At 46.7% G+C, this 142,700-nt stretch overlaps 4 protein-coding genes and 1 long non-coding RNA gene across 8 annotated transcripts; 1 reads left to right on the forward strand and 4 right to left on the reverse strand.

Moving 5' to 3' along the window:
• Window positions 1-20,773: 20,773 nt before the first annotated feature.
• On the reverse strand, window positions 20,774-37,687 carry LOC125404969 (guanine nucleotide-binding protein G(s) subunit alpha). 4 transcript variants are annotated; one of them, XM_087910925.1, is made up of 12 exons: window positions 37,372-37,687; window positions 33,655-33,727; window positions 30,994-31,038; window positions 24,786-24,840; window positions 24,578-24,697; window positions 24,056-24,153; window positions 22,371-22,425; window positions 22,197-22,270; window positions 21,937-22,116; window positions 21,723-21,853; window positions 21,432-21,499; window positions 20,774-21,271 (listed from the first exon to the last, which is right to left on the reverse strand). In XM_087910925.1, exons 1-12 carry the CDS (start codon window positions 37,508-37,510, stop codon window positions 21,125-21,127), a joined length of 1,185 nt encoding a protein of 394 aa, XP_087767051.1. In that variant the 5' UTR covers window positions 37,511-37,687; the 3' UTR covers window positions 20,774-21,124. The 4 variants fall into 4 exon arrangements, with proteins under 4 accessions (XP_087767051.1, XP_087767050.1, XP_087767053.1 ...); XM_087910924.1 differs by having other exon boundaries at window positions 24,786-24,843; XM_087910927.1 differs by lacking the exon at window positions 30,994-31,038.
• On the reverse strand, window positions 33,655-83,957 carry LOC125404970 (neuroendocrine secretory protein 55-like). The gene is made up of 2 exons (XM_085696933.2): window positions 83,060-83,957; window positions 33,655-33,727 (listed from the first exon to the last, which is right to left on the reverse strand). The coding sequence occupies exon 1, from the start codon at window positions 83,939-83,941 to the stop codon at window positions 83,102-83,104; it is 840 nt and encodes a 279-aa protein (XP_085553059.2). The 5' UTR covers window positions 83,942-83,957; the 3' UTR covers window positions 33,655-33,727; window positions 83,060-83,101.
• On the reverse strand, window positions 37,853-40,005 carry LOC146892713 (uncharacterized). The gene is made up of 3 exons (XM_085696932.2): window positions 39,986-40,005; window positions 39,628-39,651; window positions 37,853-39,430 (listed from the first exon to the last, which is right to left on the reverse strand). The coding sequence occupies exon 3, from the start codon at window positions 39,241-39,243 to the stop codon at window positions 38,395-38,397; it is 849 nt and encodes a 282-aa protein (XP_085553058.1). The 5' UTR covers window positions 39,244-39,430; window positions 39,628-39,651; window positions 39,986-40,005; the 3' UTR covers window positions 37,853-38,394.
• Window positions 68,391-71,884, reverse strand: LOC148120560 (guanine nucleotide-binding protein G(s) subunit alpha isoforms XLas-like). The gene is given in 5 exon segments (XM_048441256.3): window positions 68,391-68,669; window positions 68,672-68,716; window positions 68,719-68,821; window positions 68,823-68,860; window positions 69,072-71,884. Coding segments are annotated over 5 exon segments (2,655 nt in total). The 5' UTR covers window positions 71,461-71,884; the 3' UTR covers window positions 68,391-68,589.
• LOC125404972 (uncharacterized) lies at window positions 82,108-102,676 on the forward strand. Its single transcript, XR_015739004.1, has 6 exons — window positions 82,108-82,183; window positions 83,950-84,155; window positions 85,212-85,353; window positions 87,168-87,237; window positions 101,157-101,348; window positions 102,375-102,676. It is a non-coding gene; the product is annotated as an uncharacterized LOC125404972 (long non-coding RNA).
• Window positions 102,677-142,700: the final 40,024 nt, after the last annotated feature.

Consider the following 142,700-nt stretch of genomic DNA (forward strand, 5'->3'; position numbering starts at 1 on the left):
CTTTCCAAAGCATGAACACAGGCTGTTCCATCTATATCCTTAAGTTTCTTTCCTCCATGTTCCATAGTTGTGGATTCATAGCTCTTTGACTTGAGGATCTGCTTTTGTTGATACAGTAGGATTCTTTCCTCTTTTTGCTGATGAAATTGAAATATTCTCTTACATTTATTTGTTTGTTTGTGCCCCTGGGTCAGAGGATGTGAGGAAGCTATGACCCATGCACAAAGGTCAGAGGACAACTTGAAAATTCATGCATTCTGGGCCTTTTTTTTCCTTTCAGAGCCATCTCCCCCTGCAAGCTCTGTAAGCACACAGTGGCTGTGAACACCTGTGTAAGCACACAGTGGCTCTGCACACCTGTGCATCTCAGTGCCACCCGTGCCTCCACTCCTGTCCTTCTCCAGATAGTAATTTATTTTTTATCTATCAATCGTCCAGGAACAGCTGTCTGAATCCCACATTTGTGATCTTTCTCAAATGCCTTCTTTATTAACTTCGGCCTTCATACCATTACAGTTGGAAAACATCTTTGATATGGTTTCCGATCTTCCTAAACTTCAGATTGTTTTGTGGCCTAATGTGATCTATCTGGAGAAAGGTCTGGGTGTGTTTGAGCCCAAGGTTTCCTGATGCTGTTGGGAGGAACCTTCTTTGCATGTCTATAAGGTCACAGTCTTGCAACATTAGTGGAAATTAGTGGAGCTTGCAATGGATCAAGACTAATATTCATGTGATGCTAAATGGGACAGAACTAACAATGGTAATTAGAATTTTAATGGAAACCAATAGTTCACAGTTGAAGGATGAAAGATGATTAATATGTTGTGATTACTCTAATTTTTAAAGTATATGCAGTGTGTGTGTGTGTGTGTGTGTGTGTATACACATAAATCCTGGAGTCTGAACTTAGATCATCAGACTTCTTGGCAAGCATCTTTGCTATCCAAAATATATTATTTTGAAAGGGAGCAGATGTGCGAAGGGGTCACGTGCAGGGAGAACCCAGCATTCCCAGTGCCTCCCCTGCTTTACTTAATAAGAAGAGAGCAGATGCCAGGGGGCTTCTTACAGAAACAGCCAGCAGCCAATGTCAAAGGAATGAGACAATGTTCCACCTCGAGACTCATAGACTTACGAAAACTCCAGCACCCAGCATGAGAAACACCCTTTTGAGTTGTTTGTTGTTCAGGACGGTCTAACAGACTACCAAAACAATTCAGGCTACTGTTGTTTGTTGCCTTTGGTTACCTTCCAGAGGCTGAAGGTAAGACCCCATTGCTGAAGACGCTATGTACTTCTGACACAGCACTCAGAAGATCCAAGCTGGATCCTGACTTCAAAGCCTCCACCCTGAATAACAGCTCTCATGGTACCAGTAGATGCCGTACAAGCTTCCATGGGGTTGGGTAGCTAACAGTCCTACCCAGTTATTTTGCTTATGAACCAAATCAATGTACCTAAGATGATGTACCTAAGACAAGATGTACCTAAGAGTGCAATAGTGACCCTCAGACCACAGCAGTAACCAACATCCGACCAACGGAACTGAAGGTCAAGCCCACAAGAAGACGATCATGCCTTGTGCTAGAAACCTAGTCCGTTTCCCAGGGCTAATGAAGTCCTGATCTTTGAGGGGAACCTGCTACCACCACCTTATTAAACCAACATTTTAGCCTTAATACTCACAGGTAATTGAAGCCCTCACCCTCACCCATGAAACTCCCCTTTGCAACAGATGGAGACCATTACAGAAAGCCACAACTGGTAAAAATGCAGAGAACGCCTGCCTGTAAAGTACCCAGATCCTGCTGCTATATTTACAACTCCTTCACTTAAGGTTCAGGGAGTATTCTGAGAGCCAGAGGACCGGGAGCCCTACTGTGAAATCGTGTCTCCTAGAAAGATGGGGAAGTTTCACCCATGACACTTCAACAACATGGTTGCCTAAACAAGACTTGAACAACACCAATAGACACACTAACGTGGAAGGGGGACTCTCAAGGTACCACAACCCCAGACAAAGAACTGTAGGGCAATTAGGAATGGTGAGACAGAGAAATAGTCTTCAACAGGGATGAGGCACCTAAGTTATCCATTACCAAGTGGTCAGCCCTGGAATCATATTCACCCGCACAACATAAACGGACCTAGCAAGCTGTTATTACACATATATTTATGCACATGCACACATATATGCCATAATAACAAAGAAAAAGAGGCTATGAATCCAAGAGGGAGTAAGGGGGGGGGATATAAGAGGGATTAGAGGAAGAAAGAGAAGGGATGAAATCGTGTAATTATATTTTAATTTTAAAGTATTAAAAGTAAAGAAAAAAAGAAAGAGAATGAGAAAAGTGGATGAGACGCTTTCCCACATTTGATGAATCAATGGATGCTGCCCTGAACTTTAACCGTCGCCTTCCAATGTGGAGGCAACAGAACTCATCTTCCTGGAAGGCACACACAGTTCCCCTGACACGGTTATCTACTCACTTTTCATGAAGTCTCCAGGCCCAACTCTGAACTCCCAAGACATGTAGAAGATAGAAAAATAGGTTAAAGCTACATGGAAGCTATTCAGTCAGAAAAATCCACGCAGATAGCAATGAAGAGGAAGGACGGTGTTTGCAAATTCAGAGACTTGGAAGTCAGGCCGGAAATGTTATTTTAGAATTTTATTATAAAGGCCCTGAAACCACTGGCTTTAGCCACTGCTCTATTGCTATGAAGAGACACCATGGCAGCAACTTTTATGAAGGAAAGCTTAGGATTGGGGCTGGCTTAGAGGTCAGAGTTTTAGTCCTTTGTCATCATGGCGGGGAGCACGGCAGAGTGAAGGCAGACTTGGTGCTGGAGAAGGAGCTGAGAGTTCTATATCTGGATCCACACACAGCAGGGAGAGACGGGAGCTGCTGGGCCTGGTGTGGACTTTTGAAACCTCAAAGGCTGTCCCAGTGACACACTTCCCTCAAGGCCACACCCCCTAATAGTGTCAGTCCTATGGGCGGGGGGGGGGGGCACACTTTCATTCAAGCCACCACAGTGCTAGTGAAGCAATTCAGAGTTGAAGAATTGCCCCCATGACTGGTCACTGCCTTGTAAAACGAATCTGTTTTATAAAACAATCCACATTTTATTATTTTACTTTTGTTAGGTGGTTTGTCTGCATGTGTGTCTATGAACCATCTGTTTTCAGGGCCAGCAGGGGTCAAAAGAGGATGTAAACCCCCTGGTACCAGAGTTACAGATGGTTGTGAGCCACCATGTGGGTATGGGGAGAGGAACTCGGGTTCTCTGGAAGAGCAGCCATGTTAAGTGCTGAGTCATCTTTCCAGCACTAAGGAAGGATTTTACCAATACAGGTGTGGCCAGGGGATGTGTCAACTAGAAAGGTACATGCTTCTATCCTAGAGATAAAGTCTCCAGGAGACAGTCTAGTGTCCACTGTCTGGGTAGGAGGAGATGCTGAGGTCCTCAAATCCCATTGGGACTGTCACAGGAGGAGAAATCCGCAGAGGACCAGCAAGTCATTAGCTCTCCACTAATCCAAAATATGTCTATCAACCTCTCCTCCCTCCCTCCCTCCCTCCCTCCCTCCCTCCCTCCCTCCCTCCCTCCCTCTCTCTATCTCTCTCTCTCTCTCTCTTGTGTGTGTGTTTGTGTGTGCGTGCATACATGCACACATGATGGGGAATACACCCCCGTATTAATGGGGAAATAGAGGCCAGAGGGGGATGTCAGGTGTTCTGTTCTATCTCTCCACCATATTCCCTTGAGACAGGGTATCTCACAGAACCTGGAGCTCAGCTGACTCCCAACAAGCCCCACGGTCCTCCTGTCTCTGCCTCCTACAGCAGTGAGGTTACAGGCTCATGCAGTCGTGTGTGGCATTTTACGCAGGTGTGGGCATCTGAATCAGGTCTTCACCTGAACTCTTAATCACTTAACCCTCTCCCCCGCCCGCTAATAAGTCTTCAGGTCCTACTTACGTGGTCAAATGAGCCAATTCTCAGAGTACCAACTGTCACACTTTAACGTCACTTTTGTGATGCTACCTGGCCACCTCTGCACCTCGACTGGGACCACACCTTACGGTTCTTCTACCTCAACATCTCACGGTTGTTTCCAAATTCTTTCTGTTTTTTATTGTTTTGTTTTTAGAGACAGGGTTTCTCTGTGTAGCCTTGGCTGTCCAGGAACTCACTCCGTAGACCAGGTTGGCCTTGAACTCAGAGATCTACCTGTCTCTGCCTCCCAAGTGCCCACTCCACCCCACCCCTGCTTTTTTCCCAACATCTACCGGAGTCAAAAGTTGTCTTAGTTTGTCCAGTCACTTTAGCGGTAGGTCTCAGGCTGGGTGGGTTATGAGTAAAAGAAACCAGTCCTTCACAGTTCCGCAGGCTGGAAGACCATGCCCAGGTGCTGGTATCTGGTCAGGGTGACATGTCAGTCACATGACCTGTCACAGACGGTGCTTTTCTCATGTGTCCTCACATGAAGGAATGGGAGGCAGCTCTCTAGGACCACGCCATTAAGGACATGAATGCTCCGATGAAGACGCTGCCCTCGTGATCCAATCCCTTCCCAGGCCACCATAACCTTGAGGGTGAGGGTGCGGAAGGGGCATAAATGCTAAAACCTTGGCAGGGTTTGCTTGCTTGAAATCTCAGGAATGCATTCAAAGTTCATTAGTCATACAGCCGCACGTAACTGGGGGTCCAGGAACCCATTGTGCGCACACCTGGAACTGGCTGCTAACATCCTCAAACTTCTACCAAAGCAGCCAGTCTCCCTTGTTCTGGCCTCCCTCCCTCAGAGACCTACCTCATGCCAGAGAAGACTGTGCCAGAATCTCATCATGTCTGTTTAATCAAGACTGCGTCCCAGCACGGAGGCCACTAGGGAGTGTTTTGCTATATTAAGAATTATTGTACTCTGTTTAACCAACACGCTATTAATGAATATTTTTACACATTCAGATATTTGAACACTTTCTGTAATTGTATGATGAAAATCCTTCTGAATTTGCCTGACAGCCCAGTTCATTCTTACCGTTGTTAGTTCTGTCCCATTTAGCATCGCACGAATATTAGTCTTGATCCATTGAAGCTCACTTTCCACAATATTGAAAGACTGTAACCTTTCAGACATGCAAAGAAGGTTCCTCCCAACAGCATCAGGAAATCCTGGGCTCAAACACACCCAGACCTTTCTCCAGATAGATCACATTAGGCCACAAAACAATCTGAAGTTTAAGAAGATCGGAAGCCATATCAAAGATGTTTTCCAACTATAATTATATGAAAGTCGAAGTCAATAAAGAAGGCATTTGAGAAAGATCACAAATGTGGGATTCAGACAGCTGTTCCTGGACGATTGATAGACAAAAAATAAATTACTATCTGGAGAAGGACAGGAGTGGAGGCACGGGTGGCACTGAGATGCACAGGTGTGCACAGCCACTGTGTGCTTACACAGGTGTGCAAGCTACTCTGTGCTTACAGAGCTTGCAGGGGAAGATGGCTCTGATAGGAAAGAAGAGAGGCCTGGGATCTGTGAGCCACTGCAGCACCTGGAAGGAATGAAGGAAACCTAAAGCAAGCAGGAGGAAGAAGAAACAATCAGGGCAGAAAGAAGCGAAACAGAGGCTTCAGAATGTTATAAATGTAAAACTCCAGTGGGTGTGGTGGAACACAGCTACAACCAGGGAAGTAGAGACAAGAGTCAGGGGTAGTGAGTTCAAGACTAGCCTGGGCTCCGTGAGATCTGTCTTTAAAAGGCAATCAACCAATGGACCAAACAAATGCACCAGAAAAAGTAGGAGTTAGACTTTTGTAAAGACAAATAATGAAAAGCACAAAAACCAAAACAAAACTGTGGGCCATGAAGTTAAAGGCAACACCCTAAGTATCAAAAACGCAAGGCATTCTGGGTCCTTGACACCCTTGAGCACAGCTACAGGACTGGCTGTGACTTCCTCTGTGAACAGGCATGAACTTCTCTCCCATTGCCCCAGGTCAAACATTCTGCTGTCTCTGGAACACACCAGATGAAGAATGTAGGCCATACATAGTTTAGTGTGTCACAAGAGGCCAAGCCAACAAGCCCGCATCATCACCACCCGATATCCATCAGTTCTGCGTTTCTTCTCACATCCCAACAGACCTGAAGTCAGTTCTTCAGTCACGTAGGGTCAGGATTTCAGGCTGCTGCTTCCATTTTTCTTTCTTTTCTTTTAAACTGAAGTTATGTCTTAACTTATTGTGTGGATTTGTTCGTGGAGGAGGGGCCACGGGCTGTGTGCAGAGGTCAGAGGAGAACTTGGAGACGTCGGCCCTCCTGTTCTGCTGCATGGGCTCCAGGGACTGAACTCACATTATTAGGCTTGGAAACAAGCACCCCTTACCCACTGAGGCACCGAGCTCACCTGCCAAGCTTTTCCTCATCAGCTTCACAAGAGTCCCCCCTCTGCTTTCCCAGCCTCCCCCACTCCACCTGTCCCCAGAGTCACTGACATTGTCATCGTCTAACAGCTCAGTCTTTCTTTTATTATATCAATTTTAATTCTAATTAATTATAGTGAAGCATAAAATAATACATATTTTTGGTGCCGATGACAATTCCAAACTCGACTTCCTTCCCTCCGTGTTTAAATTAGGCTACGTGTCTCTGTCCCCAAACATTGATCATGCCTGACTGACGAGAACCTTCAAGATCTAATTGCTATTGTGACAATGCCCTTCTTGCTGTCAACTGTGATGAGGCACCCAGTGGCTACTCTCTCCCCAGCCCCCCCTCCTTCTTACCTCAGCTCTCAGAAGACTCAGGCCCTGCTTCTCGTGGCCGAGAGACTGGGGGAGTGAGACCATAAAGGGCCCTTAGGCCCAGAGGGGCCCAGATATTTGCAGAGTCTGATGGTTGTCATTAGTGGCAAGTACCCAGGCTCTGGAGTGGCCAAGGAGACAAGCCTGCAGGCGCCCCTCCAAGGGACTCCTGACTAGCCCTTGGGTGTGTATGCAGGAAGGATCTGGATTGCTAGGTTAAACAGGGTGAGAAGACCTGCTCTAATGGGGGTTACAGCATCTGGAGCCCAGGCCTCAGGCTGCAGAAAGAGAAGAAAGCAGAGCCTCTCTTGGCTTGACTGGCTGCCATGGGCCAGAGGCCTCACACTCTTTCTGCCATGCCCTCCCTGCCGCGACGGACTGGACTCTGTGAGCTGAAGTAGAGCCTTCCCCTCAAGTTACTTCTGTCAAACTAATTTTCCCACCACCAGGAAAAGTGACGAGTACATAGAACCAAGTACTCCTTCAGCATTCTACTGCTTGTGTACTTCAGTGTGTGTGTGTGCACGTGAGCACATATGTGTGTACATGTGTGTATGTGTGTCCTGTATGTGTGTCGTATGTGTGCATGTGGTATGTGTGCAAGTTGTGTAAGTGTGTATGGTATAAGTGTAGGCTGTGTGTGGTGTGTGTGTATGTGCAAGTGTGTGGTCTCTGTGTTGTGGTATTAGCATGTATGTGGACATAATATAAACATTCTCTCTGTGTGTGTGTAGTGTTAGTGTGCATGTATATGTGGTGTAACTGGGTGTGCATGTAGAGACCAGAGGTTGACAGCAAGTGTCTTCTTCTATTACTATCTACTATATTTTTGAGACAGACTCTTTCTGAATTTGGGGCTTGGAAAATCAGGGGTTTAGAGGACTCTGGAGTTCCTTGTGCCTCCATTCCCTCTCCAATAGCAGGGGTTGCAGGTGGCCTGAACCATTTTTTTTATTTTTTTATTTTTTTTTACTGTGGGGCTCTGAACTCAGGCCCTCATACCTAGAGTATCACCTTTTACCCGTTGAGCCACCATCCTGGTCCTTTATCATGTTCTTCAATCACTGTTTTTGTCTGGTAACTTTGGAACAAAACAGCAGGAAAAACAATCGCTGGTATTTTTCATCTCTGGCTTGAAGAACAGTGAGAATATTGGAAAAGGAAGGGTGAAGTGTGTGTGTGTGTGTGTGTGTGTGTGTGTGTGTGTGTGTGTGTGTGCGTGTGCATGTGTGTGTGGTACAAATGCATACACACCACATCATGTGTGCGGAGGTCACATGGCAACATTGGGTGCCTGGCTTTTCCCACATTTTGTGAGTTGGGGTCCCCTGTTTTTACCTGTGTACCCAGGCCACTTGGCCCACGACCTTCTGGGGACTCTCCTGCCTCCACCACGTGTCTCACCTTAGGCACACTGGAGATACAGACGTGAGACACCACATTCAGCATTATATGGGCTTGGGATCCCACCTCTATCCTCCCATTTGCCCAAGTGTTTTATTCAGAGTCCTCACCCCAGTCTCTGACCCAAGATCTTATCAAGCTGCCAAACCCAAATCCGTCTTCTCTATCAACTGGTAACCCTGACAGCCATGTTGGCAGGTTTAATACTCTCCCTTTGAGCCTGTGGTGACCCTTTCTGCAGAGGTCAAGACCGGGTCACCAGCATTGCACGTCTTCCTCTCTAAAGTGAGGGCACAGTGACAGAATGAAGCCTTCCTTTCTGCACACGGAGACGAGAGGCTATTAAACCTGAGTCCTTTCATATAGACTATCTCTGTGCAGACTGGTTCTGCTGAGATTTAAACGTTGTCCTGGGCACACCACGGGAGCTCTCTCAGACAGCTTCTCTTCTGCTCTACCTGTTTAATAAAAGCACAAGTCTTATAGCAACCGCTGACCACTATTACAGCTTCAATTTACTGCTGAAAGTATTATAGAAATATTTGACCTTCCATAGGAGGATAATGGCGATGTTTACGGTCATGGCTGGAAGCAATTACAGACTCCCATATGGGGAAATTTCGCAGTGGGTTCTTCAATAAGATACACTTTTATGGATGAAGGCTTTATGCTTTGTTGTCCTGTACCGTCCCTTTGAATTTAACCTGCAGTGCCTGCTGGATTTTAGATTTATGGAGACTGTTGAAGGAAGGCCTCTTTGGGGGGATTTCAACCATCTCTGCTTTTGTTCTTGTCCTCAGAGACAGAGCCATCCTGACTACTCTCTTGGAGATGACAAAGGCACTCCAGTCTGTTCTTACAGCAGCACATTGCCAGCCAGGTCTGCCCTGCAGCCTTGGAGGTCTCTATTTCCTGAATTTCTGGCTTTGGCATTAGCATGTTGGTGACCAGTCCATTGTTGTATTGTTGATAAAAGCATTTTCATTTTGAAATTGGAAATATGTGGATGGGAAATTAGCATAAAATTAGCCAAACTCTCTATGGAATGCCCTCCAGACTTTGGGAGCCCAAGCCATTTCAAGGAGCTGAATATCCAAAGTGTGTCCCAACTTTAGAAGTGTTCCTCTTACAATTGAGGGTGCCCTTGTAGTCAGGGCATAGATGTTCAGTATTGAGATTTCCTCTTGATGGATTTTTCCTATGACTAATATGAAATGTCCTTTTTTATCTCTTTTGATAGATTTTAGTTTGAAGTCTATTTTGTTAGATATTAGGATAGCTACACCAGCTTGTTTCTTAGGTTCATTTGATTAGCATTTTTTCCCCAACCCTTTACTCTGAAGTGATGTCTGTCTTTGAAGTTGAGGTGTGTTTCTTATATGCAGCAGAAGCAATCTGTTATCCTGTGTCTCTTTATAGGAGAGTTGATTCCATTTATATTAAGGGATATTAACGACCAGGGGTTGCTAGTTCCTGTTATTTAAGTTTTTGTTGTTGGTGATGTTATTTTGTGTTATTTATATTTTCCCCTTCTTTGGGGTTTGCTGCTGTGCGATCATCTATTGTCTGTGTTTTTGTGGGTGAAGCCAACTTCCTTGGGTTGGAGCTTTCTTTCTAGTACTTTGTTAGTGCTAGGTTTGTGGTTAGGTATTGGTTAAATCTGGTCCTGTCATGGAATATCTTGTTTTGTACTGAGAAAGCATATTTAACAAATGGTGCTGGCATAACTGAATATCAAAATATAGAAGAATGAAAATAGATCCATATCTATCACCATGCACAAAACTCGAGTCCAAATGGATCAAAGACCTCAACATAAAGCCAACCAAACTAAACCTGACAGAAGAGAAAGTGGGAAGTGCACTTGAATGCATTGGCACAGGAGACCACTTCCTAAATATAATCCCAGTAGCACAGACACTGAGAGCAACAATTAATAAATGGGACCTCCTGAAATTGAGAAACTTCTTTAAAGCAAAGGACACAGTCAACAAGACAAAACGACAGCCTAAAGAATGGAAAAAGATCCTCACCAACCCCACATCGGGCAGAGGGCTAATCTCCAAAATATACAAAGAACTCAAGAAATTGGTCATCAAAACAGCAAATAATCCAATTAAAAAAATGGAGTACAGACCTAAACAGAGAACTCTCAACAGAGGAATCTAAAATGGCTGAAAGACACTTAAGGAAATGTTCAACATCCTTAGTCATCAGAGAAATGCAAATCAAAACAACTCTGAGCTTCCATCTTACACCTGTAAGAATGGCCAAGATCAAAAACACTGATGACAACTTATGCTGGAGAGGTTGTGGGGAAAAGGGAATTCTCCTACATTGCTGGTGGAAGTGCAAAAGTACAGCTCCTTTGGATATCAGTGTGGCAATTTCTCAGAAAATTAAGAAATAATCTTCCTCAAGACTCAGCAATACCACTTTTGGGTATATACCCAAAGAATGCTCAATCGTACATGAGCAAGGACATGTGCTCAACTATGTTCATAGCAGTATTGTTTGTCACAGCCAAAACCTGGAAACAACTTAAATGCACCTCAAGTGAACAATGGATGAGGAAAATGTGTTACATTTACACAGTGGAGAACTGCACAGCAGAAAAAAGTAGTGACAGCTTGAAATCTGCAGGGAAATGGATGGAGCTAGAAAAAAAAAACATATTGAGTGAGGTAACCCAGACCCAGAAAGGCAAATATCATATGTACTCATTCATAAGTGCTTTTTAGACATAAAACTAAGAAAACTACAATTCACAATCCCAGAGAACCTAGACAGCAATGAGGACCCTAAGAGACACATACATGGATCTAATCTACATGGGAAATAGAAAAAGACCAAGGTATCCTGAGTAAATCAGGAGTATGGGGACAATGGGAGAGGGTAGAAGGGGAGGGAAGCGAAAGGGAGTGGGGCTAGAAAAATATATAGCTCAATAAAATTAATAAACAAATGAACAAACAAAAAACAAAGTGCCTCCTAGCAAGGGTCCCTCTCACGTGCTACTCTGAGGCTGATCAAAGTCAGTTTAGGCTATAGAGTGAGTTCAAGGCCAGCCCAGCAACTTAGACACATCCTGTTCCCAAATAAAAATAAAGTATAAAATAGCGCGTGAGGAAGTACCGTGGTGGTGGAGCACTTGTTTAGCGTGTGTGAGGCCTTGAGATGGATTTCCAGAAATGGGCAAAAAGAAACTAGCAGAAAAATGGTATTCTGCAGTCAAAAGACAAAACCAGGAGAGAAATGTCTAAAGGGTTCCAGGTTTACCAAGTGCGATGTTGTGTGGGGTTTTTATGTGGTTTTGTTTTTAGGTAGAAAAAAGTTTATTTTGACTTCAGTTTGGAATTTGTTTTTTGGGGTTTTTTGTTTGTTTGTTTGTTTGTTTTTGCTGCCGCTGTTTTTATTTTTGTTGTTGTTTGTTTGTTCTCCCAACAGGTTATCATATAGCCTAGGATGGACTCAGACTCACTTCTTAAAAGAGGGTTGGTCCTCATGCCCCTATCTATTGAGCCTTGGGATCCCAGGAGTGCACAGCCACACCCGGCTGCACAGTATTGGGTCTGGTATCCCAGCTCCCGTGCTAGGGAAATGCTCTAACCACTGGCTGCATCCCCAGCTGCGTGTGACTCTTGAAGACATCTCCGTGTTTTCTGAGCACCGGTACATAGATCATTCTAAAGAATGGCTTCCGAAGGCCACATCACCCCATCTCCCGGCACTGTATTTGCAAGGATGTCGTTTGCTAAGGGTCTGCAAGCCTTTAAAGCAAGCAGGGAGGAGCAGAGCGAAGGTGAGAACACACTAACGTGTTCTGATCCTTCGCTGTGTGAGGGTCGCATCCTGTGTGACTATTCCACCACCATCTTCATCCTTGAAATGTACTCTTGGGAAGTGGGTGGTGATGTGTTGTCCCTCACTTTCTCTCCCCCTGGCTCAGAGGTCCTCACTTCCCGGGCGGGGGGATGGGGTGGGGCTGCCACCTTTATTCTCAAATTTGAGCTTGACTGTGAAACAGCATGGGGATTGCCGGAGAAACTCTGTAAGCAGAGCTGATTGGAGGGTTTCTAGACTCACCGGCGAGAGTCACGTGAGTGAGTTAGCATCTGGTCCAAGAAAAATCGACTGGCAGCTCTTCTGCTTCCCAGGGGGCTCAGCTCATTCCACAACACTGACCCTCTGCCTCTGTGTGTGTGTGTGTGTGTGTGTGTGTGTGTGTGTGTGTGTGTGTGTGTATGCGCGCGTGTGCGAGAGAGAGGGAGGAAGGGAGGGAGGGAGGGAGGGAGGGAGGGAGAGAGAGTGAGAGAGAGAGCGCAGATTATGTGTGCCCAAGGAGGCCAGAGAGGGCCCCTTATCTCTTAGGACTGGAGTTGCAGGCAGGGGTGAGCCACGTGATGTGTATCTTGCCAACTGAACACCAGTCCTCTTCAAAAGCAGCAATTCCACTTAACCAATGAGCTATCTCTCCAGTACTCACTCTCTCATTTCCATAGTTGTTTTCTATGGAATATTTGGGACGGGGGAGTTACGATTTAATTAATCTGAAAAAGAAAAGACAGTCTGAATTCTTTTTTCTGGATTCTCAAGTCTCTCCTTGCTTTGTTTTGCTTAATCTGTCCAAAACAAATTATATGTTCACTATAATAATATTAATAGCATGGGGCTCTTAAGAAGAGGAACATCTTCCTTGTTCCCTGTTCCTAACACTAGTGGAAATACCTTTTGAGATTCTTCATTAACTAATACACAGACTTTAGGATATTTCATACCCGTATGCCATATTGTATATTTATATTATATCTAGGGACATTGCATATACAATATGTATGACAGTCATTATATGTTAGGAAAATATTAATTTTTATTGGATTTATAAATTAGAAATTAGCAGTAAAATTTGGCCAGTATTGCTGCATTTATTAATATTGGACCAAACTTGAATACCTATAACACTTGGATACAGTGTGTCTTATTTTTTAATACCATTTTGGATTGTTTGATGATGTTTTTATATATTTACATTGATATCCATAAATTAGATTAATCTGTAATTTTATTTAAGGGACACAGTGCTTCAGAGACAATATATTTACTATATAAAACTAAACTTGAAGTTTTCTTTTACCAGACTCTAATATTATTTAAATAGCATTGGAATTACATAATCTTTCTAGGCTTAGCATAATTCTCCTGTAAAACCATATGGACCTGGTGCCTTTTTAAAAAATCTTTTCTTTCTCTTTCTTTTTCTTTTTTCTCTTTCCTTTTCTTTCTTCCTTCTTTCCTTCCTTCCTTCCTTTCTTTCTTTCTTTCTTTCTTCCTGCCTTTCTAATCAGATCTCATGAGTTAGGCTAATATGGAACTCTCTATACATTCTGATATTCCAGGATGGCCTGGAATTCACAGTGCTCCTCCTCAGTTTCCTGAGTGCTGGGATTACAAGTGTGTGGTGCCACATCCTGCTTGAATAATTAAAAAAAAAAAAACTTTGAAATATCACACAGGTAAGTGCATAGCCCGGTAAGCTTCCTTGGTGGACTATCTTTGCTATTAGCATTTGTAGGAGTAACCTGAGGCTGCACCCGGACACTCCTTTGTGCTCCACCCCCAGCACTAACCAGGAGCCGGTCTGTGATGGAGTGCTCTGGTCACAACTTTCCCACCACCGAGCTAACCTCCTGGAGTCTGCTTAGATTTTTGTCTCTGTGGAGGTCAGTTTGGAGACCAAATCGAGTAGTCAATTCCTTTTTTTCCCTTTATAATTATTTCTTCTTAGCTTTTAAGGTATCTGTATTAAATTATGCAAATTAGCCTCTGAGGCTTCTCTCACCTGCAGGCACTAGACTTTCCCTCAAGGGCCTGCTGCAGGGTGTTACAGATGTGGGATACAGGCCGCTGTGGCCTCGGCCCTGCTCATGCTGGCTGCTGGGGTGACCCCGAGACACAGACTGGCTGTCCTTACCACTCTGAGGCAGAGTCTCTCATTCACAGTTGAACACATTCCTAATCAATATGGCCAAAAGCCAAACCCTGAAAACACTAACTTCACGGAATCTGAACATCTCAATCGAGGAGAGTTGTTTGGAGACACAAAGGTCTGTTCTAAAACAGGGACCTGAGGACAGCGACTTCATGAAAGAACATCTAGTAGTGACTCTCCGGCACTGCCCTCAAGACAAATATTAATCATATATATTATTCACTGCAGATACAATTTAGCTCTTGAGTTTTAAGCTCATGTTTTTATGATGCAATGGGGCCTGCCATCAGTCACAGCTTCAGATCTTCCCAGGTATTGAAAAGATGAATGAGATGCTCTTACAAGACTGTAGGCTGCACCTGGTCCATGGCAAGCACTTGAAGAATGTCAGCTGCATTCAGTAATAGTTAATTATAGCAATAGTATTAGTGATGACCCAGCACCAGAGCCAGGGTGGCTAGATCCTTCTTGTCCTTCACACTCCTGCTTTAAAAAACCTCCTCTGTGGGGTAGCTTAATGCTCAGGGGTTTGAGACATTGGCTGCTCTTGCAGAGGACCCGCGTTCAGTTCCCAGCATCCATAATGTGGTTCACAACTGTCTGCAGCTCCAGTTCTAGAGGTTGCAGTGTACGTACACACGCAAGCGCATACTCTTACACATAGAATAAATAGTAAAAACGAATTGGCCTCGTTCAGAGGCCTTCCTCCATCTTCCCTTCTGATGGAGAAGACTTCCAACTTCCTCCCTTTGTCCATCATCCCTATTGTTCATCACCTCGGGGGCTTTGTCTCAAACTGTAAACATTTTGATTGTTTATTTGGCAAACAAGAGCCCCCCCTTTCTCTCTCTCCCCTGCATGAACAGAGGCCCCACAAAAGCAAAGCGGCTTGCTTGCACAGATCCTATGCCTTGTGCATATACTGAATGAAAAATGGCGAAACCATCCTGATGACCTTCTAAGAGACTGAGTGATGTTAGAACAATTCTATGAGTGTGGTCTTTTCTTTGCAGGTCATTGTGACCAAATTTAAACAAGAGTGGAACCGAAGAACTTGCTGGGTTCTAGGTCCTCTATCGAAGTAAGGGGCCTCTCTTTCTGCCTTTACATTTTGGTCTCCACAGGGTCATCGAAAGATCACGAGGGATTCATGGCCTAGACACCTGAATAAAGTGTGGCACAATTTTTCACCTTCAGAAATATGTTGTTTTACAGTCAAATAAAGGTTTAAAATTGAGTCTAAACCCTTGAAGAAAATGGCGTCTTAGAGAATCTCCTGAATGCTCTTTTAATTCTTAAAATTCTAGAATTTTGAATAGTCCTGTCCAAGTTATGACTAGGTAAATGACATACAAAAGTACATGTATAATGTAGTCACTGTATGTAGAAAAATGACTATTAACTTTATAGTAGATGGCTAAAATGCAAATTAGTAAATCTAGAACCAGGGCAAAGGAGGAAATGGAATTTAAAATGTCTTAAGTGGACTCCTGAGGTAGGGGAACTAAGGCTTAAATACAGCTGAGTGAGCTGAGGGGTCCCTGCAGAGAGGAAGGAGTCTCAAGGCCAGTGAGACTCCAAGGGAAGAGGATCCACCCTCCTACCAGATCATGGAATCCCATGGCACCCTGCAGGATTTCCCCTTAGAGTCACATGTTCTGGATTCCTGACAATTGGCATTGTGGCAGAACACTAGGAGACCTTTTCCTGTCTTTCAGAACCTTCTCAGACAGCACTGTAGGGTAGTGGTCAAGCAACAGGACTTTTCTCCCTCAGTAGAAAGCTATTTTCCCTGGGCCCTCTTTAGGCCTCCATTACTCTTTGATAAAACTGGAGCCATAGTCAAATAATCACTGACTGAACAGTGCCAACACATAGGAGTCACCATTGGGCTGATGACCTTCTAGAAAATACCACGATGTCTCTGCCAAGTTTGACCAACAAAGTGGGATTCTGGGGAATCATTTAACACAACCGTGCCATGGCCTGGGAATGTGCCTTTTTGTTTTGAAGCATAGTTGGTTCATGCTAAGCTGTCTTACGTGTATTATCCAGGGAAAGCTCTAGAATTTCTGTGGAGGAGGGGGCTATAGGAAGTCACTTTGGGACAAAGTCTGAGGGCTCAGCCTTAGCTCTCACAACAGACTCTATGGTCTCAGATTTTCAAGTGGATACAAGATAATGAATTTTGTTTGTGAACTTGTTTGAGGGCTGTGAGGGATTGCGGGAATCTGTGGACTGCTCTAGCTGTATGCACGGCAAACCTCTGCACTGAAGGTTTATTATGTTAACTGAGAGTCTTTGGAGAATTATGGGAGTTTGGGGAGTACTTCTACCAATTATTTGTACAATAAGCCTCCATCTTAGATTGTATATTTATTGGACAGTTTTGAGGGATTGTGGGAACTTGAGGACTCGTCTTCTGTTTGCATGGCAAATTGTTGGACTGAATATTTATGTTAATGGACAGTGTCAGTGGGGGTTCATGGGTATATCCAGTTATCCACATAGCAAGCCATTGGGTTGAATATTTTGTTGATTAAGGGGGTCTGTGGAAAGTCTTTGTAATTTGAGAGGTCTTCTGGGAACTTGTAGAGGAAACATCCATCTTTGATTATATATTTATTGTCTAGCTTTGTAGGTTTATGGAAATCTGTAGGCTGATCTGGCTATTTGCATAGCAAACCTCCATCTTGGAGTGTATGTTTATTGGCTAGTTTTGAAGAATTGTGGGACTTTGTGGGTGTGTCTTCAAGCTATTTGCATACTGAGCCTCAATCTCAGATTGTACATTTATTGGGTAATTTTGAATGATTGTGGGAATTTGATGAGGTTATCCTTTGGCTATTTGCAGATCAAACAGCCATCTTAGGTTATATGTTTATCAGGGAAGCTTGAGAGATGTGGGAATTTGTTGGTCTATCATCCAGCTATTTGCATAGAAAGTCACAGGATTGAATATCATGCTAACAGAAGGTGTTAATAAAAAATCTTGAGAATTTGTGGGGCTGTCTTCTGGCTATTTGCATAGCAAGCCCCCATTTTGGAATATGCATTTATTGGAGAGGATTATTGGAAGGATTATGGGAAATTATAGGTGTGTCTTCTATTTTCATTCCAAGCCTCCATCTTGGATAGCATGTTTATTGGAGCTTTGAGAGATTATGGAAATTTATTGGTGTGTCTTCTAGCTATTTGCATATCAAGCCTCTGCCTTGGATTATATATATAATATATATAAATTTTGAGGAATTGTAGAAAGTTGTAGGCCTGCTTCTTTGACTATTTGGATAAGAAGTCACTGGACAACTTATTGTGTTTATTTCATCTCTGGTAGATTATGGCAACTTGAGGTCTTGCTATTTGCATATTGAGATTCCATCTTAGATTGTATATTTCTTGAATATTTTTGAGGGATTATGGGAGTTTGTAGACAGCTCAAACTATTTGCATAGCAGCCCCCCTTGGCTGGAATGTTTATTTGGGCTATTGGAGGGCTTGGAAGATTATAGGAATTCTTGACGTCTTCTGACTACTTACACAGCCGCCATCTTAGATTTTGAATTTATTGGATAGTTTGAGGGATTGTGAGAATTTGTGGATATGTCTTCTAGGTGTTTGCAAATCAAACCCCCATCTTAAATTGTGCAATTATTGAATAGCTTTGAGGAGTTGTGGGAATTTGGGAAGGCTGTCATCTGGCTATTTGCACCACAAGCCTCCATCTTGGAATATGCATTTATTGGATAGTTTGGAGGGATTATGGGAAATTACAGTTGTGTTATCTATCTATTTACATTCCAAACATCCATATTTGATTGCAAGCTTATCCCAAGTTTATTGGAAAGCTTTGAGAGATTATGGAAATTTGTGGGTGTGTCATCTAGCTATTTACATATTACCTCCATATTAGATTGTACATTAACTGGGTTTGTGGGATTGTGGGAATTTGTGGGTCTGTCCTTTGGCTATATGCATAGCAAACTCATATCTATATTTCTATTGTGTATTTATTTGGGGGGATCAATTGGAGATAATGGAAACGGATGGGAGTATCTTCTACTTGCCTAGGAAGCTTACATCTTGGATTGTACATTTATTGATGAGTTTTGAGGGATTGTGAAGATTGGTGGGTGTGTCTTCTAGCTATATGCATATTAATAACCTTAAATTATGCATTTATTGGGTAGCTTTGTGGGACTGTGGGAATTTTTGAGCCTGTCTTTTGGCTATTTGTATAGCAAACCCCATATATATTTCTATTGTATGTGTACTGGAAGAAGGTTAATGGAAGATTAAAGGATTTACAAGAGTGTCTTCTATTTGATTAATGAGCCCCCAATTGGAATTGTGCTTGTGTGCTTATTGGATAATTTTGAAGAACAGTAGAAAATAAGGAGGATATCTAATGGCTATTTGAAATCAGCCACCATCTTGGAATATATAAATATAATTTGGAGAGATAGTAAGAATTAGTGGGCCTGCCTTTTTGACTATGGGGATATCATGACATTGAAATTGTGTTTATTTCATCTTTGAAAGATTATGGGAATTTGAGGTCTAATTATTTGCACATGAAGACTATATCATAGAATGCATATTTATTGCATGGTTTGGAGGGATTGTGGGAAATTATTATAGCTTCATCTCTCTATTTGAATGGAAAGCAAAACACTAACCCTAAGCCAACCTAACACTAAACCGAACTTAAATATAATCCTAAAAAAAACACCTAACCCTAACACAATCCAAACCCTAACAATAACCCAACAAAAATAGTAACAATAACACTAACCATTACCAAATCCTAACTCTAAGCAAAAATGAACCATAACCCAAACACAACTCTAGCTCTAACCCTAACACCAACCCAACACTAACCCTAACACTAACCCAAACCTAACCCTAATCCTAATCCAAAACATAACCCTAACTCAACTCAAATTCTAACCCTAACCCCAATCCAACCCAAACACTAACCCAACCCTAATCATAACCCAACCCTAATTCAACCCTAATCCAAACCCTAACCCTAGCCTAACCCTAACCCTAACTCTAATCCAATCCTAACCCTAACCCTAACTCTAACCCTAACTCAACCCTAACCCTAACCCTAACTCTAACCCTAACCCAACTCTAACCCTAACCCAACCCTAACCCTAGTCCTAATGTGCATTGGAAAGCTTTGAGGGATTGTGGAATTTGTGGGTGTGTTTTCTAGCTATTTGCATATTAAGTAGCTTAAATAGTACATTTATTGGGTAGCTTTGAGGGATTGTGGGAATTTGTGGGCCTGCCTTTTGGCTATTTGTATAGCAAACCCCATTTTTATTTCTATTGTACATTTATTGGGATTATGCACATTTTGGGGATTATATAAATTTATTTGGATTATGAGAATTTGTGGACTTGTCTGGATATTTGCATAGCAAGCCTCTATCTTTACTTGGATTATAGGGTTATTTGGACAGTTCTGGGTTTATTTTGCACCCAAATAAGCATAATCTAATTACCAGGTTGCTACAGTGCAAACTGGCTTGGGAAGACTACAGAGATAGGAATGGAAAGAGCGCTTCTGTGGCCCTCCTTGGAGCTCACACTTGAAGTAATCTAGGCTAAAACTTGATCTGGCTGGGCTTAATTACTTGGGGGTCTTGGTTACAAAATTAACTTGACCCCTGTCTCATTTGGTTCATTTTGGAGGTACGATGTGCTAATACGGGGGTCAACACTGGGCTCTTCCCTGTGTGGAAAGCACAAACTTGGGGAATGAGCCCAAAGGGCAAAGATAAAGGGGGTACAGTGGATCTCAGTCTCAAGTCACAGTCCAATTATGCTTGATATTGCCCCCAAGTCTCCCCATCTCACCCCCAATCATAATGAAAGCTTCTTTTGAGTGATAACACCTTATGCTGTATTTGTAATTATATCTTCTTTAGCAATTAATTGTACTTTTCCCATAGTTTTGCATATTGACTCTTCAGAACTCTTTACTTATTAGTCAATCCAGTTTATTTCACCCAATCTGACACCTAGGATATTTTTATGTCATTTTTCATTTTCTTATAGTCATCCCCTCCAACCTCCTTTATGGCAAGAACTAAATTTTTAATTTAGATGTGTAATTAATCTTCACCCAGTTCATCTTGGTGTGGGATGAATGCTTTCAACTGTTACTCAACTCCCATCTCCCCCACCCACAGGAAACACTGCCCATTGATCCCTTACCCCACCCCAACCCCACCTCCCCTACCCACAGACCCGCCCCTTCCACTCCCCTATTCCCAAGAGTAGGCTCTTAGCCTTAGCAGGGGAAGTAATGGTCAGAGGGTAGCTAGCAATCTGTCTGGGGGAAAGATGAGGGATGGAAGCTTTGGTACTCCAAAGATTAGGTCCCCCCCCCCCCGCCCACCCTCCAATATACAGTGGCCACCCATCACTCCGCTTAGAGCTCTAGGACCCATCTTTCACCATGGAGACCCAGTTGGTGCATAGACCAAGCCCCACCCGTGGACATCAGGGCCCACTCGGCGCAAATCAGTCAAATGACATCACGTTTTATTTTATTTTTAATTTTTATTTTGATTTTTTAATGCTGCACAACACAATATTTCATTTATTTCTTTATTTCTGTTTGTTGCTGCTTTTATTTTACTTACTGAAAGTGAGAGGGAACTTTTGTGGCCTATTTATTTTTCTTTTTCTCCTGTAGGCCGCCTTAAGCTTACTAAATTTGGAACATCTAAGCAAGCTGAAGGGAAAGAGGGGTTTTCAGAATCACTGGGGAGAAAAAGGAAAGGTTGCGTTGTTAATCATGCCCTATGGTGGGTGATCAACTGCTTTTCAATTACGTTTCACTCTTAATTAATTGGTGCTTAAGGCTGAATTAAATTTGGGTGTTCCCTTCTTAGAGCAGCTCGTATTGGCGGAGATGCATGCGCTGGATGATGTCACGGCAGTCGTTGAAGACACGGCGGATGTTCTCAGTGTCCACGGCGCAGGTAAAGTGAGGGTAGCAATAGTGGCGCCCATCTCCACTAGCAGTGCTGATTCTCTGTGGGTGAAAGAGAGTCTCAGTCAGCAACCCTCTCGAGGAAGCCCCTCACACCCCACCACGGAGGACCAGTCATTGCTGGTAAAATACAATGGGTGGTTCGACCTCAAAACCCAGCACTGACTGGAGAGGTGAGGGACTACAGACAAGCCCCGCTTACCAGAAACTCATCGCGAATGAAGTACTTGGCCCGGGTCACGCGTGGGTCCTCTCCGGGCTCGGGAGTCGCTGCAAACACACAACAAAAGCAAATATTATTAATTATTCTAATCAGTTGAGAAGAATTAGCCTGACACCATTGTAGCCTGTTTCCTACACTCTTGATCTCGGCATAAGAAAATGAAATAAGCAAATGTCCCGGTCGCCACCCACCCCCCAGTGGGAGGGAGTAGGGACTCATAGCTACACCTTCCCCCAAGATCCACCTGACCAAACAGTAGGGAGCACGTACCATCCTCAGGAGTGGTGTAGCGAGCGAACTCTGGAAAGTAGTCCTCAATCTTCGATTTTCCAGCGAGGACTTTCTCAGCAAGCAGGTCTTGCTTGTTGAGGAAAAGAATCACAGAGATGGTGCGCAGCCATCTGAGGAGAGAGGGCTGGAGTCAGCGCCGGGGAGGGGCCAGGGCGCAGGAGCCCTGCAGGGCAGGCTGCGAGACCCCACACACCTGTTGTTCCAGATGCTCTTGAAGAGGTTCAGAGCCTCCTGCAGGCGGTTGGTCTGGTTGTCCTCCCGAATGACCATGTTGTAGCTGCTGCTGGCCACCACGAAGATGATGGCAGTCACGTCATTGAAGCACTGGATCCACTTGCGGCGTTCATCGCGCTGGCCACCCACGTCGAACATGCTGGAAGAGAAAGGAGACTGGGTTATTTTGGGCCCACCACTCTACAGGCCAGAGTTGGGATTCAACAACCATCCACTTACTGGAAGTTGACTTTGTCCACCTGGAACTTGGTCTCAAAGATTCCAGAGGTCAGGACACGGCAGCGAAGCAGGTCCTAGAATAAAGAGCGGGGTCAGTGATCCTCACCCTAATGGCCCAAGATGGGGAATCAGCAACATGGAGCCATAGCCTTGAGGCTTGAGACACACACATACCTGGTCGCTTGGCACATAGTCGGCCTGCTTGATCACGTCAATCTTGTCCAGGAAGCTTGGAAGAAAGGGGGGCATGGTGGTCAGCATGTGTGTGCAGATGGCGGGTATGGAAACAACAGACAGGTTTCCAAGGGGGTGGCGGCCCGACCCTTCATTTTGATGTGAAAGGGAACTTTAAAATTTTAGCCCTTTGCAAAATGGTTAAAGGCATTCCAGATGGCAAACTTTTAGTTTAAAACAAACAAACAAAAAAATCCCAATCTTGTGGTGAAGCTCAACTCTAAACACAATTAGGGAAATTAACTTTTGCCTCGTGCAAGACTGGGAAATGTGATGTGCAAAAGCAAAGTAAATGGTGGCTCAGAGGGGGCTGCGGGTGGGGGTTGGGAATGGTTTAAAGTAATCAGAAAGGAGAAATCTCAAAGGAGCAGGTCTACCTATTTAAAGAACTCCCCTAAGTTTTTTGTTGTTGTTGTTTGTTTTTTTGTTTGTTTGTTTGATTTTCCCCCCTCCTTCCCTTCCTTTTTACCAGTTCTGAGTTAGTCTGGCTTAGAGGATACACTAACTGGCCCAATCAATCTTACATTACAGCACAGGCCCAGAAATAGCTCCCCAGCCACCCTGGCCTCCAGCATGTTGCCATGGCAACAGAACCACAATTCTATAAATAGATCCTTAGCACCAAATCTTGTGAGAAGACATCTGGAGTGGGGCCAGCCAAACTGCAGCTCAACAAACACAAACCTGGCAGCTTATGAAGTGGGCCCAGGCCCAGTGCCTGCCCCTCCAACATAAAGGCCGTTAAACAGGCACGGGCGGGCCACTGTGTGCTCAGGGCCCGGCAGGCAGCTTACACTTTTTCTTCAAGTTTCCTTAAAACTTTTCAGAGTTGGTGCACGAGGCAGAGTTTTCAGGAGTGTATTGTAGTGCTTTCAACAACAACAAAGGGGTGTGACCCCAAAGAAGCTGGCTAAGTCAGTGTTAAAGAAGCTGGCCCCCACAATTCACCATGGGGTAGCTGAGACTCCTCATCTTGTATCTGTACTTAACTCCTGAATTGGATCCAGAATACAAATCACAAACAATTCCAGGATTTCCATTTGTTTTGTGTTTCTATAATTAGTGCTTCCAGCTTTTAGTACAAACTTTTGAGAAAAATCAGGAACTTTGTTGAAGGAGGGGGGCTGGGGACCGTGGGGATTGCTTTTCAGTTCCTTGAAAGAACATGTAACTTTGTGTCTTAAACCATGACCGCCTATATATGTAGCAACATTGAAAGTAACAAAGGAGGTCCCTGTGGAAGAGCTGGCCTAGAAAAGGGTCACTGTAGATTCTCCCCTCACCAGCCCCAAATAGGGGTGCTTTGTGTCTTATAAGGCATGGGCAAGTAAAAACATCTCGTGTGTTTTTATGATGGGACCACTACGTGCTTGCTGTATTGTGTATGTCCCTAAATGCTTAGGTCATTTCCATGAGTTACCACTTTACTACAGTAATTACTGCCTTGCTCTAGCAGGTATTAATTGTTTATGTAAAACAGTATCAGTGTGCTATAAAGCGCAATTAAGAGCTTTATAAAACAAATGAATCAGACTAGAACTTTCTGAGTGCCTGTGGGCTAGCAGCTTCTATGCGTATTTCTGTCTGTCATGTGTGTGCACACGTGTGTGCCACTGGCTACTTACTACTGGGCACAGTCAATCAGCTGGTACTCGTTGGAGCGCTCATAGCAGGCACGCACTCCCTCGTCCTCCCACAGAGCCTTGGCATGCTCATAGAATTCCTGAAAGAGAACCCAGGAAAGAATGTCGGTTAAAAGATGTGCATACATACCAACTGGGAACCCTGCCCCTGAGGCCATAGTTCACTATGTGAGTTCAAATGTGAGCCCTGCATGAAACAATGTGTGGAAAGAGCCTGCAGTCCTATTAAACACCAGAAATCAGTGTAATTAGCATGATTTCATCATTGGGGAGCACCCATAGTCGTGGGTAGATGTTTCTGTCACTTATGTTGGGGTGGGGGCAAACAAACATCTTTATTTTAGTATTAAGCATAGGCTTTGAATGAACTTATGCATTCACGTGGCAAGTATGTGTCTGGTCAGTCTTGCCTACATGTAACCTTGTCCCTTGTGTTCCCTCTGGGCCTTGCTCCTGCTCAGGTGAGCGGGGAGGGAGGGAAGCCAGGGTTGAGGTGGGGCTTACAGGTGGGAAGTCAAAGTTGGGCACGTTCATCACGCTCAGAATGTAGTCGACGCGGAACTGATTCTCAGGGTTGGCCAGCTCCACAGGGGGTACCAGGTTGCTCATGGCGGCCACGATGGTCTGAAAATGATTTAGCAAAAATGGTCAGGGGGCAGCACTATGGGAAGAGGGGGTACTAAAAGATATGAGCAAGAGGCAGTGCACATACTTCAATGGCCTCCTTCAGGTTGTTTTTGATGTCCTGCACTTTGGTGGCCTTCTCACTACAGTGGAATTGAAAAGAAAAAAGAAAATCATATTGCATCCTGCCCACCAGGATGTCACCTGCATCGAGACATGTCAACTAAAAAGCATAGTATTCTGTTCTCCAAGGAGTTGTGGGTTCAGATCTGTAGAGATTAGAGGCACCCAAATAAAAATAAATTAATTCCCCAAATATGTCCCAAGGACACACCCAATAGGGCTGGATTAGTGATGCGGCATCGAGATCTCGATCAACTGTACCAGAAATTGCACCTGGTTCACCTGCTATTCTAACCACACCTAAATGCTCCCTGGGTGGCTTCTTCTTGACTTGGACATATTGGGGGTGGTGTGGAGGTAGGGTTAGGGCATGTTGAACTCATGATTCAGAATGTTGTGAAACCCAGGGGCAACAAGTGTTTATTATAGATGTTAGGGCTGTCCATTCCCATGTATTTACTTGTAGATTTATTATTTATCTAAATCGCTGTGAACTTGTCAGAGGGAGATGATACTTGGGGCGCTGGGCCTTAAGGCACTTTCCTTTAACAGTGTTAATATACACTGGCCCCCAGTTGTGATTAGGGGTCCTTTCTGGTCCCTGCATTATTGTTAGGTATGGAGTTCATGTATACTGGGGGAGGAGCTGGCCAAATGGTCTGTGGCTTCTTATTTTAACCAGTCCACAGGATAGCCTATGTGGTCTTTCTGGGGTGATCTCTACGTAGTCAGAGTCACTGACCCCACAGGTAAAGGTCACAACCTCTAGCTATGAGGGTGGGTGCTGTCCCCCAGATGGAATGTTAATTTCCAGAGGTTACAGTGATTCAGAATGCCGTGTGTCTTTTAGGAGACAGCCTTTATGCCAGGCACAGCCAGAGGGAATTGTGAGCTTGTCTTTAGGGGACCAGCAAAGTCCCCCTTGCTTGGAGCAGATCTCATCTTGTCCAGCTTGAGCCTTGTCTTCTGCGTGAATAGTGGGGGATTAGAAGATCACCATGACTTGTAGAGTGTGAGGCCTGATGGCACAGAACAGGACATGGAGAGGAACAGGCTCTTATCTTTCTGATGGGGAAACCGAGACAGGGCTGGGGTTGGTTGTGACAAAGTTAAGACAGAGCTGCTTTTGCTGACCTCTGTGATAAAAGGCACAAGATGGCTATAGTTAAACCATCCCCCCTTCCCATGAAATAGGGTATAAGATTAATTTGCAGGGATACAAGATGAGGACCAGCAGCAACTATAGCCGGTGGGGGGTGGGGTGGCAGGTGGGCCTCAGGTGGAGATATGGGGTTTATGTATATGCCTGCCAGGAGGGCGGGGCTATGGGGGTCATGTGCATGCCCAACAACAGAGTGAGGATCTAGGGGGTCTTGTATATGCCCACCAATGGGGTGGGGACCTGGGGGTCTTGTATATGTTATGCCTATCAACAGGGCGAGGATCTAGGGGTCTAGTGCACGCTTGCCAATGTGCTGGGGATATGGAGGTCTTGTATATGTTATGCCTATCAACAGGGCGAAGATCTAGGGGTCTAGTGCACGCTTGCCAATGGGCTGGGGATATGGAGGTCTTGTATATGTTATGCCTATCAACAGGGCGAGGATCTAGGGGTCTAGTGCACGCTTGCCAATGGGCTGGGGATATGGAGGTCTTGTATATGTTATGCCTATCAACAGGGCGAGGATCTAGGGGTCTAGTGCACGCTTGCCAATGTGCTGGGGATATGGAGGTCTTGTATATGTTATGCCTACCAACAGAGCAGGGCTCTAAGGGGTCATGTGCATGCCTGCCAAAGGGGTGGAGACCTGGGGGTCTTGTATATGTTATGCCTATCAACAGGGCGAGGATCTAGGGGTCTAGTGCACGCTTGCCAATGGGCTGGGGATATGGAGGTCTTGTATATGTTATGCCTATCAACAGGGCGAGGATCTAGGGGTCTAGTGCACGCTTGCCAATGTGCTGGGGATATGGAGGTCTTGTATATGTTATGCCTACCAACAGAGCAGGGCTCTAAGGGGTCATGTGCATGCCTGCCAAAGGGGTGGGGACCTGGGGGTCTTGTATATGTTATTCCTATCAACAGGGCGAGGATCTAGGGGTCTAGTGCACGCTTGCCAATGGGCTGGGGATATGGAGGTCTTGTATATGTTATGCCTATCAACAGGGCGAGGATCTAGGGGTCTAGTGCACGCTTGCCAATGGGCTGGGGATATGGAGGTCTTGTATATGTTATGCCTACCAACAGAGCAGGGCTCTAAGGGGTCATGTGCATGCCTGCCAAAGGGGTGGGGACCTGGGGGTCTTGTATATGTTATGCCTATCAACAGGGCGAGGATCTAGGGGTCTAGTGCATGCTTGCCAATGGGCTGGGGATATGGAGGTCTTGTATATGTTATGCCTACCAACAGGGCGGAGATATGGGGTCTTGTGCATGCCCACCAACGGGGTGGGGATCTAAGGGGTCTTGTATATGTTATGCCTACTAACAGGGCAGGGATCAAGGGGTCTTGTACATGGCCGCCAACAGGGTGGGGATCTAGGGGTCATGTGCACGTCTGCCAGTGGGGTGGGGAACAGGGGATTTTGTACATGCCTGCTAACAGGTGGGAAATCTGGGGTCATGTGCATCCCTGCCAATGGGTGGGGGGAATCTAGGGGTCTTGTACAGGCCCGTTAATGGGGCGGGGATCTGGGGATCTTGTACATGCCCGTTAATGGGGCGGGGATCTAGGGGTCTTGTACAGGCCCGTTAATGGGGCGGGGATCTTGTACATGCCCGCCACCTGGGTGGGGATCTAGGGGTCTTGTACACGCCTGCCAAAGGGGCAGGGATCTGGGATTGTATGCACACCCGCCAATGGGGTGGGAATCAGGGGTCGTGTGCATGCCTGCCATCTGGGTATCCTGTATATGCCTACCAACAGAGTAGGGAATCTAGGGATCTTGCACATGCCTGCCAACGGGGTGGGGATCTGGGGTCCTGTGAATATCCGCCATCTGGGTGGGAATCTGGGGGTCTTGTATACATCTACCACAGGGTGGGGATTTAGGGGGTCTTTTACATGTCCGCCAACTGGGCGGGGATCTGGGGGTCGTGTGCATGCCCACCATCTGGGTGGGATTCTGGGGGTCTTGTATATGCCTACCTACAGAGTAGGGAATCTAGGGATCTTGCACATGCCTGCCAACGGGGTGGGGATCTGGGGGTTTTGTACATGTCAACCAACAGGGCGGGGATCTGGGGTCCTGTGAATATCCACCATCTGGGTGGGGATTTAGGGGGGTCTTGTACATGCCCGCCAACTGGGCGGGGATCTGGGGGTTGTGTGCATGCCCACCATCTGGGTGGGGATCTGCGGGTCACGTGCAGACCCACCAATAGGCCCACACCCAAAGAACCCATTCTTAATGTTGTGACAGCTGATATTTAAATAGGGCTCTTCTTCCACACAGGTTTGTATATTTGGGGAGTGGGCTCTGTGCTCTGAATGATCTTAATACATACTTTTACTGGGGTCCATCTTTTAGGTGGCTCCTAGACACTGATCTTCCCTGGTAGGTAAGGGTTTGTAAGGTTTAGGGCTTGGGGATACTCATCAGCAGGAGGGAGGGGCCGAGTGCTAAGGTCCCACGTCATGACAGGCGGAGAATCAGACCACCCCCACCCCCCACAGGAGGAGGGCAAGCTGCCTCTCTCTTTACATCTAAAATTAAAGCGAATCCACCACTTGGGAGAACAGGAAAAGGAGGCAAGAGGAAAGGCCCTTTGGCTACTGCAGACTGGAGAGGCTGTCCTAGGGCTGGGGGGTGGGTGGCATGTAAGCTTCGGGGGAGGGGAAGAGATGCAGGAGTTAAGACACACCCTGAAAGCTGCCTGGGGGCCCTCAGACGCTTTAAAGGCATTGGGGTTCCCATCCCTCAGAGGGACTAGTTCTCTTAGGGAGGTGACACAGTTCCCACCCTAGTGTTAGACTTGGAGACTGGCTATGTGGACATCTAAAAGCATGTGTCTGATGGCCCTAGAACTCTGATTTAGAGTTCACAGTGAGCCTCCCCTATCCTGCCTTGGGACAAATCTACTCCAAGATTTTTTTTTTAAAAAAAGAAGAGTTCCCAGCCATTGGTACTGAGAACCCCAATTCTTGGGCTTTAAGGCCCCACAACAGAAAAATGAGGTTATCTGAGTATTAACTACTCCAATCAACCTACAGGTAGAAGGAAGCATTTCCCCAGGGAAGATTCCTCATTCAGTTTGATATTTTGTTCTAAGTAGTAGTATGATAATTGGAAAGCTTCCAGTCTTAAAATACAGATATTCTGAGAACGTGTTCAGTATTCATCTACGTATGTGAATAGGTGTGGGAGTGTACCCAGTATAAAACAGCTAAAATAGAAAATCTACAATCTAATTCGGGCGTGTAGTACTAAAACAAAACCTCTCCATTGAAGAGATTACTATGTAGATGGAGCCGTCACATCAGGGGCTGGCAGGTTTACCCTCCTTTGTAAACGCCACTTAATGAATTTAACGTTGATTGTGAAATTTGGAGAAAATCCCTTAGGCGTCTCTAAACTACATGTGCCAGTTTCAGGGTTCTATCTGAGTAGAAAGTTGGGACTGGAGGTCTCTATAGGATGCTGCTCCCCCACCCACCCCCTTGCCCCACCCCCTAGGATGTTGTCCCCCTCATCCCACCCCCTAGAAAAGTGTAAGGCAGATTAGTGGGGTTAGCATTTTTAGTAGGTCCTGCCCCTTCTCCCTTCTGTTAAGTGGTAGGAGAAAGCTATGTGGTACCCATCCTCCATTTCTCTACCCTATCTTTATGCTTGTGGGAAAAGACAGACAAGAGAGTAGACAGAAGACAGACGCAAGATACAGGGATTGCTGAGACATGCAGAGAATTTTATTTATCAGGATTGTTAATACTGATTTTTACTTGTAGAGTAGAGAGTCATAGGAGGAAAAAACGTGCAGGTAAGTATTAGTAAGGTTGAGAGGTTTAGCACAACACGATACATAGTAGGCTCTCTCAGTAGGGGCTTGCCACATTTCTCAGATGCCAACTTTTGGTACAGCCGATAATCAATCTATCGATGCCTTTTCTGATTGCTCTTCTACTATACTGTAGCCAATTAAGGATGTCATTTCCTCTTTCCTTTGTCACTTATGTCTAAAGGTTAGGAAATAGGTAAGGGACCCCTCCCCCTCCCCCCAGACAACAGAATAGTATTCTTATTAGTTTCCTAAGACCGGGCAATTGAAGCATGCAGGTTGGGATAGTTGGGAGAGGACATAGCGAAGAAGATGGAGGACTGTAGCCATCATCTAGTAGGGGTAATATATTCTAAAAGAAACAGATGAACAAACATGTGTCAGTCACTTTGTCCCCGACCCCCATATCCTTTGACCCTCCCATGCCCGGTCTCAGAAGCCATTTCTTTTCGATGTCCTAGACTAGAAGCTTCTCTATGAATTGATATGAGAAAGAGCTGCTCCGTCCTGCATGCTGAGTGAGCGAATGGAGCTGGATGGATGCCTGGCATGCGTGTGCGTGTGTCTGCAGGCATGAGATGCTTGTGGGGATGAGAAAGCAAAATAATAAACAATGGTAATGAGTGGGGTGCCGTCACAAATGCTCTTGTCCAGTGGCTAATGTAAAGTGCCTTGCGTTAAAATTTAAACGTTTTTTAAATAAATTCTGAGGCCAGACGCGTCAAGGTCAATGGCCTGCCACAAAGTGCCATGACATTAGGCATTATTTTCCCCAAGATAAAATACTAGGAGGCAATGAATAGTTTTAATTGAGGAAATATTTTTTTCCCCAAAGAGTATTAAAATTTTAAGGTTAGACTGACCACTGTGTGGACAGAACTTAATGATTTAAATGGAGGGGAAATAAAGACCATAAGGAAAATATCTATTCTCACAATCTTAAATTTTCCTCAGAGGCTGAGATGGCCAACTTTCTCCCAGCTGTATCCTTTGGTCCAAAACATTTTCTGTTGAGCACTTTACTGGATTACATGACATTTGCAAATGCACACCAAAATGGCTGATGGCCCTGAGATGATCTCTATTCTGCTCCCGAGTCTGGTCCTCAGTTTCCCCACTATGATCTTCATGTTTGTTTTGTCTGTTAGAAGAGTTTTCTGTTTTTGAATGTGCCTACCCATCGCTGTTGCTCCTTGCAGCCTGCGGGTCCTCTTCGCCGCCCCTTTCAAAGAGAGATCGAAAGCTCACCTATCTGCAAGGCACTGCAATCGCACACAAACCCCACAAAGCCTCTTGCATCCCTAAATAACCAGGTGAGAGCAACCTGACAGTCCTGGGCACTCCTCCCGGTGAAGCCTTAGGTGGCTTGCCTGACTAACTGGGAATGTCCACTGAGACTGTAGGCCGCAGGGGGAAGCGCTCCACACTTTCCTGGCTGAATTAGTGGGGCCCTCAGGAGACTCAGGCTAGAGACAGGAGGGACAGGTAATTATTTTCTTCTGCTTTCACTAAATGCACAGGCACCAAGGAGCCGTGGCAGTGACTTGCCATAGACCGCTTGAGACTATGGGATTTCAGAAGTCTCCTGGCCTTTGCCGTCAGATCTTCTCTGTGTCCTTCCAGGCCCACAACAGCACAAATGGGACAGTCCTGATTTCCTGGTGTGATCTGAATCACCTTTCTGTCATGGTGGGGGCTACGTATGGGGCACTAACACTCAGCTTTGTAATTGATTGGCTCAACCAGGGTTCATCTTTCCTGGCATTAAAACTTCAGGAAGTAAGCTCTGAGTTAGGAATGTCTATATTCGACCTCTGTATTTCTGAAGGTCAAATTAATATTATGTTATACTCTTTAAAAATGTAATGGCAGGTAGGCCAAGTACAGAGTATAGAGATTTCTGGTCAATACCACAGTGAGAGAACCTTCGAGGCTTAGCTGGACCAGGTCAAAATAGGGAATCCAGCCCCCCATGGAAGCTCCGAATATCACTTTCATGGGCTAAATTTATCCTCTTGGAGACCCACAGAGAAGGCAAACTGGGAATGTCTCTTCCTCTTTCAGAGAGAAAATAGAAAGGAGAAGTTCTGGTTTAGAACTCTCAGCTGCAGCAATACTTAGGGAGAATTGGTTTTTAAAAAAAATAAGACTTTAGGGAAATTTGTAAAGTAATAAAACTTTAAGGATGACATCGCTTCCATCTGACTCGACTTAACAGTGGCTGCTGTTTCTTTAAAATGTTAGCCACGGCCAGCTTTCATCAAGGTATTTTTGATTAAATATTTCGAGGTACATGGCCAGATTATTTTTCCTTAATTAGCCTCATAATGAAGAATCCCTCACATCTGGGGTGGGCTGTTTTCGTGTTCTGCTTGTTGACTGGCAGGTGCCAATCTCCTTGGTTAGGCTTTTTGAGAAGGGAGCATTAGGAATTAAGAATCCTAAAATCGATTTCTGGTAGGTGACAATGTTTTACTTAACAGATTAGATTATGGGTGCACAGTAGTAACTGAGTCAATTCTAAAATTAGTGAGCGAGGCCCCTCCCTTCTGCCTATTAACTAATCTTTGGATTTGGGGCTATAATTTAAAAAGCATATGAATCCAAACCCTTCACATGGGTGATGTCATCTTTTTCTAACCTGATTAGCCAATCTAACAAATTCTAGAAGCTTCCATGAAGAGCAGCCTGTGGCATCCTGAATCCCCAGCACTTAAGGCTTGGTAGGGGGCAGAACTAAGTGCCCCTCCCCAGGTGGTTAAGTTAAAATACAACCAAGGGCCAGATTTTCAACTAAATCAGGGTGAAGAAAGGGGGTGGGAGTGTTAACTAGTAATTACAAACTAGTGCTTCTCACCTAGAGATTAACTAGAGATTAACCAGTGAAAACAGCCCAAGGGAGCAAGTTTATCCTGTCTCATCACGGAGAACAATGGGGGCCAGGCAGAAAAGGCAAATTCCCTACTGTATTGAGTGTTTCCTCAGTTTGCATTCTTCATGGGAGGCAGGACCCCATATTTGCCTCCCCTCTTCTCTCTCTTTAAGAAAAAACGTCCATTCTCACTGCGGTACTGTGTCGCCATATTGTCTTAAACCAGGAAGGTCATTTCAAAGACAAAATGCCCCCTGGACTAGCCAGAAGTAGCTAGTTTCCTGTCTTCCCATCATTTGCACATTTTTTTTCAATTGTTTAGGTAAGAGCGTTGCTTTTTTAAATTAGAGAAACAATTACTTGTCTATCACATTAATTCTGCAGGGGCTAGGGATGCACAAGCTTGAAGCTTGCCGGCCTCATGGCTGTGGATTCTAACTTTTAAGTGAACACGTAGTTGAAACGAGGTTTTCCTGAGGGTACAAAAGCCCACACCAGTTTACTCCAGTAAAACCCGCAGGGTGGTGGGTGGGGGCCTCCTGTGCTGGCCAGCTCTGGCTGGACAAGGGGTGGCCAAGGCCCTGTCGGCCATGTTGGAGCCGCACTGCAGCAGACGAGGCTGCAGCAGAGGACCTGGCCTCAGAGACGCTGTCACCCGGCCAAGTGCTGTTCACTGTCCTCTGCAACCAGGCACCATTTTCCAGCGCGAGGGGCCGCTTGGGGTGGACACGGGTGCTTTTACTGTTATTCCTATTTGTTGCACCAAAGGTTGAGAAGAGGGTGGGCGTGCACCCATCAGCTCTTTCCTGGGCTGTCTACTATGCAAATTAGAAAAAAATAATTAGTGGCAATTAGCAGCTGTGCTTCCTGGACGTTAGTATACACACTCTTTCAGGAGTCCTGCCATCTCCTAGAGGCCAGGTAGGGCCACTCCTCCTCAGCACCCTGCTTGGATTTGACACTTACTCTCCATTAAAACCATTAACATGCAGGATCCTCATCTGCTTCACAATCGTGCTCTTGCCAGACTCTCCAGCACCTGAGAAGGAAAGTGAGGGGGCTCGGGTTAAGACAGAGGCTTGCCACACTTCACGTGGATGATGGCCTTGAAAAGCAGCAAAGCAGCACACAACGGACACAGTGGCACAATTGCAAACTTCCTGGACGTGACGACGCCATGAAAAACAAAGACATGTCCAACTTAGGGTCTACCTGAAGTATCTCACCATAGAGTAACAAGCAAGAATTAAGGGCTCTGCTGTTTTTAAGATAGCTCTTTTTTTAAAAAAAATTTAATTTTAATTATTGTGAGTTTTGCTGTTGTTTTGTTTTCTCTTTGGGCTTTTAAAAATCATGAAGTTATGAGGGGATGACGTAATTGTCATTGGAGGGGTGAAAAATTGAAGTAAAAAATGTGAACTTAATATTGAAATGTGGTCAAAGGTACACAGAAAAGCAGCAGCCACCTAATTTCCTGTTTGTTAGATATGTTATGGTTAAAATACCCAGGACTGGCAGGCAACGCCTAGACACTGCAGACCCCCAACATCACATCACGTCCCGCTGCAGCACCTCCTCCCAACACCAAAGCAGCTGCTCTCTAGCATGCGTCCAGTCCACCTCTAACACCAATGTTACATTGTATTTGCTTATTCACTCCCTTTCCCTGCAAAGGGAATCTTTCTAAAGATACTTTCTTCTGAACACAACTACCATGTTGCAGAGGGAAATGGAAGGCCATCAATTGTCTGTCAGCAGCAGGGGGTAAAAAGCAAAAGAACAAACAAACAAAAAAAGAGCAAAAAACAAACAAAAAACCAACACAGTTTAATATCAAACATGGCACTTGAGACCTTCTTAGCATCAGGCAACATGCAACATCAACAGAAAAGAATTTAAAAAAAAATGACTTTCATTATATGCACAAATATTCCTGGAAACTCCTAAACTGGAAGATTCTAGGCTTTTCCCAACTAAAGAAGCACAAGCCTCCATTTTAAATCACCTTTCGTTTGTTTCTAAAAAGTAACATGTTATAGACCCCCTCTCCCCGCCACCCTGCCCCACCCTGCCCCACCCTACCCCATTCCCATCAACTCAGAAAAAAACTAGTGAATGGTTTTCCCCCTCCTCCCACATAAATCTGAATGCTTTTAAAAATCTTTTTAATTATATTGTTTTTGTCTTGGTACCCAGATAGTGAAGTATCTCCTCCCCCTTTTACCTTTCCCCAAGGCTATGATCAATATCTGTAAAAGTTAAAATTGGCTTCCACAAAAGCATTGATTTCAAAGCAAACACCATCCTAATTGTGCAAAAGTCTCATAAATTAAATATAAAAGGCATTATTGGGAGGGTCCCATGAAGGGAAGACAGAGTACTAATCAGGATCCTCAGTATTCTCATCTTAGAAATGGTAAAAATTGTGACACCTGTTTGGTTTTTTTTTTTAATAGACAGAACTAGATCTGTGCCTCAGTTTCCACATTTGTTGAGAATAGAAAACTGGGCTGGAAATAACTGTCAGGGGTTTTTGTAGTTCTGTAATTGACTTAATTTACATCGCAAAAGTTAAAATGGGCTAATGAAAAGGGAGTTGGGAGATTAGGTTTCTTTTGTGGGAAATTATTTCATTTTAAGAAATGTAAAAAACGTTGCCAATGGCCAGGGCAACAGATTTCTATGCCAAAGGTCATTAATTAATTGTGGCATAATGCAGCCATGTAGACTAGGAGGCCTGAGAAGCAGCAGGGTTGGCTCACAATAATGGTCTCAAATAAGTGGGGTCACCTGAAATCACTGTGAAGACAGAAAAACAAAGGGGTTAGGAATTTAATGTGTCATTAACATCATCCTGGAGTTAAATCAACATTCACATAAGCAAGAATGCACCATACAGAAGATTCTAGACTTTTTCAGGTGTGTACTTTAAAATCAAAGTGTGGCATATTAATATTTATGGCATAATTATGCCTTTAGAAGTTTTAGAGCCCACATTCACCTCCTCTAATTACTAAAATTGCAACTGCATCAACACCAAAGACATTGGTTTTCACTTTACTAATAATTTTCTACTTTCCTGAATCTGGCCCAGAGAGAACAAAGACGTGACCCCATCCAAAAAGATCAAACCGAACGCCAGCACAAAGAAAAACAGCCTCCTACCATTTTATTTTCGATAATTAAACTATTTTGTTGAAATGTGACCGTGCTCCCAGCAAATTCACAAATTTATTCAGATAGCCAAAATACCAAGAAGTGGAAAGCTTCCATTCTAATTAATGTTGTGTAATGTTTTCGTGGCCGTTTCAACGATTTTGCCTGTGTGCCTGTGTAGCCCCCCCCCCCAGCACCTTAAAAGAGAGAGACAATCTTCTTAGTTTGGGGACCCCCCTTTTTCTTTGCCTTTTTTTTTTTTTTTTTTTTTGCCAAGGAGAAAAAGCCGCAGTGAAAAAAAGAGAAGAAAAACCAAACAACCAAATGTCACTTGACAAACAACTAATTAATGTCCTTTCATCAGCTTCCACCCAGGAAAGTCTTCCCAGAGCGCTTATTCTGCCCCCCCACCTTGAAAAGGACAAAAATCTTAAAAACGCCATTTCGAAACCACGAAGCCATTTACAGACAAATGTCATTTTCCAGTTTTATCTTATTTATGAGTCTTTCAAAAATACGCTTTTATTTTATTTTTCACTTTTGTGTTTTCACTCTCAAGGAGGCCGACTAACAGGAAAACGTGTGTGTTGTTACACGGGTGGGGGCACAGCTGGGGGGGGCAGCTGCTACCATTTAATGCTCTTCTTTGCTTTTCAAAAAGCCTGTAAGTCTAGAAGGGGGGAAAAAGGTCACACAGTAAAATGACGTGTCATTTGGCTTCACTGGGCACTGTGTGTACTATTTTTTTTTTAAATTTTTATTTTTTGGTCTTATTTTATTTGATTCTCCTTCTCTTCCTTCCACGGCCTGGCCTGGCCCAGGACACGTCTGCTCCGCGCACAGTCGGTCCAGCCCGAATCGCCCCGAGTCGCGCCCAGAGTCCGCCACGCTCCCTCCTCCCTCGCCCCCCCCACTTAGGCGCCACGACTCGCCTGCGCCCCCTCCCCCCTCTGCACCACCTTTACCGCCCCGTCCTTTCCGAGGGGCTGATGTCACTCGCCCCACCACCCTGGCGGCCACTTCCCTCGCCTAAGCCTCCCCGGCCAAGGTCCCTGAGTGCCCCCCCCTGTTGCCCTTGCCTCTCTTTGGGCCCCTTCCCAACAAATCGTACTCCCCGGCGAGGCGGGTCCCCGTCTCTGGGCCCGCCAGCCCGTTTCCTGTCCCTAACCCTACTCTGTCGCAGTCAGAGGGGCCCCGTGGGCCTCCCCTCCCCCTCCTGACACGCACCCCGGCCCCTGGCACCGTGTAGGCCTCGCGCAGACACGGAGCCAGGGGTGGGGGTGCGGACAACTAAGAGATCGAGACTGAGCTAGGGGGACCCACGCCCTGTTTGCAGCCCCCGCCCGGCCGAATTTCGCCCGAGGGTCCCCCTGACGGCCTCGCCCCCCGCACACGCAAGGCCCAGCGGGCCAAAGGGCCCAGGACAGCGCCAGAGCGCTCGGGCGGGGGGCGGGCTTGGCGCGCGAGGCCTTGCGGGTGCCCTGCGGGGCTCCCAGGCCGGGCCGGTGCCCCCCGCCCCGCCCTTACCCAGCAGCAGCAGGCGGTGCGTGGCCCGGTAGACCTGCTTGTCCTTCTGCAGCTGCTTCTCGATCTTTTTGTTGGCCTCGCGCTGCGCCTTCTCCTCGTTGCGCTGGTCCTCGGTCTTACTGTTGCCGAGGCAGCCCATGGCGGCGGCGGGGCGCGGCCGGGCTGCGGGGCGGCGGGGACGGGGCGGGCGGCCTCAGGCGGGCCGGGAAAGCGGGGAACACGGGGAGGGTGGCGGCTCGGACTAAGGCAAGCGCGCGGCTCTCCGCCCCTCGCTCCGGGGCCGAGGCGGAGCAGAGCAGGAGCCGCGGGAGCTGCTGCTGCCGCCGCCGCCGCCGCCGCTCTTATTGCCTCGGCCCGGGCCCGACGCCCCGAACCAAAAGCGCCACGGCGGGCGGGGGGAGCGGGGGGAGGCGGAGGCGACGGCGGCGAGGGGGGTGGAAAGAGGAGGAGGAGGAGGAGGGCCGCGGCTGGGAGGGCGGGCGCGGGCGCAGGGAGGCGGTGCCCGGAGGCCGGGCAGGGGGTCCCTGCGCCCACGTCCAGCCCGGGCCGGGATGCACAGAGGGGTCGCCTCCTCGCCCCACCCGCGGCTTGGGGCCGGGGCCTGGCAGCGCGGCGGGGGGAGAGGAGGCGGCCCCGCGGTGGTGACGACCCCTCGCACGATGCCAGCGCTCCACCCCCGGGCCGGGCGGCCCCGGATCCCCCTCCTCCTGCTGCAGGGCGGACGGGCGCCGCCAAGGGGCCAGGGTGGGCGGAAAGGGAGGGAGCGCGGGCCCGGACTTAGGAAAATTTCGAAAAGGAGAGAGAGACACTGAGAGAGCCAGAGAGCAGGGAGTGTGCAGAAAAGCAAGGCAAGCACGAAGCCAAGGACAGAGCAACCAAAAAGGAAAATGTGTCCACACACAAGCACTAATAAAGATCCACACTACACAGCAATGGTGGTGGAGGTGGAAGGTGGTGGTGGTGTGGTGGTGTGGTGGTGGTGGTCGATGTGGATGATGATGATGGGGGGGTGGGGGGGTCTGACTAGATGAGCCGCTCGTCGCGCCCCCGGCGCCCCGTGCCCCTGGCCCGGGAGCGCCCACGGCCTCTGCCTCTGCGCTTGGTGCGGCCACTCAGGAAGGAGAAGAAGGCGCAGCCCAGGAACACTCGGAAGCAGCAGGTCGCCCCGAACACGAAGCCACAGCCACGGCCCCGCTCCGTGCGCCTCTGCAGCAGGAAGTTGAGCACCCACGAGGGGCTGCGGACGGAGAACACCAGGAACACCACGAGGGGCATGTGCGCGCTGAGTGCGCCAGCCTTGGCAGGCCCGGGGCGCCACACGATGCCTCCAACACGAGGTGGCGCATAGTAGGCATCATCTTCATCGGAGTCAGTGTCCCACTGGGCCCAGGCCCTACTGGTGCCCCCGGCGGCGGCGCCCTCTCCGAGCCCGGCGGCGGCGCCCTGCGCGGCGCCCTCGTCTTCGCCTGCGGCGGTGGCGGCGGTGGCGGCGGCGGCGACCTCGGGACCTCGGGCCTCCGATTGGGATTCTGGCACATTCTTCTTCTTCTTCTTCATCATCTTCTCCAACTTCTTCCTCTCTTTCTCTCTCTTCTTCTCCTCTTTTTTCCTCTGCTCCAGCAACTTCTTCTCTAGCTTCTTGCGCTCTTTGTCGCTCAGCAACTTTTCGGGCGGCACATCGTGCCCGGCGTTCACGGGGATCTTGACGGACTTGGGGGGCTTCTCGGGGTCCCCGTTCTTCTGCGAAGCGAGCGGCTCTGCCAGCGCCGCAGCCGCCACGGCAGCTTCGGCAGCCACTTCGGCGGCAGCCGCGGCTGTCTTCCTCTCGCTCTCCGCCGCTCGGGCTTTGAGCTTCTTGGCCATCTTCAGCATGGTGACCCGGCCACCTCGGGGAGCTTGGCTCGCGCCTGGCCCGGGCGGTCTGCTTGCCCCCGGCCTCGGGCTTTCCGGCTCCTGTGCGCCCCGTGTCGGGGGGCTCGGCTGTGGTCTTCGCTGTACTGTCTTGGAGCCACCGAGTGTGGCTTCCCCGGGCTTCGTAGGGGGCTGCTGAGCTGGCTGCCTAAGAGTTAGCGTCAAAAAGGATGAGCAAACGAAAAAGGGGGCGAGAACAAACCACAAAGCACCCAACAATAGCGACAAACCAAAAAAAGCACCAAGAAATGCCCAACAATTGAAAAGGGAAAAATAAAATAAAGACAAAAAACACACAAGAAAAAGAAAAGTGCAAAGGTGAAAATGACAAGAGTTTGCTGTTACCCTTAGGCGCTCCTTGGGTTAGCTCTTGGGGACGTCAATGGAGAAGAGAAGAGAGAGAAGAGAAAAAATTGGAGGATGCCCGGGAGGCGCGAGGTAGGGCAGCGGCGCCAGGCACCCCTGCCCTGTCCCGACTCTTGCCCAGTGGCTCTTGCCCGCGCCGGGTACCTCGAACTTGGGTAGAAAGCCCCCGCGCTCCCCGACTTACATGTGAGTGGGGGGCACTCACACGCAAGGCAGTGCCTGCCTGTCTCTCTGCCCGCCGCCGCCGCCCCGCGCCGGGACAAGGGTTCGCTCCAGCCGGTGCTGCAGCCCCAAGCCCGAGAGCAGGGAGCTAGCGAGCGCCGCTGGTGCCAGCTACCTGACGCAGCCCGCTCCGCGGTGCCGACGCGACTGAGTGTCCGCGCCGTGGAGCGGGTTTTTCTAACCAGCCTGATGACGCCCCAGCCACTTCAGAGGACGGACCCAAAGCAATGGTCCCTATAAAGCGAAGGGGAAGCACAAAAAATCGGCCCACTGAGGACGCGCCCAAATGGGCTGCATCTCAGGCGGGGGTCAAGGGACAATACGGCGGTACCTTTGGTGTGGGTAGGGGGTACGAAGAGCAATCTAATGGGGAACACGGGTGCGCCCAAGACGGTGGGCATTCGACCCCGCCTCCTAGACCTGCCTCCCAATTTTCAGTATAGTGGTGTAGCCCTGGGCAGCGTGAAAAGTATGCGACGACGACGACGACGCTTACCCATGCTATGCGCCTTCTTACCTCAGCTTCCCAGATAGCGCACGCAGCGACGGAGGCCCACCCCTCCCACCCTGCGGCGCGTGCCCGCTTGGGCAGATGGCGCCGAGCTAATTAGTCGCGATGCTCCACACGGGGTTCGGATCTCCTCACGAGAAGTATTATGTCTGTCCACGGCGGCTAGTATGGCTACAAGAAGCAGGCGGCAATCCGCAGGCGAGGTGACAGCCGAAGAGAAGAGCCATGGAGATGGATGGCAGAAGGACACGCGGGAGTCCTCCTAGGTGGGAGAGGCGACGGCCTGACTCGGGCGCCATGCGGGGCTCTAGAAAAAGGGAAAAAGTACTTTACCGAACACGAACTTTTTGGAGAATTGTTTCAAAACTCACAAGTGTCCTGCCCCGCTCCCTGGCCCCCACGCTATGACATGGTAGACAGCACCGGCTAGGTGAAAGGGCAGGGACATTAAGTTTTGAGAAACCTTCCTCGGGTGCTGGGGTCTGCCACTGGGTCTGCTTGGATACAATTAATTCATTCATTCAATAACTGGCACACAACCACTTTGTGCCCAGGTGCCTGGACAGAGGCAACGGTCAGACTAAGACATGGCACCTTCCCAGGATGGGACAAGGTGTCGGTTATCCCAGAACTGCCCGGGTAATCACAAACTCTCTTCCTACGTTGCCTTCCTTTCACTTTTGAACATAGCTTGCAAAACTTGGGACGCTGGGAAGAAGGAAACAGAAACTCTACTCTGAATGCAACACACCCACCCCAGGTCCTCAAGGGGAGGGGGGGTGTGAATGTTTTAAATTATTCTGGACAGTTCTATCTTTGAAAGTAAGAAAACACAGTTGACCACTCCAAGTTTTCGGGTTCTCCTGCCCGAAAGTTTGTCCAACTCAAACTCAGAAAGAGTGTGACAGGGAAGTCACAGCATGACGCTTTTTCTTGGTCCCTGCTGGTACACCTCTGCCTCCATGCTACGCTCTATTTTTAGTGATTTTTTTTTAAAAAAATGGATTTGAAAGAACATCAGAAAGCGATTCTATGCAACCAAAGATCTTTTGGAATTACGAGCGGGAAGCTAAACCTAACAAAGAGGCCCTAAGTTGCCGCACTGCTGCCCAGGCTCTGGCTATGTCTCCTCAAAAGTTATTTTTTAGCCACGACTGATTAAGGCTTCTGGTCCATACAAACATACACTTAAAGAAGTATGAAAAACTCGAACTACTGCCCTAGGTTGATGATTTTTTTCTTTCTTTATTTTTCTTTATTATTATTATTATTTTTTTTAAATCTAACCAGAGTGGATGAAAAAGATTTAACTGCTGTCCTGCTGGGCTTCGCGGAAACTGAGTTCCTAGGTACCGGCCAGCCCTGTAAGTGCTGACATGAAGACAGGGGCTACCTTTTACCTCTTCAACAAAAACTTCTTGCTTGAATTTGATTCATCTGTCATTTGTGAAATTAAAGACTTAGAAGACAGAGGACCTGGCCAGAAATGTCTGTTCCGCTCCAGTTGTACAAAAGCCTCTTCCTTCCTGCTTCCAGTGTGTAGAAGCACAGACACATTGTATTTAAAAGGTAAGAGGTAAATAGTAGCCAGCACAGCCTCCATGCCTATATACAATAACTACATCCTACAGTGAGTGTAATGAAGAGTTTCTGGGCCTTCCCCTAGTAGATAAATATCACACCCAATCTTTAAAAAGAGTGACCTGTCTGATGGCACACAGTGACATATGTTGTAGCCAAGGCACAATTGGGACCATTGTCCTAGAAACATGTAACACAAGGTCAGGGCTTCCTCCATTCAACTCCTAACTTAGCCATTCTTGAAAAAGAAAAAAAAATTAACTGTTAAGTTTTGCCTCTATTTTATTATGACTAACCAGGGATTCATAAATAAAGCATTGGCTTTGTAAATAAATGGCAGCAGGTGGAACCAAGGGTTTACAGGTAAGCAGTGGACACCAAGAGCTCGGAAACACAAGCCGGTCTGTGGTCTGTTCAGTTTTCTGTTTTCACTTGACACAAAGTGAAAGGAGAGATTTTATTTAATTGGTATGTTGAGCTGACACCATCTATGGCTTTGGCCTAGCATCGACCTACCAAGCCCTCAGAGTTATGTATAGGATTTGCTTTTTAAAAGTCTTCCAGAGTTGGATCTTACAGTGTAGGACTGATGAGTTAGCAATTGACTTTAATAGATTACCCTGCAATTTTACACTCTTTAAAGCCTAGGGTTCAGTCTTTAAAAGTGAAACAATGAATTAACGTAATTCCCTGGACACTCTGCACTAGAAGGTTCTCCAGTGAAAGGTGTCTTCATCAAATTCAGGGACACATGAACATTATAAAAACCTTAATCCTGAGTGAGACCATAAATACCCCGGCAGAGAAGATACAGGTTCTTCCCTGACTCAGGTGACTTACTTCATGCAGGAGCCTGCAAGTTGAGATAGTAACACACTCTGACCTGAAACATGGGTCCCCTAACACACAGCTTGACCACATGCTCACAGACTGTTTTAGCAACTCTTCTTTGCAATGGTTTTTCTTCTCTCCCCTTTATAATGGATGAATTTGGGATTTAATTTTGTGGCTTTGCCAGCTCTATATTTATAGATGGGAGTCTGTGTCCCTCAGCCCTGCTGTAGCGAGAGTGCCGCCTCTGCTTTCAGAAGTGACCACATTGCCAGAGCTTAGAACCTTCCAAATAATATTATTACTTAATGTGACTGAGTTTTTGGACAAGACTGTTCTCCTGGACCTTTCATTAGGTGGGGCCATTGTAAGCTATTTTCCAAGAGTCTAGAGAAAATACAATTATAATATTATTTTAATAGCCAAGGATACAATAAATAGGCTTCCACTGAAACAGAAACTTTAGCTGTAAGGTTTCAATAATAGTACTTAGTGATGCATTCTGTCTTCAAAGCACACTCTGCACTTTATTAGACAGATGAGTGGAGCCGTTGTTGTAGACAAACATTACTTGAAGTCTTGGCCATATTGGAGATGAAAGCAGGTATTGTAAGAAGTATTTCCTAGGCCTGACTAATCTCCACTAGAAGGCTTTGATACTTAAGACCTGAAGGTTCTTAAACATCTAATGTCATCATTTAGGCAATTTTTTCTTGTCATATGCCCTGGTTAGTATTTCAATTGCAAAGTAACTCCAAACTTATATTCTGTATTAAACATGATGTGTAATTGTCATCTCAGAAATTCTAAGACATGGATGAACTACACAAGCTTTTGAAATTGCCCTCTTTAAGATCCACCAGCTACCACTTAAATAGTATATCTTTAACTTAGACTAGAATCTCACTCTAATTCCAACCAAATGGAGGGGTGTCCTGACCAATGCGTTGGGACCCAATGGTTCTGAGATGACAGCATATGTTTAAAACCATAGCTCAGAATAAGAGGACAACTGAGACTTTCTATAGCCTTCATGGGCCACCAGTGACCCAGATAGGCAAATGCTACCTGTAAGAGGAACTTCATGGTCTCTGCCACACAAGCCTGACCCCCCAGGTCATCAGTGCCTCCTCACTACCTTCCCATGATTTGTAAAAGGGGACTAGAAGGAGATTGTGGGAGTTCTCTTCCCTTTACAACTTTACAGTTCATTGAGTCTCTCTGTAAACAATTTAGACAGCACGAGAGAAGAGGAAAAAGCTTTCTAAGACCCATCTTAGCAGCATAATTGTGAAGCACAGAATAGTAAAATCCAGAAGGAAGAGAGGGTCAGCCCCATTTACTCGGTGCACATCAACATGAGCAGAGTAACAATGAAGCAGCCTGGCAGACTGTGACTGCACGAAAGAATACCAAAGAGTTCTCTCCACCACCAGCAGGAAAGTGAATTTTCCTAACATAAAATGTCCCTCGCTTCCTTTGTGGAAGGTTGCATGAGGACTAAGGTGATGGTTAACCTGTAACTTAGAATGTTTAACTGAACCCTTGAATATGGAAACTTGCTGGGGATGGAGAGCCATGCCGGAGACTGGTTACACACAGAATGCTCTCCAGCTGACTGCGCGGAGACTAGTTACACACAGAATGCTCTCCAGCTGACTGTGCACTTGTTGACAAGGTGCTTTATGTAGTTGATGCTGACATTTGACATCTGACTGAACACACAGTGAGGTAGCAAAACACCCAGTAGGTGCAACTGGAAATGTGATCTTGAGATGGAGAAGAGGGATTTTAAACTCCCCTCTAAAATAAAATTTCCTCGGCTAAGATAAGTTTATTAAGTTGGGTATACCAACTCATGACTATAATCCTACAACTTTGGAAATTGAGGCAAGATGAGTTCTTTTGAGTTTGAGGCCAGCCTGGGCTACAGAGTCACACTGTGTCAACGAAACACACAAAAATATTCATCCCCAAACTTTTACATTTTAATTATTTTCTGATTCTGTTAAATGTTAACTCCCTTGCATTTAATTCTTTATTAATCCTATCGTAAAAAGTAGGTTAGTTAAAAACCTGAGTAGGCATTATTTATTTATTTATTGGTAGCAGAATGTTACTTTGTGGGTATACATTTACCTCTTTGGTTTTTACTGACCAAAATGTATTTTCAAATAGTGCAATGACTTGACTAGCCCTACTTTGGGAAAACTGAGATCCAGATGGGGATCCAGGGGTCCTCCACTTTCCACTGCTCTCTCTTTATCTGCTGTTAGGAAGCCCCAAATTAAGTTATCAATGTGACATAACTAATCGCATGTTTAATTCGTCTAGAGGTGTAGGCACCTTTTCGTCTTTTGTGTTTGCTCACAGATGTTGAAATTGGAAAATGTATAATTATTACTTAGCTCCACCTATTTCCCCCAGGCATAGAATACATAGCCTCTCCAGTGAGGAAGGCCACAAGGAAGTGGGCTGTGCAGGGGTCGCTGGTCGCTGTCTGCCCACCCTCAACATCAGCAGAGCCAGATGGCACTGTGGCTTTCTGAGGTCTCTGCCCAGCTCTGAAAGTGCCGAACTGGAGAAAAGTCTATAGCCAGACAATTCCAGGCATTTGTAACCAGCCTGGTGATTGGATGAAAGGCTGTGCTTCATGAACTAGAGACCTCAGCTATATCCACAGTCACTCCTATCCAGGGGTCTCTGCATGCCACTCAGTACTGGAGAAGTTCACTGTCTTTAACATTGCTGCCTGTCCCTTGCTTTAGTCTCTACTACCTTCTCAGATTACAACTCCTTTTATGCTGATTACATCCCCAAATTGAAAGAATGTTGCTGACTTTACAAAGACTACAAAGCAGACTGCTCTTAAAAACTAAATATAGCCCATTTCTTCAGATGATTTCCGGTACTTGTATTAATTATAGACGGCCAATGCATTTACTAAGAACCAGTTTGAAAGATCCAGCTACTGGGGCTACATCATTTAAAATGTGTGTTGCTTTTGGAGAATATTTACATAAGTGATAAGACACATTAAAACTTTCTGAGGATGCCAGGCTGGTTGAAAGATCTGTGGAAAGAAGGAACTGGAAACCCCCAGCGGTTGAGAGAAGCGTCTGTGTTCTGTAGGTGGAAGTACGAGTGAAAAGGAAAATCTGAACTTTGCCTCCTGGAAGCCTCCAGCTGCAGCTACAAAGGGGCTGGGAGAGGGCTAAGCTGGAGCCCTGTTCTCCACTGTGTAAGAAAGGGCCTTTTAAGAGGTGTAGTGGATCACACCTAAAACCCCAGCACTCTGGAAGCTGGCATAGGAGGCAGGAGGATTGCCATGTGTGAAAGGCCAGCCTAAGTTACAGAGTGAGATTCTACCTTAAAAACCAAAGAAGATTATAGAAGATGGAATTTAAAAGGAACTATTGTCTCTATTAGCCAAACAAATCCCAAAGAATCCCCCTAAGGGTTAGTAGGTGAGCAATGCTACCATGGAATGGTTTAGTTTTCCTAAGGAACACTAAATTGCTAGCTAATGCTGAAAGAATGCGACATCTGTGACATTTGGGGCTGCATGTGGACACTGGCTTCAGTGACAGGTGTGCCCATCGCATGCCCGGCTTGCGTAGAATCGCAAGCCCTAACTCAGATTTTCCCCTCAATTAACTAATGCCAACATTACAGTCAGCCAAGAAAAAGCCTCTAGCCAAAGGCACAGCAGAGCATGTGTTCTCGGTCTTCAACATTTCAACAACAGTGTCAGCCTTGGGGGAGCATAGAGCAGGGCTTCCCCCACCACAGAACCAGAAAGCAGAGATGCCCCTCCCCTATAGGAGAAAGGAACTTCCCTGAGACTCAGCTGAGGGACACTTCCGGTGACTGAAGCAAATGTCACCATAATTGGTGTTAATAGAGGAGGTGGCACAAAGCTAACATCCAATGATGAACTGCAACAGACTAATTAAACCTGTTTTCCTCACTAGGCTGCAGTGGCCTAACACTAAGAAATAAAGTCTGGGAAAGAATTCCCTTTTCCTATAGAGGAGGCCAGTACCTTGGGGTGAGAAATCAGCGGTTGGTTGTGTGATGACCTTAACAACCGAAGGAGAAATAAGAGGGACAGTAGACCAAACTGCAGGCAAGAGGTGTTACTGTAATGTTAAAGAGCAGCCTGAGCCAAGCACAAGAAGATGAGGGCAGGTTTGATGAGTCAAGAAGACCAAGTAGAAGTACTGCATTGGCCCTTTTCACTTAGACCGAAGGCCCTGGACCGTCTTTGGTCAAGATGGTTGAAACATATAGTGAGGCTGATTGAAAACCCAACTGTAGACTTCTGGCAGTTTAAGGCACACCAAAGTTTGAGAGCTAGCTATTAAATTCAAGCATCAAGAAAGTTCCTGAAACTTAGTCATTTCAAGTAATTGTCACCTTGAAAAAAAATGACTTTCATAAATAATCTTTGTAATTAAATTTCTATCAAAGAGATAGATTAAAGGTAAAAACAAAAACATGGATGACTAACATCCCCCTCGGCAAGTTTAAGACTATGATTTACAACCATACCTTCATATTTCATCTGCTTTCGCTGTTCTTAAATGCATTAAGTATTGCTCCCTCAACTTTGTAAAAATTTCATATCTACTAGAATTGGTTGAGAGGTACAGATGGCAAAGAGAGATATGGATAAACAAGAGGCCATGACAAGAAAAACTAGGGACAAGATTCTTCTCAAATGAGAAAAATAAGGATATATTCCTGGGTGGGAGGTAGAGAGGCTAGACAAACAAAAGGAAAGAAGGCAAGAACAGGAAAACAAGGGAGCTAGCTGGAAGCAGCCCGAGAAGCTCAGGGACAAACAAAACCCAGAGATTTCTATCTGTGGAGCCTTGCTTAGCCCTTGCCGAGGTGCCTTGCCAGTTCTGTGAAAGCTGCCAGCAACCACTTGCTTGCTTTCAGCAAGGAGACTTTGATTCGCAAAGACTCCTTATTAGAAGCTTGAGATCTCTGCTTCACGGGGCTACTGAAAAATCTCAGCCATCAGCTCCTGACCCTTTCAGTTTTCTACTCAAAACTTGGTATGTGGCAAACTGCTAAAAACATACATTCAAAGGGCTGTGGTTGTTAAATACAAATAAATACAAATTACAAATAAATAAATACAAATAAAGGATCAAAGCTGGAGTCTAGACATCTGGTTCTACCTGGCCTGGGCCCCACAGGGAACATGAGGAGGATGGACCAGGAGCGCTGTCTGGGGGTGATGCCTGCATCCTCTCTTCGGCTGAGGTGCTTGCAAATAGAACTAGACCAAACACAAAGGCAGCGCTTGCCACCACCCTTCTCCTCTCCCGCCTGCCTAGCTTGTTACTGCACTGATAAAACAGGAGGGGGGGCTGCCAGCACAGACCACCTAAATTGCCCATGTAGATGAGAGGAGGAGAGAATTGATGATCTCGTCTCAGTTTTGGTGACTGAGATAAAAAATACGGGAGGGGAGTTATTTGTCCCATACTAAAATTATAGACATTTTTCTTTTGTGATAAAAACCCTTCTCGTTGTTATTTTTTCATAAACTGGATCAAGCTGGCTATTACCTAAGACAAAGCAGGGGCTAACGGCTTTCTTTTGCCTCCTCTATGTTCTAAGATGGCTGCAGGCACAGACCCTGACTCTCTTAATGCTGTGAGCCTGGCGGATACAGCTCTCCCTGCCCACCTGCCTGTAGGGACCAGCCTGCTTCCTCATCCCCACCTTCTCTCTGCAGCCGGCTTCAAATGGCTACCACAGAGAAGGCAAGAAATCTCCCACATCTTGTTCATGTGTAAGCGCCCTTCCTCGGCTCCCTTCATGGTCAGATATGTTTCCTAAAAATTGTTTCCTTCCCAGCACGTGGGCTATGTGTGTGTTTGTGTGTGTGTGTGGGGGGGTGACATGGGGCAGGTAGCAGCTGATCAGTGCAAACATTCAGGCGAATTGATTGTGCCTGGATAAAACATCCAGACGATTTTTCGCAATTGAACTTTCAACCAGATTGGTTGAAGGCAAAAACTCAAGTCAGAAAGGCCACCAGAACAGAACAGGAATGGACAATAGAAGGCTCTAGGGACAGCAGCAAGTGCTACATATTTCTATCAAGGAAAACCTGGTTTTTAGGTTCTGCCAAATGTCTCAAAATTCACTACAGCAAAGCTCCAGAGATGAAAGAAAGGGCAGCGTTAAGGCTGTTCTACCCGCGGCGGTTTGGTAAAGCTACAGCCAGAATAAGGCTAGCAGCTCTCCTTTATTCCAGTGCTCTATTAAATGTAAATGAAGAACCATCTAATCTCTGCCAAAATTAATTCTGACATGAGGAATGAGACCAGTGCTTCAGGCATCATTAGGATCCCATGACCTCGTGTTTCTAAAAAACCTCCATGTTTTCTTTTTCCAAAGTGCCTGCTTATTGTTACAAGGGGACAAAATTCTCTTAATACTTTCCTTATTCTGACACCGAAAATGCCAACCCTCTAGCAGGCTTTTTCTGCCTCCTAAGCTGGGTACCTCTCTCTGTCTGAGGTGTCTGGGATTTTATTTTCTCCTCCAAATTATAACCATTCTCAGATGAAATATCTAAGCAGGCAGAAAGATAAATTGGGATGTTGCCCTTGTCATCTTTCTCCTGGCTCCCCAAATAGGAAAGGGAGAAACAAAACAAAACAGGGTCTACCTTTAAATTTTCAAGTGTTTTCCCCAACATGGACCCACTAAAATCAGAGATTGCCGTTCCCGTATCTCTGTTGCAGGCAGAATTGCCCTGCACTGCATCAAGAACAAATCCCTGCTTGGCCTTGGCTCAGCTAGGAGACTGCGGTTGCTCTGGATGGAGCAGGCTTTGCTTTTTGCCATACACCTTACCACCCCAAGAACCTCCCCTCCCCCAGAGGAGGCTGCAGATGTGGCAGTCTGCTCGTTAATCCTCTGAGTGTAGAAAACAAAGTGGTTTTCTCTGTGAATGCTGCTAATTCACCTACCACAAAGCCCTAAGTCCGGCTGGTTTGTTGTCAGCTGCAGGCTAATAATCATCAAAATTACCAGCGTCTGTAACAGTGTGTCAACTGGGTGAGGGAAGCAAGGGGCCTGGGAGGGGGGTCCTAAACTGCTCGGATAGTGTGTATCCTGGAGTCGGGTGGGGAATGGAGGATAGCTGTCCGTGCTGGACCCAAGGCTGCCGGGGTCCCTCTCAGAAACGACATCACTTCTAGCAGACGTTGTGTGTGTGATGATTGCACAAAGGCAGAGCTCATCTCAGAGCTCAGACCCTGTCTTCTGCTCGCTCCCTCTCAAGCAACCTGCATTTATGTTCCAGACCACAAGCGAGCCTTAACGCAGCAGAGAGGCAGTGAAAACGGTAGCACCTGTTTGTGTGTGCGTGCATGCGTGTGCGTGTGTGCCTTCTGCTTTCATGCCCAGGGATCTCACAGCTAACCTTGTATGTGTGCATTTTACTTCTTTTCTCTTGGCCATTCCCAGAAATCAAGGCTCTTTCCATCTCTAAGAAAGCATTTGGAGTGCTTTCATTTCTCTTCTGGACCATGCCAGAATGCTTTTGGGAACTTCAAGCAAGCCGAGTAAGTTCCTTTGCTTGAGATCAAGGGAGGATTAGAGATAAGGCCAGAGGTGGGACAACAGACTCGGACCTTCCTGATTCTTGCTTGACCTGAACACAGGCTCAACATCTTGGTCCCTGATTGCTTCCCAGCCCTACGACACGGCCTCTGCTGCAGGGATTCCTGTCTTTGGGCCTGCTGGCTCCACTTCTAAGGCCTCTCATGTCCCCTGGAATGGCACATCTGACCTAGGCACTGACCTTAAAGAAAGCATAATTTTCAACAGTGGGTGTGTGGCAGACCACTTGAAAACCCTTCTGGCCACTGGAGCTAAGAACCAGCCAGGAGGACCAGCTTGAGGGTTAAACCTCATCTCGCTCTCCAGAGGGAAAGAGAGAAGCCGGCACTTAGCAGGTGATTGGTTCGGCTTCCCTTTCACAGTCCTGGTAGAATAAAGCAAAATGGTGAAGACATGGCCGGAGGAGCATGGTCTGCAGGGAGGGGCTAGGATTCTCTCATCATTCAGGGGTGACAATTGCCTGCTCCCCAAACCCCAACAGCCCCTGTCCATTTCAGAGGTCTCTTCCTTTCCCTTACCACACGACTTCTCTGAAAAAAAAAAAAAAAAAAAAAAAAAAAAAAAACCCTGAAAACATCGTGTTCTTTCATCATAATTAAAAAGCTGTCAGGGAAATGGCATGGCTGATTTTTTTTTCTGCTGTAGTTAAGACTCCTCAGGATTCTTCCTTTCTGTCATTTGCTAAAGTGGCCCTTTCTCTGCCTGAAATCAGCCCCTTTAGTGATGGAAATTTTAGCTGGTAGTTGAGAGTTCTAAGTAAAATCCTAGCCTTGGGAGGGTGGGGAGAAAAATCCATATTTTGAGCCAGACTGTGTCTGCTTTGAAGGGGGAGCGGACCATATCTACAGCCTCCTCTGGCTCTGCATCCCTGTCATTGTCAGGGTCCGCAATTTAGCAAAACACAGAAACCATTTTCCCTGTTGACTTAGCTAAGGGGCAAGAGGAAGCTCTTTAGAAGGAAGTATAGAAGTTTGATCAGGGAAGATAAAATCCAAACACCTTTAATACCCGAAGGGAAAGCACAGTGTGTGTGTGTGTGTGTGTGTGTGTGTGTGTGTGTGTGTGTGTGTTGCTGTTGTTGCCAGCCTTCCTGCCGCAGGCTCACAATAAAGCTGTAACTTACACACATAATTAAAAACCGTGTTTCCAGCTGAGTGTCACCCAGCTGCAGGGAGGGTCATTCCTATGTGTTGTGGACACTGAGAAGGGTCTTTGTGCAATAACGTCTCATCTCGTGACATTGTTATTCTTGTCCTATTAACCATTACTGAACTTCAAGCAAGGCAAATTGCAGGTAGGTGACATTAAAAAAAAATAACAACAAACCTAAGGGATGCTCAGCTCTCTCAGCTGCTAGAAGTGGACATATATTCAAATGCACATTATGGGTGGGATTCATAATGTCCATCCTACCTTCAAATATTTACTCCTAAATATACATCTTAGAAAAGCCTGTTACATAGGGAGCTTAATTGGCAGGCTGCTGGGTTTCTAGAGGGTATGCTCATATCTGGCAAGTCAGGATGTCTATCCATGACTTCTTCGGTTAAATCATTATAGCTCCGAGTGACTCCAGGCTGAGGTGTGCAATCAGCTTGTGCCACCAAGCATGAGGTTGTTCTCAGGTTGTAACCACATAGCCATTCATGAAGCGTGCCAACAACGAGGCTGTTTTGTGGCTTGTTTACTAGCCGGACTTCCTTTCTTGTTCCTGTCTCTATGCCCCACACCTTCCATTCCTTGTTTAAAGGAAGCAAAGTGACTACACTACCAGTGTACCATCCACATTCTGGAATCACAGGAGACAGGGGAAAAAACTGCTTGCTGCCCTGGTGGTTGCAGGGCCAGCATGGTCCTGAGCAGGGAAGAGTAGGAGTTAGAAAAACGGGCAATGATGGCCCAAATTACCTTCCTGTCCCCCTGTGTCCCTGTGCTATTGCTTCATTATTAAAAATGTGACTCTTTCCTCATTTTTGGCCTCACAGAACTCTTTATTAAAATGCAAATGTCCCTAAACAGTAACCTTATAAGCCTTTGGCAGCTAATGGGATTAGCTGAATAGAACACAGCCACCTGCAGGCCTGTAAGGAGGCCTGGGCCAAATCCCCACCTCTCAGATCCACTCTGAGCTCATCCCTGTGTATGGAAGGAGGAACCCAGGCAACCCCGGTTCAGTACCCTTTGAAGGGTGGAAATTTAAAAAGAGAAATCAAAGTTCAGAATTCTATAAACCTAAGTTTGCTTATCATAGAAAATTCATCAAAGAATTCTTTCAGTTCAGTCATCTGTAAGAACTTGCTTATTTCTAATGAAAAGCCTATATGCATGCATGTATGTTTTAAGGATGCACATATGTATACATGCAACTCACCTAGACTGAACATCAGAGACTTATAGATTAAGATATACTATTTCAGGGAAATATATAGGTAGCCTATAAGTGTTTGTGAATTGAAAGCTCAAAATAAATACTAGGTATTTTTCATTCTACAGAATTAATGATAGTGTTTGAATACAGACTGTCTATCGGATTTAGGGACCAGGTAAAAGAGGTCTTAAGTCCAGGCTCTAAAATGGAGGACTAGAGCTAAGATGGAAGGCTGGCCAGGATCTAAGATGGAGGACTAGATTTAAGATGGAGGACTAGAGCTAAGATCCAGGAGCTAAGATGGAGGACTAGAGCTAAGATGGAGAACTGGCCAGGAGCTAAGATGGAGGACTAGAGCTAAGATGGAGGGCAGAGGGCCGTGCCCAATATGAAAATACTCTAGAGTATATCAAGATCTCTGGTTGCAAATCATAACCCTTTCCCCATCCTACTATCTAAATAGCTGTCCTTAACATAGACAGAATATTTTAAGGTTGATTGGAAGAATTCAGAGACTTTCTAGACTTCACCTCCTACTAAAAGACCTCTTCTGGTTCTGTGACAGACCAGTTATCCACGCCACGGTCTACCCTATGACCATGGGAGCTTCAGTCAGCACAGCTCACAGAGAAACCCTCAGTCTCAGGTTGGCATGGAAAGAGGAATGGTTGGTTGGGCTGTGGATGGCTAGATGCAGATGCTTATTTTGACCCAAGAAGACAAATTCTTCTGGGTGTTCTGCAGCTTAGTTATCACTCATCTTCGGATGAATTCTCCCCCTGTGAGCAGTGGTATCTGCTCTCATAAAATGCCTTCCCAGAAATCTCCTACCATTGTCCACTTCCTGGGTTTGTTTTAAATCCAGGACCATCAAGGGGAGCAACCATGTCTTAGAATCTGACTTCCCCATGGGGAAGGGCACATATCAAACCTTTGGTGTGTGTCTATTGAATGATTGATTAAATGAATGAATAAAAATGCCCAAATCAAGGCAGACTCACCGACCCGGGAAGGACTCATCCTCTTGTGAGGCGTGGTAGACACGTGGGCACCTACTGCGTGCATAGTGAGGCTACTAGATGAGGGGAAAGGAAACAACATTTGACACACAAGCTGACTGGAAATTTGGGGGCAACTTATCAATGAGGGAAAATGGGCTCATGTGTATAGCACATTAGATGGTTTCCCATGTTCTTTGCCAAGGGGAACAGAATCCTCCTATGAGTAAACCTGAGCTCTGCCAATGGTCAAAAATGTGAAAAACTGACTTGTGACAGCTGCTCTCATTTGGAACCGTGCTAGAGTGACTCTGTTCCTACGTCAGTCCTGTCAATTTTCTGCTAAATTTCCATTCAACACTTCCCACCAATCTTCCTCCTTTCTTCCTAAAGAACCACTGTGACACCCCCGACCCCCCAGTGATTCCAAAATGTCACAGAAGGCTCATTGTGTGCATGTACTTTTGGTGAGTTCCTTCTCTTGGCTCTTAGAACAGTGATTGCGCGCTTCCCCTACCTCCACCCCAAACCATTTTCCTAAGTCTCAAAGCAATACAAATTCAGCTCAAATCAATTAGCAACACATTTCTAACTCTTGGCACTTGCTGGAGAGGATGAAGAACTTTTGCAGGTGGGGGAATCGGAACCATGAGAAGGAGCTCAACAGGGCTAGCCTGGAGTCCCTTCCTCTCTGTGGCTTTGCTTCAATCTAGAGGCCCAAATGTGGAAGAATAGGTTCCTAGCACAACCAACTGGGGCAGGATTGTGTAGGGTTTTTGTTGTTTTTAAACTTGACCTAGTGAAGAAAGCACATGCACAGAAAGGCAGCCGACAGAACGTTCTCCTCGCTGCAGCCAGGAAGCTGAAGCTGTGCTCTCTTGACTTGTGTCTGGCTGTGGTGTCTCCCAGCCTGTGCCCTGACCCCAATGCAGAGCCGTCAATCTGCCCTGTCTCCTCTGGCTTAACTCCCCCGCCCCCTTCTCTTCCTTACTGGAGAGAATTATCTTCCCTTTCAACTGAAGATACCCCAAGAGAATAAAAGTTGTTTTTCAAAGTGGGGTGGTGGGGTGGAAGAAAGGACGGAAGGGAGGAAGGAAGGGGGAAAAGAGATAGATAACAATGCCTATATGGGACCCAACTGGAGCCAAATTCTTGAGGACATCAACCTGTAAAAGGTCTCAGGATATCCTTGATTTCTGAAATGTATACTTAATGTACAAAGTGTTCATGTTTAACCTTAGGTTCGCCCTGGCTTTGTTCTGGGTAATTATTAAATCAAAGGACTCATGAAGATAGGGTGGGTTGTTTGGTTTTGTTTTTCTGCTTTTGACAAAAACATCTGTGGTGTGCCAGATTGCTTAAAACAAAATAACCCAAAAGCCCTAGTGAGTGAAAAAACATGGAAACACTCGGAAAGGCGGGTTGTGAGATGGTGGTGGGGGGCTGGGACAGGGTAATCACAACTTAAAAACATGACAGGATCATTTTGGTTCAGGTAAGAGACTCTGAAGAAAGTAAATAGGGCCTGTTGGGAAAGAGAAGCTAGTGGCCAGACCTCAGAGGACCATGGTGGCTCCATCCTGCCTTCACCCACAGCCTCCTGATCCTCGCTTTCCCAAGTGGGTCCTAAAATCGAGCCATGCTCCTGAGTCTCCCTTCCCTCTGTAAGTTCAGTCAGTCCTCAGCTGTGCACAACTCCAGGTCACTATCAGCTGTCTACCCCTGCTTGGGCAGCTACTATTACTTAAACTCTGATCTCCTCCAAACTAGAAGTTTCCACAGGGCAGATACTTCATCTGGAGTTTAGTGCTAAACTTGGCGAAAGTGTTTCTCCTATTTTCTTTCTTCTATCCCTTGTCTTAACTTTGGTTTTCTAATTTCTTTTCTGTGCTTATTTTTCTCTCTTCCTTTGTACCTCTCTCCCCTTCTTCCCAGTCCCAACAATAAAGAACTGGCTGAGGGAGTTGATCTTAACTTACAAGTGCCTCTCAAGGAGCCTGGGACCTCAAATGCTTGGAAAAGAGAAAGAGAGACAAATGAGGAGGGAAGAGGAGTCCCTGTTCACCCGCTCCCTCCCGTACTGGAGTGAAAAGGGTAAATTAAGTCCAGGATCAGTGGAGAGATGACAGAATGCGGGACCTGGCCTCTGTGTGTGCGCTTAGGTCGGGGAAGCCAAATAAAACCCCTGCAAACCCTGGTTAATAAACACAAGCTACACATCAGGAGGAGGAGCCAGAGATAAGAAGCAAAATCAAAGGAGAATAAGGGGTGGAGCTGGTTGGGGGACTCTTGTAATCTTAGAAAGCCATTTTAACGATAAACATATCTCCTAAAAGAAAAGGGACCGGGCTAAGTGGCATGTGGGGGGGGGCGGGGGAGGGGGGTTCAGTCCTGTGGGAAGTCCCCAAGAGAGACTGGGGGCTCTAGGAGGTTATGGTCTCTGATAAGGGAAGGATTTGTGTGTTTGGAAGGGGGCATGCAAAAGAGATCCATCAAGTTACAACAGATCAAAACCTATGTCTCCTTCCAACACACAGGGTGCTTCACTGGTGTTCAAACTAAGCACCTGGGGACCCCAGATAGGATGACGCTCCACCCAAGGGTACCCTCGAAATGGGGGGCTGTTTTCTGTTTGGGTTTTCTACATTTGATCTAGAGAATTCTACCGGTTCCTACATTTGCAAGCAGACCCAGCTATTCTGAGCTCTTTGCTGACCTCTGGTGGGTAGGAATTCCACTGTCCCAAAGAAGGTGCTAGAAGGGTTGCTCACCTATACTCTAACTCTTGGGGAGGGGTTAATAGCTTGCTGCCCACCTTGAAGGTCACATATCAGAAGCCCTGGGGGAGGGGCTAAAGGATCAAGAAAAGCCTTTTAAAATCCTTAGGGAAAGAAGTCAAAATACTGGGCAAGAGGGAAGAATGTTATAGGAAAGTTTTAAAGAAAATTTTGAATGGCAGAGTAGGGGAAATGCTTGCCTTCATTAATACTTTCGATTTTGTTCCTCTGACTGTTATGTTTTAGAAGAGCAATAGAGGAGGCATACCAGAATGGAGTGCCGAGGCTGGCCTTAGTGGGGAAGGGGTAAGTTCCTAGCAGAGAAGCCTGTGGCCTCTTCCTGGGAAGTCCACGTGGCCTTCCTCAGCGGCTTGTGGAGCAAACATGGCAGCGGCATCAGGGTAAGTGCAAAGGTACTGTCCTTGGAAACAAGGGACCACAGCGTCTAAAATGTCCCCTCCTCCGGGGAGGCTCCTTGGATTTCTCCTAAAAGCATATGTCTATCTCTTTCCTAGCCCTCAGCTGGGTGGGAAGAGGGTGAACTCCTGAACTCTGCTGCTACCCAAAGTGGCTCCCAGGTATGAGGACCCAGAAATAATTAGCCACTTGTTAAAGGACAAAAGATGGCCTAAGGTGTTTTTCCTACATCATTTGCCATGTTGGTAGGGACACATTCAAAAGTTCACGTGTGCGATGCCTAGGGAACCGGCAAAGGTGCATGTGCGATGCCTAGGGTACTGGCAAAGTGCGCATGTGCGATGCCTAGGGTGCTGGCAAAGTGAGTGTGTGCGATACCTAGGGTACTGGCAAAGTGCGCATGTGCAATGCCTAGGGTACTGGCAAACCTCTACTCTAAACTTCTCTTAAGAGAATTTTTTTAAAAAAAAAAAGTTCTAAAATCAGAAACACCCCTCACCCCCCCCCTTTTTTTTCCCCTAGAGGAGGAAAACTGGGATCTAAAGGGACAAAAAGATGTGCGCAGGGTCTCAGAACTGGCTCCTGGCTGAATAAGGGCTCTGCATTGTTGACCAAAAGATCAAAGCCCTGAAACTGGAGGCTGCCGGGCTATATACCATTGTATTTTATCTTTCTGACCTGCCTAGGGTCCACAAAGTTCTCAAAGTGGGGTTATTTGTCCCCAGATGTCAATTGCTAAACTAAAAAACCTTAATATATATATATATTCCTAGGCTTGGAGCCGGGCTACATTCCTGGGAAGGAAGATGAAGGGAGGGGGCCCACAGTGCAGCCTGAGGCAGGCGCAGGCGTGCATTTTATGAAGCCAGGCTCTCAATTGTAAACGCCGAGCGCCATCTGCCAGCCAGTTCTGAACAGCTTTGCTTTGTTAAGTTTTTCCTACTTCCCAGCCTTAAACAGTGGGTGGGTGTTCTACTTTCTTTCTGTTAAAATGGATGTGTATTTTATAAACTCTGGCACAGAAGTGCCACCCCCCTACACAAAAAAGATCCTACTTAAAAAAAAAAAATCTGAAAATAGAAAGAAAAATAAAGTAGGGGAAAAAAGAAAGAATGGAAAGAGGAGAAACAAATCAAATTCCTCAGGGGCTTTTACTCCTTCCCTGGGTTCTGCACTCTGTGAACTTGAGGTGGAAATGAGATGGGCCCCCTTCTCCCCCTCAGGCAGCCATGCTGGCCCTTCCTCCTCCCTGTGATCTCACAGGAGTTCACGGTGAAAGGCCTTTGCTTCCTATCACCTTGAGTTCCGGGGTGAGCCTTGGCTACAACAGTTTTAGATTTGTCTGCCCAATAAGTATGAGTTTTCTGCTTGGACCCCACTTTCTGTAATGTTCCTGTCCTAACCCCACCTTGGTAATACTTTATATACATCAAGGCGGACATGGGATGTCTCCGGCTTCCTTGTAAACAACTCAGCAAATTTGGTTCCTTTTGACCATGGCAGAACCTCGGGTCAACTTGAAGCCTTGTCAATACTTCAAGACTCCATCGTCAGCTTTTGTACATCACTTGACAAGTACATGGGATCCTAAAATCAACCAAGTTTCCAGGAAATCCCCCGAGGTCTAAGCTGGTGCTCTCTCCGTCATCTGGGGCTTCTCTGCCCACCCCTACCCCCATTCTCAGACAACCTTCTCCATTGAGGCAACATGGGGAAGGCAGCAACGTGGAGTCTCATTGGGAAATTTCCAAATACTCCCACTAGAGAGAGGGGTCCCTCTTAAGTGTTCGTCTTAAGTCCTCATTTGCATATCTGCTTGGCGAAACAGAATGACCTGCGCTTTCCTTCTAAACAGCTGAAAGGAAAGAACCTGAAGCCACGTGACACGAAAGGATAAACAGCCCAGACGTTTTTGGCTGCCCAACTAAAAAAAAAAATTCCCCCTAACATCTGGCATTGGACTTTGGGTTCTGCCCTGAGTCTTCTAAGTATTTCCTTGGAAAGATGTTGTACTTGGTCCCAGGCAAAGTCTCAAAGTCAACATTCCGAGGCTTTCCCCTGAGTCAGTTCTAGGACTGCTCACTGAGGAGTGTTTCCTGGTTAGGGGCACTTCAGTAAGCAGAACCTGGGACACTCAGGCGAGTCTGCAGAAAGTTTTGAGTTCAAGCAATACTCTCCCACCTTCCATGACTAACTTTGAGGTATAAAAATTTTCTGATCTTTAAGAGGGAAAAAAAAAGATGGGAAAAGTCTTGTTTTTAAAAAGTCAGAAGCTGGGAGTGCAATTCAGGGACAGCATGGCGTGAAGCCCTGAATTTAATCCCCAGCAGACAAAGAGAGGTAAGGCACAAACTGGGGAGTACGTGACAGCTGACCCCCATTCTCACAGGTAGACACATGGATGCTGCTTTTAGATGGAGAAGAGTCAACAGTTTTATCGAAGACCAAGTACAACACTTTTGGCCAAGAAAATTCTTTGGTCAGTTACTTCTATTGGCATCATTGTTTTCTTTCTAGAAGATCTTTCTCTTCCTCAGTGCAGCTACTCTGATCTTCCTGCCACCACTCAAAGGTGACAGACAGGTCACCTTCCCACGAATGGATGGCTGTCTTTGGAGTCCACATCCTCATGGCTGGTGTGCATAGGCTACCTCAAGGCTCTTCTAATGTCTGTAAGTACACAGAAGGTGCAAGCACTTCCCTTGTCTGGACGTCCCTTCTATAATAACAGGGCTTACTGCTACACTCCAGCAGAGGTAGACAGGCTAACATGACACCAATTAATGCAACCTAAAAAACACTGTGTGGCAGTGAAGGGTTAAAAGTCTACACACCCCATACTGACTGCCCATTGATTAGTTAGATATTGACTTATCAGAGTCCTAGATCAAGTCACTGTTTATTTCCCTGAAATGATTTCTTCTCTTCTTTAGGGTCATCTAGGGGTCACTCTTGGAGGTTTGTGGAAATTGCTTCTATCTAAGAATGCAACCCACCAACATTAGTATACACATTGCTGGGTGGTCCATAGAGGGGCAACTTTTCTTCAGAGGACTTGTTTGTTGGTGTACAAGTTAGGCCATGTGTATGTTTAAAATCCTCAGGGCTAGGATGGATTACATCTAGGCAGCAGCTCTCAACCAGGGGTGACATTTGGTGGTGACCAGAGAGTTTTGGGTTGTCACACTTACGTGTGGGGAAGTGGTGGTGGTGGTGGGTGGGTGTGTTGATGATAGTGGGATATCTCTGTGTGTGGTGGTGATAATGAAGTATTCTGCTGATAGCAGTAGAGTATGGCGTGTGTATTGTGTACAGCAGGGGCTGTAGGTGGTGGTGGTGGTGTGTGTGTGTGTGTGTTGATAGTCATGGGGCATCTCTGTGTGTGGTGGTGGTAGTGTGTGTGTGCGTGTGTGTATGTGTATGTGTGTGTGTTGATGGTCATGGAGCATCTGTGTGTGTGTGTATGTGTATATGTGTTGATAGTCATGGGGCATCTCTGTGTGTGGTGGTGGAAGTGTGTGTGTGCATGTGTGTATGTGTTGATAGTCATGGGGCATCTCTGTGTCTGGTGGTGGTAGTGTGTGTGTGTGTGTGTTGATAGTCGTAGGGCATCTCTGTGTGTGGTGGTGGTAGTGTGTGTGTGTATGTGTGTGTGTGTGTTGATAATTGTGGGGCATTTCTGTGTGTAGTGGTGGTAGTGTGTGTGTGTTGATAGTTGTGGGGCATCTGTGTGTGGTGGTGGTAGTGTGTTTGTGTGTTGATAGTTGTGGAGCATCTGTGTGTGGTGGTGGTAGTGTGTGTGTGTTGATAGTTATGGGGCATCTCTGTGTGTGATGGTGGGTAGTATGTATGTATGTATGTATGTATGTGCTTGTGTATGTGTGTTGATAGTTGTGGGGCATCTCTATCTGGTGGTGGTAGTGTATGTGTATGTGTGTGTGTTGATATAGTTGTGGGAATCTGTGTGTGATGGTAGTGGTAGTAAGGTGTTCTGGTAGTAGTGGGGTGTGGTGTGCGTAATGTGTGATGGCTGTTAATGATGGTGGTGGGTGTATGTCTGTGTGTAATGTGTGGGGGTTGTTGATGATGGTGGTGGTTATATATGTGTGTGTGTGTAATGGGGGGGTTGTTGGTGATGGTGGTGGTTGTGTGAGTGTATGTGTAATGTGTGATGGCTGTTAATGATGGTGGTGGTTGTATATATATGTGTATGTGTGTGTGTAATGTGGGGGTTGTTGGTGATGGTGGTGGTTATATGAGTGTGTGTAATGTGTGATGGCTGTTGGTGATGGTAGTGGTTATGTGTGTGTCTGTGTAATGTGTGTGGGTTGTTGGTGATGGTGGTGGTATTGTGTGTGTCTGATAACCAGATATCAGAGATGCCCAGAATATCTTACAGCGCACAGAAGGTGTCTCCCCTGCCATGGCAAAATGTTAACGGAGCTGCTTGGAGGACCCCTCAGTTAACAGATCCCTTAAAATGTTCCTGAATTCTCAATGCATAGCTTAAAATACAAAATAACGAGGGTCTGACTAAACTTTTGGGGCCCCTTTGAGGTGGAAGCAGTGTGAGAGTGAAGCAGACCCTCTCCCACCTTACTGGTTTCCCTGTCCTTTCTCACTTGCAATATAAACCCACCACTTTCTTCTGCTTATACTGCCTCACCATCTAGTGGCCACCTGAAATATCAACCCACATTTTCTGTCTCTGGGCTTTCCTATGGGCAGGAGGCCCCTGCACCAAACGAGTGACTTTATTGATAAACTGCCTGAGCATACACTAGACCCAGAAGAGCCACTCAAAATGCAAATGCAGGAATTAAGACGTACACTTCCCACGCATGTTAAAAACAATCACAGCATCAACAAACAACAACTTAGGGATTAATTACAAATAAGCTTTGCCTTTCCTAAGAAGCAACCCTTTGTGCTTTGGTCCCTGCCCTTTGGACACATAGGGACGACCATAGATAATTAGAGATTGAACTATAGACAATGCTGTTTTGAAAGGATGTGTTTGAATGGTCCTCAGCGCCTACGTACTACCCCAGGGATGCCAGCTACTCTTTAACAGTTCATCCTTTGGGGGGGGGGGGGGGGAAAGAGGAAGCCAGTGAGACCTGTAAGCTGCCTATGCTACCTTAGAAGTCAGGGATCAGACCTGAGAGATGGGTCTCAGGAGCCTGGGGGGACTCAACATGCCCACCAGGGAAGCTGCAGGACACTTGTTCCCATTTCTTTTACAGCTCTGAAAAACTGGGCTCATCTCAGTGCCTAGTTGTGGGTTTTGTGTGTCATTGTGACCATGGCTATTGACATTTGTTTCAAGAAAATCCAGTTTTGGACTTACCTGTGTGCGGGTTACCTGTAAGAATGTCTTCATAGACGGTTATACATTAGCGACCAGTTTGATGAGAAGCAAACTGCTCACGTAAGGAGGAGGAGAGAGGTAGTCAGATCTTTTGACAGAAGGGACAGGCCAGAGCCAGCAGCTCAGGAGAGAGAATCCAGCTGACTGTTGTGATGTCTTCGTCAGAGGTCACACGCCCTCAGCAGTGGCACTGAGCAAGCTCAACCATGATACTCCTGAGAAGGTAGGTATACAAGCTTTCCCTTCCCATTCTCCTCATTAGCCGGAGTCTTGAGCACTTGCTCCACCCCCCCCACCAAAATGTGTGTGATGGTGTCAGAAACACTGACTGACATCAAATTTTAAGCCCCATAACAATTTATATGGTTTTTGTACCTCTCTCCTCGCCCCAAATCGAATCATTAAAATTTAATAAGGTTCAAGGTTTGGGTCTGGTGGGCAGGAACTTTACAAGTCAAGAAAAAAGAAAAAAGAAAAAAGTTCCTGAATCCTCCTGAGCTTTAACAAACCAACTCTGTAAGGCAACGTGGGGTTTTACCTCTAAGGATAACAGAAGCACACGTCCTTAGTTTCCGTGGCTCTGTCACAAGTCACTTGCCTGATGCTCCTCTTGGCTTATGGCTTCCAGGGTGGCACATGCAAAACACTTCCAGTAATTCTAACTCGTCAGAGACCAAAGCATTCAAACCTGTGATAGTTGGCAATAATTGAAGAGTTAACATGGGGGGGTGGGTCCTTACCTCTTTCTTGGGGGTCTCGTCCTCTGTCCTCTTCCTGTCCCAACAGCTGCTCTGCTTCATCCGTCGTGATCTGGTTATGGGGAGGGAAACTAGAGACACTTTTTTTTTTTTTTTTTTTTTTGCATGTAAAGTAAGCACGTTCCAACCCCTGGGCTATGAAACAGTACTGAGTTAATTTATGCACAGGCAGCTAATGGCAGGAGAGTGGGGAGGGAGGGTAAGCAAGAATGACGATGATGGGGGAAGAAAAAGTAACCCTCTCAGGACGTCTTTCTTCCTCTTCTGCCACATTACCACAGAATTCTAAATCTGGCAAGGTGTCATTTGTTCTATTGCTCGAGTTGATTTGTGTTTACAAACTCTGTCCAAAGAGTGAACGACGAAATGTGGAGGCTGGAGGCACAGGGTCCCTAGGCTTGAGTTAAAAATCTCTCGCTGAGAATATAAGAGAAATAAAACCTCACTGGGAATAGAGAAAGGGGGAAAAGAAGTTTTAAACTCAACATTCGGGGGTTCTCACCCGTGAAACGCGCGGGACTCACAGACAATAAACAGCTTCCTCCAGGGTCTGGCCCTTCTCTTAGGGAATTAAGAAGGAAAGTCTTTGGAAACTAAGCCCCCTCTGGCTGGCTTGTGTTTGAAACTGCCCGCTCCTATTCTTAAGCTGCATAAAGACCTCAGAGAGTCTTCATCTGAAATCACAAAAGAAAGGCCAGACCCATTTTCTTCTCATTCCCTCTGAAGAGCTTAATCCTAGGTCAGGGGTCCCTAGGTCAGGGGTTCCTAGGTCAGGGGTCCCTAGGTCAGGGGTCCTTAGGTCGGGGGTCCAAAGGTCAGCCTAGGACAAAGGATGCCTTCCATTCAGTGGATTAAGGAACTTGCCAAGGTGGGTGTCAGGACCAGACCCTGTGTGTTGCTGGGAGACCCACAGATGGTGGAGTCCACTGCCCACTGCTTCCAGTCTCCTCCTTTTGGCCCTGTTGTTTCTATTTGAAAAACGTCTATCTTTTCTGTGAAGTTTTATTTTAAAATAAGAAAAACAAAAACATACTAACTTTAATTTCATTAAAACCCTGGGAGGAGAAAGGTGCATTTAACCTGTTTCATAGGTTAAGGGGAAAAAAAAGTTCAAAAACTAATTTTCATTTGCTACTTGTGTGTCTCCTGAAAAGCATAGAGACATTTGAAAAGCCATGGCTTTGCTAGGAAGAGGGTGGACACATTTTATTTGAAGGGGGAATTGATTTTGAAAACAAGGGGGTATGCCTAGAGTTGGGGGTTTCAGTTTTAATCAATGAGGCTATCCTCTCTTTTAATTTTTTTTGCTTACAATAATTTTCGTGCATTAAAATAAAACAAAACAAATACTTTTCAAAATCATACACAGATTCTTGATGAATGGAAAAATGGGACTAGGCTGTAAACTAAAAATCAGGATTTCTTTTTCTAAAACGAGGAAGAGAAAGTTATTTGGGACCCTGTAATCTTTTCTCCAGAATTTGGTATACGCTAGCATTGCCCATTCAAGAACATAAACATAAAAGCAAGGGTATCATAGTTATTATTAATTAATAACAATATCAATATTAATTATATTAAATGATAGTGATTAATAAGCATATCATTATTAATTAATAATAATTGCTGCTGCTATTACTGATATTGGTGTTGTTACAAGCTTGAGCCCTGTTAAAGAAAACTATTGGGAGACTCTTCTCTTATTTATAAAAAAAGAGGGGGTGCATTCTAACTTGTGGAATGGGGCTGGTGAGACGGAGCAAATGTGGTTATTAACCTTCCACAACAATGGCTTTCCCCAAATGGACAACATACATTTCGTGTTCACTTGGGAGACATTTGCAGTCAGTGATCTCCCAGGGCCTGACTAGAATTCAGAAGGCAGCAGCCTGGTAGGCACCTGTCGATAAAGGGGGGTTGTAAGACCAGAGGAGCACCTACAACAGTCATGCCCCCAGCTCCGAGGATCTTTCTTATGGGTGTGGTGAGTGGAAGCGTCTCAGAACTAGAGGCCTGAGCCTCCTCATCCTCACCTCACAACCTTTGGGAGAAGAGAAAGGTTCCTAACCTTTAATCCCTGCAACTTGAATGGAAATGCTTATGCAATGGGTGTTTTTATTGCCCACAACTGTTTTGAAGTATGAATGTGACTAGATGGAATACTTTTAAAAATGCAGAGTGCAGTTAAACCCATCATCACCACTGGCCAGTGGTGAGAGCCTTGAGGTCCCCCACCCTTTTCAAGTCAGGAAGGGACACACGCAGGAGATGGTCCTAGTTCTGTATGTGTCCTCCCATCTTTTCATGGGAAATCATGTCAACGAGCTAAAAATAAAATTACCTATTTAGGATAAAAATGTTTTTGAGAGAAATAGAAATTTCTTAAAGAGCCTCTGCAAAACATAGATGTTAGTAGTAGGCAGGCAAAAGCAAAGGCAAAAAAAAAAAAAAGTAAAATTTGGTGGGGGGGGGGCGATAAGCTACGCCCTTCCCATGGTGAGCAGCTCAGTGGAGGCATTCTGAATTCAGGAAAAAAAAATGGCTGCATTAAAAAAAAAAAAATCACTTCGTACGTTGAGGTGCAGTACAGCATCGTACCACTTGGCAGCCAAATAAATTATTATACAATTAATTGTGATTTGCTATATAAATAAGGTACCACTACAGTGGTTATATTATGTATAGTGTTTACCTACACAATTGTAATAAAGGCAGGAGATACTAAAAAAAAATTCTGATCCAGTAGCCCCGTTAGAACTCAAGGAATAATACCTAAATGAGGTTTTGAAAAGAAAAAAAAAAGAAAAAGGTTTAACCTTCAAATTTATTTTAAGCTAACAGAAACATGGAAACAGCCTGTTATATTATTTTATATTATATTTAGTTTATATTAAAAACAAAAACCTCAGCTCTCTAGACACTATAAAATTTTTATTAAATTATCTTTATTTTTCAATCTATCATTTATCTTTAAAAAATAATTCCAGCAATATGATATTTGGGCAATAAAAACAGCTTATGCACACAGAAAAACACTATTTTTTTTTTTTTAGCAACAGATGAATGTGCATGGGGTAGGCGAAGAAGCATGTTATAGGATGGTCATTTGATCTGCACTTTCAGGGGTCTGAAGGCTCGGATACTTTCTTTAACACGGTGGAGCTAGAGAGCTAGTATAAGAGTCTTGTAAATGCGAGTAAATCCTTCTCTTCTGTTTCTTCCCTTCCCCAGTCAGTAGCAGGGATCCAGATACAATCCCTGTCTTGTTACTTTAGCAAAATGAAACTAGCCTGGTGGGAACTGCAGCCTGCTTTGGCAGACAGCAGTGCTGCAGTCTCACGGAGCAGGACGATGGCCATCTTAGCTCAGGATCAGGCAGGGCCTAGGCTAAGGCTGAGCAGCCTTGGCTGCTCTGGATGCTGCTGCTTCTAAAAGTCTGTAATGACTGTCATCCACAAAGTATGGGCAGCATAGGACCAAAGCACCTCAACAAATGCGCTTCTGCTTTGGTTTAATTATCCCATCTAGGAAAAAAAAAAATCAAGGGAAAGCAAGGGAAGCATTTATTATTCTGAAAGAACCTGGCCCCAAACATGGGGTTTGGTGCAGAGAGCTGCATTAATGGGTAGCGTAAGTCTCCGCCCCCAACCCCTTTCTAATTGTATTGGAGCTGGGGGCTAGGCAGAAGACCCAAATCCTGGTGCTGAAGGACATGTTAATGATAATTTCCTAGGAAAACTTTATTTCTCAAATGAGGCAACTGAGGCCCCAGCAAGTAAGGGGCACTGTATTCAGATGTGCATAGTCACTGGGCCTCTTATCTGCAGACATTTGTCCCCATCACCCCCAAGTCACAGGTCAGCTTCCCAGAGTATGGAAATGGGGACTGCAGCGAGACCAGAACCTTGTCATTGCAATGTCCTATGTTTTTCACATAACAGGGACATTCGTAAATTTCAAACTACTTCTGTATTTTGTGTTTGATTCAATGATCCCAGCATTTCCCCAGGTAGGCATGAATAAAATGACCATCCCATCTAAAGTCACGATTTGTGGGAGGGGAGGCACATCACAACAGCACAGCCACGTCACCAATGTCTTTAATAAACATCATAAAAGACTATCAAATATTTAACAGTCAAATGTAGCACAGCCTCAGACACTATGGTCCTGAGATCCCTTGACAGGTTTTAGAGAATAAAGTAAATTAATCATAGAGATTCACTCGTGAAGATTTTATTTAAGCCATAGATCCAGACTTTGTTAATTGCTGTTCTGATTAATCTGGCAAGAAGAATGAATGCCTCAGGTTGGAGATTAGAAGGCTGGTGGGGGGGGGCGGCTCTGACTGTGGAATGAGGGGAGAGGTCTTGGCGAGGAGAGGGGGCGAGGAGAGCTGGGGAACAAGTTGAGCAGATGGGGGGGGGAGAGAGATGAGGGCTTCCAAAGGCACCCATCTGGCTGCCATAACATTTGTTTAATCTTCATCCTAAAGTCTTTATTTTTTTTAAACCCCAAACTGATTTAGAAAAGATCTTACCTTTGTCCTCTTTCCCCAGCTAAAGCTGCTTGTAAAAGAGTCGCATGCAAACATTGACACTGTTCACAAGTCAGAGTTCCAGCGCCCCATGCTTGTCCGCACATTCATTATGCACTCAGAGTATTGATTTTTTTTTATTTTTTAATTGCAATTAAAATACAAAGGCAACATTGCCCTCCCAGCACAACTCCCAACCTTTTTCAACCAGGGACCCTCCTACCATAGGCTGTAAAAATGTTAAGTGATTGGCTTACCTCGGGCTCTTCGCTAAGAAGAAAATTATTTCATATAGTTTTTAAACCCAGCCACGCCCACCCCCTTAAAATCAACCCCGTGTGTTTATAATGTGGCCTTGCCAACAGGGCTAAAGTGTCCCCCCCTTCCTCCTCCCTCTTCCCTCTCCCAAGGTGGGCCCAGTGTGTGTGTGTGTGTGTGTGTGTGTGTGTGTGTGTGTGTGTGTGTGTGTGTGTGTGCAGAATACAAAATACAGACGATGTACACAACCCCAAAGCCCCAGATACCTGAGTGTCTGGTTTTTCAACCGTTAAGGCGGGAGGGTTTGACGTACGAATTGAGAAGTGAGGAAACGCTTAGCGCAAAGGAAAAAAAAAAAGAGAGAAAAACATACAGGGGGGAAAAGGTTATGGAGGCCCGCGGCTCCGGCCCCACTCCCCCCCCCCCCCCGGCCTGCGGCCCGGCATATTACCCAGGATGCCCAGCCACCTTTGCTGCGTGTTTTCTCTCTGCTCGCTGCTGAGAGTCCGCACAGAGGTTCCACAGAGTGTGTCAACACGGAAAGTTTTGCTCGCGCCGTGGCGCAAATCACAAGACAGCCCATTTTTGAGTACAAATACACAATCGGCGGGTACATTGAAGGTGCTATGGATGAAAACTGGGACACACTGAGCATGTCATGCACAGGCGAACACAGAAAATGGACACCAACACACACCAACAACAAGCTGTCTGAGTCGAAGCAGCCAGGCGAGGCGGGGGGCGCGCACCCGGATGGCCCTAGCCCACCGCGGTCACGAACATCAAACCGGGGGAGCCCCGAAGGGCCCACCCCAGCAGTTCCTGGCTCACCTCACGCCCCCGCCTGTCCAGCCTAGGATCGCTGGCGCCGGCGCTGGCCTCCGGCCGGGTAACGACCCTCAGCGTGGCTCGGCACCACTTTTCTCCCTAAAGGGCATATACTTTGCCACCCGAACCCTCGCAAAATCCCCTCTCCCACCCCCAGGGCAGAGTTGGGGTCCCTCCCTGGAACTTCTAACAGGGTTTCCGGACCCCTCCTCCCTTGGTCAAGGCCCAAGCCCCACCGGAAGGCCCTGCCACCCCCTCCCAGGGTGCCCGGGGCGGCCCTACAGCCCAGGGGCAGGAGCTGCCGCATTACCTAGAAGCAGCAGGCGGTGCGTACACATGTAGTCCATCTTCTCCTCCTCCAGTTGCTTGTCGATGAGCTTGCTGCGTTTCTTATCTGCGCGCTTCTGCTCTCGCATCTCAATGGCTTCTTTGCGCATCTGTTTGCGCCTCTCCTCGAAAGGATCCTTTGCCTTCCTCGGGCTGAGGGAACGGGATCTCTCGGAGAGACCGAAGCAGCTTCCAAAGGTTCTGGCGAAGAAGTTGCGCACTGGGTTGCATCCGACCGAGTGGCTCCGGGGCTGGCCGGGGCGGCGGTTTCGTCGCAGAAGCCACTGGAAGCAGCCGTTGGCCCCTTCTTCCGACTCATCACTAGAGGAGTCGATCTCGCAGATGACGGACGACGCCTCCTCGTACCTGCAGCAGCTTCGGCCACGCTCGTACTTGTCTGGCCAGGCGGGCTGCCTCGGAGCAGGCCTCGGAGTAGGCGGATCAGCCACCTGGATCTCGGGGCTGGGGGGTCTAAGATGGGCCCTGCTTGGGGCGGTAGGGATTCTGCCAATAGCCATTGCTCGGGCGGTAGAGATTGAGTGGCCGGCAGCGACTGCCCGGGCAGCAGAGGCTGCCCGGGCGGCGGCAGCTGCGCGGGCAGGAAGGCATGCCTGGGCGGCGGGAGTAACGGAGAGTGACCTGGCTCCCCAGACCAGAGGACCTGCATAGGCTGCCCTAGCGGCAGTTGCCCTAGCGGAGGCTGACATTGCTGGGGCACCAGGGACTGCCCCGGCAGCTGGATGGGCTCTAGCAGTGGGGATTGGCCGGGGAGCGGGCTCCGGAGGGGTGATAGGGGCTGCCCGGGCGGCAGGCTCCGCCGGGGTGGCAGAGACTGCCGCTGCTGCGGGCTCCACCTGGGCGGCAGGGGCTGCCCCGGAGGCAGACTCGGCCTTGGTGGCAGGGACTGCCTCGGAGGCTGGCTCGGCTGCTGGAACTCCGCTGGCTGCTGGAACTCCGCTGGCTGCTGGAACTCCGCCGTCGTCTTCAGGCTCGGCAGGGCTGGCTGGGGCGACCGGGGCTGCCCCTCCGTCAGGCTCAGCTCGGACAGCAGGGGCTGCTCCGACTTCTTGTTCAGAATCGGTCTGGAGATCCGTGGGTGTTGCTGGGGCCGGAGGAGATCCGCTGGCGGCGGCGGCGGCGGCGGCGGCGTCAGGTTCAGGTTCGGTAGCGACGGCTTGGGCAGCAGGGGCTGGCTTGGCATCCATGGCTTCTGGCTCGGCGAAGGATCCGTCTCTTCTCTCGGGAGAAGGGACTTTTCCTTCCTCCGCAGCTGCGGTGGTAGGGCTTCCTTCCATCTCGGCTGCTTCTCGCTCAACTGGGGGTCTCTCTGCGCACTCGCTCTTATCTGGGGCTCCGGAGACTTCGATGGGCGGGCCATCACTTGCGATTGGGGGGCCGTCCATATTGACAGTGGTGTCGTCGTCGACCCTAGTGGAGGCTCTGCCAATCTCAAGCTGGGGTCTGGAGATCTCCATTGGGGGGTTGTCGCATGCGAAGTTAGGAGGAGATCTGATAGCCTCGCTGAATGGTCTGTCAATGGCGCTGTGGACCCAGAGGGGAGGCGCGTTCTCGGCGGGAGCGAGGCTGAGCGCACTCGGGACCGCGGCTGCCGGGAACTCGCCGCCAATGCCGATTTGTGGGATGACTCGGGGGAGTCCTGGGGGTGGGCTATCGCCCCCCAATTCTTCTCTCTCAAGCCCAAATGGCACAGATTCTTCCGGTGGAGGACTGTAGTCGTCTCGGAAGCCAGCGTTTGCAAATCTGAGGTTCCCGGGCTCCGCGGGAAGAGCTTTGACGACTCCTGCCTCCGGACCTCCTGGAGCAAGGTCTGGGACTTGCAAGCGCAACTGGCGACGATCTTCCTGGGCAGGTTCGTTGAACTCAAATGGCATGGTTTCTTCTGGTGGGGGGCTGTAGGTTCCCAGGCCTGGGTTCTCACCACTGGGGGTCCTGGGCTCCAAAAGCGCTGGATTAAAGGCTTTGATGCCTGTTTGGGTCCCAGATGTTCCAAGCTGCTCCAAGGTGGGCCAGAAATCTCCGAGGCTGGACTGTTTGGTCTCAAATGGCATGGCTTCCTCTGGAGGTGGGCTGTAGTCTCCACCCACTCGGACCTCCTCGATGCCCTGGTTGAGGCCCTGGGACTCAGATTTGGAGACTTCAGGGGTTCCAAAGACCTCAGTGCAAGTCTCGTCGGCGACGGGCTCATTGTCAGACGGTTCGGTCTCCATTTCTTCGGCTGGGCCAGGCCCAGCACCGGGGGCAGCTGCCCCTGCGGCCTCCAAAGGTTCTTGCTCGGGCTGCTCGCCGACTTCAGCGGGGATATTGTGTTGTCCTGGCATATTGTTGCCGTGGAGGCAGTTGCGCATGCCCATAACACTTTGGCGGTTTTTCAAAATAAATTTGGGGCCCCGTAAGACGGAGCACCCAGCCAAACTAGGGTGAAAAAAATTTTTTTTTTAAAAAAATTCAAGAATTAGCTGGAAAATTCTCCAGCCTCAGTTTCCAACTTTTGTAAAGACAGGTTTTTAGGGTCTAAAACCCAAAACCATGGCTGAAGTCACTTATTTCTTGCTGGGAGAGCCTGGAGACTTCCTAGTCAACTTTATCCCTTCAGACTGCGGTCAGCCAGCCACGTGCAGGCCTTTTCTCTTCTTTCTTCTTACTTTGTAAACTTTAGCCCCGCCCTCTTGGCATGCCAGAGCGTGCCGATTCGTCTCGAAAATCGTTAGCAAAACTCTTTCTTTGCCGCCAGAGGACGCCGGTCTCAGTGTAGAGTCGGCTCCGGGAGGCTGACTCCCGGTGCCAGCAGTTCCCGACTTTGGGTAAGGGGGCTGAAGAACGCAGGCCTCACAGGGACGTTCGACTCCTTCCTCTTCTCTCCCGGACTGATTCTGAGGCTCTCTTCCCCGCTTTTCCTCTGGCCAGAGAGAGAGCACGCTCTCCTGCGTTGCTGGGACACGTGACGTAAGACGTGGGCATTGGTCTGTCAGAGCACAGGCGCTGAATCCCTCCCTCCCCATCCGGTTCTTCTCGAGGGGAGGAGGGACTGCAGGAGGGCGTTATCACCCAAGATTACCCCAGTATGCGGCAAACCCCTTATCCAGAGACCCCAGACTCAGGCAATTACGCATACTCAGCTCCCAGTCGGGAAAATGAGAGTTTAAAATAAATGTGAAGGGATAGAGGCACGCGCATAAAAAATGCGACAGGTGGGCGTGAGCCCACCGGACGGGCAGAGAAGGGACAAAGGGTGAGGGGCTGCCAAATGCGAACACGCAATTTGTTTTTTTAAAAATGCTCCGGAGTCGTTTTATTTTAATTCATTTTATTTTTTATGTTTTTGTTTGCTGTTAGTGAAAGATAGCTCCGGTAAATCCCTTCAATATCCCCCCTTCCCCGTTGTACTTCGGGAGGGTCTTTGTAGTGATGTAGTTTGATGCATGCAGTCAGGGCTCGCTTTGTTTATGTGGATGGTGACGCAGTAGAAATAAGGATCTCGGCGGTGCACTGCGGAAAAAAATTAAGCGAAGACCCCTACGCAGTCCCCGTGGTTGCCGCGGCCGTTACCGTGCAGATAGGCGAGGGGGTACGGTGCTTACCGGAAGACCCCTATATAACGCAGGCCTCCGACTTCTGCTTTCTGGGGAAGGGTTAAAGGCGATTTCGGATGTGGTTGATAGTCGATTTAGAGGGGTCTTAAAGACTAGACAAACTGATATGCACTAACCCATAGACGAATCGTGCCGCGGCACTAAGAGTGACTGAGACCCACAGCTTCCAGCCTCCGGGGCCTGCCGCCGATTCGGTATTCAGTTCATTTAAACCCCCCCCTCCCCTTCATCCCCTTGTCAGCCCCCTGCCGGTCCCTCTCTTTCTGGTATGAGCACCGTGGAAAGATGCAGTTCTTTGAACTGCAACAGTACACACAGACTGCATTAAGCGCGGCCACAAAGTCCACGGCTGCGCGCCCCTTACGATGCCGCGGTGGGCTCAGAGCCGCGAAAAGTAAACAGCCACGTTGCCCAGTGGGCTCAGTGAATGAAATACAAAAAGCTGTAGGGCTGGGGTCTACAGGGGAATTCAAAGCAGGGGCTGACTTTTTATTTTTATTTTTTGTCGCTCTCAGACCAGAATCTATAAAGCGGCACGCGCACCAGTCGGCGATGGCGCAAGGCATTGTCTTTTCCTGCAGTGCAGCCAGGCAGTGGGTAGGTGGTAGTCTGACCTATGGGACCCTGGGGTAGGAGAAAGACTGTGGAGTCCTACACGGGTAGATTGCGGTAGTTATGCACCAAGTAGATGGCTGTACTCCAAGACACATGCGCGTGCACCGCGGCAAGCTCTAACTCTTCTAACGTGTCCCCTCTTCTCACTGCAGGCTCAGAACACTTCTGTGCCCTACCTACAGCATCCACGTGGTCGCCCGAGTAAAGAAAAGCAGACAATGTGGATCCCTAGTGGATCCCCGGGACCTCCCGAAGGCTCGTACCCTCAGCTCTACGGTTCGACACGGTTCGACACACTCCTTGCCGAATACTTTGAACTTTGGTCCAAAGTTTCGATCAACTACTCCCACGCAAAATGGCGAAACAATTTGAACACACTCTGAATGGTCCAACTGGATCTCAACCACCAACCCACTCCCCTCCGACCCCAGCGTCAGGTCAGCTATTGGGCTGGGGTCACGCCAATCAAGGATGCCTGGCGAATGAGCGGGGGGCTTCAGACCGGAAACCGGATATGAGTGGGAGGTCCAATAGGGGGCGCCGCGTTGGAACGCCCAAAGAGGTTGTGCTTGCTGGGTTGGTTGCAAGCGGTTGGCGGGCGGGCGTATGGCGACCAGGCCCAGAAGGCCACAGGCGCCGTGGATGCCTTAAGGGTCAATCTTTTTGATGCCCTTAATCGCCAAGGCCAAGTGGGAAGGTCGGGGTCTCCCATGATCCACCCCTTGGGGTCATGATGGCGGTTGGCTAACCCTCTTTACAGAGATGGCTACCGCTGAGGCACCGTGAAGAAGCATTTCCAGGGCCTGGAGATGGTGATCCAGGCCCCTGGAGAGAGAGAGACGAGCAGGACAGAATGGACAGAGGTCATTTTCCAGGGATGCTGAACCCTGCACAAGGTGGAAGGTCAGTAGACGCTGAGGTTTGAGACCCAAGGAAACCGCCACGCGGCTTTCTTGGGCTCCCCAGGCCTCTCACACCCGCCCCGAAAGCACATTCATCAAAAAAAAAAAAAAAGATTCAGATTCTCTTTGTTCAGACATTCTCATGGTCTGTGGGGATCTTTTGTTCCATGCTTTTTCTCATATCATGCTCTTCTGACTGGGAGAAAGATCCAGATCATGCGAGTCTCCTTGCAAAGGAGCAGAACGGCATGAAAATGAAAAGAGAAGGCCTCCAATCGGAGGGTTTGCAAAGACCGAACGGATGGAGAAAATGGCGCCTCGAATGGTTCTCCATAGAAAGATGTCTTGACTATGAAAGAAGGGGCGGGGCAGGGTGGGCACACCTTCACCTATCTGGAACAAAGAATCCAACAAAAGGAGAGTGGGGCCTTGTTGCGTAAACGATCGAACACCTTTACTCCTGTAAAAGCGGTGGGAAAGACGGGGTGGGTTTTTTTTGTTGTTTTTTTTTGTTTTGTTTTTTTTTAAAAAAAGCAACTGGATGGGCGTTCTGAGGCATCCATGGAGCATCCGGGCTATTTTGGCAGGAAATGAAGAGGAGGAAATGGATTAGATGGTAAAAGGTGTGTTTTCTCCCCCTTTGTGGATGAGGATTTGAGTCAAATTTTAGAAAAGGCAGAACCAACATGGAGGTTGGCTCCGATGAAGGGAACAAAGGAAAGGGGGTGTGTACCAAGAAGGCTGCAGCTGCGGAAGTCCTTTAAGGAGGGACCCAGCCACAGTGACAAAAGGGAACCAAGAGGGTTTCCTGATGCCCCCTGAAAGCTCCTGTGTTAAATGGGTCATAAAGGACAGAAGAACCAAAGACTAGTCCCTGGATGCTGGGAACTGCAGAGGGAAGCCAGGGAGGGGCTGGTGTGGAGGCAGGAAGGAGACTTGTTTGATTTCAGACATGGCAGATGTGAAAGGAAGATGGACGCCTTGGGCGGATCTTTACAACCTGTTTCTGGGAAGGAAAGGTCTAACGTTTAGGAAAAGGGTAGAAAGCATACATTCAAATTGGCAATCAACCTTACTTGGATTTGAGATCACTGAATTAGATAAAAATTCTAATAGTCAGAATAAAAGGGATCTATTTGATGTGAGAGAACAGGGCAGGCTCCAGAGGACAAAAGTGGGGGCCGCTCCCTCTGCACCCTGGCTTCTCAACCTCTGTACTAGTGACTTAGGTTGGGGTAATTCTTTGCTATGGTGACTGTCTTGTGTGTGGCAGGATATTATATTGCTTCCTTAGTCTATACCTCCTAGATGCCATTAGCATCCCCTTAGTAGCCATAGTAAAAATGTCCTCATATTTTGTCCAAATAGCTTCTGGGGTGCAAAATCACTCCTGGTTGAAAAAACTGAGAAAGAATATTTTACTTGACTAGAACTCATTTTAATTTAAAGATAAATCCATACTAGGAAAAGTAGAGCTCAGCACTTAATCCTGATTCCCCCTCTCATTTTCTTCTAGTTACTGAGCAAGTGAGCTGAATGAGAGGGGCTAAGTGCTGAGGCTGTTGTATGCCAGCAGCATGGCTCAGGAGGGCCCTGCAGACAGGCCAGGTGCTGGAGCAGCTGAGCAGCACAGGAGGTAACTGGACGGCCTGGCCAAGGATGGGAGCCCAGGATGGTAAGAGCTGGAGGTGGCTAGCATGCAGATTGACGGGGGGCACCTTGTTGGGTTGGGCAGAGTAGTGAGCCTGTGGAGGCTGGTGAATTTGCTGAGTTAATACAGAAGTGTCTGTGTGACGAGTTGGGAAGAATCAATGTTGGGTGTTGGGAAGAGGGGAGCACCTGAGCTGGGCCTTACCCTACTAGAAATGAGGTTTTTAATGGTCTCCCCCATTATAACTATACACTAGCAAAGGATCTTTTTTTCTCCCCATTTATTTGTGTGTTACACACGTGTGTGTGCGTGTGCCCATGTGGGGGTTAGAAGATAACTTGCAGGGGCTGGTTCCCTCCACACTGTGGGTGCCGTGAATCAAGCACCTTTGCTTACCCATCTCACCAGCTCCCTAACAAAGGATGTTAAATATCTTTCCCTTTCCAGTTGACTTTGTTATAGACAAGGGAGGAGGAAGCTATTCAGAGGTGTGAGTGAGAACAAGGAGAGCAGGTTGGCGCCAGTCGTGAAGCAAGGGAGGAGGAAGTCAAGACAAGCGAGTGCCCAGACAGGGCTGAATAGGTGTGAGGAACCAGAGCTAAGCTGGGGGGGGGGGGGGTCTTGACCTCATCCACATGCGGAACGTGCTAGAGTGGAAGGCTATGGGGAGATGGTTTATCAGCCGGAGAACAGGATTTGCTGTATTAGAAAAGCGTGAACGTATTACTCATGCTTCCATTAGACTCTGCTTTTCTGAGGAAAGGCAACTTGTTCAGTGCAGCCAACCCACATGCCCAAGTGAGAAATCAGATGTCCTTTTGAAAGTAAGGGCAACTGAAACTCCCTCAGCCTCACTAACCTGAAACCTTGTGGTCCCTCTTTCCTGTGATACCCAGGCTTTCAAAATGTAAGACTTGTGGTGTTTGTTTATGGCCAGCAATTGTGTTTCTATGTACATTTTAGGATTTTTTTTTCCTGCCTAAAGCCCAAGGCCCATCCAGATATCCTGACTCTGGATTCTTCCCTTAGCCAAGTAGAGAAGGCCCCTTGGAAGGCAGAGAGGTAGAGTGAGCAAGAGGAAAGGGGGCAGCAGCAGGAAAAGCAAGCTCATTGGCACTGAGGCTCCTTTTGGTTTGTGACTTTGGGGAAGGGGCAGCCTTCTCTGCACAACAGCTCTTGTTTGTACCATTGGTTTTCAGGTAACTGACACAGGAAAAGAGAAAATTAAAAAAAAGAATTCAGGTAACCACTAAGTTTCTAAGCTTCCCAGTGACAAAGGTTTTCTGAATGCTTGCCTTTAAGACTTGGAAGCTGTTCAATCAATTACTGTTCAATTAAGACTGCTGCAGCCCCCCTTTCCCTTCTAGAACCTCTGCCAGTGTTGGCCGGTGGAGGCAGCAGCAGCTTACTGCTCTCTGCAGAAGGGGCTGCAGAAGGGGCTGTGTGGCTAGCTTTTGAGGCAAATGCTAATTAAAGGAAAGATGCCTCTATCAGATAGGGCAAGATACTGGACTCGGGACTGATGTGGGGCGGGTATTAGGGGGATGAGATGGTGTTTATGAATCCAGCCCATCAGCTCTGGATGAAATAAAGCTCAGGGGTTCAACCGCAGCTGCCTTCTTTGTAGCAGGGCCACCAAATCGTGCCTCAACCTGTCGTGCCTCTGCTACTTGCAGCCACCCACACAAGGTGTCCACACAGTGCTACGGTTTCTTTGTGCAGGACAGCTAAGGATGCTGCGGACGCTATTGAGGGAGGGGTACCTATTCCAAATGAGAGGCAGCACCAGGGCAAGGCTGCTAGTGGGGGTGGGGTGGGAGGTGGGATCCTGCATCCTGGAAGGCCGGTTTAGTGGAAAGGCTATTTAAGATTTCTGTAACTCCTGGTGGAAATTCCAGGCACCCCGAGGGCTTCTGGGGCCTAAATGCTATTTGAATTTAAGGGGAATGGTGTATTTCACCTTCTCACACAACCTCAATTACCCAAAGCAAATTTTCCTAACGAAGTCTAATTGGAGCAACAACATAAGCCAGGACACTCAGACAGCTCTTGCCTTGGGGGAAGGGGAAACCTGCCAGCTTCTGCTGCCCAACAGTCTTTGGGTCTCACTCACAAGTCTGAGAGTGGAAGCCTCAGAGGCTGTCCTTCCTAGAGTCAAAACCCAATGCTCAGGTTTTAAATTGTTAAATAAGATTACTGACTTTTAAGTCTTTTTGGTTGATGAATTTGAGATATTTGTTTGAAAACTCCGTTCTGTAGATAAATTAAGTTGAAATTCTCGTGCTAGTTGAAAATTCTGTGGGACTATCAGGAGACAGTGATTTCAGGATGGCCATCTGAAGTCCTCATTAGTGGCCATCTTTGGCTATTAGAGGTGACACCTGCTCCTTGTTGCACCTGGTTTTAACTCCTTCGGTTGCCAGAAACTTGCAGCCAGCCATTATCTGATTGTATCTTCAGCCTTTTTCTTCCTAATCCCTTCAGAATACTTTTGCATAGTCATAAATGTACTGTTTTGTCACCTCCCTCCTAGTCTGGCTCCTTCCTGCTTCTTTACTCCCTGTAATCTCACTACCCTTTTTGGGTTTTTTTTTTTTTTTTGTCTTTCTCAAATTTGCCCCAAATTACTGCCTCCAGCCATCCCTTGTTCTTGAGTTATCCCTGGAGCAGCCACATCCCCTTGCCAATGTTTAATGTTCTTACCCTAAAATATACCCATAGTAAAAAAAACAGGTTCTGCCTATACTTGAAGCAGTGTAGGCAGCTTCCTTGCTCCACTGTAGAGGTGTCAAGTCGCCACCCCCGTAGGGAGTCCTGCCTCTGCTGGCTGAGTACCATGTGGCTCTCTCTACAAGCCAGACTCTTGGATTTAGAAATCCAAGTCTCTAGGTTGTCTGTGTACTCTGGCTTGCCGGCTACATGAACTATCCTGCCTCCTGATTTTGGTGGGGCCACCCTATCAAATAGATTTTGAGAAAAATACTCGTAAAATTGGACCCTTCCCCTTTGTTTGTGTGTGTGTGTGTGTGTGTGTGTGTCTGTGTCTGTGTGTGTGTGTGGCTGAAAAGGAACTAAAACATAAAATAAATTGTAACAGTAAGCCAGTCACTTAATTTGTAGAAGCCATTTTGGGGAGAAGTGTTTGCTTTGTTTGCCCCAGGCAATAGAGCCAAATTTGGCATGTGTCTGTGCATGCATTTTTGTTTATGTGTCTATTATTTTTCTGCATGTTTTGTATGTGTGGTGTGTGTGTGTGAACTTAGCTATTACCAGACTTTGCAATACATAAAAAATGACGTAGTACTAAAATTTTATGGAGAGAGGGACCACTAAAGAAAAGCGGGGGGGGGGGGGGGGGGGAGGAGGAGTGAAAGGCGTGCTCGCCCACCTCAGCTAGACAGAGCCTCTAAGCTGTCGTTATCTAAACTGCAGTTGTCAATCGGCTGTCCCGGTGCTTTACAGCCGGCCGTCCCCTGCGGGGAATGCATTGTAGACACTAATCTCCAGGGGAGAATGCAGGGAGTGGACTCTCAAGAATGCCTCCACCCACACAGGACGTAGTGAATCCTGCATCCGCCTCCTGTCCTCTTAATTCATTTTTGCCACGAGCTGAGAAGCATGTTTGATAAAACTAATATTAGACCAACACAAGTCAGACTTCTTCACAGCTGTTGCTTTTTAGTTAACTAAATTTGGGAGGGGGCAGTAGGGAGGATTAAAGCCAGTAAATAGGGTGGGATAGAGGCAGTCTGGGCTATCCCAGTATCTTTTGCCTTTGTCTGTGATTCTGCTGCCCTGTCTGGGTTTTGGGATACATCCCTCACTGTGGGTGAGATTAGAAGTGTAACTTGAGTACGTTTCTGGGCATTATTTTAGAGGGGAGCAATATTTGAGTTGACATATGACGTCACTGGTCTCTGGCTCTGCTGGATTAGATTTTCATGATTTGTGTTTGTGATAGGTTGCCACCCTGTATGCCCCATGATCAGTGACAACAGGGAGAAATTAAGTAAAATCCATACATTTAAAAAAAAAAAACTTTATTCTTACCAGTACTGCTGTTTCAAATTTCTTGTTAACCGAACACAACTGCTGCAATGAAGGCTAAAGGAGCAAAGGTGGCAAACAGTTCCAGAAGAGAAGCTTTAGCTGCAGATGCATGAAAGCAAAGCCAAACAAAAAAACCTTCGAGCCTGTTCCAGAGTTCACATCCCTATCTCAGTTTCGAATGCTCATAAATATAAGTCTTATTGTTAAACTAAAAAAATACTTACATCTAGGTTTTTGTCATCACATAGTATTTGAACGCGCCACATAAAAGAAAGGTACTTAAATTCAATGATTAGAGCATTCTTCCTCTATAGAAGCAAAGTTTTTCCATTAAGCAAACGATTAATGCAGTGAAGAACCCTAAATATTATGGCACAGAATTTTAACTAGCTTTGCTGCCGCCCCCACCCCCCATGGCTGGGATCTACATGGTCGGGATCGGGTTTTCCCAGGGTTAGTCTCCCTCAGCTACTCTACCTCTGTTAAAGGAAAAGCCAGTCCATTCAAATGCTAACCCCGGCTTAACCTCGTAAGACAAAGGGCCAGTTAGGAAGCTAGGGAGCTGGGAATGTTTGAGAACCTGCTAGAAAAGCCCCTGGAAAAGGAAAGAAAGTAGCTGAACTCCACTGACTGGAATCTCTATTTCACAGAAAGTAGACTTGAAATGTGTGTTTAGCAAAACCTTTCCTTGTGTGGGTGGTGGGTAGGTGCTTTCCCAAGTGTGCTATACTCCTATATGCCCCCTGGGCTTTTTCTCATGAAGTCAGAGTAGCGCTAGGAAGGGGGAGGGCTGTGCTGCTGGGTAGCAGGCTGGGGTGCAAATGCATCTGCTGTGACAGGTAGTGCTTGAAGATTATTGAGACACAGCAAAATGCGCCTTCCTGTTTGGGTGCCCCGTGTGTGAGCCTGGCATACTGCTCAGCTAGGCTTCATTGTTGCTATTGGTTTTTTTTTTTTTTCTATTTTGTTTTGTTTGTTTTGTTTTTGAGACAGGGTTTCTCTGTTTAACAGCCCTGGCTGTCCTGGAACTGGAGACCAGGCTGGTCTTGAAGGCAGAGTTTCATTCGCCTCACAAACCCCTCCCCCTCCTAGTGCTGGGATTCAAGGCATGCGCCACCAAGCCTGATTCTGGGCTTCTTTTTAAAGGAACAACGTAGGTGAGGTGGGGGCTATAAGGACTGAAGACCCTTTTAAAATTTTATTCATCCAGCAACAAGGCAGCATTCTAATTTAGCTAATAAAGAGCCAACTCTGACGGAAACACTTCTTCCCGTTGGAGAAGACACGCTGAAAAGCGTGGCATCTCCACCTGTTAACTAGAAACCTGTTGCTTGGTAAACTCGAGCTACCAATACATCCCCAGATAAAATGGCACCTAACGTCAAGAAAACGTCACCATCATCGAATTATCCTGTCGAGAATTTTAACTTCAGAAAGATGAATTTCACGCTTTCAACCCAAAAGCCCCCACTTCCTTTTCGCAGCCTCCCCGCGCGTCCTTTCCCCACTGCTAACAAACCAATTCCCTACATAGATAAAGACGCGATTAGCCGCAGTGCGCACAGCCCACCCCCACTTAAGTTCTGGGGACTGCGACGCCATCCCAAGCAAAGAGGGTAGGTCCTGGAAGGAGACTACGTAATGCATTCCTTCTAGCACTGCTCTCTTCGGAGCGCAGGAGCCCAGCCGCCTTTGATTTCAAGCCTTAAAAAGCATTCCTTAACCAGATTTTCCAAATCATCCCATCAAAGTAACTCAAGCCCCCGCATACCAGACGCTCGCACTTTGGGGGGAAAAATGTTTCCAAATGGGTGAAAATCAGTAGGTGCGTTTTACTTTTTATCAGCCTTTCCCGCGAAGGTTGGCGAGGAAAACATTCCTACGTGTGTTACGTGCTTACGGCAGTTTGGGAACTATCACTGACTATCACTGGCCATCTCCCCTCGGGTTACGGATTCCAAATACAGCTCCACCCGAGCTGAAGATGACCACCAGTATTGCTGTAGCGCATCATCCCTGTCTCCTCTTGGTTCTAAGCACAGAATCCGACATCTTGGGAAGTGGCACGATCTTTGGGGACGCCTTGGAAGGTGTCCAAGTGCTATCCACGACCCCCTTACTCAGCCTATGCCTTGATCCACTTTATCTTTCTGCCCAAGACCAGTTGATACCGCTCTCATTCCTTCTTCCCAGCCTCTAGGACCTAGGCGCACAGCGTCGGACCTCTCCAGACAAGTCTGATCCGCCCAACCAGCTGCACCAAAAGGTTAGCTATGTCCCGCTATGATCCTGTCCGTGCTGCAAACGCGGCTTGCCCAAAAGGGCACCCCTAAAGGCCCCTATACCTACACTGTGTTCCCTCCAAGCACCATTCACTAGTGAAAGACGCCTATCTGTGCCGGAAGGTTGGCTCTGGGGCGCACAGGAGAGGTGCGCGCGCTCCTTTTCACGATCTCTGGCCTCCGCAAACCTCCAGAAGTGAGCGGTGTTGGCCAAGACTGCTTGCACGGCGTGAGAGGCACTGGCTCCAGGGTCCCGCAGCTACGAAATTGGCCATTCCGGGACCCGATTTCCAGGCCCCGCGCCGGCTGAGCGCACGTGCGATTTTGATCTGGAGCCTGTAGGCTCCAGAGTTCTAATCCAATCCCAGCGCAGTTAGTTACTTTCCGCGCATTGCAACAATGTAGCTATGGCGCAGCAGCTCTCAGATCGCCCAAGTTGGCGCGCGCCCCTCCATAGATCCCAGTGGGCTCTAGCCCAAGCCAACTCCAGTGCTGCAGGTTAACCTTTCTAGGAGGGAGGAAAAAAAATCGTAGCAAACAAGTGACTTACCTTTGCCGTTTAGGTATGCGTTTCCAAACTTGGGGCACTCTCAGAATTCAGTGTTGCACACCGGGTTCCAGCTCGGGGACCTCAGGTTGTCTCCAGCGAGGCATCAGGAAAGCCTCGCCGTCCAACAAACCTTTGGCCTCCCAAGCGCCCCTGGGTGCCCTGAAAAAAAATTGAGGAGCCCTCTCTTCTTTCCCAGGGTGCGGTCTAGGCTGATTAGTGGACACCGCTCCCTTCCCACCTTGCTCCCCACCTGTCCCCTTTCTCCCCACTGCACTGTCTCAGGGTCCCCAGTTTGGTCAGGTCAACTAACCTTTATCCATGAAAACAAGGAGAATCTGGACGGAGTCACCCATTAGTGACGCCGGATGGGGATGGGCCCCTTTCTGGGAGGGGACTCCGGGGACTGGTCGCGGCGGCGGGCGGGCTTCCTGGTCTTGCAGCGGCGGGGCTGCCTGGCCTCCTCCTCCTTGCGTTCCTCTGACTCCTCGGGGTCCCGAGGATCCTCGTCTAAGGGCTCGCGCTGGGGCTCCTCCCCCTCGCTTGCGCTCTCGGGCTCCTGAGTGGTGGGCTGCGTACGACTCTGGGAGGCGTCGGCGCTCTGCAACTTCAGAGCTTGCAGACGCTGTGTGAGAGACTGGTTGAAGGTGGCACCTCTGGGGCCGCGTTCGTCCTCGGGCTCGGTCTCAGGCTCAGTTGTAGGGGCGGTATCAGATTCGCTCTCTAATTCGGACTCGGACTCGATATCAGACTCGGACTCGGTCTCCGACTCGGTCTCCGACTCGGTCTCGGTCTCGGTCTCGGTCTCGGTCTCGGTCTCGGTCTCGGACTCGGTCTCGGACTCGGTCTCCGAATCGGTCTCGTAGTCAATGTCTGGGTACTCCAGGCACTCGGGGCGGGCTAGCTCAGGTGCTGGCTCCTCGTGCTCGTGGTCAGACTCGGATTCGGGGGACTCGGGGAGTACCTGCGCAGCAGCGGCGGCAGCGGCGGAGCGGTGGTGGGCGTTAAGGAAGCTCCGACGCTGGGCAGCACGCTGCTGGGCACGGGCGTTGGAAGAAGCTAGGGCGCGGAGGAGAGCGATGGAGCAGGAGAGCCAGAGGAGAGCGGTGGCTGCCCGGCGGCCGATGGGCGGGCAGAGGTCGTTGTAATTATGGCGAGCTCGGCGCCACTGCTGAGCCCGGGACCTGCGATCCATTCTCCTAGGTGCTCAATGGGAAGCCGACTCACCCTCTGGCTCTGCAGAGAGTGGCCCCACTGCGCAAGAACAGCTGGAGCCGAAAAGGATGAACCTTATGAGGTGAGAAGCTGGGTCCGGAGACCCCAGTCTCACCTCGGGGAGAAAAGAAGAGATGCACTTACCTTCCCGACCACTACGAACTTTCTGCAGCTCCGCGCCTCAGCTTGCGTCTGTAAGTAAAAGAAAGGGATAGGTAAAGGACAGAGAAGGATTGTCTCCTCCGGGCTCCTCTCGCTAAGTCTCAGACTCTTAAGTCTAAGACTCCGAGAGGTGCCTCCACTGGTCCTCTCATCTGGGAGAGGATAGAGGAGACTGAGGCGAGATGGGGCAGTGTGGCCCTATAAAGTTGCGCGGACTTCTGCCGGGCATGTGCAGTAGAGAGGTGGGGGTGCCTCCCCGCTAGCTGCGCGGTGGCGCATAGCCTGTGGCGCAGACCCTAGTGGGCCGGCAGGTGGCAGGCGGGAACCTTGTTTGAGAGAATTTGGCCAGAGCATCGACGTTTGGGTGGGGGGGGCGGATGCTAGCCAGTTCTAATGAGCGAAGCGAGCAAGATAGCCACAGGTTAGCAGTCTCGAAGCTGAGTGTGGATTTCTTGCGGGATTTATCCCACTCCTCAACTTCTCCTTGCACAGCGGAAAACCAGGACGCAAAATTGCGAACATTCTCTAGAATGAGGGTTCATACATGAGTTTTAATGACCCAACACCAGGTATTCTCCAAGGGCTTGATGGTTTGAGGGATCGGAACCTCAAGTAGCCATTAATCACGACAAAGGTGGCTCATTTTGTCGGGGCTGTTACAGTAACTGTAATTAGAACAGCTTCCAAAAAGTAGTCACCTTGTCGACAAACAAGCCGTCGCTCAAGAAAGGCCCCCCGCAGCTGTAGAGGTGGGAGTTTGCGGGGCGATGGCTAGCTGATGGTGAACTCTGCTTCACTGAGGTGTGCTGGAAGACCGTAGGAAGCCGAGAGCGACCAGGAGAAGGCCCTATAGCCGTTACTCTTGGGCGGATTTTTAGGGTAGTTACTGAGCGCAAACTGATAGATTTCAGCTGAAGAGGGTTCAACCACCACCACACTTGAGTTCCGGCACAGGCGGAGCTCTGTTCTAGGTGCTGAATATAGCGGCGAACCCCAGCGGGTCTTGGATTAGAGGAAGGGTGTTGAGGGGGTTAATGTACCTTAAGCAGAGCTTCAACTCACTCTTTCAACATCGTTACTTCATCCAGCTCAGATCTTACATGAGAAAAGCAGGTGCATGAAACAGAACATCATGGCTAGGGGGCGGCCAGAGACCACTAGATCGTGGTACTGGGCTCCCGCAGGCTAAGGAATTGGAGGTCCTCAGCCCAGGAAAACCTGATGAATTAGGTAAGTCCCGGGAGGGGACGGATCACAGATTCCTGTGGTGGGAAGTGGGAAGTTTTCAGGTTCCACCTGCGTGTGACCACCGCTGGGGGTGGGAGGTTCATTTATTTTGCCTTGCTGTTTGCTAAATATGGAGGGTTTATTTTGGGGGGGGTGTTTTGTTTTGGCCACAGAGACAAACAGAGCTGTGTTCCTGGGATGCATAAAGTCCCAGGAGGGTTATTTTACATGGGACACATGTCACAGGTTGGGCTGTTTTGTTTTTGGTTTTGTTTTTGTTTTTCTTGAGTCCATGTGAAGAAATTCAAAGAAGAGGTTCTGCTGCCTCTCCAAACTCTGCTTCCCCAGGATTCCTTCCTGGAGGTGGAATTCTCAGTCATGTCCTAAACCAGTGCTGTCCATGGGTCACTTACCCTCATACCCTCAGCACCAGACTGATTAAAGCTTCCAGATGCTCTAATTAAGGGCTTAGTAAGAGCCCAGCCACTGGGGATGGGTTGAGGATTTTGTTTCTGTCCTTTGGCTGTGTCTGTAGTGCATCTTGTGGTCCAGGAGTTGATATGTTGTTAGCCCTGAAGTGCTAACTGCTTTGGTAGAGAGGGTTGGTTTAGCAAAGCTCGGAAACAGCGTGGGACTGTATTCCAGCTGTGACCTGCTGACTCTAGGGTACTGCTTGGGAGACCCTTGTTGGGGTTTTGAGACCTAGGATCCCCTTTCTTGCCTGGTGGGGAATGTCTGAGGGGTCTGACCACTTTCACATGCCTATCCCAGTTTTTCAATTAGCACAGCTCTGCCAGCAAGCGTATGGTGCACAGAGACGTTGGTCAAACTGATTTTAAGGCACATTGAGGGAGCACTCCGGGCTGTGTGGGTGCTGGTAAATGCCCTTTTGATGGAAACTGATGCCAGCTGTCAGCAGGGAGGTGGGTTATATGGGTTATGGTTCTTTAACGTATGGAGGAAAGTGCCTCATTTTTCAGATGGAGTGCTTTATGCCCGTAACAGAGATGCAGCCCAAAGCCAATTCACTAATACCAATACACTGAGATTGCCTGCATTATTAAAAAATATGTATTACATAATACATATTTTTGGACTAGGATTCTGCATTAGCAATGCTCTTTCTTTGCAAGATGCATTTTAATCAGTCAATGGACATTTAACAAAACACTGCATTTTCAAGCCCTGGTCTTAGGTATAGTTACAAATTCATTTCAGCATGTGCTCAGCACCGATTCCAGGAGAACAGGGGCTGCACTGAAGACAGTTCCATCTTGCACTTAGTGCTGAGGTCGAGCAAATGGATCTGCACAGAAAATGCTCTTTAAAATGACTTTAAAAAGTGCTTGCTGCAGAGTGAATTTCAAAAGGGACCAAGTAGGTGATGAAAGACCTTGGTTGTTATCAGGCTAAGAACAAGGGCTCTCTCTGTGTCTGCATGCTCTGCCAGAGGCAGACTCCTAAACCAGCTATACAAGAAAGCAGTTTCTAGTTCATTAGAGTATCATACAGTGGGGTTTTATTTGCATGTGTTGTGAAGGGGATTGTCCTGTGGAAGAGGCTTCAGAGTCCCTTTCCATAGCTCCAGAGGGTGGTGTTTATAGAAGCCTACAACCCAAGGAGGAATATTCTAGCAATCAGGGCTCTGAAGTGGAATGCACTCTGCAAAGGACAGATGACCACGTTCTGGAGATGTTTCCATGGTACTCGGCAGCAACCTTCTTTAGATGTTGTCCCTCCCAGGGGTGGGAGTGGGGTGGGGGAGTCTATAGGAGAGGGGTTGGGGCCTCAAACCTTCCATTTTGCTTCTGTTTCAGAAGACTTTGAAGATGCCTGCTGCTTGCTGACAGAAAGGAGTGTTTGAATGGCAGCTTTGAGACAATCCAGGTAAGCACAAATGACCCCAGCGGCCTGTCTTGGAGCTCCTGTACGCCAGCAGGCCTCTGAGGCTCTTTGCTCTACAACACTCCCTTTCTGGAGCAAAGACATTAGTCAGGTCCATCTATTAATTACATTGGCCTTCTTTGCCTCCCCTCCTGGAGCTGTCTCGGAAATTACAAATGAAATTGGCTATTTAGCAATCACAAATTGAGTCACTTCTATGACCAAGACACTATTCCTGGCATTGTGGGGAGATCGAAGTAAATGAGGATGAACAATTCCTGCCATCCAACAAAATGCAGATCAATATGAGATGTCCCCCAATATTCACAGACTACCAGTGGGCTCAGAGTAACAAATTCTACCCTGGTGAATGAACAGGGCAGGGAGGCTGAGAGCCAAACTTGGAACCATAGGTAGAGTTCTTCCAGTCCTGGGGCCAGGGCTGACTGTTGATCTCCATTTGTCTTTTAAGACCTAGTTCAACCAAGATTTTTTTTTCCCCCAAACTTATGAGATTGCTTCCATTCTACCTGTTCCCATGTGCAAAGCAATGTGCTTGTTGCTCTCGGTAACAGGTGAGTCATGTGAGTCTGGAAAGGCTCGCGGGCTGTTGTCAGAGATCCTGCAGGCACCGGCACATTCTCCAAGACGAGACTTAAGATGGAGTCTGGGTTCTGCTCTGCCTGGCAAGTGGGTCCCGTCTCTCTTGAGCATGTTTTGGACAGTCGCTGGAAAGGACTATTTTTGGAGATGGAGGGCTTTTCAGACTCTCCTTTGGAGAGAGATGAATTGAGGGACTTTGAAGTGCGCCCCACCTCTCTCTGTGGCTCAGCCCCACTGGGAATTTGGCACAGGGCCCCTCCCTCCTGTCCTCCAAGGGGACTAGACACAATGCGGGAACATTGGGTTCCTCTCTCCGGGCGCTGCTTTGCTGTTACTCCAGCTGCTCTGATCCCCACTGGCTCTCACCAAGAGAAATCATGAAAACTCCAAGCTCCTGCTCTTGTGATTTAAGGGGGAAAGGCCAGCTAGAGCCAAAAGGAAACAACAGGAGAAATAGCCTTCTATAGGGTTCTGTCCTGACCATTATAGAGCTCATCTGGACTGCTCTGTTGGGAAGAAGATGGGGTCAGAGCTGGACACATCAACCCTGAGGAGACTTAAAGTTGCCCCTTCTTACCTTCTGCTTTATGCAGATCAACACGCACACACACACACACACCCCACAGTTCCTTATGTCTTTCTCTCTTCCATGAAATCAGTGATTAACTCAGGAGCCAGAGAAGTGCCCAGTAGCTCCTCCCCTCACAGGAGCTGGATGTACAGGCCCTTCTGAAAAGGGAGCCTCCTTGTTTGGGTCTTATCCCTGGAGCTTTTGGACTTGCTTTCCACTGTAGATGTCAGGAGTGGGCTTTACCCACATCCCAGCATAGAGTTAGAGTTAACTCGTCTACTCTTCCAGCTGAGACACCAGTGTAAGAAATCACTAGCTTAGAGGTTTTGAATGTTTTGAATGTCTTCTGCCCCAACTTCTGCCTGGAACTGGTGTCTTGGGGTGGGAATATTGCTGGTTGCTAGGGATCTGGTTGTCCAGAAAACCCTTGGCTCCCAGCCATGCCTTTGTCCAACCTTCCTGAGTATCTCAGTGCCCCACCCCCACCCCAACTTCAACCATCGGCACAGACAGAGAGCCTCAGAGTAGTTTTCATCTTGCCTGGGGTTCTGACTCAGTTTTCAGACCTGGGGGGAGGGGAGAGCTAGGGAGCCTCCAGTTCAGAGGGAGGAAGCCCTCGGTGGTGTCATGGTTCCGGTGCATACTCACAGACTCCCTGCAGCTTGAGCTCTCCCGCCTGTGATTAGAGCAGTCTCACATGTCTAGTCCCAAGGTTGTGGTAGGTGGGGACTCTTCCTGTATGTGCAGAGTGAAGTGGAGAAGTGAGGCAAATGAATCTGGGCTCTGTAGCCAGCCTGTCCTCATAGCTGGACAGATGGGCCTCATGCACAGGGCTTACTCTAAGTTAAAGAGGGTTCTGAGGTATTTGTTTATTATTTTTTACTTGGTTTTGTTTTTCAAAAGCAGTCTAGTAGACATCCTATCCTGCCTTGTGCCCCCAAGGGTGCAGTCCACTCCCCAGAAGCTGCACAGGCATGCTTGTAGATGTGCGATCTATGCCAGGCCCCCTTTAACCTGCCTTTGTCCTTCCAATGGCCACCTTTCTCTGTGAAACACACTGAGATGTTGAACCGGGTCACTAATGTACAATGTTAAGGTGACGTGGTTCCTAGTGGGACCCATGAGGACTTGGCATGGCATACAGTGAAGCCTTCCTTAGAGGACTAAAATGTAGGTCTTTGGTCCAGAAATGAAGACAGTGGTCCCAGCCCTCACTGCTGTGGTGAAAGACCTTCATTAATTGTAGGCCTCTCCTCATGTTGGCCATGGCTTCCCTCCTTGGCCCATCTTTCGTCTGATAAAAGGAGTTAAAACCAGAAAGCTTGGGTGGATGCTAGCCACTGTCCCATGGGAAGGCCCCATGGTGCCTACTGGGTGTCCACCTGAGACCGGCCTGCACAGCTTCCCTCCTGCACACTGGATGCATAATTAGAGAACAATGTGGTTAACTCGCTGCCTTGCAGCTGTTGACTGCCAGTGCTCCAGGAGTGAAAAGCTTGAGATGGGCCTTGGAGACTGGGAATTGAGAAAGACTGCTTTTCCCCAGGGTCAGCAAGTCTCCACCTTGTCCCTTTGAAATGTTCTGATCTCTCTGTTATGAAAAAGAGAAAGAAAGCCTTGCTGTCTGGGCCAGGCTAAGAGGCTTTGAAGGACGTTTCAGCCCTCTGAGTGATGATGCATCGTGTGGTCTGCACTTTTTTATTGTGATCTGTTTTATTCCTATTGAGTTTGTTAAATTGTACATCTTCCTGATGCTTTCCTCAGTTGGTTTATAGCCAGGCAATCGTTGTTTTATGCTGAGTTTTAAGACCTGCCAGAGCCTGTGCCTTCCTCCTGGATACTAATTCCCAGCTCTCTGATAGTTTTGCCCATTTATTTTCCTATACAAATTTAAAAACCATTTTTATCAAGTTCTATAATAACCTTGGTGATGTTTTGCCTGGAACTGCATAAAGTCTATAAATTAAATGAGGAAGCACTGTGGTCTCTTCTGCATTAAGTCTTAAGCCTGGAGTCTAGTCTCTTCATTTATTCAAATCTTTCTCACATTAAGGGCTTTTATTTTCTTTATACAATTTGAATGTAAAATGTGGTATTTGATCCTTGAAGAGGTGGCACAGGTAGGTTTCTCAGGCATTTGATGCATTGTTTTGTGAACGGGCTGGCTGTTTTTCATTAGATTTCCGGGCTGTTGATAACATGTTCATGGGATGATGCTAGTTTCTGTACAGTTTCCTCAGATTCTGCTACTTCCAGAATGGACTGATTGATGAGGCCCCCAGTGGCTCCCCAGTGCATGCTCAGCTGACTCTGGAGGGGAGGGTGGAGGGCTCAGCTCCTCCACAGCTCGCCCAGCGCTGGTCTGAGGGTGAGGACTCTCCCCTGAGCTCTCTCCACTCAAACTGAGTTGGGAAGGTGCTCACCTGACTGGGGCTACACAAACCTCCCACCTTTTGGGATTTTGTTGTTGTTGTTGCTTTTTCTTTTTAGAAGGACAGGAAATGATAATTAGAAGTTTGTATGGGAGTGTTTGTTTTGCCTTAAGTTTTTGGATATTTTAAAAATAAGTAGGAAATGTTTTAAAAATCAAACTGAATTTTACCACTCCCCCAACAATTTAAAATCGAGCTGGTGTTAGGGCACGAAAAGAACCTTACCAAATGTAGGGACTAATGGAATTCCTGTGTTGCATCTGCTGATGGTGTCAAACTGCTAATTAGCAGGTGAAACTATAGACATTCACAGTCTCAGGAGACCAAACAGCGCACTTCTGGGTGACAGACAGGTGGGGGAGGACTAAAGAAGAAATTAAGAAACTCCTAGAAGAAAGTGGATAAAAACACAACAAACCCAGTCACTGACACCAATGATGCATTTTGAGAAAGAGTTTACAGCTCAGCACCTCCTTAAGGAAGAGCAAGGTGGCTTAGTCTGACTTCAGTTCCAGAACCCATGTGGCCAAGTTGTCCTCTGACCTCTGTACATATATGTGTGTATGTGTGTGTACACACTAGATAGATAGATAGGTAGGTAGGGAGAGAGAGAGAGAGAGAGAGAGAGAGAGAGAGAGAGAGAGAGAGAGGTGGGTGGGTGGGTAAGTAGGTGTTTAAAAAGGATCCTCAAAATTCTGAATGAATAGCTCTGTGATGCACGTCAGGGCCTTAGGCAAACGTGACCAGTTAATAACCAGAGTGAGTAGCCCAGAAACAGTTGCACTGGGACAGAAAAACAAGCAAAGAGCTAGTTTAGTTTCTGGAAAAGATAAGTAAGATTGGCACGTCTTTAACCAGACTGACCGAAAGAAAGGGATAGAAGATCCAGTTGATAAGTTTAGATTTGACGGTGCAGGCCCTAGAGCCGAAGCAAGGGGATCCGCAAACCACATGCGCAGGGCTTAAACACGTATTCCACCCATCTGGGAAATCTAAAGAAATTGATTCTGAATTTTCTTCTTTGAATTCAAAAAGAAATCTTGATTTCTAGTGTATGTGACTGACCACTGTTAAACTCAAATGAGATAAATAATTTAAGCAAATCTATACTGAGCACTGGTGCTGGTGTCACGTGACTAAAATAGTCTAGGCTCAGATGAGTTCACTGGGGACCCAAGACCAGCACTTCTCAAATTCCTCCATAGAACAGGAAGGGAGAAACATTTCCAAACTCTTTAAGAAACCAGTATTATTGAGATGCCAAAGCTGGAAACACACATGCAAATTATAAACCAATTTTACATGGTTGTAAAAATGCCCAACAAGATATTTGCAAGGACTTGTGGGATGGTTCAATGGATACAAGTTTGTTGCCCAGCCTGGGGACATGCCCATCCACCCACCCACATATTGAAAGGAAAGAGCTGAATTCATCCTTGTGTGGTCCTTCCTCCATTAGTCATGGCACAGGCACAGCCCATACACATAAGGCACAAATAAATTTTTTAAAATTTCCAACCAGATTCAAGAAAAGATCAAAAGGATGCCTCATCACAATGACATAGGTTTCATTCCAGGGAAGCAGGGATAACTCAACACACAGAGATCTATAAATGTGACTTGTCATGTAAACGAACTCATGAGGTCACTTGAAACAGTGCAGAAAAGATTTGTGTAAGCTCCAACATCCCTTTAGAATAAAAGTCCTGAAGAAACTTGGAGTAGGAGGAACTTTGCTTGACATAATAAAGGCCATATACGGCAGACCTGTAGCCAACATTATACTATAAATGGAGAAAATTCCCAGTATTTCCATTAAAATATAACACAGAAGCATAGGGGTGCCCCCTGCTTCTGCCTTTATTTGGTATGGTATGTAAAATCTTAATTAGAACACTGAGACCAGAGAACAAGCAGGTGCATCACTCATAGGAAAAAGTCAAAGTTTTGTTTGTAGGTGCTATGACTCTACACAGAAGGCCTTAAAAGCTCACCAGAAAACTCTGAGAATTACCAACACTATAAACACAGCAGCACACACCAAGTCATACAAACCATAGTACTGCAGTGACAAACACCAAGGATGAAACCAGAGACATGCGTCTCCAAAGTGCCCTACAACCCTTGCAAGGGTCTTTTTTTTTTTAAGATAATTTTTGTTTTTCAAGAAAATTTTTTTTCCTAGCACCGCACATTTCATTTAAAATTTTAATCTGAAATCTAAAAATCCAGAACTTGCAGCCGAGTGCCATCTTGGGCTTTGGAATTCAAATCTTTGGTAAATCTGGGCTGCTTTTCCTTGAGAATTATTTTGCTATTATTCTTCTAGATTGGTCTAGTCTATCAGTTCTCAACCTATGAATCATGACCACTTTGGGAGTGAACAACCTTTTCACAGGGATCACTTAAGAACATTAGAAAGCAGAAATTTGCATTATAATTCACAACAATAGCAAAATTAAGTTATAAGGTAACAACAGAAATAATTTTATGTTTGGGAGATTACCACAACATGAAGGACTATTAAAGGGTCACAGAGTTAGGAATATTGGGAACCACTGCCCTAGTCAGTGGTTTAATTAGGCTGCTGTTTTTATCCCTCCCCCCAATTTCTTCACCCTTCATTTATGGCTCACTATGTTATATGAAAGAAAGGGGGGGGTGTCTCCAATGAGAACGCAAGGGCTCAGCTCCTTCTGCTTATTTTAAAGAGCTTTTTCTCTACAACTGTGGTGTTTTGTTTTCTCAGTGTTAGGTAGCTGGTGTTAATGGTGATGGCACCAATAATGGTGGCGGCATTGATGGTGGCAATGGTGGGAAAGGTCAAAAGAGTAGAGGAAGAAATTCAGTGACCTCAGGCAGGAAGTCAGATGCTGCCACGTTGGGTTGTCTGTATGAAATACACCTCTAATTTTCTTTCAGTGAGGTTTTTGTTTTGTTTTGTTTTTTCAGACAGGACTCAGGCAATAGAGTACAAAAGAGCCAGTATGAGGTTGGATGCCGGTGAGCTAAAGCAGACACCGCCTCTCCTCTACATGCAGTGGGCATCACACTGCAGAGGGGCTCCTTTGCAAGGAGCCTGAGGGCCCTGAAAAGGGTTGGAAACTATCCTGTACTTGTATATGTCAGGGGATGCTTTTCTGGGAAGGTATCCTTGAACACTTGAGCTGAGACAGATGGGACAGTCAGTCCCAGCAGAGGGGACGGGGCAGTCAACAGAGCTGTAGAACACAGGGATGAGTCGGTCTGGAGGCCATGTTGAATGGTCTTCATTGGTTGAAGCCCTTACTTACCCTGGTGACTAGGAGGTGTCTAATCAAGTTTGTTTGAAAGCTCTGGTATCAGGATTGGAAAGTAAAATGGAAAACCAGAGTTGGTAGTACCTAGGTGTAGCCAAGAGAGTTAACTCTAGAAATATATAAAATGGGTGGTGGTAACAGTCACAAGGCTTGGGGACAACATGGATGTGCCAAGGGGAATGTGTGACCCTTTCATTGAGCAAAAGAAATGGGGAACACATCTATGTGTGTGATAACAGTACCTCTCACGTTTCCACATGCTGAGCCTGCCTTAACCTGGGGATCTAGAAGTACTCTTTGGCTCCACAGGAAAAGGCATCAGATGATGCAGAGATGTCTGAATCTGGCCCTCAATGGAGATGCTCTGATGGACGTAGAGGAAACCTCGTGCCAAGGAGCCACCTCAAGGGGCGCTCCATATTGTGTCTAGCTTCTTGGACTTCCACAGAAGTTCTAGAAATGGAAGGGACCAGAAAGATCAAGTCTTAGCTGCCCTTAGTTTATCCTCTAGAACACAAGCAGGGAGAACCAGCTTGTAGGCTGTCTTCCTAGACTGAGCTCTGTCTGTCTCAAACTTGCACGCACCAGGTGAAGAGTCTTCAAGTGGAGACGGAAAGTGAGCCCAGGCTCACATGCCAACCCTCTTGATATCAGATCTATTTTTTGTCCACAACCAAATGGACAGTTCATGATTCCACATTCCTTTCTTGATCACTTTAGAACTGACATTCCACTGGCTCCTTATTGAAGGAAGCAGGAGCTAGAAGTGCCTTGGAGGCTAGAAATAGAACCATACCATGCCCCGGGTAGTCAGGCCTAGCCAAGTCCACACGACAGCCAGAAGGACATGGCCAAGGTGAAAACTAATGTAGTTTAGTGACATTTTTTTTTCTGTTGGCAATTCAAAATCTATATCCAGCTCTAAAAGCACCAGTTATTACTTAAATTGCACCACAAACTGTGGAGTTGAGGTGCGAGAAAGGCGAGCGCCTATATTCTCTCAAGATGTCTGCCCCATGAACCCATGGCAGACCAGAAGCTCTCCCAGGAACATACAGTTGTCTAAATGATATGTACCATCTAATAACCCCACAGTGCCACGCAGAGCTAATGCTCACCTCTGTGCCCAGAGTCTGCGTGGGAGAGGGCTGGGGTTGTTTGCTTTGCCTGTGGGGCCGGGTGTGACCTGGGTTTAATCACTCTTTAGCCACAGAGAAGTGTTAAAGTGTGCAGCTTGGATTTCAGAGCTTTGTGTGAAGGAAAAGGGAGGGAAGACACGGGTAGGGTGGTGGAGGGTGCTCCTCTGGGGAAGGGGGTGATAGTGGCAGCTACTCTCTAGCTTGTGGGTTCATTTCCTTTCCTCTAGTCTTGATGGTGACCCCTGGAGCACCCATAACAATACTCTGCATAGGCTTGTGCCTTCCTCCTGTGATAGCACTGGAGCCCAGAGGAGACCTCCCCTGCTAACCCTGGATCCAGACATTGAAGCTGGGAAAGGCCATCATTAAAAGAATGCTCCCCCCTTTAGGCATCAAGGTCCCTGTCTCCCTCTGCCTCTCCCCATATACTTCTGAGCTAGTCACAGTGTAAGTGGGGCTACTTTATAAATGCCATGTGACGCTCTAAGACATGGGTGTAGAGAAAATAAGAGAATGTGTTATCTTACTACTCTTAATGCGTTTAGCAGAGAGTGACTTCACTCGCCCACGGCTCCTTTACTCTTTTTTTCATCATTTATTTGTGTATGTGGGTGTGCCCATGTACAGAGGTCAAAGGGCAGACAGTTTGTGGGTTCTAGGAATGGAGCTCAGGTTGTGAAGCTTAGCAGTAAGCCCCGATGCTGGGTGAACTGTCTCACCAACCTTCCCCTGACTTTCAGGCCAGATGAGAGTGTGTGATCAGGTAGTCTGCACTGGGGAGGAGGAAGGGCTCCCTTTCCAATAAGTGTAATTGCAACCAGGATAAATGACTTGGGCCTATTTTCCTTCCTTGACATTTGCCTCCTAGTAATACATGGACAGAAGTCATCGTCTTGAGGGACTTGGATGTGACATTTGCTGTCACTGTGCATGTTTGCACTACAGACAAAGCAGCCTTATCATAGGAGCTGCCCTTGTCCTCGGGCTCTGGTGAGCTGCTTCCTAGAGTACCGTGTGCCAGGGCCAGCTCTGCTTCTGGCCAGGGTCTCGTCAGTCTCATAGGATGACATCTGTCCTCAAGGCCCTTTGGGTTTTCAGGATTCTGGTGGAAGGATGTAGACTTCTTTCACTTTATGTTGTTTGTCTGCGATGCCAAGATTTGCCTAAAAATACTGATTTGTCTTGTGGCCCAGGACTCCTTGCACAGAGAGCCAATCATGCCTGCATGATGGACCAGAACTATTCACAGTGAGCATGACATGCACCTGACTGGGCCTAGTCCCCGGTCACAGGGGCTCGTGACAGTATTTTTAAATGCTAGGCTCTCTCTCTCTCTGTCTCTCTCTCTCCCTCCCTCTTTCTTTCTTTCTTTCTTTCTCTCTCTCTCTCTCTCTCTCTCTCTCTCTCTCTCTCTCTCTCTCTCTTTCTTTCTTTCTTTCTTTCTTTCTTTCTTTTTTTGTTCCTGGTGCCAGAGATAGAATCCAGGGACTCGGGCATATGAGGCAAACACTCTACTACTGAGCCACCATCACTCTCTGCCCCCAATGCTAAAATTTAAAAGCGTATGTTCAGCTTGTGCCCTCAGGTCTGGATTAGTTGGAGTCATCTTGGATTATCTGGGGAGTAGGTAGGGTGGGGACTTCACTCTTCTCTTCTCTCCATATATCAAGAGGTGCCCAGGAAAGGCCTCTGTGTACAGGTCTCTTAGTTTTTCTAGAATCCTGTTACCATGTGCACATTCTTAAGCTTGTTAAGGAAGTTTTTAAATACACCCAGGTGGAGGTGAGGTCAACAAGCCGAGGATGGCCATGGTAGCCATCTGTGTGTCCACCTTTCTGCCCTGCTGACTGGCACCCTTCCTCTCCTAGAGCCCTGCCAGGTGGGTCCAGAACGCACAAAGCTCGCTTGTGGCAGTGTTGGACAGCAGTGGCTTTCCCTGTTCTCAGTTTATGGTTATTGCCCCTTCTTGGTTCTTTGGGTAAGGTGAAGAAGCCCATCTTCTTTTCCTTGCAGAGAGCTGATAGGGAACTTCCAAACACTTTCCTCCTGTGCTTGGTGACATGTGCCACTCAACTGGGTTGGGCACTACCTAGGGCCCTTAGGCGGTTGTAAGCCCCAGGACTTCCTTATAACTACTTCTTGCATTGGGAACCCCTTGAAAGAATTTGGAGAAATTAGTCTTTGGCAGTCTCTGTTTTTGTCAAGGCCAGTCAGCACATCTAAAGCAGCAGGCATTCAGGCAGGTTCAGCTGTGCTCTTTTTGGAAGAATGTATGGTGGGGACATTTGGAATCTACATGATGACAGTTGTCACTGCCTGTGGAAAGAGTTCAGCTCAGCCAGTTGGTAGGCCTCTTTGTATTATATTAATAGCAGGGCCATGGGGCCCACTGGGGTTGGGAGCCAAGGAGAAGGGGACAGCTGTAGCGGACATCACACCATGCTCTAGGCATGTGCTTCCATCTTACGGGCATACAAATGGCCCGCACCTTGTCCTGCCGCTCAAAACACCCCCAGTCCCCTGCTTGACTTCTCCTTATAGGGGCAGGAATGTGGGGCCATCCATGGGGTGAAGGAGCCAAATTAAGATAGGCTGACTGAAAAAGGGTTGAATGGCCTGAGCTGTAGGTCAGCAAGCAAGTGTGCTGGGAGCCAGGCGTGCGGAGCCAAGCAAGGCAGCAGTGTCCAGGCAACTGGGAGTATTGGGTCCTATGTGGCAAGGGGAGGCAGGTGGTTTTAAATGTCATAGGCCAAATGGCAGCTCGGTTGGCAGCAGAGTGGAGCGATGGGATTTGGAGGACAATTTTGCTATGCCTAGATATGGTCAGGAGAATGGGGCAGGATTAGGGCCTGGGCACTACCTAACCTGTGAATAATGAATAAGCTGGAGGTGCCAGGGACAGGTGAGGAACACTGAAGCAAGTGCAGGGTCTGAGGGCAGACAGAACAGGCTGGAGTAAAGAGGGTAGAGCTCTCAGGGATGGCTGGGGTCAGGGAGAAAGCCTATGGATCGGGCCCTGTTCTGGTGTTAAGGAGAAATGAATGCTAAACTCAGTACCCTGTTTTCTTCTCTAGGACTCCAGGCAAGAATCTGAGTGGGTTCAAAGTGAGATCGACCAAGCCCTGGGCCTCAGAAAGAAAGCAATAGCCCTGGTGATAAAAAGTATATTTGAACACCCACCATTGTAAGGTAGCGTTAGAGACCACCTCCCTCAGTCCTAGTCATCTAAGTATGTGATGCTACAGCCACACATTTTCCTTCTTCCTTTCTTGGTCTGGATAATAATAGCTCATTGACTAGTGTTTAAGTACTAGGTTTTTACCAAAATCCTCAGATATGTAACTTAAGACATAGAGGAACCTCTGGTCTTCTGGACCCGCCATCCGCCTGACCACAGATGGCCATGGGCAAGGGGCGACTGCCCCCTGTTGGTCCACTGAGATACCTGCTGTCACCCAACCCTGTCACTCATCTTAAAGAGGGAGCCTCTGCCTTTTCTGAAGTACAGAGCAGCTGTTCTTGTCCCAGGAATACCGGGCCCTTGTAACAGGCGGATACCCTGCAGCTGACCTTTTGGTCTAGGAGGCCTAGGGCTGGATCATTGACACAGACTGTGTCTGCAGAGGGGAAGGCCAGGGGACTAGAGAATGAGTTTTCATGGAGGCCTTGGATAGGCTTAATAAGCCAGCATGGCTGCCCAGTTCCCTCTTTGTGACTCCTTAGTAACCTGGCCTGTACCAGAGTTAGGTAGTTACCATGACAACATAACATCTGTGCTGTCTGCCCCTGGGCCTCCCTCCACTCCATCTGGGTAGGGCCTGGCCTGGCATAGAAATGCAGAGACATCATCAAGAAGGTCCTGAAATCTGGAGCTTGCCTCTCAGCACATAAGCAGATGAGAAGAAGGGGTTGAGGCTGGGGAAAGGGACCCTTGGGTGGGTATCAGGTAGCCCCAGGTTCAGCTCTATTCTTATCTCTCCTGGGTTTCCTTCATTTCCTTGACTGTACAGACTTCTCCCCAGCTCACTCTTGCTTCTTGGAAGAAATGGTAGTATGAAAAGAGCGCCGTTTGCATGCTCCCATCTCCTATGCTGCGTCCTGTGGCACCGTGGTACCTGCTTACTGCTCTGCGCTCAGTCTTGGGTATTCAGAGGCCCTCATTCTTATTGACCTGTTTATAGTGTCTGCAGTGTGGAGTCCTGGGCCTCAGGGGCACTATATGTTCATTTAATTACTGAATCTTCATGGCAACTCAAAGAGGAAGCTTAACTACAAGAGAGGTCCTGACTAGCCCAGGGCCACACAGGTGGAAAGGCGCACAGCCTAGCGTCTAACTTAGGAGGTCAGTTGACTTCCAGAGCCAGTTTCTCAAACACTACTCTCTGCTGCTTGTTGGAAACGGAGGGTCCTTTGAGGACAGTCCAAGAGGAGACTGGAGCTGAGGTGATGTCAGGCCCTCAGGAGCCTGCCTGCAGCAGGCCTGAGAGGGAGCTGGTGGGAAGGCCCTTGCTTTGGAATGAGCTGGCTGGAGCTGTCCAGAGGTATAAAGAGGGAGGCAGGTAACTTTCCACTCACTCGGGTTGGGGTCTACACTTGAAGCACTGAGGGTTACAGGGAAGAGTGGCAAGGAGATAATTTACCTCAGGTGAGGCCTAATTGGCCCTCATGGTGGTCGTGCTACATGCAGGAGGCAAATGAACAGAAGCTCAAGGTTGACCTGTAGCTGATGACTGTCTGGGCTACCCTAGACCAAGGATTTGAGGGATGTTCACTGAAGCGGTAATGCCTGGGAGAGGCTTCTCTGGGGCCTCACTGGCAGTGTAAAGAGGGGCCCTCATATTTGTGGACTCTTAATTCTAAGCCAGAGCTAAGGCCATAGGCTGAAACAGTTTTGAACAACCACCCCGAGTGGTAGGGAGATCCCAAGGTGACCTTGAGGATGGTGGGGTGCACTTCTAATAGCATTGGCTCAGCACCTTTGAGATCACAGCTTACCTTCTTGGCAGTCTGGAGAGCTGAGAGCTGATAGGTGGGAAACTCTATGTGTGTGTTTGTATGGCCAGCGTCTGGGCCACCTCTCCAGTCCTTGAGGAAGATGGCAGGCTGCTGAGCATCTCCAAGTCAGATGCATTGAGAAGCTGATAACCACAGAGGGGTCTCTATGAGGGGGTCACCTTGATACTCCTGGGACCCCCAGTAAAGCTGTGCTCTTCCTCTGGGGGCTCCAGTGGAGTACAAAGTACCCCAGCCCTCCCCAGTAGGGTATGCACTAAAACACCTTCTCTGAGAGCCTCGGCACAGGATTCCTGGGACCCTTCTGTCCTGAGCTCCTCTTAGGCATGGTACCATCCTCAGTTGTTCAAGCCATGTCACCTGTGAGTGCCTGTGTTTGTTGTCCCTAATGGTGGTGGTTGAGGTGAAGGATAGGCCTCATTGATTCATTTGTTTTTGTCCCTTGTCCTTGCTTTACCGGATCAGCTGGAGGACCATGGCCCTGTCTTGTTCTGCTTGGTCTTTTCTAAACTGAGAAATCACATCTTCAGACTCAAGTTACTGTGCTTGCCTGGGAGAGGGCCCTAAAGAAAAGGGTTCTGGGAACATGATTTGTCTAGGATCATGGACAAAGACCTTGGAAGATGACTTCCAAGCCTATTTGTTGATGACCTGTATTCCCACATTAGAAAAGGACCTGTATTTCCAAAATCATGACTCTTATGTCTCACATGGTCAAACAATAGCCCAAAGATTGCCCATAAATATGTCTTTAAATGGCTGTTTGGCCACTAGGCCAGACATTAAGTCGAAGAACTTTATAACTATGGCCATATCTGTTTTGTTTATGCTGTTAATACTCCCCGCCCCATTTTTCTCTCGTAAGCATCTTTGGAGCCTTCAGCCCTGTGCTTCCTTTGGATCCTTGCCACTGTGTTGTGTGATGTGGAGCCTCACAAAGGCCCCTTCGAGATTGGAAACCTGCTCCACTTCAGTCTCTTGTATGTGGAGCACAACCTTCAATCCTGAAGGGAAGGTTTGCTAAGCAGGAGAGCTCCGGGGAGCTCTGTCTTCTGAGGTAAGAACTGACTATCACCTTACCCAGACCCAGTACTCATGGGGCCTTCTGAGTAGAGAGCTGGGTCCTGCTGGAACATAGATCCAGCAAGGTGGCTCCTTCTCAGAGTTGTGGAATCTCCAGGGCTTCAAGAAACATCGACAGCATTGGGGCCCAGCAGAAGAGGCCCAGGCCTTTGGCAGAGGAGGGCTGTTCTTCCCTTGGATTTTATGACTGGGAGGAACTAGCCTTCTCTCTGCTTAGGAGTGGGCCAACAGCTTCCCTTGTTCATAGCTATCGTGGACTCCAACAGAATGCTCCTGGTTATACACAAAACTTGTCCTCAGAGATCCCCTTCCCCGTCAAGGTAGCTGACTGAGATAGAAAGTGCCAGAGACAGTTGTATCTGGAGGCCACCAAGAAGTGGGAGGGTCCTGCTTCTCGGGCCACCATACTTGCATTTCAAACCCATGACTTCTGAGTCCAGGCGCCTGAGAGGGGGCTTGGCTAGCTGAGCAGGCTGTCCAAGGTTAGTGATCATTTTGGAACCTTGTCCAGAAAGAGACTCTCTGGGGTCTTGGGGTTGGAGAGACAGAGGGAGAACCGGGAGGGCCCAAGAGGGGATCTCCATCCCCATGCAAACAGATCAGCCTCGTGAAAGATAACTGGAAAGGACCTTTCTGGAGGGCCCCCCCTCAATCCTGTTGTGCTCGCTTCAGAGGGTTGGGTGGAGGCTCTCCTGAAGGTGTCTGCAGAGCATCACACTGTAAGTAGACCCTTGTTCTGGGGATTGGCTGCTTCCCTTGACCTGGTCCCTCATGGCAATCTCTGCCAGGCTATTCCAGCCGCGGTTGGTGCCCATGCTATGGCTGGGCGAAGGCACCAGAGACTTTGGGCCCACCCTGTCTGCTATAGGCTGACAGTGTCCTGCTGCCTTCCTGCATCCTTTTCAGGGAGTCTTTCCACCACTCCTGCTTCCTAGCACTAGGCCTTCTGTGATATGGGTGGTTTATTTTTCATTGATGTCCTTTTCTTTCTTTTCCACAGGACTAGGATTGAAGCCAGGTCCACATGTGAGTGCTCTACCACTGATCTACACTGGCACGCCCCCCCCCCCCTTTATTTATTTTGAGACAAGATCTCACTGAGTTGCCCATACTGACTTTAAACTTGGAACCCTCATGCTTTAGACTCTTGAGTAATGGTTATTATAAGCACAAACCACTGTGCCCAGTCTGAAGGGTGTCTTAGTTGTTAACCACCTCTATAAGAGTGAGTTCTGGGGCCCAAACACCCAGTTTTATGAGTTAACACCATGCCTCTCTCCTAATAAACTTGTGAAGAAAGATTGACGGATGTCACAGTCTCTTCTGTTCTCTGCGCGCTGCTCAGCTCTGCTTCCTGGGCTTTAAGGAGTACGAGTGTGGTCCTTTTTTACTTGTTTTGGTTCCTCTGCTTCTAGCACAGACTTTGCTTGATTTTATTTCTTAATGTCTGTTCCCATTTATTAGATTAGGCTCAAGTGCAACAGGATGGGAGCATCTTTCACTGAGAATACAGTAACCCCCTGATGGGATGGGTGGGTACCTGACAGAATGAATGGGTGTGTGCATGGATGGATGGATGAGTGCCTAACTGGATGGATGGGGGGGGGGTGGGGGGGTGGGTTGGGGGGTGGCAAGAAATTGAAGATTCAGACACAAACAGGAAAGGTTAAGTTTTAAAGAGCAGATTGGCTTTGAAGCTCAGCTGGGGGATTATTTATCAGCTGTTTTGTGAGCAGAAGCTAAAGTAAGACCCTTAGCCCTTAGAGCACATGAATTCTGTAAAATGTGGTTTCCTTTGAGAAGCCAGCGTCCAGAAGGAGGGCCCTGTTGTCCTCGGGCGTGCTGGTACTGCTCCCCAGCATTTCTGCACACTTAGCTTCCTTCCTTTCTGTTGTTGCCTGTCCCTCATCTCCCCACTTGTCCTCACAGAGGCAAGGCTCTCTCCTGGGTGTTTCTAATGGGGAGAGGACCGTTCAGGAGCTGTGAAAATCACCGTATGTGTCAGGAAAGATGCTCTGGGAGAAAGAAGAATGGCTCCTGGTAGCTACCCTCTTCCCAAGGATCCCCAGGGTCCTTATTCACGTGTATTCTTTGTTTCTCTGGGCACTACTCACATGAGGCTTGGCTGGGGTGCTGGGGACCCTCTTGGGCACTGTGGGAACTGAAGCCACCTTCCTGGTTTCTGTTCACTAGCTGTCAGTAGCCATTGCCACTACCCAGTCATGGCAACCGGAAACTTTAGATCTTATCCCAGAGCCTCCTGGGACAAATGACTCCAGAGGAAGAGCATGGGCTTTATTAGCTGCACAGATTTTTATCTTAACTTATTTACAAATTAATTCAAAGAAAACAAGTTGAAATACACCAAACATCTGGGCTGTCTCCACTCCAACTGCACCAAACTGTCCTGCAGGTAGCCAAGGTCCTCCAACTGCACCAAACTGTCCTGCAGGTAGCCAAGGTCCTTGATGTGTGGGGGTTTTATCTTCTTTCAGAGACAGAGGAATAAAGAATAACTCACTGGGTGTACATTTGCTCCTGGAACCAATGAGATTATCTAGATTTTGGTAAAAATGCCATTTACCAACTAAAGGAACCAACCTCTCACCAGAGGAAATGGGTGATTCTTACTAAGACTAGATGAACCTTAAGTGTGTGTGTATATAGCACTCAACAGTGTAACATGGACTGACTTCAATGTGGTCCTTAATAGCAGTCTAAGATTATAACTGTTTTAGGGTTTCTGTTGCTTTGAATAGACACCATGACCATGGCAACTCTTGTGAGGGAAAACATTTAATTGGGGTGGCTTAACAGTTTGGACGTCTAGTTCATTACCAGCATGGTGGTGTGCAGATGTGCTGGAGAAGGAGCTGTTTCTTATCCTGCAGACAACAGGAAGTGAGCTGACACTGGGTGTGGCTGGAGCATATATGAGACCTCAAAGCCCGCCCCCCTGTGACATACTTCCTCCAAACAAGTACCCATTGCAACAAGGCCACACCTACCAAATAGCGCCACTCCCTATAATCTTATGGGGACCAATTACATTCAGACTACCGCATAACTCAACATTCAAATGTCGGAAAGCTGCTGAGACGCCTCCAATGGTAGACATGAGTTTGGTGCAAGCCTGGCTCCGTGGGTTCCACTCTAGGACCTGTGTAGAAGGAACCAATTCCATAAACTTGTACTTCGACATCCACAGACACAATAATAACTTTAAAAATGATGTTAAACTGTCCATGAGTCATTAAGGGACACAGATCATTGAATAGGTAACTCAGAGTAATTTATGTTGGTGCCATTCACTCCAGACAGCAGCTAAATATGGGTGATGACCCCTGATGACCGACTAACGAAAGACTAAGGGTCAATGAGCCTTGAGCCAGCGAGGATATCCCTCTGTGAAACAGTGCCAACTGGCATTCCTGGGGGTCCCTTGTGTACCGCATGTACCCTGGGTCAATTCAACATGAAGAGACACTGCATCACCCCCAAAATAACCAAAAACCAAACATCAGACAACCAAAATTGAAGAGCACCCCACAAAAGTCTCAAAGCAATTAACCCAAAATTGAGGGAAGTCCTACAAAGAACTCAAACAGCCAAACCTCAGAAAGCAAGGAGTCTGGACAGAACCAAGTGTCTCTGGGTTCTGGATGGGACAGGGCGGGGTGCCAGGTGAAGTGAGCCAATGAGTCACTGAACTGCCTCCTCCAGCTGTGCACCTAGCAGAAGAAAGGGTGGAATCGCAAGGCCATGGGAGCTCTGGGCCCTCCTTCCAGTGTGTCTGTAAATCTAGTAGTTTTAAATCAGAATCATTTACAACTTATGTCTCCATAAATGCAAAACGACAACCCAGCCCTCCAGAGCAGAGTTAGACAGGCCAGCCAAATGGGTGCCACTCCATCCAAATGAGATGGGCACCATAGAGAATAATAAATTGGCCTCGTGTTGGTTGTCTCTAATAAGAGGGCCTGTAAACCCAGAAGCTTCCTGGATCATCTGGGCCCACCCAGCAGAGCCCATCCCATCCGAGGGCTATGGCCTGAGCCTCACCATTGGCAGCATTGAGGAAAACCTAGAGTGCTTGGCAGAAGGAACTCAGAGGAGGCCCTGTTTGCCCAAAACACCGCCCTACACTCCCCCGAAATTCTTCACTTTCTTGAAAGGCAGGATGTTCTTGTAATTTGAGGTGATTCTGGGCTGATGCCACCCTCTGAGAAAGCAAATGCATCCGAGTACCAGGCGTTGGCACCCTCCTGCAAATGGAGCCATCTGTGCCCTGTGCCTTCACACCTAGAGTACATCCGTGCCCACAGGTCAGCCAAAGGGGAAGAGGCCCTCAGCCTGTCACCAAGACCCAGAGGGTTCAAGGAGGGGAAAGGATTGGAGGGAGGTAGCATCTCCCTCAGCTTTGCTAGAGCAAGCTCCTTCAGGACAGGGTCTTGGAAACCTGGAGGAGGCAGAGAGAAGCCAGGGTCACAGCAGCATCCCTATTCCCTTGTGATGAGTCACTCTCAACACCTATTGGGGCAAACAGCACACAGGACTTATGTCAGCCATTGCTGGTCCTGTTCCGGGTGCCCAGAAGTACAGCAAGGAAGGTGTTGTGGAGTTTAAACCCTGAGAGTCCCGGCAGAGTAAGTAAGAGCTTCTTACAGGAAGTTCCTTAGGGGCAGGAAGTGGACCTTGAAAGCCGTCTTGATGGCCCCACAGAGCTATCTGCCCCAGCTTGGATTTTTACCAGGGATGAGGGTGAGACCATGGCATGTTTCTCGAGTGTCAAGGGACATGACTCCGTCTGCAATCTGGAAGATTCTTTGTAAGCTGCTTATCGAAGCCAAAATCGAAGGCAAGAGACTCAGCAGGGGCTGGTGCAATCGTCCTGGAGAGGTGGCAATACTTCAGCTGAGGAGGAGGGGACAGGGAGCGAGTAGAGTGAGTCCCACAGCTTTGGTGACTGTGCCCTGTGGCTGAGGGTTGTGGGAGGCACAGAGGGAGAACAGGTGCCATCTTCTAGTTGGGATGTGCGGTCCACTTGCTAAGTAGTCTCCAAGATGGAGACCCTTCCAAGGTAACATGCATGAATGATGTCCTAGGGCCACCGAGAAGGGGTCAGGCCCGCAGCGTTCTCCCTGATGGCCATCCTGTGTCAACTCCCAACCTGGATTCTGCCATCCTCAGCTGTAGCTCCCACCCGAAGCAGCCTAATGCCCTTTCTGCATGGGTGGCTCACTAAAGTGAGTGCTCTTTTGATTTTTACTATAAATCATTTCTCCATTATGGCTGAGGATGTTCCCTGGGAAGGGATGGCATGGGTGCCATGGTCACTGGAGCAGGGTGCCGATTCGTGGCTTCTTTCCCACACTGGCTGGCAGCAAAGTAGCTGCTGGGCCATCAGGCAGGTGGTTGAATGGATGAATCTCCCAAATCCACTAATAGAAGATGTTCCTCTCAGTCCCTAAGGGAGGAAGGAGTTGTGTGTGCTCCAGGTGAGTGTGGAGTTGAGTGTGCTCCAGGTGAGTGTGGAGATGAGTGTGAAAGACTGTGATGCTTAAAGTTTAGAAAAGAAATCACATTTTAGAATTGAAAAGATGCCCCCTTCCTCCGAAATCTACTGATGATTCTGGGCAGTCATGTGAGACGGTCTCAATACAACTGTGAGCTCTGATGGAGAGATGAAGGTTGGCCAGAGAATCACAGAAGTATAGAGGAGACCTGGCCCCGGTGAAGACCCTGAAGAGCCCCAGGCAGCCAGGACACTGGGAAAGTGAGGGGCAAGGATAGGAGACAAACCTTTCAGGCTTGTTGGTCCCTGGGGAGTGTGGTACCAGGGGGATGCTGACGTCACTAGGGCGTCAATATGCTATGGACAAGGAAACAGGGGTCAGGGAGAGCAATGGCCTGTTGAGGTCATTCTGCAGGTTTGCCCTCAGGGACCAGGGAAGGAATGGTTTCTTTCCATGGGAACCTGACACACACACACAGAAAAAAAATGGTGTTAGGTCAGGAGGCCTCCGGGAGCCACCCAAGGGTGCAGTGGAGTATGTGTGGAAATAGAGGCAGGCTGGGAAGGGGGCCAGAAAGACAGGCTTCCAGGGCCCCTCTCTTTCCTAAGCAGAAGCTGAAATCTCCAGTTACTTTGTGAAAATCCAACAGAATCAGGCTATGACTCACTCACCTCCCCACCCCCAGCTCTCTGCCTCTCTGCTCAGATCTCCAACAGGTCCTGAAAATCTCTCTCTTTTTTATTTTTTTCGTCTTCCTGTTTCAAAAGACCTGAAGCTCAAAAGACAACAAATTTTATGTGCAGGAAAAAAAAAAAGAAAGAAACAAAAGAAAAAAGAAGACTTACCCCCACTCCCTCTATTCCTACCCCCACCCCGAATCTAGGCCTATTGGACCGAGGCAGACTTTGTTCTGTTTTCCAAAAGAATTCAATTAAAAACCAAACCTCAAACAATCTCAAGACTCTCACCCATCTACCTGGGATGAGGGGCTGCAACAGACCCCCTGAGGTGTCTGCTCCCTCCCCAGCCCAGCTGTTGCTTCCCCCCCAAACCCCCTTGAAGCCAGGTACCCAAGGGATCTACCAATGCAAACTTTTCTTAGGCCCAAAGGACCTCCACCCCCTACCCTATCCCCAGCATCCCAGAACACACTGCTCAGCCATCCATTGGATGGGAAAGGTCTATCACCTTTCCATTTTGTGGGGCTGGAAACTGAGGCTCAGGGAAGACCATTTACACAAAGCTCTTGGCCTCCTGATCTCCCATACTGAAACCCAAAGGGTAGCTGGGCATGATGGCACCCACACATCCTTAAACCCAGCACTTGGGAGACAGAGCCAGGAAGCATTCTATGAGGTCCAGGCCATCCTGGTCTACGTAATGAGATCCATCTAAACGAGTTTCAAAGAATAAACAAACAAACAAACAAACAAAAAACCCCAAAACAAAAAACAAAACCAAAAAACCCTAAGCTTGGAATTTAGACCCTTCTGGCTCTGGGTAATTTTGTTCTTCTCCCTAGAGAACACGCGGCACTCTCTAGAGAGTTTTCAGTTATCACTGTAGGGGTTAGGTATATTTCTGGTTCCCTAGGGCAGAGGTTAAGGAGACTGTTCAATATTTTACAATGGACAGGACAGACACCCCAAAGAACCAACCAGCCTGGAACGTCAATGCTGCTGAATGAACCCCCATCCCAACCCCTGATTTCAGAAGAATATGAGGGCCTCAGCCTCCACGGAAAGTCCTAGAGAGATGAGTACCACGACGGCCACATTTGTTTATCTCCTGCTCTCAGGACTCGGGTCGTTTTTTATGCCTCTTTCTCATGTTTTCCTGTAGAGCTTTAATTTTCTAAGAGAGAATGTGCATGTATCATTTTCATAATCAGAATAAAAAAACTGTTTTCACTTTGTAAAAATGGTAAAATGGGCTTCAGGACTTACGGATTCTGACCCAGCCCCCCTCGCTAACTAGCTGTCCGGAACAGCTGCCTGGAAAATACGCACATCTGGTAGGGTCCTTCTCAGGTTATACTATAGGAATATAAAGTAACATTGTCCTGGGGAAGCCCTCTGAGCTCAGAGAGGAAAAATGGTTAAGAATCCTGAGATATTGCCCGCGATGTATTTCCCCTCTGAGGCTGTGTGTATGTTTTTGTAGCATGGAAATCAAGGAGATTCAGGAAGGGCCTGTCTAAGCCAGTTACCTGGAGCTGCAGATGCAGGACCAGACCAACACCCTCCTGCCCTCGGGATGCGTGGAGCAGAGACTCCCATTCCGCCAAGGCAGCTAACAGTTCCTGCATAATTTTGATTTTTATCTCAAAACTGGGCTGGGGCTGGATGTCTCTTTGACCGTTTGGGGTGAGATCATTCTTAATTGTAGAGACCAATCCCGGGCCTTGTATTATGCTCTGCGGTGTCGGTGGCCTCTTCCCATTAGATGCTAATAGCACTCCCCAGCCCCCGCCCCAGCGAGTCTCGACAAACCTAAAATGTCTCTAGATAAGGGCAAATGTCCTGTGGGGGCGCCCAAGGTCACAGCTGGTACAGACCCCTCGGCTCCAGCCTGCCTGGTATTTTAGAAAAAAAAAAAAAGACTTCATAAAGACGACAGTCCCCCACCTCTGGATCCTGCTTGCTGCATTTCTGAGTCACTGCCTGTGTTTTTCTGTCTTTAAAAATCTCCCATTTGTGTTCCCTCTGAGACAGCCCTGAACCTAAGTGGGAGCCCCTTGGTGGTCCTAGAGTTTCCCTGTTAAAAGCTCCTTCACGGCAAGGGTCTGGGACTCTGGCTTTTTTCTACAAACAATGCCAAGGGCCAACAGGAGGTACAGAAAGGAGCCCCTGGACGTGGAAAAATAGATGCCTTATTTCTTGGGATTGCATGCATCCCCTGACTAATTGAGAGAAGACCAGGGGGGATGCTGTTGGACCACTTTTCACGCCAGAGCCTAAATCAGAACGAGAAGATGAACTTTAAATTGAGTAAGATAAAACCAGTTTAGGAAATTCAATATCTCACCTCCCTGTCTTTTTAAAAATCCATAATTCATACAGAACCCAGTCAGGGGGTATGCGGCTCAAATTGAATTATCCCCCCCCCCACAGATTGAGAGCAGGAGAAGCATTTTCTTGACATGGAGAAAATAAAAAGCAAATTTTCTGAGCCTATATTTTCCTGTCTGAACTTCCTTGCGGCAGCCTCTCCAGCCCACAGGGTCGGGAGCATTATAAACAGGCACTAAAGGACCTTCTAAGGCACACACTAATTGCAGTGTTAGCCGTTTGCCCTGCTGTAGGAGCTCAGGTGATGAATACCCAGGTTTATACATCACAGAGCTGCTGGTTAGAGCACCAGCCTTAAAACAAGGAGGGCGCCCATCACCACGGGCTCGTTCAATAGCCCTATCCCCCCTCCCCCATGCAATGGAGTCACGATGCAGGCCTGGAAAAAAAAATAAATAGAGCCTCGAAACGTATTCCATAATGACAGCAGCCCTGTTCCTGCTTTGTCGAAGCAAGGAACAGAACAATGTTCATAGTTCCTGACATGCGACAAAAAAGGAGTAAATCAAACGTAGGCCGTGGCTGTTTATGCTTTGTATGTGTTCAAGCATTGGGGCAGTGGAAGAGGCTCCAAGGGCACCTCAAGGTCGGTCCTCTGCATATGTTGATGAATGTGTACACGTGCATAGGGGTGTGGTGCATGTGTGCATGCAGATCCACATGCACGTGTGTATGCATGCATGTAGAGGCTTATTGTCATCAATGTCTGTGCCTTTCACAACTGCCTTCCTCCTTAATTTTTGAGAAAGGGAGTTTCATTTGATCTCAAGCTCATTGATTCGGATAGACTGGTCAGCAGCTTCAAGGGATCCACCTGTTTCCCCCTTCAGGGTGCAGGGATTACAGAGCCCATCCTTGCACCTAGATTTTCTTTTTCCTAATGTAGGTGCTGGGTGGGGGTAGTCCTGATGCCAGGCCCTCACGCTGAACTGACTGAACCTTCTCCCCCATCCACTCATGTGTTGATTTGTGAACCAGAAATAAAATCCTCAAAAAAAAAAAAATCAAAGGATAAAATTTAATTTCTTAAGAAAACAAAATAAGATAGCGGAAACCAGTCGGTGCTAATTTGTTATGAAAACTACGTCACAGCAGAGGCGTGATGGATTCCTGAGACACAGACACTAGTGTCCTTGTCTCCTGGGAAACCTGGGCCTGGTGTCAGCTTTCACGCTTGCAGTTGTTTTGCCTTGCTAATGCTCCGTGATGCCTTGGGGGGTCTTCCAAAGACTGAGGTGTCAATACCCTCCAGTTGTGGACCAAAACATATTCCAAAGCTCCTGTTCCCTCAACCCCCTGCTTCCTAATGAGAAACAGAGGAGGTTTGGGTGGCTGGAGGGTTATTATGCTAATAAGCACATTATGGACTATTACTATGGAGAGTTCCCTATTTGTGGCAAGTGACTCAGATTTTTCCATGCACAATGGTAGTGTCAAATTCCCTTTTCAAATCATGTGTTTAAATAAAGGGAGAACAAAAGAAGATGAAGGAACTGTTAGCTAGGTCTGCAGTGGCTGAGATCCGGGCTGTACAGTTCTGTACCCATCACCCCATTTTTCCCAGTAAATGTACATTGCTTTCAGTCTCCCTGAATCAAATGATCAACGGAAGAGAGAGATAATGTGCATTTTCCGTAAGCTTTCAGGGACTCGCAAGCAACAAATCAGATGTGGGGAAACAGCCTCCCCAAAGTACGAGACGTCCACCTCTGAACAGCGGGGACGACCTTCACGAGCTATTCCACTTTAAAGTGTATTTTGTGTTCCGTTCTAGAATGTACTGTCCATTCTGTCAGGTCAATTACGCCTTAAGTGCTGTGCGTCGAAAACTGAGAGGGGAGGTCTTTCTTGACAAACTCTGGGGCTTGGCTAGATCCACACTGGACTGAAGACCTTTCTCGGGGATGTCAGAGAGACCATCAGAGATGAGTTAGGGGACAAAGTCCCCTGCCCAAAGTGCTGTGCTCCAAGAACCAGGTAACACAGGAGAGCATGACTTTAGGGGTCCCTTTCTGGGTCCCTCAATGCAAATGGACTCCAAAACACCCTGCACTTCTGCACATAAGAGGCTTCCCACAGAGCAGGCACAATGGCTCCTCCTAACTGGGGCAGAGGGAGCTCCAACTGCGTGTTTGCAGAGTCACTGTCATCCAGAAAAGCATCTTCCGGTCACACATTTTACCTAACAGGTCCCCTTAAGTGGTTATGGTATGGTCCCCTTGGGGAACCTTTTTGGTTGGCATCTGTCTGCTTGTTCATTTTTCTCTGCTGATCCTTCTCTTTGACTAGCATCTTAGCTGTGGACTATAAACTAGGAAAGCCAGCTCTGGAGAGCCACCATCCTCCTAGGACAGAAATGGAATACCCTTTTGAGATTTAAAGATAATCTTGACAATTGTGTTGATAGATGCAAGTTGACTTGGGTGCAGGGAGCCTCCTACACCTGCCTGTTGGGTAACTAAGGGACCCCAAACCATTTGATGTAGCTTAGGATGTAGATTAGGATGTAGCCACCTAACTGGGATATAGAAGGTGGGTTGGTGTTGTTCCTACCATTTTTAGAAGGCTCTCCTTCTTACAGTCATGGTCACAAAGATGGAGACCACTGGGAGTAGGTCTCCAATCTGGATCTGATTCTAGAGGTAGAATCACCTTCAAGGCATGATGGGAAAAGAAAAACAACTCCAGTTGCCTATGGCTACGGATGCAGCAAGCTGGGAGCCACGGAGAGTTCAAAGCACATTATACAAATGCCAGTTCTGAATATGTGTTCCTTAGAGAAAGGTCAGGGCATATCCACACTGTAGCACATTTTAGCACTTCAGCTCCCAGGGGAGAGGGCAGACCTATAAAAAGAAACTGGGAAGAGGTCCGTGGTGACGAATCTCTGCCTTTGTCTTCCAGGCATTTACCTTTGACCCAAGCTTGCATGCCTTGAGTGGCTTTGTCTCGACTTCTAGAGACATCATAGACCTTGCCTCCTGGGTGTAGATGGGTAACCTCCCCCACTCCCAGGAAGGTGTTGACAAATCCCATTTCTCCATCTCCATGGGTAGGGGCGGTTTATTATCTGTCATTACCTGTAATGCATTGAGTTGAACCAAGAGCAGTTGCAGCTCTGGTTGGTTAAAGACAGCTCCCTTTGACCCTTGTCCTGTTTCCTAACACGATGGCCTCTACCAGGACGGAGGCAGTGCCTGCCACCCAGTAGGCATTCAATACAGGGTATACCGAGTGTGTAAACAAAAGCAGCCTTGCAGGAGGTCATGTTGACTGCCTGGGTCATCAGTGCCAGAGACAGGACCAACTCCGGGTGATTGAGGAAGATACAGAGCCTGAAGATGCTGTTTAAATGGCTGCCCTCCCCACACCTGGTCCAGGCACAAGAAAAGAACCATTGTCAATTCAGATCCCTGGCCTGCTGGTGGGGTTCACTGATGGGGAGAGGTCTGCAGAGGGCGCAAAGCCATTCCCCTACCCCAAGTCACTTCCTTTGGCACTCAGTGGGGACAGGGAAGTGTTGCCAGCCGCCTCATGGAGGAAGCAGGCAAACAGGCGTGGGTGGAGGGCTGGGAGGCGGATTCAGCCCGGTTGGCTGTGAGCAGAGAGAGATGACCATTTTCTCCACCAGTGTCTAATGAAGGTTGCAGGTGAATGTGAATAGAAGTGATGAGAACATAATTACCCAAGTCCAGGCCTTGGGAGCTGCGCGCGCGCGGCTTGTGCTAATGGAAATGAGGCCGAGGGAGGGTGGCCAGAAGGAGGGCTGCTTCTATTTGCCTGAATTTAAAGTTTCTGGGCTCAGAAAGAGTGGGGGTGAGGCAGAGATCAACCAAGGAGCCGTCTCAGCTCTTTTCTTCGTTAATCTTGAGTAAAAGATGCAATCGCGAATGCTGGGACTCCGGACATAGAGACCCAGGGGATACGGATTAAACAAAGGCAGATCCACAGAGCCTCTTTTGTCAGTTCAAGGACTACTTCTTTGGCTTAAAAGGGGCCAGGAGGGGACAGGCAGAAGATGGCTGAAGCCATTGCTGTGGAGGACATGTCCAGGCTCTTCTTCCAAAGCCTGCTGCTGGGCACAGGGACATTCTACCAATTAGGCATCCATGTCCAGAGCTTTCAATGGCTCCAACCATCTTGGGTGTGTTCACCTTCTGCTTCTGGTTTTCTGGCTTTCCAGTGTGGTACAGCAGCAGAGGGGGATAAAGTCATGAGCCTGGAGCTCTGGGAAATCCCATCCGTCTAGTCCCTGACTTACTCCCCATCATCTGGAAGCTGGGACTATTGTGAAAAATGAGGATTCTGCCCAGGAGACACAGGGGCTCCTGGAACAATCCCGGGGGTGATAAACCCAGGTCCTTTCTGCAGAGCCCCACACATGCTGAGGTCTACATTGCGACGGAGCCTGAGATATGGGCGAGAAAGGTCCCCAGTCAGTGGCTCTTTTGCTTCCAGACAGCAGGTTCAGCCTTAAATCTACAGACCACCGCTGGAACAGAGTTCATGTATTCACTGTGGTGGTTTAGCATATCCACCAGATGGGTTTTGAAAACTACAGGTTCCCAGGCCTTGCCCCAGACCTGTTAGAGTTAAGTCTTCTAGAGGTGGGGGCGGGGGGCTGGGCATCTGTATTCTTATTAAAAGCACCCCTTCCCCAAACCAGCCCTAGAGAGGCTGGCCTGAGGACGGTTCCAAAACGGAATCTTCACTCCGAAGGAGTCAGATGAGAATTGCAGGAGATGTGAGGACCGGGCTTGATTTGCATGAGGGTGGGGGCCTGAAGTTTTCTTCCACCTCGAGACATGCTCTCCAAACAACTCGAGGCTGGGATTATACATGCAAAGTGAAAGAGGGGTACCTGGAGACTTCAAGTCCGCAGCAGCACATTCCTCTGGAATACCTAGATAATGAAAGAAAAAAATATATTCATTGCATAAAGTGCTCATTAAATCTCTCCTCTGTGGGGGCATGCAGTTTAAAAGCAGGCGCTTTGATTAATCCAAGCTATATTAATTCCACAGTGCTTTTCCCCCTCCCTCTGCCTAGATCTTCATATTTCTTTTCTTTAAAAAAAATCATAAATAAACTTGTCCTTTTGCACAAAGGCATTTCCACTCTGGCTGGGCAGACTGGCCCCGGAGTTGGTAGACTCTATCTGGGCACCTTTTCTTTTTTAAGTATGCATTTTGAAATCAGATGGCGTTCTTTTCAGTTCACTGGAAATGCTAATTTTTCCCCCATCACATTTCAAAGTCACATTCTGTGTGGCTAAGGGGTCATACCCCGCACAATAGTGCTTCCGAGAGGTGGGGCCTGATCATAACCAGAAGCTGAGCTGAGGAAATAGTGAATTCCGAAGGTGGACATCTGAGTGGGGGACAAGAATCTATAGAATTATTTTTGTTCCCCCCAAAACCCCACTTAATCCTAAAAACTCAAAACCCACTTGAAAAGAACAAGAGTCTAATTCTGACAGGTTGATTTTCCAAGTCCCTCTAATGAAACTTCAGCCTGTCCCTCCCTCGTTCCAGCAGGGACAACAGAGTGTGTCCTAGGCCTGTCTCTCTTCTTTTTTTCCTCTGAATGTTTTGTGTTGGCATCACGGATTGTCTGTTGTCCAAAGCTTTTTAACCTTGGTTTCTCTATTCTCCAAACCCTGGCCTAACTTCTTGAGAGGCAACCATTCTCAAATCTTTCGAGACAGCTGGCACCCCCACAGAAGACTCCTAGAAGGTTTAGCAAAGCCTTCCACCAACTTGCAGATCGAGCCTTATCAGAAAACATCAATTTTTGTGTCCTACCAGCCAGACCTGAGACCATTCTATCAATCTTTGTGGGATCAGATCAGCATCACAGCCTCTGTCTTACCTTGTTTTATGGATCCCATGGAGAAGGTGGCAGTTAGAAGGGCGAGGGTCGCCATGAACGGTTTGGGAGTGTTGCTGGAGGCATTCTTTTCCATTCAAAGCACACACTGTAAGGTTATTCTGATGACGTCAGAGGAACAACTTGCTAGGTTTGGGATGGTAGAGGCTGACACACAAGCAAGAATAATGAATAGGAAAGAGTGCCACTGTTTAATTTGAAAACACCGAAAAGAAGCTACAATTTCAATTCAAACCTCATAAAAGATGATCCTTTGGAGTCCCCAAGAGCAGTGTGGACAGCAATGACCAAATTACAGAACTACTAGAGGGACGGTGTTCACCCTCTCTGGTCCAGCAGCATCTTAAGACTCGGGGTGGCACAATGGCTAATCTTGGTTGTCCATTTGACACACCTAGGAAAAGGTAACTTCATCAGAGTGTCCTGTTGGGAGCATTTTCTTGATTACTCATTGCTCTAGGAGGGCCCAACCCACTGTGTGTGGTACCATCCCTAGGCAGGTTGAGTCTGTGTTGTATAAGAAAGGTAACTGAAAATGAGCCTGGGGCAAACCAGTAAACATTGGTTCTCCATGGCTTTTGCTTCAGTTCCTGCCTCAGCTTCCTTCCTTGGCTTCCTTTGATGATGGACTGTGACCTGCAAACCAAACTAACCCTTTCCTCTCCCAAGTTGATTTTGGTCCATTTTTGGTCACAGTAACAGAAAGCAAATCAGCAGAGACGGTTAGGAGCAAGTCCCTACTCCAGTCATAGCCTTGATTCTGGGTCCGCCGGCCCCGAGACAGGCTGGCTCTTTGTGTCTTGAAGACTCCTTTGCATTGGTAACTAGGACCAGGACGATCAGGGCCAGTGGGTACCCAACCTGGAGTGAGGAGGTGTCTTAGGATGCTACCAGTGCTCTATCAGCAAAGGGGAAGTCATCACACATTATTTAGACCTGCTGGGGCCACAAGACACATCCAGTGTGGCTTCCACTCTGACTTGCTTCTGGTTTCCTGCTCCACTGGGTTAAGCCAGCCTTCATAGTGGGAGTCCCGCAAAAATGTGCCCTCCGCTTTTGGGTTTTAGTTCCAGATGTAGTCAAGTTGAGCCATCCCAGGCTCATTTCTATTTCCTGATGAGCCTCCCCACAAATGTGTCTTCTTCTACCAGTGATACCTGAGCAAGGACTATGAAGATATACTGTAGGGGCATTTCATTTGTATTTTGATGATTAAAGCTTGCCTGAAGATCAGAGAATAAAACAGCCCCCCTGGTCAGCTTTACAGACCAGCCAGCAATGACATAAACCTTTAATCCCAGTAGCCACACTAATTGCCATAGAAATTGGGCAGTGTATGCCTTTAATCCCAGTCCTAGAGAGGGTTATAAAACTGAAGGAGATAGCTCTCAGACTCAGGCTCATTCTGAGATTCTTGGAGGCAGGATCACCATTTTGGACTGAGGTAGAGGTAAGAGCCAGTGACTGACTGTTTTGCTTTTTGGACCTTCAGATTGAACCCCAATTTCTCTCTCTGAGTTTTTTATTAACTGTACTTCACTTGGTGCCCAATTTTGGGGGCATTAATTTATGAAAAAGTTGTTTCCCTGAGGCTTTTAGCCACTGCCACAGGCCAGAGCACAGAGAAGAATTAGCGCTCTCAGCTCCCATCTACCCAGGTTTAGCTTTCTCCACTGTTCTGGCTTCTTGGCTGTGGCATGGACCTAGACACTCCACAGAGTTGTGACAAAAAATATGACTCCTGCCAGTACCTCCACCGTGAAGCTAGACTCTCATCAAGCTAAAGAATGGGGCAGAGTCAGCCACCAAAGCAGTAGTTTTAATCCCAACAATGATGTTTAGTAGATTAATGATGCATGTTCTCAGAAAAGGTAAAAAAAAATACAGTGACAACAGATTCAGATGAAAACAAACTCTAAATGGTTCATAGTGTGCTTAAAAATATGTGTAGGCTTGGGAGAGAAAAGAAAAAGGATAGAGAAAGTCCTTAAAGAGAAAGAGAAAGAGAGAGAGAGAGAGAGAGAGAGAGAGAGAGAGAGAGAGAAAGAAGTCAGATGTGGTGGTGCACACCTTTAATCCCAGCACTTGGGAGGCAGAGGCAGGCAGATCTCTGTGAGTTAATGGGCAGCCTGGTCTACAGAGAGAGTTCCAGGACAGACAAAGATACATAGAGAAACCCTGTCTCAAAGAAAACAAAAATAAAAATAAAAATAAAAGAAACAGAGTTTAAAAAATGTAGATATGGAAAATACACAGAGAATCTGGATACTGTATGTTACTGTGTTGTCTTTAAATTGTTTGACAGCTGAGAAAAGAGCAACAGCTGCTAAAAGACATTTGATTATAAGTGCTGCTGCCTATTACTTGTAATAGTCAGAACCTAGAAACAACCTAGATGCCCCTCATCTAAAGAATGGATAAAGAAAATGTGGTACATTTACACAATGGAGTATTACTCAGCAGTAAAAATCACGACATCTTGAAATTTGCAGGCAAATGGATGGATCTAGAAAAAAAAATCATATTGAGTGAGGTAACCCAGACCCAGAAAGGCAAATATCATATATACTCACTCAGAAGTGACTTTTAGACATAAAGCAAAGAAAACCAGCCTACAATTCACAACCCCAGAGAACCTAGACAACAAAGAGGATACTAAAAGATACATACATTGATCTAAATAGGAAAGAGAGAAAGACCAGCTCTCCCGAGTAATTGGGAGCATGGAAGTCACAGGAGAGGGGAGGAAGGGAGGGGAGTGGAGAAAAATGTCTAGCACAATAAAAACAATAAAAAGTGGAAAATAAATAAATATTGCTGGATTAATCCAACCTATATATTTTGAAAATACATTGACTTCTAAATTTAAGTCAAAAGATACATTACTTTAGAGAGAAGTTTTGCTTTTGTTTCCATAGGAAATGAGAATCTGTGGATTCATTCTGGGTTAAGAAAAATAAGGTTTGATCAAGAAAGACCCCCTAAGAAAATCTCCAGTGGGAACAGATGACCCAGATGATCCAATATCTCAGAGTACCTCTGCTGCAATTTCCTCTGAGTTCTACTCCAGAACAGCTTCAAGATGGCTGACTGAGATGATCCAGCCTCACAGAATACTCCAGTCAGGACTTGACCATAATCCTAAACTTTTTGGGATCCCCATAAGATTATCAGCCCCCAATAAGCAGGAAGTAGCTTAGAAAACTACGTTCATGTTCTCGAAAAATGGATTATGGATGTTTTTCTTTGTTTAGTGTGTTGGTTACAAGTTGTTATGGATAATGGTCAGAAAAAAGCTAAACAAAGGAAATTAGATTCAAGGTCTTTGTTTTGAAAAGAAAAAGGGATATAGATATGATAACAAGATAAATTATAGAATATACTTTTATTTATTTATTTTATTGTTTTTATTGAGCTATATATTTTCTCTACTCCTCTCTCTTCCTCTCCCCTCCCCTTCTATCCTTTCCCATGGTCCCCATGTTCCCAATTTACTCTGGAGATCTTGTTTTTTTCTACTTTCCATGTCGATTAGATCCATGTATGTCTCTCTTAGGATCTCCTTTGTTGTCTAGGTTCTCTGGGATTGGGAATTGTAGGCTGATTTTCTTTGCTTTATATCTAAAAGCCACTTCTGAGTTAATACATATGATATTTGTCTTTCTGGGTCTGGATTATTTCATTCAATATGGTTTTTCCTAGATCCATCCATTTGCCTGCAATTATCAAGATGTCATCATTTTTTACCACTGAATAAGTACTCCATTGTGTAAATGTAGCACATTTTCCTTATCCACTCTTTTGTTAAGGGGTGTCTAGGTTGTTTTCAGGTTCTGAATATGACAAACCATGTTGCTATGAACATAATTGAGCACATGTCCTTGTGGTACGATTGAGCCCAAAAGTGGTATTGATGGATCTTGAGGAAGGTTGTTTCCTAATTTTCTGAGAAATCACCATACTGATATCAAAAGTGACTGTACCAGTTTGCACTCCCACCAGCAATGCAGGAGTGTTCCCTTTATCTCACATCTTCCCTAGCATAAGTTGTCATCAGTGTTTTTGATCTTGGCCATCCTCACAGGTGTAAGATGGAATCTCAGAGTTGTTTTGATTTGCATTTCTCTGATGGCTAAGGATGTTGAGCATTTCCTTAACTATTTTTCAGCCATTTTAGATTCCTCTGTTGAGAGTTCTCTGTTTAGATCTGTACCCCCCCCTTTTTTTTTTATTGGATTATTGGTTCTTTTGATGACCAATTTCTTGAGTTCTTTGTATATTTTGGAGAACAGACCTCTGTTTGATGTGCAGTTGATAAATATCTGTTCCCATTCTGTAAGCTGCTATTTTGTTTTGTTGACTGTGTCCTTTGCTTTACAGAAGCTTTTCAGTTTCAAGAGGTCCTATTTATTAATTGTTGCTCTCAGTGTCTGTGCTACTGGGGTTATATTTAGGAAGTGGTCTCCTGTGCCAATGCGTTCAAGTGCACTTCCCACTTTCTCTTCTATGCCAGCATCATTTGTTGAATATGCTTTCTTTTTTCTTTTTATATTTTTTGATTCTTTGTCAAAAATCAGGTGTTTGTAGCTATGTGAATTGATATCTGGGTCTTTGATTAAGTTCCATTGGTCCACCTGTCTGTTTTTATGCCGGTACTAGGCTGTTTTCATTTCTGTAGCTCTGTAGTTGAATTTGAAGTCAGGGATTGTGATACCTCCAGAAGTTCCTTGCTTGTACAGGATTTTTTTTTCTGGCTATCCTGAGTTTTTTGTTTTCCCATATGAAGTTGAGTATTGTTCTTTTTGTGGTCTGTGAAGAATTTTGCTTGGATTTTGATGGGCATTGCATTGAATCTCCAGATTGCTTTTGGTAAGATTGCCATTTTTCCCACCCAAGAGCATGAGAGATCATTCCATTTTCTGGTGTCTTCTTTAATTTCTTTCTTCAAAGATTTAAAGTTCTTGTCATACCAGTCTTCCACTTGTTTGCTTAGAGTTACTCTGAGGTATTTTATGCTATTTGTGGCTATTGTGAAGGGTGATGCTTCTCTGGTTTCTTTCTCAGTCCATTTATCATCTGTGTAAAGGAGGGCCACTGATTTTTTTTGAGTTAATCTTGAATCCTGCTACATTACTGAAAGTGTTTATAAGTTGTAGAAGTTCCTTGATAGAATTTTTGGTATCACTTATGTAAACTATCATATCATCAGCAAATAGTGAGACTTTGACTTCTTTTCTGATTTGTATCCTCTTGATCTCCTTTTATTGCTCTAGCTAGGACCTCAAAAACTATATTGAATAGATATGGAGAGAGTGGACAACCTTGTCTTGTTCCTGATTTCAGTGGGATCACTGGGAGCCCTTCTCTCCATTTAGTTTTATGTTGGCTGTTGGCTTGTTTTATATTGCCTTAATTATGTTTAGGTATGTTCTTGTATCCCTGCTCTCTCCAAGACCTTTATCATGAAAAGAAGTTGTATTTTGTCAAAGGCTTTTTCAGCATCTAATGAGACAATCATGTGTTTTTTCCCCCAGTTTGTTTATATTTTGTGGATTGTATTGACAGATTTTCATATATCTCTGGGATGAAGCTGACTTGATCACAGTGGATGATTTTTCTGATGTGTTCTTAGATTTGATTTGCCAGTAGTATTTTTGCATCAATGTTTATGAGTGAGTTTGATCTGTTATTCTCTTTATTAGTAATGACTTTGTGTGGCTTGGATATCAGGGTAATGGTAGCCTCATAAAAAGAGTTTGGCCTTGTTCCTTCTGTTTCTAGTGTGTGAAACAATTTGAGGAGTATTTGGTACTAGTTCTTTGAAATTCTTGTAGAATTCTTTGCTGAAACCATCTGGTCTTGGGCTTTTTTTTTGGTTGGGAGACTTTTTGGTTGGGAAACCATTTCTATTTCTTTGGTAGTTATAGGCCTATTTAATTTGCTTATCTGGTCCTGATTTAATTTTGGTAAGTGATATTTATCCAGAAAGTTGTTCATTTTTTTAAGTTTCCCAATTTTGTGGAGTACAGGTTTTTGAAATATGACCTAATGATTTTCTGTATTTCCTCAAAGTCTGTTGTTATGTCCCCCTTTCATTTCTGAATTTGTGAATTTTGATATTCTCTCTCTCTCTCTCTCTCTCTCTCTCTGCCTTTTGGTTAGTTTGGATAAAGGTCTGTCTATTTTGCTGATTTTTCTCAAAGAACTATTTGTCTCATTGATTCTTTGTATTGCTTTCTTTGGTTCTATTTTGTTGATTTCAGCTTCCAATTTGCTTATTTTCTCCCGACTAGTTCCCCTTGGTGAGTTTGCTTCTTTTTGCTCCAGAGTTTTCAAATGTTCTGTTAATTAACTAGTGTGGGATTTTTCTAGCTTCTTTATGTAGGCATTTAGTGCTATGAACTTTCCTCTTCACACTACTTTCATTGTGTCTCATAAATTTAGGTATGCTATGTGGTAATTTTCATTCAATTTTAGGAAGTCATTAATTTCTTCCTTTATTTCTTCCTTGATCCATTGATGATTCAGGTGAGCATTGCTTAATTTCCATGTGTTTGTGGTTTTCTGGAATTAGTGTTGCTGTTGAATTCTAATTTTAAGCCATGGTGGTTCAATAAGATACACGGGGTTATTTCAATTTTTTTTTTGTACTGTAAGCTTCTTGTATCTTCATATGCATGTCTTTCTTTAGGTTGGGAAAGTTTTATTCTATGATTTTGTTGAATATATTTTCTGTGCTTTTTGAATTGGACTTCCTTCATCCCTATTATTCTTAGGTTTGGTCTTTCAATGGTGTCCCATGTTTCCTGGATATTTTGTGTTAAGCTTTTGTTAGATTTAATATTTTCTTTGACCAATGAGTCTATTTCCTCTATTATATCTTCAACACTTGAGATTCTCTTCCATCTCTTGTATTCTGCTGTTTGTGCTTGTATTTGTGGTTTCTGATCATTTTCTCATAATTTCTGTTTCCATAATTCCTTCTATTTGTGTTTTCTTTATTGCCTTTTTTTTGGTTTTCAAGTCTTGAATGGTACTTTCATCTGTTTGATTGCTCTTTCTCTGTTTTATTTAAGAGATTTGTTGATTTCTTCCATTTTTTGTTTGTCTTTTTCTCCATTTCTTTGAGGGAATTTTTCATTTCCTCTTTAAGGGCCTCAAACATTCTCCTAAAGTTATTTTTTAGGTAAGTTTCTTCTGCTTCATCTACATTTGGGTGACTGTCCAGGCAGTCACCTGTTTCTGTCATTACTCACATTTTTTTGGAAGTCACTTGCTTACTCTTCCTGCTTCTGCTTATTCAGTTAATATCATTTCCTTCTTGTGTCTCTCAGGTAGTTGAAGACTAGATAGTAATAGTTTTCCTTGTTTACCTGATATAGAAATCATGTTATGATAGAAAGTAAGTTAGGTAAAAGACTTTGGATTCACAAAGATAGGATAAATATGGAGTATTTTCTCTGAATTTGTCAAATGCAAAAGAACTAAACATTGTTGATATATCTATTGCCTGTATATATTGTATACAGTTATTGTACTTATTGTATATAGTTTTTTCTTATATTAGTTATAGAATTCTTTTTTATTTTAGACAAAAAGGGAAAATGTAGTGGTATTTCATCAGTGTTTCAATAAATGAGGCTTGCCTGAAGATCAGAGAGTAAAACAGCCACACAGGTCAGCCTTACAGATCAGGCAATGGTGACACACACTTTTAATTCCAGTATGCACACTAGTTGCCATAGAAACCAGGTGGTGCATGCCTTTAATACTAGTCCTAGAAAGGATTATAAAACAGAAAAAAACAGCTGACACTGGGCAGTGGTGGTGCATACCTTTATTCCCAGCACTTGGGAGGCAGAGGCAGGCGGATCTCTGTGAGTTCAAGGCCAGCCTGGTCTACAGAGTTAGTTCCAGGAAAGGCTCCAAAGCTACAGAGAGACTCTGCCTTGGAAAAAAAATCAAAAAAAAAAATTAAAAGAAAAGAAAAGAAAAGAAAAAGAAACAGCTCACAGACACAGTCTTATTCTGAATTCTTGGTTGCAGGATCACCATTTTGGACTGAGGTGGAGGTAAGAGCCAGTGGCTGGCTGTTTTGCTTTTTGAACCTTCAGGTTGAACCCCAATTTCTCTCTCTGAGTTTTTATTAATCGTGATTCAATATACATATTTCTTCTAAGTTTCTTTTTATGTATTTTAAGGCAGAATATATCCTCTGATTGTCACGGAAGCCATGGTAAAATGGAGACGGAATGAAGGGGGTGTAGGCCATTGATGGGCAACTAGCCACCCCTGACTCCCAGGAGGCTCAGACAATCCAAGACTCCCCTGGCCCGTTTGTCCATGTTTTGCCACATCAGTACAGAAGAAACACCTCTTTTCCACGGCCAGACAAAAACAATTTAGGAGGAAGGGTTTATGACGGCTCTTATCTGAGCATTCCGTCCGCACAGTGGAAAAGGCATGGCGGAAGAGCTTGGGGCCGTTGGTCACACTGTGGCCACAGCAAGGAAACGGAGAGAGATGGATGCTGCACTCAGATCCTTTCTCCTCCCCATTTTGATCCAGTTTCTGACTCCAGCTCGTGGGAGAGTTCTGTCCACATTCAGGGTCATCTGGAAATGCTTTTACAGCAACAGCCAGGCATCTTGTCTCCTGGGTCTTCTGAGTCATTTCAAAGTCACAATCAATATTTACCTGCACTAATCTATCCCTTGTCAACTTGACACACAAACATGTCACCTTTAAATCAGAACATTTGTTCCTGGTCCCTGAAGTCTCAAATATATCCCATAATGCAAAAAAAAAAAATGCTTTTAGTCTAACTCCACAAGTCCCCAAATCTTAGCAATTTTGATGGTTAAAAATGGTGTGTAGTCTTTCCTCTGAGCCAGGAAATCTCTTCTATTGTGAGCCCCTGAAAGTCAAAGACGAAAGGAAGGACACATTTGTTTCCTCTAAGCTTAGTTTTATGTATTTTATGGTACAGACTCTTTTTTGGCTGCAATAGAAGCCATGGGGACAGGGATGCTACATAAGGCAGTGTGGCCTATTAATGGGCAGTTAACCATTTCTGGTTCCCATCTTCTATGTTCTTAAATACAGGACACAGAGTAAACACCACCATTCTGCAAGGGATGAGAGGGGACACAGCAAGAAAGGGTTGTGTTAAATCGAAGCTGGGACCCAGCTAGGCAAACAACAAACCCTGCCTCTAGGCAAACAACAAATGCTGCCCTGCATTTAGAATCCTTAGTGGTATCAGTTGGGCCCTAACAACTTCTGTACCCCTTCTCCCTCCAGTTATGATGCCCTCCACACTCACAGTCTCTCTTGGGCCAGTTCTACTCCATGCTTGAAGGTTTCCTGTCTCATCGTCCTAGCAGCTCCAGCACTCTGGGTTCCCCTGAGGTTCACCTTCACTGTCAGAGCTCAGGCAATGGCTTTTCAGGGTCTACGCAGTTTGGAACCCTGGAGCAAACCTGAGCGACCCCGTAGCTCTTGCACTTTGGCATGCCTCTGACACCAGCAGCAGGTGGGGGGTCCCAGCTGAGTCCTTGTTCCTCTGTGAAACCTCACGAGCTGAGCGAGTGTCTATTGTTAGGTTCTGTTGCTAGTTCAGACGTGGTCTGGCCTCTTCTACTGCAACCTTGGTAGCTGCACCTGAGCAAACATTTCCCAGCCAGCTGTCTGCGAGCAGGGAACCTCACCACAGCGTTTCCAGCTCGGGGTCTCCTCTTTCTTATGAATCTGAGTTCTCAGGTTACCTCCTCCGTTTCTCAGTGCTGAGCCCTGGTTTCTCTTGACTGCTGTTATCTCTTCCATGGTTCTACCTTCTCCACTCCCCCTGGCATGCAGCTTGCTTTAAACCCACACTCTTGCTTGTCAACCTTTCTGATCCACTTGCTTTCTCCACTGTAAACCTGGAGAAGGGCTGTGAGTAGTGACCGTGCCACAGCCTAAACGCTGTCCTGTCTTGCAGTTTTCTTCATCAAACAAATTCATCTATCACTTTTGAGTTCAGCCTTGCTCACGTTCTCAGAACACAGCCAGGCGCTTTGCCAGACTTGAATGCAGGTGGCCTCTAGAACTGGTTCCCATTGGGGCCATCATTCCACTCTGAAACTTCCTGCGCTGGTCCTTTACCATCTGCGCGCATCTCAGTATGCTTGTCACCAGGAAGTCCCAGCAGGCTCAGTCCACAGCCTGTTAGGACGTCTCTAGCTGCGGCTCTAAGTTCTTTCGCCAACCAGTCCTAAAGGCTGATGACACAGACTTGACAGCAACAGGACCCACTCCTCGGGACCAGTTTTCTGTACTAGTTATTGAATTGGTCAGGGTCTTCTAGAGGACTAGAAACAAGATGAGCGTGCAAGTGCACGTGCATGTGTGTGTGTGCACGCACGCATGTATGAGTGCATGCATGTGCATGTATATGCACGCATACATGTGGAAAGAGAGAGAGGCTAATTTATGAAGTCAGCTTTGGCTGAAATAGTAACAACAGCTATCTCATCCATGAGGCTGACAGGCTAAGACCCTGGAGGTTATTTGGTCCACGGCTGGGTGCTCCAGCAGTGCTGATCTAACACTAGAACCCTGGAGATACCCTGGAGAACTGCTGGTCTTTTCTCAAGGATGAAAGCTGAGAAAGGCTGTTTCTTTTTTTTTTTTAAGATTATTTATTTATTTTGTATGCAGTGTTCTGCCTGTATATATGACTGCAGGTCAGAAGAGAATACCAGATCTCATAGATGGTTGTGAGCCACCATGTGGGTACTGGGAATTGAACTCAGGACCTTTGGAAGATGAGGCAGTGCTCTTAACCTCGGAGCCATCTCTTCCAGCCCAGAAAGGCTGTTTCTGACGTGGGTAGTGGGATCAGCAGGAGCAGCAAAAGGGTGAAAAACCTCAGTGACAAGAGGGAAGGCCAAGGGAGTAAAGGACACATTCTCTTCATTCTGCCATGCTGTTTTCAGTCTTGAACGCTACCCAAAGGTGCTGGCCACATTTGGGGCAGCTCTTCCCACGTCAATCAAGCCAATCAGGACAATTCTTCCGTGGAGGCTTCCTACTCAGGTGGTTCTAATTTCTGCCAAGTTGATATTGAAACCAATCGTCACACTTACTTTTCTTATTGCCGTGACAGAGTACCCAACCAAAGCCACCAAGGGAAGGCTCATGGCTCTAAGGGCTACAGTTAATCGTGGAAGGGAGGAATGGAGCAGGAGTAGGAGGTGGCTGTTTACAGTGTGCTCAGGGAATCCAAGAGATGGCCTTCTATTCATTTTCTCCTCCTCCTTCAATTTGGGACCCTGTACAATGGAAGGATGCCACCCACATCCAGAGTGGGTCTTCCCTTCATTAAGCATCTCTGGAAGACACACCCAAAGGTTTCTATCTCCTGGGTAATCCTAAATCTTGTCAAGATGGTAATCAAGATTAGTTACTATGTACAGTGTAGATCCTCGTAGCATTCAATCCAGAGGTGGTACCCATGCATCTTCACAGGTCCCTGGTCCACTGTGGACCACTGTGGACCACAGGGAGAGTGCTGCAGTGAGAAAGTGTAGAGACAGGGCACCAGCAACAGACTGAGGTTATCCTGGGCTAGAGGAATAGCAGTTAGATGGGTTAAATGCAGAGATTCAACCCTAAGTGTTAGCTGTCATCTACCGTGGGCAACATGGGGATCAGGGAACCTGAGAACTGCCAAGTGACTTCATTTAGCCATGCTTTCTCTCTGGGCTGCCTGACTGGCACCTCCCAGAGGCCTTGTGTTTGCAGACACAGGAAGTGTTGATCCTGAGCTTTTTGGGAGTCATCTCTGGATTCCAAAATATCCTGCCCTTTTATCAGACTGGGGGAGGCTGTTAGGACTCCATTGGCTGGGGTTCTCTCACTTTTGCTTTTCCCAGGGTCATGTGATCCACTCTGAGGCTGTAGCTACTTCATCTTGGTCCCCATGCCTCCTGATAATAGTTTACCAGACAGAGGTTCTCTGAGCCCCTACCACTGTGTAGTCCCTACCTCTGAGACACCTGGAGAACTAGATCTCTGCCACCCCCTCCAAGATTCATGAAATCTGAGTACAACTTGACTATATGTCTACCAAAATCTAGCATCAGAAACCGGACATGGTGGCACATGTCTGTGACCTCAGTACTGGGAGCAGGGGCAGTAGCAGGAAGAAGTCCAGCACCATCCTCTGCCAGAGGGTGAGTGAGTCCAAGTCAGCCTGGGCTAAGGGAGACCTTGTCTCTTGAAACAAAACAAAACAGCGGCAACAACAAAAGTGTCTGATATTAAGAGATATTAATGACCAGTGATTGTTAATTTCTGTTGTTTTTCAGTGGTAGCGTTTGTGCGTTTCCCTTCTTTGGGGTTTGCTGGTGTGAGGTTATCTGTTGCCTGTGTTTTTGTGGGTGCCGCTAGCTTCCTCGGGTTGGAGTTTTCCTTATAGTACTTTCTGCAGGGCTGAATTTGTAGATAGGTATTGTTTAAATCTGGTTTTGTCATGGAATATCTTGTTTTCTCCATCGATGGTGACTGAAAGCTTTGCTGGGTATTTGTCTGGGTTTGTATCTATGGTCTCTTAGGTTATGCAGTACATCTGTCCAGGACCTTCTGGCTTTCATGGTTTCCATTGCAAAGTCAGGTGTAATTCTGATAGGTCTACCTTTATATGTTACTTGACCTTTTTCCTTTTCAGCTCTTTAATAGTCTTTCTTTATTCGGTATGTTTTACATTTTGATTATTATATGGCAAGGTTTTTTTTTTTTGGTCCAGTCTATTTGGTGTTATGTAAGCTTCTTGTACCTTCATAGGGATATCCTTTTTCAAGATGGGAAAGTTTTCTTCTATAACTTTGCTGAATATATTTTCTGTGCCTTTGAGCTGGTGTTCTCCTTCTTCTATACCTATTATTTTTAGGTTTGGTCTTTCATGGTGTCTCAGATTTCCTGGATCGTTTGTATTAAGAATTTGTTGGGTTTAACCAAAGAATCGTTAGGTCATATTTTGAAAACCTGTACTCCACAAAATTGGAAAACTTAAAGGAAATGGACAACTTTCTGGATAAATATCACTTACCAAAATTAAATCAAGACCAGATAAGCAAATTAAATAGGCCTATAACTGCTAAAGATCTCCTGAGTAAATTGGAAGCATAGGGACCATGGGAGAGGGTTGAAAGGGAGGGGAAAGGAAGGGAGGGAGGCAGAGAAAAATGTATAGCTCAGTAAAATCAATATAAAAAAGGAATAGAAGTGAACAATAAAAAAAGAAATAGAAACAGTCATCAAAAGTCTCCCATCCAAAAAAAAAAAAAAAACAAAACCCAGGACTAGATGGTTTTAGCACAGAATTCTACAAGATTTTCAAAGAAAAACTAATACCAATACTCCTCAAATTGTTCCACACAATAGAAACAGAATAAACATGGCCAAACTCTTTTAATGATGCTACAATTACCCTGCTACACAAACCACACAGACATTACTAAGAAAGAGAATAACAGACCAGTCTCACTCATGAACATTGATGCAAAAAATACTCAATAAAATACTGGCAAAACGAATCTAAGAACACATCAGAAAAATCATCCACCATGATCAAGTTGGCTTCATCCCAGAGATGCAGGGTTGGTTCAACATACGAAAATCTGTCAATGTAATCCACCGTATAAACAAACTTAAAAATAAAAACCATATAATAATCTGACTAGATACTGAAAAAGCCTTTGATAAAATATAACATCCCTTCATAATAAAGGTCTTGGAGAGAGCAGGAGTACAAGGAACATACCTAAACATAATAAAGACAATATACAATAACCAGTATCAAACTAAATGGAGAGAAACTCCCAGTTATCCCTCTGAAATCAGGAACAAGACAAGGTTGTCCACTCTCTCCATATCTATTCAATATGGTTCTTGAGGTTCTTGCTAGAGCAATTAGACAACAAAAGGGAATAAAGGGGATAGAAATGAAGAAATCAAACTCTAACTATTTGCGGATGATATGATAGTTTATATAAGCGATCCCAAAAATTCTACCAAGGAACTTCTGCAACTCATAAACACTTTTAGTAATGTAGCAAGATACAATATTAATTAAAAAATTCAGTAGCCCTTCTTTGCACAGATGATAAATGTGCTGAGAAAGATATTAGAGAAACATCACCCTTTACAATAGCCACAAATAGCATAAAATATCTCAGAGTAACTCTAACCAAACAAGTGGAAGGCCTGTATGACAAGAATTTTAAATCTTTGAAGAAAGAAATTAAAGAAGACACCAGAAAATGAAAAGATCTCCCATACTCTTGGGTAGGTAGAATTAACATAGGAAAAATGGCAATCTTACCAAAGCAATCTGGAGATTCAATGCAATGCCCGTCAAAATCCAAGAAAAATTTTTCACAGACCTCAAAAACAACAATACTCAACTTCATATGGAAAAACAAAAAACTCAGGATAGCCAAAAAGAAAGAAATGAAGAAAGAAAAAAGAAAGAACAAAAGGAAGGAAGAAAGAGAAAGCAAGCAAGCAAGCAAGAAAGAAAGAAAGGAAGAAAGAAAGAAGGAAGGAAAAAAAGAAGAAAAAATCCTGTACAATAAAGAAACTTCTGGAGGCATCACAATCCCTGACTTCAAACTCTACTACAGAGCTACAGGAGCAAAACCAGCCTGATATTGACATAGAAACAGACAGGAGGAACAATGGAACCGAACTGAAGACCCAGATATTAACACACATACCTACGAACACCTGATTTTTGACAAAGAAGTTAAAAATATAAAATGGAAGAAAGAAAGCATATTTAACAAATGGTGCTGGTATAACTGGATATCAACACGTAGAAGAATGAAAATAGATCCATATCTATCACCATGCACAAAACTCAAGTCCAAATGGATCAAAGACCTCAACATAAAGCTAACAACACTGAACCTCATAGAAGAGAAAGTGAGAAGTACATTTGAACACATTGGCACAGGAGACCATTTCCTAAATATCACCCCAGTAGCACAGACACTGAGAGCAACAATTAATAAATGGGACCTCCTGAACCTGAAAACTTCTGTAAAGCAAAGGACACAATCAACAAAACAAAACAGTAGCTTACAGCATGGGGAAAGATCTTCACTAACCCCACATCAGACAGAGACCTGATCTCTAAAATATACAACGAATTCAAGAAATTGGTCATCAAAAAAAACAAATAATCCAACAAAAATGGGGTATTTACCTAATCAGAGAACACTCAACAGAGGAATCTAAAATGGCTGAAAAACACTTAAAGAAATGCTCAACATTCTTAGCCATCAGACCAATGAAAATCAAAGCAACTCTGAGATTCCATCTTACACTGTAAGAATGGCCAAGATCAAAAACATTGATGACAACTTATGCTGGAGAAGATGTGGGATAAAGGGAACACTCCTCCATTGCTGGTGGGAGTGCAAACTGGTACAGCCACTTTGGATATCAGTATGGCGATTTCTCAAAAAATTAGGAAACAACCTTCCTCAAGACTCAGCAATACCACTTTTGAGTCTATACTCAAAGGATGCTCAATCCTACCACAAGGACATGTGCTCAACTATGTTCATAGCAACATTGTTTGTCATAGCCAGAACCTGGAAACATCCTAAATGCCCATTGACCAAAGAGTGGATAAGGAAAATGTGTTACATTTACACAATGGAGTACTACCCAGAAGAAAAAAATAATGACATCTTGAAATCTGCAGGCAAACAAATGAATCTAGAAAACATATTGAGTGAGGTAACCCAGACCCAGAAAGACAAATATCATATGTACTCACTCAGAAGTGACTTTTAGATATAAAGCAAAGAAAATCAGCCTACACTTCACAATTCCAGAGAACCTAGACAATGAAGAGGACCCTAAGAAAGACATACATGGATCTAATCTACATAGAAAGTAGAAAAAAGATAAGATATCCTGAGTAAATTTGTAACAGGGGGGGATCATGGGAGAAGGTTGTATGGGAGGGGAAAGGTAGGGAGGGAAACAGAAAAAATATATAGCTCAATAAAATCTAGAAAAAAAAGAATTTGTTGGATTTAATGTTTTCTTTGACTGATGTAGTCATACCACAGGAAGACTTGATCATACTAACCCAGAAGCTGAAGAATACAATGCTTAACATAACTTTATGAGGATGGTGGAGACCTTTAAAAAGGAAATGAAAAATTCCATTAAGGAAGTGGAGGAAAAGACGAACCAGAAATTGGAAGAAATCAATAAATCTCTCAAAGAAACCCAAGAAAATCAGAAGAAAACAATCAAACAGGTGAAGCAAAGACCTCAAACAGTTCAAGACTTGAAGACTGAAATAGAGGCAATGAAGAAAACACAACCCGAGGGAATTCTGGAAATGGAAAATTCTGAGTAAATAAAGGAGACAGGCATAAGAGACAGAACACAAGAGACAGAAGAGAGAATCTCAGGTGCTGAAGATACAGCAAGAGTAACTGAAAACTGATAAATAAAAATACGTGGGTTTTGTCGCTGTTGTTCATTGTTTAGCGTGCTATTGGGAAGAAACATATGCAGTGTTACTCTGATGTTTACTCTGTCACCCTAACTGACTGAGTTTTAGAGCCATTAGTAGTTTTTGGTTCTTCCCACACAGCAGCGAACTGGGATTTGGGGCCAGAGATTCCTGCTCCAGGGCCTGGAGACCTGGAGGGGGGTTTGCTGTGACCAGCCCCTTCAATTTGCAATGTTACCCTTTCAGTCTCTTCCTCCATGGAGAGTCTCTTGGCCCCAGAGTTTTACTCCCAGAAACAGCCTGTGAGGAGTGCTTTCCAGGACCACCAGGCAGGAGAGAAGACATCAAACAGGTTTGTGCCATAGGTTCCCAGGAAGAAAGCCCAAGGAAGAGGTGCTCCCCAGGGCACACTTGGCCTCAAAGATGATCTTTTCAAGAGACTCTAGTAAGGGGTGGAGAGGTAGCTCTGTCTGTGACACGCTCACTGCTGGTCTTAGTCTCCTTTTCTGTGCCTGGGATAAAATAGTGTGGCAAATATAACTTAAGGGAGAACGGTTTTATTCAGGCATCCTCATGCTGGGGAGGATGAGACAGGAGTGTGTGGAGTCTTCATTAGCCTGGCGGAGACTAATCAGTGAGCCCAGATGCCACTGAGAAACCTTTTCTCAAACAAAGAAGCAAAAAAGAGCATGTTCAGTTGATCTCTGAATGCAACATGATGCACACATACCTGGATACCCACACTCCCCTCACCCCCAAAGAGCTTAATAGTCCTAGCAAAGGCAGTGAGAAATCCATTTATTCATGTGAGGGGGGGGTGGGGTCCCTCCACATCAGTACGGTTTCAGTGGCTTGCTTCTCCCTCAGGCAGGAGTGCCACTGCTTGAATCATGGCACTGTGAGTGCCAACAACTGGGATTAGAGCCCAAGCACCGGCACACCGAAGCTCCTCCTGCAATAGCTCGCACTGCTGTCTTTTTAGCAAAGTGTGGGTATGACCCTTGCCACAAAGTGTTTCCAGAGTTGAGTTCAAATTAGCCCACCACAGAAATCCCAAACCGCTAAACCGAGAAGACTCCCGGAGACAGCCTCCCCCTGGAGCAGCACTGTGTGCTAGTATTCCTGACATCTTGGAAGCACTCAATAAGAGCTTGCTTAATGAATAAGGCTGGCCCTGGGGAGCTGAGCAAGGAGCTTGCCTTCCATCTCAGGGCCAAGTCTGGCGCCCACGCGTCATTCATCACTTCTCTTACCCGGCGTGCGCTGGAATAAAGAAGCGATTGGGGTGGGGAGGGCTCACAGATGCGCCCTGGGGACTAGTTGGCAAGGACTGCTCATCCACAGATTGGGGGGAGGTGAGGAGGTAGAGTTTCCCCGAAGCAAATAACGTGTCCAAGGTCACAAACCCAGCTCCCCTGAGTCCTGATGAGAAGCTGTCCATCTTGGAAAAAAATAGTCTGTATGAATAATTACCCAAACCCCTGGCTCCAGGGTGATTATACACCTGATCACCTTGTCGAGATGGAGCCCATCCTTCATCCTGCATCTGCCTCCGTACATCTCCCTGTGACAACAGTGGCACCCAGTCCAGGGAGACCTGCGACAATTTGTAATACATGGAAAGGAAGTCTTCAGACAGATAGCTCTGCCCCTCCAAGTGTGAGCAGGCTGTGGATGCGGTTCACTGGGGAAACAGCTCCCCTTTATTACCAAACTCCAGGGCACACGTGCCTACTCTTGTTCATATTCTCAACATGGCGGGTGTGTGGCACCTCCATGGCTTTCGAGCTGTCCACATATAAATGACGAGGCTGGGAATACTGAAAGTATTGCTGCTGCTCAAATGCTTACCCCATGATGCCTATCATGTTGCTCTGTATGTGGGAAATTTTATAAATGGTTGGTTAATAGCTCACTCAGTTCTGAGTTTCACAGCTAGCTGCAGGAGAATAGGAGATGGAGGTGTGTCATTAATAGACCATCAATGACCTCAACTCATCCATTCATTGACTCATTGAGCCGGGCTGACCTAAAATAACATACACCCGTCTCATCATGGTGTGCCCAGGATGGAAACTTCAAAGGTAGAATTCTCTAGGTTAGTTAAACAAATAACAAACAAACAAACAAACCCCAAATCTTGGCTGGAAAGATGACTCACAGGTATAGCATTGAACACGCAATCACTAGGACCCTCAGAACCCTGGTAAAAAGCTGGGCATGGCAGTGTGTGTATGTAGTTCCCACTGTGGAGGGGTGAAGACAGGAGTTCTTGTAGGGCTTGCTGAGTAACCAGCCTAGGAAAACAGGTGAGCCTGGGCTCAGTAAGAGGCCCTGTCTCAAAGATTGGGGTGGAGAGCAAGAGAGGAGGACACCTGGCTTCAACCTTTGGTCTCCACACACACTGTGTTCATACACATACACCCCTACCCATGGACACGACCCCCAAACAATTTTTATTTGCCCATGTCTTGAGGCAGCCTTCCACATGTTTCCTGTCTACAGAGAAGCTGTCTTCTTGCTCAGATGTGTCCAAGTAGGACCAAGGACCCTACGTACCTTTCCTGTTGGATATGGGGCAGTCCCCACCCCAAAGCTTGACTCTTTCCATAATTTACCCAAATAGGAACCTTATTGCATGCTATTGCCATAAGCTAGGACCTGTGCTTTCCTGTCCTGCTGGTCTTGGAGCCTCCCCTGGCAGAGGCCCCGTAGGTGATATATGACCACACTTTATTTACTGGCAGACAGACAGAGCCCCTTGTTCCTGAGCCTGGTAACAACCTGAGGTCATTCATCACGGGCTTGCTCCTGTTTGAAATTCACCGAGCAGCAGGCAACCCTTTAAACTCGTGCCCGTAATGCATTTTAAAGAGCGTTTTCCGCACAGATCCATTTGCGCGACCTCGGCTCGGAACACAAGATGGAATGGTGTTTTAGCAAGTGCTTCCCTCGGCCCATTTGGAATGCATACCCTGACATGTAAATGTGGCTGTGACCCATCACTTGGGAAGGGGGCTGTCATTCAGCAAGGGCACTGGGCGACAACACCTAGGGAGACCTCAGGTGTGGGTCTGGGGTGAGCCGGACACTACAAGGCAGGGTTTTTGTCCTCCAGGCAGGGTGCTAAGAAGCCCAGGTGAATAACCATAGAATAAGTTGAGGAGAGGCCGAAGTGGAGTCTGGTTATATGGAGAGCAGTTGGTGGCCAGGTCTTGTGTGGATGCTTCAGTCTGGGGTGCAAGATGAAAGATCTACAGGATGCCTTGGAGGGAAAGCTAGGCTGGAAGGATAGCTTGGGTCCCTAAAGAGTTCCCTCGTTAGGCAAGCCTGCTCCTGACTGGGTAAAGGCATGGTGACAAGAATGTTTAGGTATGGAGTAGTTAGCTGCCAGATGAACGCGGGCGATGTTTGGACAGGGGAATGGTCTTGGCTGTTTTAAAGGCCTCCAGGTCTCCCCTCTACCCAGTCTGTCAGGATTTCCCACTATCCTTGTTTTCTCTGCTCTACTTCTTCCATAGCCAATGGGGTATCCGTCAAGCAGAGCTTTGTAAGCAACCTCTCTCCCTCATCTTTAGCATGTACCGACCCCTTCTCGGCATGCAAGTCTCTGGAATCACATGTTCCCTGCTTGTCCTCATCTTCCTGACTGAGGAGATGCCATGCCCGCCCAGATCTCCTTGTACTTCTGCAATGTCCCGCCAGTCTGTCCCCATACTCCTGTCCTCTCTAGTCTACTCTTTGTGTAGCTGTTAGATATGCTCTTGTGTGTATATGCGTGCTGTATCTGCTTGTGTTCGTAGGTGTGAAGTGTACATTTGCATATGTGTTTGTGTGCACTCGGAGACCAGGGGACAGCCTAAGAAGTTGGTCTTTAGGGAGTGTCCATCTTTTATTAGAGACAGGATCTTTTGTGGACCTGAAGCGTCATCAACTTGGCTAGGATGGATGACCATTGATCTGCCTGTCTTCACCGCCAATCTCTTTGTTGATGGGATGACAGGTGAATGCCACCACAAGTGGGTGTATGAGCATATATGTGTGGGTACATGTGTGTGCATGTATGTGGGGGTTAGAGGTTGATGTCAAGTGATTTCCTAGATTTCGCTCTACTTTATTTAAGACAGAGTCTCTTAACTGGACTGACATCTCACTAATTCTGGCCAGCCTCGCTAGCCATCGTCCTCCAGCATCTTCCTAGGTACTGGAGTTATGGGAGGCCGCCATGCCTACCTGGCATTTATGTGAGTTCTGCAGATCTAAACTCTAGTCATCCCACCAATGAGGCAAGAACTTGGCCTACTGAACAGCTCTCCAGTGGGGACTGGGGCTGTTGAAGCTGTGGGACCTGAGGAACCAAGCTAGGTTCTCCTGCTTGTTGAGACAAGCCCTTTACCGGCTGAGCCATCTCTCCAGGCCGAGACATTCTTTCTGAGTTACTCTGTGTTCCCTCTCTAGCTAAACCTTGCTCTTGGAATGAAGACTAATATGCCCATGATGGCCTTCAGCGCACGCTGTGACCTTCCTTCTCCATCAGCATGCTTCTTGCCATCGGGGCTCCCGCCCTCCTCCTGCCTGCCTTGAATCCTCAATGCCTCCTCCTTCCTCCTCTCCGCTCGGTTCTTCCTACCATGGCCTCTCTGACTGCTCTCTCCAGTTCTACCTTCCTTGGGTGTCTGTGGGGGTAGATATAATTTCTCACTTGTGTGAGCTCAGTTTTCATTTGTCTACCTGCTGCCAGGCCGTGTGAAGTGAGGATGCTCTCAGGTGGGTCACTTTTCCTCATGTACAATACACCACGGGCTCTTGAGAAGATGCTTCCGTGGGTTCTGGAAGTAGCTTGGGGGGCATCTATTTATTTATTTGTTTGTTTGTTTGTTTGTGTATGTTGAGGTGGGTAAGTATATGCTATAGTGCACATGCAGAGGTCAGAGGATAATTGTAGGAGTTGGGTCTCTCCTCTCACTGTGTAATTTTGGGGATCAAACTCAGGTAATCAGACTTGGTGGCAGACTTCTTCACCCACTGAATCCTCTCAGTGGCCCAGCCTGGGAGTTTAAATGCTGTGGTTAGACCACAGTACTACTCAATACTGTTGCTGCATTAGAGAGGATTGTCACTGGGGAAGGACACAGCGTATGTGGTGAAAGGCTCTTCAGGAAAGACAGGAGATTAGGTAAGATAAAAACCAGGGAGTGGGAGGCAAGGGTAGCAGGGACAATGATAGTCCTGCTGGCAAGATCAAGTCTGGGAGAAGGACGAAGGAAGAGAGAATGAGAGCGAGGGAGGGGACAGAGAGAGAGAGACTGGATGGAAGACAGGCCCCTTGAATACCACAGTGCAGACACCCCCAGTCCCCTGAGTGCTGCCGCCTTCCGCCTTCCGTCTCCAGAGGCCGGGGTTCCCACAGTTCCCCCTAGGGGTCCAGGGGGTGCCTCTTATCACCTCCTCTCCTTTGTTCTTCTTGTTACAACCTGGGCCTCGTGAGACAGAAGCCCTAGAGACACCACATGGGTCAAAGGAAGATCTCTGAAGGGAGCAACAGGATGGAGGCCCCAAACTGTCCCAGGCACTCAGTGATTGGGACCCTTCCTCTGGGAAGCAAGAGCCAGCGTAGGAGTCATGATCACAGCCTCTGGAGTGCAGGGTCAGCTGGAACTCTCGCATCTCGCCTTTGGATGGGAGAACCACGTGTGCCGAGAGGAGGCTGACCCCACTTGGGAACACCAAGATGAATTCCAAGATAGGCCTCGTTGCACTCTACACCCTGCTGTGGAGCTTTCCTGGGCTAGGAAAACTCCGAGGGGTAGGGTGAAGTTCGAGTTTCTGTTCCAGTTTGACAGTTTTTAGGTTTAGAGTCGCTGAGAGAACAAAACCGTTTAAATGCATGAGCTAGGAGCTGCCCTCCAGCCTTCAACATGCGCCATCTCATTCCGTGCTCACAGGATGAAATGAGCCTGCCTCGGAGGTGCTTCTATTGCTTTCATTTTGCTGATGAGGGAGTGGGGGACTGTAGCGGTTAAGTATCTAACCCCATGGCGGGCTGGCTTGAAACCCGAGCTATTTATTAACTGCTATGCTGGAGCAGAACTTCGTCCACCCAGTCTCACCAGTGTGTGAGGTTGAGTGGTGGGGCATCCCTTGCTTCTACACATGATGCATCCATAGGACCAGGTGTTGGCAGATGTCACCAGTAAAAGGGGGAATTGCTGTATCTATATTACTATACTAGACATCTCTTTGTAAGAACTGTGATGACCCAAGCAAGCGAGACTGGTTCACGTTCCTCTCATCTCTACTCTGATTCTGAACAGCCCACGTGACCCAATCACATGCTGTTTTAATGGGTTTTCTTTGGATTATCTCCACTGACCTGTTGATTCCCCGATGGTGGAGCTGGTGTTGCCACCTCTCTGATGGCCTTTGCAATCCTCAATGCAGCTAGGGCACACAGGAGGAACCTCACAACTTCCTGAATAACTTCCTGAATAACTGAGAGTTATGGGTCATGTGTTAGAAAATATTCATGGTCGCCTGCTGTGAGGTGTCTGTTCTGTTTATTCGGGAAATATCTACTAAGAAGTTGTCAATTGCCAGGCCCAATTATGAGGAAGGGACAAACCTTGGGGTCACAACATTGACTCCTGAGCATTTCAAGAGACCATTGTTCCTAAAGGAAATCTTAGGCAAGACCCAGAGGGTGCAGTTTTGTCTCACTGGGTTGTGGTGGGAGCCTCCCTGGCTGGAGATGCATGTGTAGTTTCCTGCAGAAGAACTTGGGATCAGACAGAAGACAAGCCCTCAGTGCAGTGACGACTCTGGTCCTTCCCCACTGACATTCCAGCTTCTTCAACACCCCTGGTATTGGCACTGTCCAGGTTCCAGGTTCCCTGAAGACCAAGCTTGAAGAACCCAGCCTGGTGCCCTGGGCCTGTATACTGGTCCTTCTCCGGGCCCTCCGCTTCTGCTTCCTAGGCTTCCACAGTGGTGAACAGGGTCAGAGAGACACAGAAGAAACCACCAGGAACACATTTGCATTTGTCAATAAGGTCACATGACCAGATCCACAACATACTTCTCGAGACAACCCTAAAGTTCCCCAACACAGGTAGAGGGAGGGATTGATTTCCAATACCACCCAAATCAACGCTCAATAAACAGATAGAGCTTCCAGCCACAGGCGGCTGGCCTCCTTGGTGGTACGCTTCGCTTCCCAGCTTGTCTTTTCCTGCAGGCTGCTTAGCTGAAGCTACAACCCTCGGATTCGTTTTGGTGGCTCATAAAAACTGGTGCAGATCTTGTTTGAGAATGAGCTTCATCTCTCTCCAGCAGAGGTTTCCTACAGAACAGGGTTTTGAATTGGAGTTATCCTCATTGCAAACTTTTGTTGGATTTTTACAAGTTATAACTGGCTCAAGGCCTAGGCCATTTCACAAGGACCTACAGTGTACTTCACCGAGACACCTATTCCAACTGCTGAAAAATACTGCACAGTTCGTGGAGAAGGTTCCGGAAGGAATTTGGGATGTTCAGGACCACTTTCTTATCATGATCTTTCCAGTTGTCTGTGTTGGTCAGTCTCAAAGCATCGCTGACTGGGTTTTCATGCAAATCTAGGCTGTCAGAGAAGGTCAAGAATCTTGTTCTTGGAGTTCACAGTTCCTGCCTTCACTTCAGTCCGTGCTCGTGTGCTTCTGGCATCAAGGAAGTTACAGCAGGGGTGGAATCAGCTCCACAGTTTCCTGGGTAGAAAGTTCCAGAGGCAATGGAGTAGTCACTCCCTGGGTTCCGCGTCTGCAGCATGGTTGCTCTGACACTCCTATGGGGAGCCCAAGAAGTTGTATGGTCATTTCAGGTCCCCCATGGAGCCATGGGCAGCAGTGAGAGAGCCCAGGAAGGTGCTCCTTCCTGTTGGTTCTGCCCCTACTCAAAGGCACTTCTGTCACATTCTCAGCACTTTGAGGCCCTGAGAATCTCCAATGTTCTAAGGTTGGAGCTCTGTTGCCCAGGACAGGGTAGACATCCCTGAACCTAGCAGGATCTTCTGCTGAGCTGGTCCTATGACCATGATCAAGCCCACAGTGTTCTTACTACCACATCTGATCTCCAGCTCTCTTTCCTGGATTTGTTTGGTCAGAGGAAGTTCCCAGCAGAAATACATATGTATTCCTGCTTGTTCTGAGAATGTTGGGCATTCTCAGGTCAAGAGTCAACTTTCCAAAGAGCCCCGTGCTGCTCCACTGAAGCTATTCATATATAGTCCTCAAAATCACTGTCAACTGGTTATAGGAGGTAGGGCTACCTTGGTCTGCAGGACCCAGCTAAAGGCCTGTCTTGGCCTTCAGGTCTGCCTTGCACCATTTCAGGCGATGTGATGTTTCTTGGAGTAGCTCGGCATGGCAGAGCTGTTTGCTGGGAGCCCACAGCCTGCTGTTTCTCTCTTAGCATGCATCCTTCAACTTCATTATTTTAATGATCAGTCTCCGAAGACCACCAGCTTGCATAATCTTCCCATTTAACAGGAAGGCACACCTGACAGGCCCTGCTGTCCCCAGGGTGGCAATTGGAGCTTCTGCTAATAGACTCGGCGAATGGGCTCTGCTCTGCAGAAGGGAATTAGATTCTCTTCCCATTTGCCGAGTCATCCACTGTAGGCGTCCTTTTGGAGCTGCTGGGGGAAGTCAGAACCTTGAGGCTCCTCGCAGGGTGCCTTTGGCAGATGTTGTGGCATCTGCCCTCTGTGAAGGTGGCCCCTTGTTTTCTGAGGTGCAGGGCACTGTTCACAGATGGGCTATACGCTTAAAGATCTATTTTGTTTTTACTGTTCTGAACTTTAACTAAATTAAGAAGCAGGTTGGGAAACTTGGTAGTTTTTAAACCCAATCTCTAATATGGTGGACTATTTTGCAGAATTCTTATTTTAAAAGGTGGTGTGTGCCAAAGCAATTCAGTCTCTCACTATGAAATATTAAGCAGGAGTCTGTAGGCTTCTTGATGCCCAAAGTCTCTCTTTCCAAGCAAACTACGACCTTACCTAAAACAGGCTCCCCCCCCCACACACTCATCATCATCATCATCCTGAGGGTTTTTGTTTGTTTGTTTGTTTTGTTTTTTGTTTACCATGTTTCACAGAATCTGAGCTGGGATCTTTATGAACCCCAAGAAAGCAAGAGGGGGATATAGTGAGATTAGGACTATATCCTAATCTTTGGGATATATCCTTGGGAATGGGAAGCCACACCTAGATACAGTGTTCTTTCTTCCACTCCCTGGCCCCCTAAAAGATGGGCTGGGGAGCCCATGGCACCGAGTGGATCCTGCAGTGGAGTAGAGGGAACAGGGTGGGGGTGGACCTGTCTTTTGAAGCCACTCCTCAGACTTTTTTGGGGGGGGGCAAACTTGTTTTTCTTATTTCCTGGAGGAGAAGGTCGACGAATTTTGGGGACCAAGTTGCCTTCCTGTCATAACGTGGATACCAGCGCCAACTGTCGGAGTGACTCACATTCTCCCAGCACAGCCAGGGGGTGTGAATCTTGGGTCAGATGCACAAGAGTCTTTCTTGAGACTCTCCGGCTGCTGCACCTCCCGCACCAGCCTGTGCTCAGCTACACGACTCACCTTGCTTAGCTACCGTGGCTCAGCTAATCGAGCGTTAATCTCATTCTTTGAGAAACTTCAGCAGAGAATGAGAGTCCCTCGCTAGGGGGCCTGGTAAAGAAATTATGGCGTGTCTCAGCAATGTAATGCTATGGAGCTGTTAGAAAAACGAGTCAGCTTTATATATACTGATATGAAATAAGCTTCAAGATACGTTGCTGAGGGAAGGGAGCAAGAAATAGAACACTGTGTATAGGACGTGCCGATATTTGTTAGAAAATGAGGTATGTGTATGTACTCACGCTTTTACATACAAAGTGCTGTCTTTGGAGGTTCACAGAAAAAGCCAGCCACGCCGCTGGCCTTGAGGGAGAAGGAGAGCAGCTTCCCACCGCTAACCCTTTCAGACCATTTGAATTATTTTTTAACTGCGCGCGTGCATTATCTACTTAATATAATAAATGAGCCAAATATTAGAAATCTATTAGGGAGATTGCGGTTTAAATAAATGCAATGAAAAATTAATACTCTTCTGAACACGGGGCCTTCTCTCTGCCCTCTCGTAACCCCTCTAGCCTCTCAGCTTTAAATGAGGTAAACTGTGGAGGAAAGTCTCTTCTGGTTTGAGTTCTAGAATCAACTGTGATTCAACAGTAAGAGAAAAAAGTTTATACTTCCTAACAATCTAGAATGAACTGAGTTTCTTTTTCTTAGCAGACCAAGCCAAT

Source organism: Myodes glareolus, chromosome 10 (assembly GCF_982192425.1).
Source record: "Myodes glareolus chromosome 10, mMyoGla1.1, whole genome shotgun sequence".
Classification (NCBI taxonomy): domain Eukaryota; kingdom Metazoa; phylum Chordata; class Mammalia; order Rodentia; family Cricetidae; genus Myodes; species Myodes glareolus.

Bases quoted from the DNA above. Each gene is read 5' to 3' on its own strand.
- LOC125404969 (XM_087910924.1), bottom strand. From the start codon at position 37,510: ATGGGCTGCCTCGGCAACAGTAAGACCGAGGACCAGCGCAACGAGGAG. The intron at 31,039-33,654 runs GTAAGTGTCAAA...TCTCTTTGAAAG, and splicing joins GTTAATGGTTTTAATGGAGA to GGGCGGCGAAGAGGACCCGC. The intron at 24,698-24,785 runs GTATGTGCACTG...AATCATTTTCAG, and splicing joins ACCTGAAGGAGGCCATTGAA to ACCATCGTGGCCGCCATGAG.
- LOC146892713 (XM_085696932.2), bottom strand. From the start codon at position 39,243: ATGCTGAAGATGGCCAAGAAGCTCAAAGCCCGAGCGGCGGAGAGCGAG.
- LOC125404970 (XM_085696933.2), bottom strand. From the start codon at position 83,941: ATGGATCGCAGGTCCCGGGCTCAGCAGTGGCGCCGAGCTCGCCATAAT.